Source organism: Heptranchias perlo, chromosome 19 (assembly GCF_035084215.1).
Source record: "Heptranchias perlo isolate sHepPer1 chromosome 19, sHepPer1.hap1, whole genome shotgun sequence".
Classification (NCBI taxonomy): domain Eukaryota; kingdom Metazoa; phylum Chordata; class Chondrichthyes; order Hexanchiformes; family Hexanchidae; genus Heptranchias; species Heptranchias perlo.
Genome location: NC_090343.1, coordinates 37,146,773 through 37,274,771, shown reverse-complemented (window position 1 = coordinate 37,274,771; position 127,999 = coordinate 37,146,773). Strand labels below are relative to the sequence as shown.

Below are 127,999 nucleotides of genomic sequence, written 5' to 3'. Positions count from 1 at the left end.
GCGGAGGAGGTGGGGCAGGGCTGTGGAGTAGGGTGGGGCCAGGAGCCTTCCCTCCATGAGTCATCTAGTGCCAGTGCCAATCACTGTCTCCCAAACTTAACTACATCACCGACCTGTGAGAGGCGGGTCAGGGCTGGTATTGGGGGGGGGGGGGGGGACACACCTTAGGACTTTTTTCGGTACATCTGTTGGGGAGGGGTTCCATTTTACTTATTTTTTGTCTTGTTCATATGAAAGTTATAAGAAGAACAGTGCTGTTTCTGTTGATATTTGTTTCAAAGGTTCACCAGCTGGTGAGGATCAGTGCTGTTGCCCCCAATTCCCACTCCTATGACGTGTGGAGGATGGTTAAATGAAGGCAAATGAGTGAGAGTTCACGTGTTTGGATACAGCATAACCCTGGCACATGCGGTATAGTGGAATTCAAGTAGAATTTGCATTAAACAGAGCATCCAGGATCAAGAGCCCTGGCCTCTTTTCCTTCCTTCACCTAGAGTAGTTTCTGCATTGTACCCTAATTGAGATGGGCCAACTCAGAGCAGTCCAGGGATTGAACCCTGGAATCTTCCTGATCTGCATTACAAAGGTCAATATCTTAAGAATGAATAATAATCAGAGTTTTTTCAGCAGAACTGGCACATGGAGTCAATGACAGCTCTGACTGATTGGATGAAAGTCTCCTTTGTTAGCCGACTGTAAGGGTTCTATATGAAATAATTTTGATTCCTGGCAGGCATAGACCTACAACACAATTTTTCTAATTAGCAATATCAGTGGGAGAGGTTGGTAAGAGAACTGTCACACTGTTCAATAAGGAGTTCTCTTCATTCCTGCACCCGGCTTCTTTGGCCTGCAAAAGCCAATATTTCAAAGACGTTGTTGTGCCTCCAAGCCTTTTAAATAATAAAAAAACAGCAGCCAGAAGCCCTTCGGTAGCTGCAGGTGCCCGCGATCTCCAGGGAGCTTTCTGTGCATCATGCAATTAAGCCACAAAAATATTTAAATGAACCAGCCTTGCTATGTAGAATGAGGTCAGCTCAGTGGATTCCATGTGCACGTAACATCTGAGGAGCAGCAACTTCAGTGGCTCTGCATCAGTGCCATGTTCTCTACCCCTATCTATGCAAAATATACCACTGCTCTTTTCAGAGTTGCTATTTGTTTTTGATCAGTTACTCCTCTCCGGTATACAATTCAAGCACATTAGTGCATATACTTTGCAATTTACATATGTACTTACTATCTTTTTCTAAGAAGTGTTCTCTGTCCAGAGACATTCTTACTGTACCTCCTGCACAAGGTGGTCACTCTATTAAGGATGAATGTGTCATTAGTGCTAAAGCCTGTGGAAATACAGAAAAATAAAAACATTAAACCCTGGCTGTATAGTGTGTAGTTGTTCTCAATTGGTATCATTGCAATCATCTATTTATTGATTGTCAAGCACGAATAACTCAGACTTCATTGAGAAAATATGTTTAGCCCGAGTGTAACATATAACACTTAAAGTATCATTTTGTCTGATCTATTGATTTTTTATCAGTTAAGCAACAACTTGTATTTACATGGTGTCATTTACATAGTAAAACATCCCAAGGCACTTCACAGAGCAAGAAAGGAATGGAAGAAGTCGGAGAGGTGACCAAAAGCTTAGTTGAAGATGCGGATCTTGGGAAGGTTTTTAAAATTAGAGAGGGAGGTAGATGGATTTAGGAAGAGAAGTCTAGAGAGTGGGAATGAGATGGCTGAAGGCTCTCACCAATGGTGAAATCAAGGGAACGGGAAGAACACCAAAGTCAGAGAACTGGAAGCCACAGGAAGGCTTGAGAAAGTAGGTAGGATGGGGTGAGGCCACGAAGGGATCTGTAGATGAGGACATGGATTTTAAATTCAATCCACCGTGGGATGGGATACCAATGGAGGTCAGTGAGGATGTGGATAATGAGTGGAGCCTAATACGGGATAGGATGAGAGCAGTGGCATTTTGGACAAGTTGGGGTTAATGGAAGTTGGAGATCAGAAGGCCGGCAAAGAGAATGTCAGGGAAATTAGGGTAGATTTTCAACTTGCCACCCGGGTGTAACACTGGCATTGCAGATCAGCTGCCTGTTACATTGGTTTCAGTGGAAATTAAAATCAGGCGGTTTCTATAATGGATGCCCAAACTGCAATGCCAGTTTTGGCAGCAAGTTGAAAATCTACCCCATTGAGTTTAAAGGTCACAAAAGTATTTTGGCAGCAATGGGCATGAGGTGGGTGAAGGCTGGCAATGTTGCAACGGTGGAAGTAAGTGCTCTTGGATAATGAATAGGATATGAGGTTTGAACCTCAGCTCGGGGTCAATTCCAGGGTTGCCCACAGCCTGTGCATCTCTGATCAAGAAGCCAGGGAGGGTGATGAAATCAATGAGGAAGGAGCAGAGCTTTTGGTGTGAACTGAAAACAATGGTTTCAGTTTCCAGATGTTAAATTTGAGGAAATTCTGGCTCATCCATGACTTAATGTCAGGCAGGCAATCTGACAGCACAGAGGTGGGTGTGAATATCGAGGGAAGTGGTGGCGTGGTAAAACTGGGTATCGTCTGCACACATATGGAAGCTGGCCCTGTGTCGACAGATATCATTGAGGAGCAGCGTGTAGATTACAAACTCATGAGTGGGGGTTGAGGTCAGTCTCAGGATCGAAAATATTCATCATTGCACACTGCTGGTTGTGAAATATTAATAACATGCAATATCAATTGAACTCAAAACCTTGCAATTTCAATTTCTAAGAAAATCAATTGTGTCTGTAATTTGTAATTGTGACATTAAACCAGTGTAAAATATTTTTTCCCTTATTGGTATTTCTTCAGTGTTGTAAATGCATTCTTTGCGCCTAGACCCTACCAGCTAGTGGATCTTTTTCATACTATATTCACATTCTCCATTTTATAACTTATTGCCTTTTCCCCCCCTAAGTCTTGGTATGGTTTCTGTTTTTTGTTTCCTTTGTTTTAAAGCCTCTCAGGCAACTTTCTCTCTTTCTATTTCTTTCAGAACCATTCTTTTCTCACATTCCCTGTTCAATGCCCTTTCAGTCATATCTTGCCTTGGTTACCATGCTTGTGAGAACTGTGCCCACTAGAGTGAGCTATTTGTTTGCACCAAACAAAGTAGGAATGCAAAAAGTAAAAGAAATACTTGGAAATAAAATGCAATATGCAAATTAATAATGAAATTAAATAATGTAACTAATAAAACAATTAATAAAAAGTGTTGAAAGAATATGCATTTATGTAACGTCTTTCACAACCTCAGGAGCACTTCGCAGTAAAGCACTTTACAGCCAATGAAGTACTTTTTGAAGTATAGTCACCGTTGTAATGTAGGAAACATGGCAGCCAATTTGCACATAGCAAGGTCCCATAAATGTGATAAATGACCAGATAATCTGTTTTAGATGTTGGTTGAAGGGTAAATGTTGGTCATGACACCAGGGAGAATTCCCCTGCTCTTCTTTGAAATAGAGCCATGGGATCTTTTATGTCCATCTGAGAGGGCAGACATCTCATCCGAAAGACGGCACTACTGACAGTGCAGCACTCCATCAGCCCTGCACTGGGAGTGTCAACCTAGATTATGTGCTCAAGTCTCTCGAGCAGGACTTAAACCCACAACCTTCTGACTCATAGAATGGTTACAGCACAGAAGGAGGCCATTCGGCTCGTCGAGTCTGTGCCCGCTCTCTGCAAGAGCAATCCAGCTAGTCCCACTCCCCTGCACTTTCACCGTAGCCCTGCAAATTTTTCCCCTTCAAGTACTTATCCAATTCCCTTTTGAAAGCCATGATTGAATCTGCCTCCATCACCCCCTCAGGCAGTGCATTCCAGACCATAATTTTTGGCTGCTTAAAAAAGTTTTTCCTCATGTCACCTTTGGTTCTTTTGCCAATCACCTTAAATCCTGTTCTCTGGTTCTTGACCCTTCCGCCAATGGGAACAGTTTCTCTGTCTAGACCCTTCATGATTTTGAATACCTCCATCAAATCTCCTCTCAACCTTCTCTGCTCTAAGGAGAACAACCCCAGTTTCTCCAGTCTATCCACGTAACTGAAGTCCTTCATCTCTGGAACAATTCCAGTATATCTTTTCTGCACCCTCTCTAAAGCCTTCACATCCTTCCTAAAGTGCGGTGCTCAGAATTGGACACAATATTCCTGTTGTGGCCGAACCAGTGTTTTATAAAGGCTTATCATGACTTCCTTGCTTTTGTACTCTTATGCCTCTACTTATAAAGCCAAGGATCCCGTATGCTTTTTTAACTGCTTTCTCAACCAGCCCTGCCACCTTCAATGATTTGTGCACATATGCACCCCCTTTAGAATTGTACCCTTTAGTTTATACTGCCTCTCCTCGTTCTTCCTACCAAAATGTATCACTTGGCACTTCTCTGCATTAAATTGCATCTGCCATGTGTCCGCCCATTCCATCAGCCTGTCTATGTCCTCTTGAAGTCTATCACTACGCTCCTCACTGTGTGCTACACTTCCAAGTTTTGTGTCATCTGCAAATTTTGAAATCGTGCCCTGTACATCCAAGTCCAAGTCATTAATATATATCAAGAAAAGCAGCAGTCCCAGAACTGAACGCTGGGGAATGCCACTGTATACCTTCCTCCAGTCCGAAAAACAACCGTTCACCATTACTCTCTGTTTCCTGTCACTAGGCCAATTTTGTATCCATGCTGCCACTGCCCCTTTTATTCCATGAGCTTCAACTTTGCTGACAAGCCTATTATGTGGCATTTTATCAAACACCTTTTGGAAGTCCATATACACATCAACCACATTGCCCTCATCAACCCTCAATTACTTCATCAAAAAACTCAATCAAGTTAGTTAAACACGATTTGCCTTTAACAAATCTGTGCTGGCTTTCCTTAATTAATCCACACTTGTCCAAGTGACCGTTAATTTTGTCCCAGATTATAATTTCTAAATGTTTCCCCACCACCGCGGTTACAGTGACTGGCCTGTAGTTGCTGGGTTTATCCTTACACCCTTTTTTGAACAAGGGGGTGTAACATTTCCAATTCTCCAGTCCTCTGGCACCACCCCCCCTTTCTAAGGATGATTGGAAGATTATGGCCAGTACCTCCACAATTTCCACCCTTACATCCCTCAGCAATCTAGGATACAGCCCATCTGGACCTAGTAACTTATCTACTTTAAGTACAGCCAGCCTTTCTAGTGCCTCCTCTATCAATTTTTAGCCCATCCAGTATATTGACTACCTCCTCTTTTACTGTGACTTTGGCAGCATCTTCTTCCTTGGTATTCATTTAGTACCTCAGCCGTGCGTTGGTCTCCTTTTTGGTCCTTAAATCGACGATTCACAGGCGAGAGCGCTACAACGGCCAGCTGCTGATTTCGGGTGAACAACTGACCGGGGATTGCAGATGAATTTGCCCGCCTCACGCTGCCCAGGTCAGGACAGTTTGCCACCTACCTTGGCCCTTGCCCACTTGATTTCACCCCCCCCCTCCCCAGAGGTAAAACTGGGGTTAGTATTTCCTGAACTACATGTCTTAAAGTTTAACAAGCTTCCAGCAGTATATTAAATTTGTAATGTAGCACATAACAGTTAGGCATGCTCAGTAGATTATTTTCACTGTACATTATTTGATGACGTGCAAGAAAAGGTGGTAACAGCATTGAATTTTGCCTGAGTCAACATCTCAGCCAAACTGGAACTAAATGGAGACCCAGAGAAACAGGAAATAGGAAGTGTGCTATTTGAACACAAATATTATGAAGTTACATTGGTGTCATTTTTCCTTCATTTATACCACGTTATGTATTTGCCTAAAATATATAATAAACAACGCGCATTTAGCATTTTGTTAGTTTACTTAGAGTTTTATTAAAGACATTTTAACTATTGTTTGGTTACATTTTTTCCTATTTATAATTTTTTTTTTAAAAAGAACATATCTATTAAAATGCACTGCATGTGCGTGATAGACAAACTCCATAATTAATGGGTTAATTAATAAAGCACACATTTAGGATTTCTAACAAAAATGTGATAAAACTAAAACTGGCAAAGTTTAATAACTGATTCTATTAAAATCACATAGGTGATTATAAATCATTTACACAACCACAATATATTAGATGCAGAGGTCCAAATCCCCCTTTGTTTCTGGAAACAGGAATAACATTGACAGAAGATAAGTATTTTCATATAGTTTTGCCTTTCAAACATCTCATCTACTCCATTTATCATTACAATTCAGCTGCTCGCCCACGTGGATTACTTAGCCTGACTCAATTGCAGCCACTGCTTTAAAGGGAAATCAGACCCTAGAAACATCCAAACTATGACACTTAAGCCCTGGCAATCCAGCCCATGAAGCCTAAGCAACTCAGTTCCATCTGTGCTCATTTTTCTTACTCACTGTTTGACCTGTTTGCATTTCATGTGCCTGAAGGTTTGGATAGGGCTGTTCTTGGCATAATTGCCTCAGCTGGGAGATAGATCCCAATTCATAACTTCAAGACCCAGTAGTATCTACTGCTTAAGATAGTTTCAATTTAATGGGACCATTTATTTAAACTTTATTGGCCTGAAAAGCCTTGGGCCTTTGCTCTTGGCTCAAATGCCAGGATGCACCCATTGTGAACTCGCCGATAACCTCTTTGGGTCAGGGTGAGATTCCCTGATTTACATGTTACTGGCAGACACCTGTGCCATTACGGGCATCCACTTGAGCGGGCGAGGAAAAAGTGGCACTGGACAACTGCTTAGCAGGTCACTTAATTATAGGCTTTTACAATGGGCCGATTAAGGCCCAGAAATGCCAGCCTTATTTTGGGGGCCCAGGCGAGCCACACATATACACTTGCGCCTAGTTCCTCCCAATGGTACCAGTCGCCTGGTGTAACCCAGTCTGGAACTGAGGAAATGTCTCGCTTGGTAGTTTCCTCCCCATGGTCAAGACATTCTGATGTAAAAGGCCATGTTTGGAGCGGATGGAGGTTCTGCCACACAAAAGACATCCAGGAATTCAGAGCAAAGGCCGGGACCTGATGTATTGGCGTCCCGGGCCTTCTGTCGCCCTCCCAGTGGACGTAGACCTATAGTGTGCCAGAAAGGCCTGTGGAAATTCGGATTCTGTATGTAGCATGCGAGAGTCTAGTGTATGCACCTAAATAGCCCATAAAGCCAGAAAGCTTGGATACTCCCGCTCTACCCCATATCCATTATTTTTTTTTTTAAATGCTAAATTTCGTGGGTTCATTCATAGTGATCTTCTGCCAAGATGCACTTTTTATTGAGAAAAAGTTAGGCCTCGACAATCTGTGGGCCTGCGATTCTAGCCACTGCACCTAAAGCGGTCAGGGACCTCCTCTGTTGACCCTGACCGACTTTCCGGGGTCAGGAGGAAGTTCCCTGATATGCATCCAAGCCACTAGGGATTTATCTGGAACATGGGAGGGGCCAGAACATCTGGATGAAGCTTGCCTGTAAGAAGGCAGCTTTCAAATTTAGGAATAGAAAAATTTGGCCTTTGTCTTCAAGGGCCCAGGCCACGATCACAGCCTCCCCCACGCCCCCTCAGAGGATCCACTTCACCTCCTCGGTGTCGAGGAGGTACATCTAGTCTGACCAGGTGTACCTCTGCCAGTCATAAGTCAGGTCCCAAGGAGAGGTAGGGCACGGTACTCCAGACTTAGGGACCGCCGGGGGCCCATGTTTGGGTGGAAAGTTCCCAAAGGTATCCCGGTCCCAGCAGTTCTGGCTGACTCACCGAAGATATGGTGGGAGGATGCCGCAATGGCTGCAGATTGTCATGGCTCTAATTGATGGTAAAAATGCAACTATCAATGGGAAGCCCCATTAACTGTCAGCTGAAATGAATTCTAGGCAGTATGACATCACTAAATGCAGCTTGTGTTTTCTTTTTAGCTATACAGCATGACTAACTCTATATACAATAAATATATTCTGTAAAAAAGCCATTTAGCACAGCTACAGAGCACAAATCAACCACTGTGACCCAATCATGCCTTGGAAAGGGAGACAGTGACGTTCCTTTGTGATGAGGGGAGGGGAGGAGGAAAATCAATACAAACTGGGCTTCTCAACTCAATAGATGATGTTTCGGAGTGTGTTTTTTTGCAGTAAACTACTCAAGATTACCTTCCAGAGGAAAAAAATGCCCCACTTTATTGACAAGTAAAAGAAGGCTATATAACTGCTGAATAATATGGATGGGCAACTAATAATGGAGGTCCACCTGTTCCCTAATTTGGTTTAGGGTTTGCAAACACAGTAGTGACTGCAACACATGTGAGCCCAAAATCAATGTAGGGTTAAAAACATTTTTAATACATGACTGATCATCCATTATTCTAGAATACAATTGTTTTAAGATGCATTATATATGAATTTAAATCAAAAGATACCACGCTACAATTCAGCCTTACTCATTTCTTCTTGCATTAGCATAGGATAAAACTGAGGACGCAACCTCTCAAAAATTAAGCCTGATGTCCAAACGTTGCAACATAATCGTCAGTGTTCAGCTAAAGCTACTGAAATGTTAATGTAAACAGTACAAGATTTCTTCTCACTAATGATTGAATGCATAGGAATCAATGACCATAGTCAGCCCATTAACCTTATAAAAATCTTTGAAGTTCTTCAAAATTCAACATATTGTTTGCAACATCTGACCAGGCAGAATGTTGCGCTCCATCCATTTCTGAAGCCACTTGGTTTCTACTCTCTAAAGTATGGTTGGTACCCCCAATTGATGCATCACAATCTGGACATTTGCTTTTTTCCATTGCACCTCCACATTCTGTGATAACATAGATATGCCCATTTGGGCACTTAAACCAGTGACCTTGACGGAGGCCCATTGCCTTGATTATCATCACTCTCTCCGACTCCGAAATAGCAAGACCAGTTTCAGGCAGAACAGACTTCAATTTTTCCATTTTCTCTTTAACCAACTTTTCGTCTTCTTCAGTGAACTTCTTCGTGCGCTCAAGGATCCTCTGCACACATGCAACATTGTGTTCCGTTAAAGAGTCTAGCTTTCTACCTGATGCCATGTTGCACCGGACATAAAGGTCAAAAAGAAATGTAAGCCGTTGAATTTCACTTTGCAGATCAGTAAGCTCCTGCACTGTGAATCTCCCTCGAGGTTTATCTATCCATTTCAGACACTCAAGCAGCTTAGTATTAAACTTCGCTTTCATGGTTGAATTTAGCCTTGCTTCTTGACTTTTAAGTGCAGCGAGTCTTGAGAGAAATGTAATTTTATTTTCAATAACAGTCAGACCCTGCAGTGACAGGGCACATGACTGCAGCACAGTGGATAAGGTTTTATTTTGAACTGGAAGCTGTTCAGCTATAACGGAGCACTCCTTCAACACAGACTCTAAATGTTTTGCTAATTGGTTATTTTTCTCTGCATCTCCTTGGACAACCTTCTTCACTTTTTCTATTTCACAGAGGCTATTTTTTATTATCGTCCCATAGCGAAAATTCCTCCTGATGGGCATTCGGCACTTCGGGCAGTCTTTCAGCTTTATGACCGCATCTTTGCCTTCTTGCTCCTGACTCATGTACTTGTCAAAACCAGTTACCTCGAAAATATGGCAGCAGTCTTCTAGTTGAACAAATCTGGCATTGGGCTCGTCCTCAGTTCCGAAGAAGATTTCAGTGATTTCAGCATTGTGGCAAACGCGGCACTTCCTAGGGCAAGGCTCACCGCAGAGCCCGACACAAGGGTGCCCACAATTCAGCCGTTTCCTGCAAGGCTCATTACAAGGAGGCCGGTCACATGGCTCCGAGCAGAGCTTTCGACACCTGTGGTGCCTACAGGCCCACTCACAAGGCTCCACACAAGGAGTGCACAGCTGTCCGCACTTCCTCCCACACTTACTGTGCTTGCATACATTTTCGCAGCGCCGCTGGCATGGAGGGCACTGGTTTGTGCAAGGTTCCAAGCACTCGTGTGAACAGATTAGCAACCGCCTGCAGGGCTGTTTGCAACTCTCATGAAAGCGGCCTTCGTAGCAACGGTGACAAGATCCAGGACAGGGGTGCTCACAGTCCAGGAGAGTTTTGCATTTTTCTTTGCAAGGAACACCCTTCCCAATCTTTGCAGCCTCTTTTATGCGACATTCTACCTCCTGGACATGATCGCATTTTAAGGTTATTGATACTTTTTTGCTGCACAACGCACAATCTTCTCCACAAGCTGCAGCACATTTATGGCCACAGTACAGGATTTTTGAACACGGTTCCTTGCAGACAAAATTTTCTGGGTTCTTAGAACAAGGCACTTTTTGCACGTGTCCACATGGAGGAATCACTTTATCCACCTTTACTTGACAACTGCCACACTTCTCATAGCAGGACTTTGGACACCTATGTCCATCGTCACAAAGTACTTTCTGACATGGTTTCAAACAGTTAAATTCCTTGTGCTCCATATCGTACGGATGACATGCTCTAGTGCAAACGTGGCCGCAGTCCAGCCTGTACTCACATGGCAGGCTGCAGCCGCCCTCGGGCACTTTGCTGAAATCTTCTGCTTTGGACACAAGGGTCATAGTTTTAGGGTGATTCTGACAAGTGAGCAACAGCGAGCGACCAATATTGGCTTTCTCATGCAAAGTATGCATGATCTTGCTCCAAAGAGGAACGTTCGCTAGAATACTCATGTTTCCTATGCAGTAAAGACCTTTCTTGGCCCTTGATAGAGCCACACAGACCCTGTTTGCTATTTGCAAGAATCCAACCTTGCCTGTCTTATTGCTTCTCACCAGTGAAAGCAGAATAATATCATTCTCCTCTCCCTGGTATTTGTCGACCACGTGGACCTTCACACCAGCAAACTTCTTGGAAGGCATCATTTTGCGCAAACAGAAGAGCTGCCCTGTGTAGGTGGTGAGGATGGTGATCTGAGAAGGCGAGTAATCCTGGCAGATGAGATAGTGACACAGTGCTACAACAAAGGCAGCTTCGTGCTGGTTCTGATGACTCTTGCCATCCTGGATTTCCTCTTCGGGGAAATCATGTTCTACAAAGAATAAATTTGAAGAAATTCCCTGTGGAGAAATAGTGGGGAGGAAAAGAGAGAGAGAGTTAAAAATTATTTCAATGCAACAAATTGCACAAATCAACTAAAATTGTGTTGCACAGAACTCATGGTAAATTGGGATAGAGTGAGAGTGAGAGATAGAGATAGAGACATAATATCTATTTTACTGTGAAATTATGGAAACCTTCTTTGAGAAGCAAGCCCACATATTAAATGAAACTAATACAGGAGCTTGACATCCCTTTGCAATAGGCTTTGGACTTCATTTCATGACTGTTCAGTTCACTACATATTCAATGAACATTTTCTCAACTGAAATTAAACTGTTCTGCCTATACCATTGTATACACTACATCACAAATTAGTAACATTAACATTAAATACTGGACTTCTGTACGGTAGTGGTGTTGACTTGTTCCAGCTTGGATACCTTTGAAATGGTATCCAGGTCAATCTCAAGTGCCTACTTCTGGGATTTTTCCTTCTGAGCCACCTACAACCTGTGTTATTCAGGCTGCCTCCTTAGTGTGAGGAATGCAGGATCAAATACAGGAATATTTTACAAGGCTGGAGATTTTGAGCTTTTTTTGATATTTTAGTGACTGGGGCAGGGGGTCCTTCATAGTGAAAGGATCCTGTTGCACTTGCCTCCCTTAATACAAGCTTTCATAATCACAAATTTGTCAGTGACATCACTAAATTTCTGAAATGATTGAGTAAAATCACATTAAATGCGATTTATTTTGCACTCGGTTCATTCCCCCCAAAAAGGTGTAAACACAAATCTAGAAATGCAGTTCAAACCTTGATGTTTTCATAATTCATTACAGATGGGTGATTCTCCAGCTGCTCATAGATGTGAGGAGTCAAAAGCGCAGCTATTTCAGGTCTCATACGATGCTGGAACAAAAAATGAACAGCAGAATTAGCATTTTCTCCCCTACTGCTATCCTCTCCCACACAACCAGGCTCAGATTCCATAGTTATCAAAATCAAAGGGAAGTGTTATGAATTGGAGCCTGTCATAGACATCTTCTTGGGTTTAGTGGAGTCTGTTACTCCCTTAAACATTGAGCAGCTTATGTTTATGGGACATAACGTGTGCCCTATCTCTGCTCGAATACTAGCATCGTCTTGTGACCTGGGCCAGATACTAGAGTCTTAAAATCATAAGCTAGCATGGGGTCCAAGAAGCGAAGCTGGGTAGTCAGGAGTTTGATAGGAAGAGCATCAAAAGGATAAGGGAGTCCTGTGGATGAGATGACCTTGAAGATGACATTGTTGGGGGGGGGGGGGGGGGGGGGAAGGGAAGGAAGGGAGAAACTGCAGAGATTGGGTTCAGGGCAGGAGTGGGTGGTGAAGTGTGGAGGCTGGGAAGGATGCAGCCGCATGGATGATTTTAACCTTGGTGAGAAAGTAATCCATGAGGTCCTCATGCATGGTGTTCGAGGACAGGGGTGGAGCACGTCACATTTGCTACAATGAGTGCATACACTAAATAAAAACATTTCACTTCATTATACACATCAAAGTCATTCCTTTTATTGTGCTAAATTGGAATAGCGACCAACAGCAGGTCTACTAATGCTTCAGTATATGCTGGGCTCACGCGGTTACAAGCACATACTGCACCCTCAGTGGTGGTGGTGTTCCTCGGTTCTGTTCCAGAGCTATGCCAGCTGACTCCGTTGCTGTGGCATTAGACTGAAATGTGTATTATAGATGCGGAAACCATGGGAACTTGACGGCTGAGAATCTTTGAACAAGACAATTTTAACTTGGGAAGCTGCACTTCAGCTATCTTTACACTTTACACCTGTTCAGCGACAGGAAGAATTTGTGGTCGTGGATGGTGAGGGGCTTTGCTCATCACAAATTCCTCCACGTTAACATTCACTTTAGATTAATGTAGTCGCTGGAGGGGTTTATAAGCCCCAGTGAGGAAGTGGTTTATTATTTGTGGAGCTGTACCAGCTACATTATAAGCAAGCAGTTCTTGAGAAATTAACAACAAAGTTTATTTGATTTTGTGCTCCCTGAAAACCTAATGCTGACCTTTCATTTTCAGGTCACAGTTGGAAAATGTCACCCTTCCAATTGTTTTAGCATAAGCAATAAACTGTGTTCCAGAAACATTGAAACCAGGCTGTCAAAACACTTATGGTGCATTTCACCCGTTCTCACCTGATAATCTAGTCGTACGTATGGAACATTCACTTTTACAAGACGTTCAAATAAAGACACTTCCAGATAGAAGTTTCTGGCCAGATCATACACTGTAGCACTGGGCCGGAGCTGTCAGGAGAAGTATTACATGTTAATAATTGGAGGTAAAAGGCACAGAAAACATAAGAAAATTCACATAATCCATTCATTATCAACAGCCAGACATGCCCAAAGCTACTGGAAGTATCCAAAGAACAATTGGTTTTCATTTTCAAAAGGCACACATGGCATGTTGATGCGACATTTCATAGTAGCCATTGGGTGGTCACTGACAAGACCACACAGTCTGCAGCCCAGTGTATTTTACAGCTGGACTTTGGAAAGTGAGTTCAAACCTCAAGCTGCAGTATACAGATTTTGGGGAAAAGTTACTTTATTAAACCCTAATGTATTGAAATAAATTCATTTTTTTTATATTGAGCCTGGTACACCTTAATTTTGGTAAAATAATGCTTTTGCTGAGGTATCGTAGTAATTAAATGAATTTGCATCACCAATATAGGTGGTGCTTACAGTAACAATTATTGGACAGGCTGCCGATTGCAGCAATTTTGTGTTTGTTTAAAACTTACAAATTGCAGTAGAATAGCTTAGATTTAGTAGAGACAATTGAATATTTAGTTCTGTCACATAATTAGAAAATACACATTGCTAATATTTAAGCAACATTTGAGAAACAAAAGATGTCTAAGATTTTGGAGAAAGGATAAATGATCGACATTGAAGATTCTCCTGTTGCCCTCCCCCATTTAACTGCAGGATTCCTGGGCATGATTTGGTTTTCTATTTCGTCTCCACGAGCATCATAACCTGTTTTTATGTTTGTTTTTTTTTTTTGAGGCTGATGACAAAATTTCATGATGGGGACAATTCTAGCAAATATACAGTGATATTTTAATGCAAGGTCAAAAATCGTAAAATTTCTTAGTTGTGCCCATTTGGCTGAATTTGCCATCACTTGAACATATCTGCTCTTTGGATTTTATAACGCACCTCAAGCAATGGATTGTTACGGTCATTTAAAAAGTGCTTTTAAAAATGAGCCGGAAAACACGGGTCATGAGTAATGTGGCTTCATGACGAAGTATTGACCTGAATTTTCCATTACAACAGATGCAGCTAAATACAGGAAGGTATTCCTTTATGGACTCATTATGACCTCAGTATGGCTGTCATATTATTGACAGTCCACATGCACAAATTGCACAGCAGATCTGGAAGTCTATAGTACCAACTTTTGCATTGTGATGGTCATTCCAGCTCACATTCCCTAAAACTGTCTTAAGTCTTGCAACGCACAGCAAATTCAAGTAAATTTTACCCATGTACGGCAAGATATTACAGCTGTTACAGATATACCAAGAAAGGCTCTTAATAGTGAATAGGTTTCACCAAAAATGGAAGGAACTTGGATAGAAATGCAACTCCAACAATAGATAATTGAACTTTCAACCCAAGGTCACGAGTTCAAATTCCAGTCTCAATTGCTATTTGCTCTAATTTATGCTCATTAGATGAGTGAGGCTCGTTTTTGACCAATTCAATAGCAGCAGAGCACTTGATCTGAAGGGATGAATGGGCGGGTGAAGAAAATAAACAGTCCAGTTCTGCCCCATAGAAGTCCAACTCTATCCAACCAATTATCCTGTGGTACAGAGGGCGGCTTTGGAGAGGTGCATGACCCTGACTGCTCCCCACATTGATCACCTTGCTTCCTCCCCCTGCCCAAAGAAAAAAAAAGTGGGGAAACAGCTTAAAAAGATCAAATGAGCAGCCACTTAAAATGACAAAAAGGAAGGAGCAGCATATACCGACCTGCTGATGGTCCCCAATCAGAATAAGGTGTTGGCAAGCACTACTGAGTGTTGTTATTAAATGAGCTTCCAGAACCTCAGCTGCTTCTTCCACCACCACAATGCGGGGCTGCACCTCCTGGAGCACCTTCCTGTATTTAGCTGCACCTGTTGTAATGGAAAATTCAGGTCAATACTTTCAGTCATGAAGCCACATTACTCATGATTTGTGTTTCACAGCTCATTTTTAAAAGCACTTTTTCTTTCAAATGAGCAGTACGATAATGACTTTGTTTCCACAATCCATTGCTTGAGGTGTGCAGTAAATTCCAAAGAGCAGATATGCTCAAGTGATGGCAAATTCAGCCAAATGGGCACATCTCTGAAGCCAAATAAGGAGCTAAGATAACAATAAGGGAAAGTTAAAAGGTGTCCCAAGTACTGAGACTATTTTCCAGCAGAAATTGCGTGGAACAGCTCTGACACGTCAGGCTGGATTTTCCTCTTCCGGGCAGAATTCCAGGAAGGCAGAATTTCCACCCATCTTAACCTCAACCCTGACCAGTTTCTCTCGGTTGGCAGATCATTTGATATTCACTGTGGGCTGCCGCTGCCAGGAGGGAGCCTGCCAATGTCGGGTCACAAAATCCCAGTGATGCTGCACCACCAAAAAGAGACAGATGGGCATTTAAGGAAGCAGAAGAGCCTATAGGGCTGGAATACAAAGGGGTGGAAGTTATGTTACAGCTGTACAGAGCTCTGGATAGACCCCATCTAGAGGACTGCATTCAGTTCTGGGCATCACATCTCAGGAAGGATATATTCGCCTTGAAGGGGGTGCAGCACAGATTAATCAGAATGATACCAGGGCTAAAATTATGATGCCAGGTTACATAAACTAGGCTTGTATTCCCTTGAGATTTGAAGATTAAGAGGTGATCTAATTGAGTTGTTCAAGTTGATTAAAGGAGTTGCTAGAGTAGGTACAGAGAAACTATTTTCTCTGGCAGGGGAGTCCAGAACAAGGGGCATAACCTTAAAATTAGAGCTAGGTCATTCAGGGGTGATGTCAGGAAGCACTTCTTCACAGAAATGGTAATAAAAATCTAGAATTCTCTCCCCAAAAAGCTGTTGAGGCTATCGGTTAATTGAAAATTTCAAAACTGAGATTGATGGATTTTTGTGAGACAAGGTTATTAAGGGTTACGGAACCAAGGCGGGTAGATGGAGTTAAGATACAGATCAGCCGTGATCTAATTGAATGGCGGAACAGGCTTGAGGGGCTGAATGGGCTACTCCTGTTCCTATGTTCCAAAGATCAGGAAATCCGCAGCTTTGTAGGCCACAGCAGATGCTAAGGTCAATACAGAGAGATAGGTGGGGGCCATATTGGAGGGAGAGGAGGCCACTACAAGGCCCTCTCCCTCCATTGGGGGGTCCGGACGACCATTACCGACACTACCAAGGGTCTACCGTCACCTTCTACACGGTGGTCCCGGGAAACGGCAGTAACATGGATGGATATCAGGAAAATCCGGCGGGCCTTCTGCCCCTCCTACCTTTTACAGATGACAGGTGGGGAAGAAACAGCCAGCAGTGGTGCTGGCAGGGGAGGAGTCAGTGAAATCCAAGTTGGGCAATGAGAAAGGAGAAGCTCTCACTGCCGGCTTTGCCTCATTCTCCGCCATTTCAGGCAGAATCATGGAAGAGAACCCAGCCCTTGGTCTCCTTGTTACGTGTACCAGGAAAGTTTTTTTCTGTACAGTATGTGTAACTAATTCATAAACCTGTTTATAAAGAATGACTTTACAATTCTGTTACACATATGGCACATAGGAAATCATTCCCCCCATCCCAGGTTGATAAAGCCAATTCCTAACCATTTGGATGCTAATGTCACTTAACCTGCATTGAATCAGTGCAGAAAGTAGAATTTAAAAAAATCAAACCTGTGGTTGTCATCCCTACAACTTTAGCTTCCTTCAGAACCCAGAGGTCTTCTTGCAGCCTCAACTCTGCCAACCTGTCTGCTGCTGCTTGGTAGAGCTGCTCATGCTGAACTATCCGTCGCCTTATATCCGTCTGATACATGGACAACCACAACCTAGAATTTTTGAAGAATTATTATATAATTACAAGTCCAGAAAAATAGAAAATGTCACATGGAAATTTTCCTAACCCACCCCATGCCCAGCAGTGCCAGTATTTCCTGTCCTGGACCATTAATATGGCCCGGGACACCCTGGAACAAGATCTCTCCCCCCCCATCCAGGTGAGCTGGGAGAGGGTGAAAGGGGGAGGAAATTCAAGCACAGTTCTAGTGTAGCTTCATTACTGGCCACTAGCCCCGAAGATTTGCCTGGATAATTTACAGACTTATCCAATCTGAAGGTGGTTCTCAGCTCAAGCCCAACCCTATTATTTTGGGAAGCCCCTGTGCCTGGAAACTCCATGGCTGTAAGTCCAGGAAAAAAAAAAGAGACCCAGCTGCTTTTTCCTGACTTTTGCTCTGGGGGGGGGGTTCCCTGGGAGCAAAGGTTAGGAAAATGAGCCCCTACATTTCAACTGGTAGGGGTTCTGACACCAGGTACCTCTTTCAGCATCTGATCAATTGCTAAATCTCTTGTAGTACATTTCAATAACTAAAAATAGCGATGCAGGTTAATTAGGCCATAAAAAAAGCAAAGCAAGCACTGGAGTTCATTTCTGGAGGAACAGAATTGAAAAGCAGAGAATTTAAGTTAAACTTATATAGAACCTTAGTTAGACCACACTTGGGAGTATTGTCAACAGTTCTGGTCTCCATTTTATAAAAGGATATAGAGGAAAGGTCACTAGGATGATACCAGAACTGAGAGGTTATACGTATCAGGAAAGATTGAACAGGCTGGGGCTCTTTACTCTAGAAAAGAGAAGGCTGAGGGGTGACCTGATAGTGGTATTTAAGATTATGAAAAGGTTTAGTAGGATAAACGTGGAGAAGATGTTTCCACTTGCAGGGGAGACCAGAACTAGGAGCCAGAAATAGAAGATAGTCACTAATGAATCCAATAGGAAATTCAGGAGAAACTTCTTTACCCAGTGAGTGGTTAGAATGTGGAACTTGCTACTACAAGAAGTAGTTGAGGCGACTAGTATAGGTGCATTTAAGGGGAAGCTAGATGAACACATGAGGGAGAAAGGAATAGAAGGATATGCTATAGGGTTAGATGAAGTAGGGAGGGAGGAGGCTTATGTAGAGCATAAACACCAGCATGGACCTGTTGGGCCGAATGACCTGTTTCTGTGTTGTACGTTCTATGTAATTAAACATGAATATATGTTACACCAAACCACAGACAAGATGTTCTAAACTTAAAAAAGGAAGAAAATAGTTTTCTAAAAACCACATCAAATGAGCTTGTGGCACCAAAATGGTAATAATATTTTCATTGACGAGTAAATGTCAAGAGTTTCTGCTACATATATAATGGATTAGATTCACCTTCAACATTTTGAAGAGAATTTAGCCACATAGATAGAGAATGACTAGGGCACAAAAAGCAACGAACAGGGGTAAAAGGATATTTTTGGAATTGGCAAGATATAAGTAGGATACAAGTAGTGGTGTGCCTCCAGGATCTGAACTGCGATCTGTTTTGTTTCCCATTTATGTAAAAGATTTGAATATAAATACAAGAGGAATGATTTAAAAGTTTACCATGAAACCAAATTTGGGGTCATGGCAAACTGAAGATTGTAGCAGGAAAGGTAGGGTGGGAGGAGGTTTGTGTGGAGCATAAACACCGGCATAGACCAGTTGGGCCGAATGGCCTGTTTCTGTGCTGTAAATTCTATGTAATTTCAAATTGAATCCTAAGACTACTCATTACTCAAATCACATGACCGCATTGAATAAGTCTCATCAGTTCTCTGGCTGGAAAATTACGTGGAAATAAAACAAACGTACAGAACCCAACGGGTTGCACTGGAGGCACCCGTCTGGATGGTAAAGCACAGAGAAGTGCTAGAGATATCATAGAAAAATCATGGTCTCAAGAGCATTGAAGAGAGTTCAGCAACAAAAAATAGGGTGCAAATGGAACAGGAAATATTGATGAAAATCCAAGAGCAGTCTGCAGCCTCTGACCTGTACAGGCGCCATCTCTCCTTGAGGGGAAGCGCCCAGATATTGAAAATCCTTTCCTCCTCTGCCACAGTCATAGCGCCGCTCTTCCGCAGTTCTACCTTTGCTTTCTGTTTCATTTTCTTCTTTTGGTTGCCTTGTATCTGTTTAAAAGCAGGAGCACTGTGCTAAGAGTGTGACTGAATAACCACGTGAAAAAGTTATTTTGAAATATAGGCAGCATTTGCCAATGCAGAGAAGATACCCTTCATCCATCTTATAAATAAATACATGTGTGATCCGACACTTCTACAATGGGCTGTTTTCCAAGATCGTGTTGGCGACAGGGAATCTCATCCAGCATCAGCATGTGAAATCACAGGCACGCTGCCCACAAATTTCCATCCACAATGCGGCTGTTATTTTCTGACATGCGCTGGTGGCGAGTGAGCTTCCCTGCTGCCACGGAGTGCTCAGGAGAATTTACGCTAATGTGTCAACAGCCATTGCTGATGACATCAGGGGTTGAAATTCCATTCTTTGCTAACTTTAGGGAAAAGCGGCCAGTTAACGATGAGTGCAGTTCTTTAAGTTTCAGAACCTGTAGATTTACCTGCCAGCCTGCTTCCTCCTGCGGATGTGATCCCTGAGTTCCTTGGTTGTTAAGGTTCATTGCCAACAACATGTTTGCCAGTTCAGTGAGATCGGCATCTTGTTTCTTCTTGGTCCTCATTTTTGGCTCATCATCATCAATCACTCTCTCTGCCTGGATGAGCTCTGCTTCCTCAGAGATATGAATCAACTCCTCTTCTTCATCCTCATCCTCATCTTCACCTTCACCTTCACCTTCCTCCTGCTTTGCATCTTCACAAAAAGAAAAAAGGTGTGATGACAAGAATAAAATTAAAGCAAAGCTGTCAAAATTGGGCAAAAAGGACCCCCTGTGTCTCTGTGAGGTGCAGCACTACAACTGGGAAAGCACATCACCGCTTTGGAGGAGTGGGCTGAGCAGTCAGCTTGACCATGGCCAGGAAAAATGGCAGTCTTTCCCACTAGAAGCGGTGTTTGCATTTCCCAGCAGGGAAAACCACTTCTTCAGGTGTTAGTTGTGACAGGAAGGCTAAGATCTCAAATTGTGGTGAGATTTTTAGCTACACTATAGAACAATCGCCCGCTTTACCCTAATCATTAACCAATCCAGATATTGAGATTGAGATGGAAATTGAGATTTTCACGACAGAGGTTGGAAGTTCAAGTCTTGGTGCTGGCCATCATTCCAACTTGCTCGTCAGGTGGGTTCTACAAATTTCTTGAAAATCTCATCTGAAAGAGGATCCGATTAAGGAATAGCAGAGAAAATGCACACTGAATAATTCACCCCACTGATTGATGTATTCTGGCAGCCAATTAGAAGTATGGCAGGATCAAAGATCACAGACTTGGAAATATATCACCATTCCTTCATCGTCGCTGGGTCAAAATCCTAGAACTCCCTTCCTAACAGCACTGTGGGAGAACCTTCACCACACTGACTGCAGCGGTGGCTCACCACCACCTTCTCAAGGGCAATTAGGAATGGGCAATAAATGCTGGCCTTGCCAGCGACGCCCACATCCCATGAACGAATATAAAAAAAGCAAGTCCACAGCCCAGATTTTTCTGCCATCTAAGGTTATGGGGATCATGTTAAGTGGTTAATAGTACGGTTAAGGAGAAAACCTGGGCATGGAAGTAATGGCTTGGGGGGGGGGGGGGGGGTAATTGTTCGTGGTTTAGTGACAATCCAAGAGTCGCATTAAAAATTCTGAGCACGATAGTGGCAGCCTTCACCTGCATTTTCCATGTTCTGGGGATCTGCTCCAGGAATTCCAGTCACTGTCATGAAGCCGAGACCCAGCCATTCTAAGATTAATGACTGCCTTCCTCCAGGCAAAACAAAATCATCGAATACCTACAAAAACATTAAAATATTCAGTAAAACAGTCAGACATCTGCAACACCAACTACATGCCCGAGCACTATAACTGACATCAGGCATAAACACTCAAACAAATACTTAAACCAAGTAACGGTGTGGGTGTGGGGTTTTAACTGTGCTAACACAGCCTGATTGGTAACATCAGGTAAAGAGCACTCTATCACATTTCAACTTTTAATTGTTCAGCGAATTTTATTAATTAGCACACATGCGCCCCAGCACATGTCTGAAGTAATTACAAAGACAAGGTATCCATTCCATAGGATGGAGGAGGGAACCCATAAGCCAGAGTACTTGCTCCTGATGCTAACCGTTGCTGGAAGATGCATGTTTACAGATGTCAGATGAGAAGTGTATCTGGATTGACTGATAAACCCCAACACTCCCCCCCACAGTCAAATAACCTGCCAATACTAAATTTCTAGGCTGATATGAAAAATAACCAAGGCATAGAAGAATTGCTGGCATTTATCAATCCATACCTTAGCATAAGTCAATGTCTTCAGGAGAGAACCTTGTATTTATGAAAAAGGGAGAAAATTGGGGGAGGGGGAAGGGAATATCTTGCGTGATCATACCAGTCCATGCTGCAAGCTGTTCCAGTGTATTGCAGAGATACATTTCTCCAAATACTGCTCGTGAAGAACCCCTTGTGTTGTGCACTCCAAGTGCTTTGCTGCTTCACTAATTTTTTGCTCCGATTCCCTCATCTGATTGGTTACCTACAATGATCACAGATTACAACGATTCAGTCTCTCAGAGTTGCTAATACTCATTCAAAATCTTGGAATTTCTGCATCATACCACAAATCTTACTTCAAAGTAGGCTCCTCGCAGGTGTTGGGGGAGTTTTCTTCTGAAATCCCTGCTGTTCCTCAGTTCCTTCAGGGTGAATCTTTTCAGTAGTTCACTGTTACTCCTTCCACCCACCCGAACCAGACCAGTGTGCAAAAATCCATAGATTCCTAAACAAGGAAAAGACACAGACATTAATTTTATAATAAGACTATATGGCCTGGATTCTGCTCTTCTTACCAGAGAAGGAACAGGGCGGGACTTCTGTCCACTGTCCTGTCACACTTTCCTGGGTTGGGGCTCCTTCGTCATGCATGGGCAGGCTTCCAACAGGATCCCTGCCAGCAAGAGGCAAGAGCCTGCCACTGCCTCCCCGGGAAATTCTGACAGTGCTACAGTGGAACCGCCACTGCAGTAGCAGAAGAGCGGGACCTTTTAACAGAGCCAGAAAAGCCCCTAAAATCAAGGAGGTATTGGCAATTTTTAGGTCCTCACCTGGGCCAAGGCCTAAAAAGCTAAAGGTCTGAGGCATATGAATATTGGACCCTCTCCCTCCAAAAAGTAGCACCGGGGGGTACTTCTTCCATTGCCCTGGGGATTACCGCTCACCATCTTCTGGCAGTCGCTAGGGATAACAGAATCAACAAACAGAGAAATGGCATGGCATGCTGTGCCTCGCCTCTCCCCATAATTTACATGTGATGGGTGGGGAAGGGTCAGCCGACGCCCATCCTGGTGGAGACGGAGGGAGGGAAATTAATGACGAAGTGGAAATGTGGCAGTAAACCAAACTGCCAAATTTTCCAGTCTTTGTCTAGAGTATCCCACTGATTTCGGACAGGATAATGGAGAAAAATCCAAGCCTATATTTCTTCATTCTGTGATCTCTTCATTAAAACTTAGTTTGTTGTCTTACTGTCAATGTTGTACTGGGTTTTATTTTCCTGTACCATTTTCAAATTTAGTAAAGACAGATGTTACAAATCTTAGGTTTACTCTAGATAGTCTCGAGTTCAGCAACAGGGGTCACTCCTGCAAATGGACCCCATGTGCTTTACAATCTGGAGTTCACCTAAACTGCCCAATGTTAAATTATATGATAGTCTGACCTAGGGGTATAACAAGGAGACCCCCTTGTTATACAAACTGGATATCATGATCCTCACGGCCCTCACATATACTTCTCCTATCCTCCAAAAGGTGGACTGATTAAAACTTTAGTGAGATGAGGCCAGATACAAATTGTTAAGCTGCTTTATTTTACAGTCAGCAAGCGAACATACAAAGTAACCATTAAAGCAAATCTCACCTTTCGTTAACTTAATTTCAATCCCTCCTTGTAACAAAAATAATAAGATATCACACTGTCCTCGTTAGTGGATTAGGTCATACTTTGTTTGTCAACTGTAACAATAACTCAGGCCAAGGCTTGCTTTGAGCTTGGTGCGTTATCATGGTAGACTGATCTAGGCCCTTACCTGCCTCTCAGCAGACCTTATCAACTGACCTTGAACACATGTCTCCACTGTTCTTTTGTCTCCTCTCTGGACAGAAAGTTAAGGGTTGACTTCCAACTCCTTCCTTATCCAGGGGTTGGCCAGTAGAGCTGCCAATTAAAATCAGCTACTGCCCCCTAGTGGAGGTTCCTGGCAACAATTCTTTCCTGCTTTCAAAATGAATAGTGTCATCTCAACACAAACTGATTGGACTCCCACTGTCTGATCTCAAGGCAGGCAACATTTTGCAGGTCAGCCCGACCGGCTTGGCTTCAATCCACAACTCCTCCCCCAGCTCTGACTACAAAGTGGATTTTAAACTTTTGTGAACTCACTTCAACTCAAAAGTAACATTTCAAAATAAACCATGCCTAGATCTTCCAGGGCAAATGGTGGAACATCTCGAAATAAGAGACAATTGGATAATTACTGGCATCTCCCACTGCAGAAAAGGAGGCACGTGCACAAGTGAAGAGCATTACAATATAATAATGAGCAAATTGAGCATTTTAATAGCATTCTTACTGGAAAAAGATAGCTTATATTTACATAAATATCTCCCTTGATGATTACTGGATTTTTCAAATTCTAGAAACTTATCAGAAACTCAAAAATGTGCTTATAATTTAAAAGGATTTGTAGATCGGGACACCCATTATTAATTCCCTTTAACTATAAACATACCTGACAGAAAGAGTAAGGATTACAAGAGCTAACCAAGAATCTCCACATAAGCATAAATTATAGTATTTTGTGCAGAATACATTTGATGAATAAGTGCTCCTGATGCAGAACTTCATGCAATGGGAGTGCATTCCAGGAATTTTCCCCCTCAAAGGGTAAACAGTACTAACTGTCCAGGCCCAGACATGGAGATTAGCCACTGGAGGATTACTAATGCCCATGGATCCTTACTTGAATACAAGTCACCACCTTTAGAGGGGAGGGAAGAAAAGCAGGCAAGAAGAGTTTCTGTGTGATTTCTGGATGGGCAAGGAAAGATCTTGCATTTATAAAAGCAGTTTACATGTCCTCAGGACATCTCAAAGCACATCACAGACAATGAATTATTTTTGAAGTGTAGTCACTGTTGTTTTGTATGGTAAAACATATACTTACAACGCTGCTGTGCAAATGGTTCATTTAATCAGTACCATGTCATTAACTGAAGTAGTATCACGTGAGCAATAGGGCTGAAATTGCGAGGTTCTGCTCCTACTCCTAGTGCAGAATCTTACAAGATGCGATTTGAAGACAAGGCTAGAACAGTACAACCCCGATTCTCCAACCCACACTCACTTCGTTCTGCACTGGCAGCTGAGTTGCAAAATTTCAGCCTTGTGTCTCAAGCTGTTCTGTATCAAGTCCCAATAATCTGGGATACCAGATTCTCTCACTCATTTTTTTTTCTAATTACAAATTGGGAACAATCATTATTGTGCTCAAGCTTGTAGAGATACAAGGCTGATTGCAATATCTGGTGGATTCAACACTTATCAAGTGATAAGTGGTGAATGAACCACATCTCGCATATGATCCAGGTATACTGATAAGTGGTGAATGAACCACATCTCGCATTTGGTGCAAATGTAAGTGGAAGATTATTACAGCACACTGTCGATTACTATCTAAAATGTATTACAGATTTTTGCCATAAAACACAAACCGCTACAAGGACAGCATTAGCACATTCCACCTACAATACAATCACTCTCGAATATTTAATACCAGGGACATAAATAAGGAGCATTGATAACATTTTGATTAAACATCCAAGCTAATTTCTGTAAACCTATGCAAGAAGGAAAGAGGCTTACAGTCAGCAAATTGCAAAGACAATTTAGTACAACACTCAGGTGCTTAATAATTAATAGGAGAAAGAAATTCAAGCAGGCAGCTCATTACCCTTACCTTCAAGAAACTGGTCCAGTGCATGGTTTGTGTAGCACACCACCAGAATCGGAGACTTTCTTAAACCCAGTTGCCAAACTGGCTCATTGTTTAAGAGTGCTTGCACAATTTTTAACCCCACATAGGTTTTTCCTGTAAATGATAAATTGATATCACTCAGCCGAGTTTGAAGAAAACCTTTAAAAGATTATTACAGGCTACATCAGTGTAAATTTTTCAGAAGCAATATATACATTTAAAAAAACCAATAAACGTTCACCAGAAGACTTAACATAAGTTTAATTTTTTTGAAAAGGAACCTTTGATCACATCAATGTTATCTGGAATACCAGATTCTTTCACTCATTTTTCTTCAAATTACAAAATGGTAACAATGATTATTGTGCTTTATGCTACTGTATTTATACTTTATTGGCCTGGATTTTTATCAACAGTCAGCCAGGGAATTTTGGGCAATCCTAGCACTGCACAAGGGTGCTGACACCAATAAATGGCACTGCACAATTAGTCACATTAATATAACAAGGCACCTCGTTCCAATCTGAACATCCCTAAACAGCGTTCTCTGGAAGGTCAGTGCTTTGATCCTTAAGCGTCACACCATTCAAAATAAATGAGATGCTGTGAATTACTTCCATATTGTATATCAATGTAGATCTGTTTTCACCCAACTAATCAACTGCGGTTTTGAAAGTGAACCAAGGGAGTGGTTTTAACTGGGAGCAGTTTTCCAGCAGGCGATCATCAAATCCACCAGATGTATTCAGTTTGAAGCCTGGGCTATTTTAACTCCCGAGCCTCATTTACATCCAGCCAGCCAGCTGCCCCTTTCCGCCCATTTCAGTTGGTTGATTAAAATCGCGTGGTCCGAGGCTGCCCGCCGGCTGGAAGGTAAGTGGTGTCGAGGGGGTTTTGGTAGGGTCTCATGGTTGGGAAGCCCAGAGTAGCAGAGGCCGAGACTTTGCTCGTGGGGCCTGGATGAGCAGTCCTGCTCCTCCTGGTCCCACAAAGGAAAGTTTAATACTTAGCTTTTGTGGCCTGTTCAGTTTTTGGAGCAGCTTTCACTGAGCAGGGCAGCAGTGGCAGGTACTTTGCTCACTCAGAGGTTAAAAGGCCACTGGGGTACAATTAACCCCAATCTGCATGTGTATGAGGCTCCCATCTGATTCGCTGCCAAAAACAGTGGCATTATGATCCCCGTGGCGTAGGAACGGAATCGGTAATGGACCTGCTCCTTTTTAAACTGTCCCCACACCCGGTTTCCATCAGGCAGGAGTTAAAATTCCCCCTACTCTCTCCCCCACCACCAAGAGTCAGTTATTTTTAAAAGCCATGGCCCTAAATTTGCAGAAGCCTTCGGGCTCAGTCCTTCTGTAACTCCAGCGGGACTGCTGTGGATAGCCCTGGAAATATTGTATCCCGGCCTTTGCTGGAAATTTCAAGACGTCTTTTCTGCAATGGTACCTCCGTCCACCCCAAACATTGTCCCCTACATCAGAGGAGACTTGGAAAGAGGCAGGTTCTCCCTTCGCTTGGAGTTCCCCCTTCCTCGACTTCCGTGGAATCTGGAGTAAGGTTGGAGGCCCAGTGAGAGAAGGCCTGCCAGCCTCCAGAAGGTTGGGGTTGTCTAAGCCAAGGAAATAGCAATTTAAAAAAAAATTATTTGCTCTTTTACAAAGGAAGCTGAAGGGCCCAAAAGGTCGACGCCAGTGTTTATGCTCCACACGAGCCTCCTCCCATTTTACTTCAACTCATCCTTTCTCCCTCATGTACTTATCTAGCTTCCCCTTAAATGCATCTACGTTATTCGCGCCATGTCTTAGCGAGGTCCACATTCTCACCAATCTCAAGTAAAGAAGTTTCTCCTGCGTTCCTAATTGGATTTATTAGTGACTATCTTATATTTATGGTCCCTAGTTTTGGTCTCCTCCACAAGTGGAAACATCTTCTCTACGTCTACCCTATCAAACCTCTTTATAATTTTAAAAGGCCTCAATCACATCATCTCAGTCTTCTCTTTTCTAGAGAAAGGTGCCCCAGCCTGTTCAGTGTTTGTATTTGTATTTGTAAGCAGTCTGATTGGAAGTTTTATTCTTAGATTAGATTCTCAATTTACTTCATAAATTTTCCAGTAAACTTTTTAAAGAGAGGAAGGGAAACTGATGGTGCAACATTTTTCAGACCATTGCTAGATTTATTCCCTATACAAACGTAGGGTATTAAAGCTTCCCCAAAGGTTTAGTTGGTAAGTGCACCGCCTGATGTAGAATTGAGCTATACAGAAAACCAGGAACATCCCATGTCTGATCCCCAGTGTACGCGGAGCTAAGCTGATCTCAACCAAGGAAAGGTGGTGCACCACTGGGCTAGGGTGGGGGGGGGGGTGAGAAAAATCTGCCAATGTTCCCACTCCCAGTCGCTATCCAGTGGCCATTGCAGGAACAGTTGCGTGTGAGTATTGGGCAGGGGAAGGATCCAACTCGGCTGTGATGCCCCACCATTGAGCAGCCCAGTGACATTCACTTAGAGGAGGTACTAGAAGCTGACCGGTGCCCGTGAACCCACATTTCAGCACGATTCTGTATCTTTAGGATAGGGAGGGAGAAAATTGGAGGGGAAAAAATAATTTACAAGAATAGTTTAAATTTTTTTAAGCAATGAACATAGTAGACTGAACTAAAAATACAAGTGCAGTTCTTCAAGTGTACCTGTCCCAGGAGGTCCTTGTATGATGGCCAATTCCTTAGTCAATGCCATCTGCAAAGCTTTCATCTGTGACTCATCCAGGTTCAACTCTTCCTTTGAAGGCCATGATGCAGGATTCAGGACATTGGTTTTGGTTTTCCTTTGCAAATATTCGGTTTTCCTTTGCAAATATTCAAAGATTCCATCAGTATCTTCCTCCGAGTCCGGAGATTTTCCTTTCATTAGAGCTTCAAGGTCATAGCGGTCATTGAAATTCAAGTATCTTGGAACCTGGATATCTGTGTCACATTCTACAATATACTTTTGAAAGGGAACATCTTCTCCTTGAATCTCTTGTAACCCTTCTAGAACATGGCGGTAGGCTTCAAAATATGCTGTTGTTTCTACCATCAGGAAACAATCCGAAGGCTCCACCTCGGCCAGCAGGGGTCGACTTCGCACATTAAAAGACAGATTGACAACGCCCTGTTTCAGCTCTTCAGTATCCCGATCTGACACAGTTGCAAACAGTAAGGTTTCAAAGTTGTCTTTTGACAAACACACAAGAGAACCATACAACAGACGCTTTGAATTTTGCCATCGGACAAACTTCAGTGGCCTTGTGTCAAACTGGACTTTATAGCCTACACCAGTTGAAGTGCAGAGTGGGACTTTAATGCGTGTGTTGAAATATACTCTGATGTCATCGAATTTTCTCCTCCTCAGGCCTTTATCATCATAATTCTGAAGCAAGTCCAAGATTCCTTCTCTCAAAGGTCTCACAAAATCTTCTCTCAGAAGACGGAAATGGGTATCAAGGTACACTTCAGTATTCGCATACTTTTCAGTAATGAGATTTGGTCGCAGAAATGGCTTCTCTTCCAAATGCACCTCATTGTACGTAGGGTATATGGTCATTGTTCTGTAGTTGTCCTCAGGACCAGTTTCTTGATTGTCTATCAACATATGGGTATCTGTTTTGAGCGTTCCATCCCGTTTTCTCTCTTGCAGGTGTTGGATTATATTTTTGACTTTTTCCAAGCTATTTTCAATCTGGTCACCTATTGAAACCCCAGCAGCCCGTAGGGTATTCACCGTAGGGTCTAATACCAAAATCATCATGGACATCTCCTGAACTGAACTGGCTGGAAAAATGCTTACCAACTCCTGAAGCAAGAACAGAATGTTTTCAATATATTCAGGGTACTGCTGCCTACGCAAAGGCACTGGATCTGTACTCATCTGAACCACGTAGCGAGGCAATTGAACCTTCAGAAAGAGAGAGTCCTTTACAATGCCAAGGAGATGCTGAATGCTCTGACGGTCAGTCTTGGACCTACAGGCCTTGCACAAGACTTTACAAATGAGTTGGATAAAAGATGTGTTTATTTGTTGGTTTAATAAGTCCTTTAGGCCAGAGCTACAGGCTAAAGTTATAACAATTTCAGATGGCTCTTTGTCCAAAAGGCCCTCCATTGTTTTGTAGCCTAATTTTCTCACATACTGTTCTTTGTCCTTTGTATGTCCCTCTTTAGTTACTTCTCGATGTCTCCTTCTCTGAAAGTGTGGATTACCTTGCAGTTCAGCTTGCCTGCCTCTACCATCTTCACGAAGGTCATTCCTTCTCCACGGTTCGTTCCTACGTTCATTATGCTGATCCCTTCTGCCCTGCTGGGGGTCTTGCCGATTGCCCTGAACACCAGGAACTCTGCCGGGTGGATTTCGATTAGCTCTTGCAGTGTTTTGCCTCTCTTCCTGATGCCTGAGATTAGGATTAAAGTTCCACTCTTGGTTCCTTCCTCCAAACTCTCTAGCAGCTAGCAGCTCCCCTTGCCTGGGTGTTGAAAGTGCTCGTCTGGGTTGTGGTGCACCTCTCTGGTCTGCCTGTCCTGTGGCATTTCTCTGGTTTCCATTATATCGTCGTCCTTGTGGCTCAGAACGCTCCACAGAGGCTAAAGATATAAAAACGGAGAAAATGACTTATAAAATTTTACAGTGGAATTCTTCAGGCCATGTCTTTCTTAGAAGCACTTACCCCTTGTTTTCACTGCAGATTGACTAACAACATTAAAGAGCTTCTGCCCCAGACTCCCTTGTGTAATTGTTTGTTTCAAAGAACTAATATGAGCTGTTAAGTTTAAGAGCTCCTCCACATAATATACCCCTTTTGAATAATGTTTCTAGTGTGGAACATACAAGTTACTTAAAAAGGACTGTCCATTAGTCAATAGCCATCCGGCTAATATTGGTTTTACTATCAAAGTACTGTTTTGAATTGTTCTGCAGATGTTATCTTTCTCTGATTTGAATTGCAGTCTGGGTAAGCAAGCAAAAACAGTAGTCTCTAAACAATTCAAATTCATAGAATGACTGTAATGCAGAAATACTCTACGTATGACCCGTGTGCTAAAACTTGTTCAAAGTTTTTCTTTTGTAATTACTGAGTTGTACGTCTAACATCTACATGCCAGTTCTGAAATAAAAGAGTTTTAATAGGGCTATACATCATGGATGAGAGAAAGAAAGTAAACAGAAATGATGGAAAAGGAATGAACTTGCATTATATAGCATCTTTCACATCCTCAAAACACCCCAAAGTACTTCACAGCCAATGAACTCCTTTGGAAGTGAACTGACTATCATTTTGTAGGCAAACACAGCAGCCAATCTATGCACAGCATAGACCCACAAACAGCAATGGGAGAACTGACCACTGAATCTGTTTTGGTGGCATTAATTGAGGAATAAATGTTGGCCAGGATACCAGGAGAACGCCTCTGCTCTTCTTCAAATAGTGCTATGGGATCTTTAACAGCCACCTGAGTAGATAGACAGGGCATCTGTTAAACATCACATCTGAAGGACAGGATCCCAATAAAACATCACTCCCTCAGCACCAGCTCAGGACTGAAGTGCCAACCTAGATTATGTGCTCAAGTCCTGGAGTGGGGCTTGAACTCGCAACCTTCTGGCTGAGAAGTGACAGTGCTACCACTGAGCCAAGCTGGTATTTAAAAAGGACATCAATATCAACTTTCAAAGGGGAATTGGTTAAATACTTGAAGAGGAAAAATTTGCAGGCCTGTGGGGAAAGAGCAGGGAAGTGGAACTAATTGGATAGCTGTTTCCAAGATCCGACAGACACAGTGGGCTGAATGGCCTCCTTCTGTGCTGTATCATTCTATGAAGGAGGGAAAGAGAGTCAAGTCAAATGTGAAACAGAATTGCAGTATGGGTATCAGAAATTGTCAGTCTAGGTCAACCACGATGTCAAAGTTCACAAAATTATGTAGGATGTAAACCGACTGCAGCCTCTTACCTCCCAGTAGATCCTTTACATTACCAACCACTGCATTCCTAACCCTTCTGGGACTCCCTAACTAATGCATGCTTTACATAGACCAGTTTTGCTTCACACCGGGTTAGCTATCAGCAGTAAAGCATAATGTGAAGCACATTCAAGTATGACATGTTAATGGTTAGTTTCACAAATTCAAGTTCAATCTCTGTCATTTACTGCAGCAGTTTATTCCAAAACAGGTCCATCAGTCCTAAGATTGCTGCAACAAAGTCTTATGTACAAGTAAAAGAAAGAAGAAAAAGGGCAAAAGGGAAAGAATAGGAAATGAAAGACAAGCACGAGACAGTGAACCAAAGAAACAGAAATTAATAAAAAAAGAGCAGGGCAAGGAAATGGATTAAAACTACCATGGTGGACCATATCACAGGAATAAATAAGTACTTCCTCACAGGAAGGGAGAACAATAAACAACTGACTCACCAGTCTTGCTCACTTCTAGAATGCAATAATTTATTGTTTGACTTTAGATTTACTGAAAATACATTTCTGCTCCAACTCGAAGAAACTACACGTCATTCAGCTGAAACTCATGCCTTTGAGCCACTAGAATGTCAGTATGTAATCTGACATTGCGCTGTGTCATGGAGGAGCTGGCTCTGAGTTTACTCTCAACTTCCCACACAGCGAGTTCCCAATCTCAGTTGTAGTCGGAAGAGGTGTAGGGATGAGAGATTGTGCGTCACCGCAGGGATGGAGGAATCAAAGGGAGAGTTACTGCATGCCATTCACAAGCACCTTCAAGCAGCCAACTGAAAATCACCACAGCCAAAGCCTGGAAGCAGGCCACTTACCTGACTTCCTAGCTTGATGAGTGGTGAATAGCTCAGGAAGACTTAGAGAGGGAGAAGAAAATAACACTGGAAAACACAAAGAAGAGAAATATACATCCTTCATAAACTGCAAGAGAGGTCTGCAACGTTAAATAATCTCTCTCACCATCTCCTCTTCTAGGATTTCGTCTTGATCGTTCTGCTGTAACTGCTCTCCTGTTGGAGTTGTCCGTCTCAGCTTCTTGGCCCCTCCATCTGTGGTCATCCCTCTGCCAGTGGTCAGGATCCATTTGAAACAACTTGCTCTGAGAAGGCATCAAGTCATTACATATCATGTTACTTCTGCAACAAGAGGTGGTATCCGCCATCAAGACCTGATGCAAGGACATGGTTTTAGAAAGACAGTGAAGTAGGATAATTCATAGTCCTCCCATCTAATTCTCTCTTTTCCCTGTTATGAAGGTTGTCCTTATGCTGGTCAAATGGCAATTATTTGTAGAACTAGACCAAGAGTGATAGCAATCTATTTGACTAATAGGGCATCATAGCCAAGCCCAATCTTGTCTTCACCCAATGTCTAAACATGTAGACTTCCAGCAGGTATCAGTAGACAGCAATTAGCAGCAGGAATCCTGGCCAACTTTCTCTTCCCAAACCAAGGGTATTGAAACCGATTATTGCGCCCTTACTCCCATTCCAGCAGAGATCAGCTAACTAGGAATTGAATCCGGGACCTACCTAGTTTGTATGGCTCAGCTACTCAATGTCTTAAGCAGGTGAACAATGTGGGGAGGATGGTGACTGTTTTTTAAAAAATATTAAAAATCAATAATCAGCCAAAAAATACCTGTGATATTTCAATGATAGTTGCACATTATTAGATTTAAATAAAGCAGACAACTGAAAACCTAATATTCAAGAGTGCTTTAGCTGTTGACACACAGTCAGCTTTCCGGGTTCTCAGGAGCATTTGTTACGGTTTTATTTGGAAACAAATTCTATATTATAATGAAACTAAGCACATGTTTGCTTAATCCATTCAATGTAAGTATGACTCAATAAATCATAGGATTAATGTATTCTCATTTTTGATCATCCTACAGTCAGCAAACAGTCTCAAGTCTGCCTCAACGGAGTGCTGCTTTCCCCATACCTACAATTAGATCCACAAGAATAGTTCTCTTATTACATTGCTGATCAATCTACTTTCAAATTAATGGAAGCACTTCCTGGAATATATTGCAGCTGGTCAATAATAAATTCTGCACTAGGAAAGTTTGAATATAATACTGGCTTACTGAATTTCTTTCAATCAAGTCCATATTACAATTTTGTCAGCCCGCAATAACGACGACAGAAATACCTGTCCGTGCACGTCACGCTGTTCAGAATATAATGGACATACACATGTAGTTTATATGTGCCTCACTGATGGAGTGCAAATTGGAAGGGCAGCAAATTCCAATAATAGATTACTTTCAGTTAGCACTTACCCCAGTGTTTAAGTTGAAGAAATGCTGAGATCCAGCATTTTACAACACCTGTATCATTTATGGGGTCAATGGTGCCACAAAAATTAGCATGGAAAGAATATAATGCCCATAGTTATCCTTATACACATGGTTTTAGAAAGACAGTGAAGTAGGATAATTCATAGTCCTCCCATCTAATTCTCTCTTTTCCCTGTTATGAAGGTTGTCCTTATGCTGGTCAAATGGCAATTATTTGTATCCTTATACACAGGATGGCCACTGAAGGATTACGAAGTAACCTACTAGTGTAAATTTAACTTTAATTGCTGATCTTAGCAACTGCCAAATATTTGGGGTAGGCCTTCCCTGGGCTACTTTTTATTTACCAGTTTACTCCCAGCCCCCATCCCCTCCTGACAGGTAGGTTCCACAGGCACTGGTAGCTCCCTGGTATCTCACCCAAATGCCCATTCTTCATAGTGATCCCCGATGGCAAGTGTCAGGAGGTTATTTGATCATGGAAGGCATTATAACCAAGCATGCTGTCTTGATGTCCAGACAAGCACTTTCTACACAGGTCACCAATTAGTAATTAAGAGCAGAAACCCTGACTGACCTTTTGTCCTGAGATCATGGGGTCAACTATTCTGTACCAACTGCCACCCAGATTGAGATCAGCTAATTCAGCACTGGACTATTTCTCCACTGTAGCAACACATCCTGGGAAGAATTGATGTCAAGGAGCAGAAACTGGGTAAGGTTTCTCAAGCACCATAATTGAATGCTTCCTCAGCCCTGGACCCTTGTGATCAAATGCAGTTATAATCAAAGGTGATCACCAGATTCTGTGTGTTACCAGTACAATTCCTTTGGGAGGAAAAAAGACATTTGAAGAAACAAGATTTAAAACAAAAACTGATCACCATTTTGCGATGCAAGGGAAGCTTATGTAAGAGCAAAGCTGGATTTTTCCAGATCATTTTGGATCTTAATCTCCAAATGGAGTGTGAAAAAACAAAACACTTCTTAAAAAACAATGACTTCATTTTCCGGTGTAGTCATGGTTACTCTAAGTTAATAAATACATGCAAGGAGCCGTTGCTTGATTACCATGTTAAACAATACCTACACAAAGTTTCTCTAACAGCTACTACTCTCTCATCCCTACAGTAACACTGAACATAACACTCCAATCCCTTGTGTAATTGTTACCCTGGTCTAAACAATAGCAACAAGCTACTGAAGTTCTTATTCCAGTTATATTTAATACAAGAAACGCTACATATGAAGAAACACCTTCTCTAATACTGCATTCTCACTTTAATTTTCAACATTACATAGGCCGTAAAATGTGATGCAAATATTAGCCTATGAACATTCATTGCAATTCCTTTCGCCAAAATATTTTGATGCGAACATCTCCATTAAAACAGGACAAAGGAATCGCATACAAACACGCCATATTGACTTGTATTCACAGTATGATTTCAATGCCACGGAGAATTACACAGGGGTAGCTACGTGTGGTTTCAAGGCTGTAACATCACCAGGGTATAGCTTGGACAGTTTATTTAACCAGCCAAATGCCAAGGAGTTACGGTACAGTTTTTAAAAGGGGAAGACAGTTAAATTGGCTGTGCATCATTATTGTTACTATGCTTCACGATGATGCTATGCACACACGGTGCAATTACATTTTCTTTCCCCCACCCCTAGTTTTTTCTCCTGAAGATGCTGATTCTTCTTGGAGTGCAGTTCCATAGGTGCCAGCAGCTGACCGGTACCTCAACCATACAGCCATTTTTCACGTGTGAGCTTTTACAAAAGTTGGGAGGCTACTTATCTGCGAAAGATCATCACGACCAAATGAGATCCCATTCTCATCATCCATAAATGCAGGAACACTTGCTGGTTTCTCCATAGCCCAGGACTACTGTGACCAAATGTAACACCTCTAATTACCTAGGTAATTTTAGGTAGCACCTAAATGTTAACTCGGTTTCTCTCCCCACAGCTGCGGCCTGACCTGCTGAGCGTTTCCAGCATTTTCTGTCCTTATTTCAGATTGAGTATCCGTAGTATTTTGCTTTTGTTAACACCTCTAATGCCATCCTAGATGGGAATAGCTAACTGAGCACAAACTATACATCAAACCTGAAACCTTTCTGGTCTGACTGACTATCACAATAAGCGAGCAGAGGACCCTGCAATGAGATTTTGTTTACAGTTTAGGAACTGAACTCCAAAGCTGTCTAAAATTTTAATAGATGACAATCCCCCACAACACACTTCGCAGATTTAAAATGATCTATCCTTTTCAGTTTTAATTCCCTGTTTGCTAGCTTTTCAATTAGAGTTTTGCTAGGAGTTTGAATCTTCCATTACTAATGCAATATAAATTAAAATGTCACAAATTCATTGCGAGAAGCATTTTGAGACATTTTGACATAAGGTGAAAGTATTATTATTTTGCTGGGAAAATTAATCCTCACAAGAAAAGAAGCATCTGTTATGTTTAATCCATTACACTAAACTGGGATCTTAAATGAAAACATTGTGTGCTCTCTCACTTGCGATGAAGCACATTTTACTAAAATATAATATATGACCCCTCCCTCTAACAATACGAGTAGCAGTATATCTTTGTAAAACAGCACATATTCTTATCTCTACGCCAGTCAGCTGAGTATTATAGGTCTGGTCTAACATCATGATATTCTAAAACATCGTGTTTCTGTCGTTTAATACAGAACTGCACAACAGAGCTCACCACCAAAAATGGCAGTGATGAACAACAACTGATAATGACAGAAAAAGTGACAGAAAATATGAATTACAACATTAAAATAAAATGGACAATATTTGAAATGAAATGGTCAAACTTTGTCAGATAATCTACTTTTTCACTTCAAACTTGTCTGTTGTGTTTTTTTTGGTTTAGATGACGAGTGTTGATGACAACTAGCTTGGAGGAGTTGCACTGCTGAGCGCACTGAGTGCTTTTACCACATGTGTGTGAAATCAAGGTTATTTTTATACACAACACTGCAATTTGGATTTAACTGAGAAGTTGGTGCTTACTAATGCTTTAGTCAACAGTTCTAAATAAATGGGGGGGGGGGGGGAAAGAGGTGCAGTGCCAATCTCAACAATCTAGGGTACCCCCTCTTTAACTTGCTTTATTCAAATTCAATTACAAGTTACTGTTGTGAATTTGTCTTCCCTAAAAGTAAGTATTTAACAAGATTTTACATGTCTAAAAATATTGTAAGCATCACCCCTGTAACTGCAGGGTCTTAAGTAAAAATAAATATTAAACCTGATCTTTAATGTAAGCTTTTTAATTCACAATGGTTATCCCATGTATCAGGAACACTGCAGCCAATAGACTTTTCTTGGACTTATCTTTGGAATGTTATTGGAACCACAAGTATTGTTAGCCACTGAACTGGGTGCTGAAATTAAATAATTGCATTTACTTTTTCATTGTAAATCACCCTCTTTCCCCCCACCCACAACCTTGCTCTGCTTTCTAATTTGTAGAGGAGGGGGCCGTCCACTACCTCCAGCAGAGGGCAGTGTGGGTAGCCTGCCTGCAGGTCATGGCCAACCAGGAAGTGCATTAGAACCTCCAGTAAAGCTCTACTTTAGGGAGATAGCTATTCTATTCAGCACCTCCCTTCAGCAGCACAGTCAAGACTGGGAACTCACCAGAATGGGGAGCGGGGGGTCAAACCTGCCACCCACCATCCCCATGTGCTGCCATCCTTTGCACCACTGCACTGTTAAACTGAAATAAAACTTTATTTATGCATTGTATATACAATCCTCCCAGGTCGGCAGGCAGTCCACTTACACTCTTATTTTGAAACAGAGTGACAAAACATGGTTATGCCTACATGCATACACTGTGCCACTGAGGTTTCAGGGAGGCAACAATAAAGGTCAGGTGCTTCCCCACAGGAGGGAACGAAAAATAAAAAAAATGCATAGACAAGTCACAACAGCCTACTCGCATACACCTCCAGGTTACTGGTTATAGGACACCACAGGATGAAGCCAGCATGCATATCGTCTATTTGTGGACTTGACTGCAAAATGGTGTAAACACAGGGAGATATTAAAAATAAGGTAGAGAGGGGAAAAAGAAACGTACAAAATAACGTGTAATGTCAGAAAGACTCGGTGATGCAGTGACATCGTTTTCACTTCCGTCTGTACACAAACATGAAATTTTGCAGACATTTTGCCAGAGTGACAACAGTCTTTAAACACATGGATTAAATGTGCATAGCAACATTCCCCACCCAAAGGGTAAATTGCTTCACCTCCGCCTGAAGAATAGGAAAATATGCAATCATGGAGCATTGCAGCTTTAAGATCAGCCTCCACCCATTTTGCAGCAAGTACAGTAAAGCAACAGCAAAACTTTTAGCTATTCTCCATTCCCAACATTTAATTCAGCATTAAAGCAAATTCACGAAGTGAATGTTCACGATTTTCTGCCGTTTAAATTTCTTTGCGTAATTTGTATGTTCGCAAAAGATAGCTTTAAATGTTAGTCGAGTTTCAATTACAAACACGGATTGATCGATAACATTATTTTCCCGTGCCCCGATAAAGGTTAAGCCGCTTACCATGTCTCGTTAAAAAAGGGGGAAATTTTTCAATTGGTTCTACTTGTGCGATTTACTGTCAAATTACTCAATACATAGACAGCAATGGAATGGAACATTAATATGGAAGAATAAAAGCGTTGCTTCCGTTTCTAAATAACATGACTGTGTGGGGGCGCTTCCTCCTTTTTTTAAAAAGCAGAGAAAAAAAAGTGGGTATGAATACAAAATCGGAAATTCCATTTTGTCCTCACGCCGACTTTGTTTGCTAACATTGATTATCGACAAGGGGAATTTCACCCCTGACTATACAAATACCTACGTCATGTGTGGATGCCGGGTCAAGTTACGGCAATTTTTCTGTTTGCTTAAAACAGTCGGTCAATATTTTGGAAAACTCGCTTGAAAAACCGGGACACGGTGGATAACAGTTCGGCGTTTAGGAATCAGAAATGGGTCAGCAATCTCCACCCCCTTTCTGACATCACCTTCCAAGGAGACGGATTATCCGTCGAAGACACCCAACAAACCGAGAGATCGACTAACACCCACCTCCCCTCTCTCGTACAATGGCCATCATACACTAAAATAACACAACACAGTTGCCTTTTTTAGGGGGTTGGGGGTGGGGTGGGGGGGGATACATCTTCCCAGCCACTTGTCTGCTGTTAAATGGCCTTTCGTTCCAATTACTTCTCAACAAAAACAATTATACTTCCGGATCGTGTTTGAAGACTCCACTTCCTGGACGACTTTGGCCACAGCCGACTGACATGATGAATAATTCACGGCTGGAGAGAGGGAGCTGGTCGCTGCCAATGGAACGCGGAATGTATCCATTCCCTCCCCTTCGCTACACTGTCGCCAACATTCCGTTCACCAAACGTTCGACCCGTGCCCCTTGTAACCCGCTCTACAAAATTAATACCAGTTGGCACCCTCTGTCTGATTGATCATTGAGGAGAAGGGCTTACCTTGTTTATTTTCTCTCTCTCTCTGCTCCCTTCACTTCTGGTTCACACCGTGATGCTGCTAAGCGATGGCGACAACAATGAACCGAACGGGTCCATTTAAAAACAAAATGTCACTTTAAGCAAAAAAAAAACACACAACAATCGCTCCGATTTACAATCGGTCTGTCCAGCGATATCTGAGCACCAGCCACGCAGTCGCCTCCTTTATAAAGCTGCTACCCACCACCGCCCCGTCAGTTTCGGTTTTGATTCCCCGATTCGGTTTCTGACCCGAGAAGACACCACAAGGGTTGTATTAAAACGAATCACGTGACCCGCTGAAGTCATAGGGCAGCCATCTTGGTAAAGGTGTCCCCCGCAGAGGCTCGAGGTTGATCATGTGCCCCTGGCTTGAATCTACAACTCCTCCACCTTGGTAATGGAAAATCTTGAGGGCCCTAAAAAAAAGCAGTTGCCGGGCAAAATACATCAAGTATTGAGAAAACGAATCAGAAATCGAAAGTGTAACACAACGGAATTGAATTTAAAAAAATCTTTTAGCTGTCAATTCAGAAAAGGCAATACAGTAAAAACATGGATCCAGCATTATTCCATATTACCAGATCTGTAAATTTTCATAATACTATAAGATCTCCCTTGACATTGTTTGGCCTTTATTATTCATCTAAGTAGCTGGTTAATTTTAGCTTTTACCTTTTTTTAAAGCTCATGGAATTAGGAAAGATTAGGGAGGAGTCGAGTTGCCAACTCTGGTTGGAGGCATTCCTGGAAGTTTGATCACATGACTCCAAAAAAAGTGTTAGCTAGGGCATTCACCTTGTAAAGGTACATACTAAGCAATACTGGTAACACTCAGATTCCACTCATAACCAACAGCAATAGAATAACTCACTGATAGTCTATATGTAACTGGTAGTAATAAGTGTAATGCCCTCATATCCTACCTGTAACTAGTATTAATCCTATAACCCACTGATATTCATCCTGAAACCATAGCCAAAAATCCCCTGCACTGCACAAGGTGCAGTCAGGATCCCCAATTTATAACCAGTTTTAATAGGCCCCATCTCTCTTCCTAGCTCCTTGGACTCTGGTTCCGTACAAAGGTGATAACTCTGAACTGGAAATCTCAGTCAGAACTGATCTGTACTTGGACTTCACGGGGGTGATTTTAAACCCCAAGAATGGTTGGGTTGGGGGCGGGAGGGAGTTGAAAACAGTTGTTTTTTTGGGTTGTAACCACAAAATTTTTGAACTTGGCATTCCCAGTGGGAAGCCTGTTCTTTCCGCACTGAAGTTAAACCCGGAAGTAAAGCCGGGTTGCGGTCGGACCCCAAAAAACAACTGTTTTCAATTCCCACCCATCCCCAACCCACCCGTTCTTAGGGTTTCAAATCACCCCCCACATGTCAAAACCGTCCGGTACAGACTGGCCTGAACCAAACCGAGAGATTGTACAAAGGGCAGCAGGCTCAGTGTTTGAGGCACTTCTCATAGGGCACATCGTCCTGAACTCAGCTGAATGCTAACATTTCTAAACCACTCCCTGGGCTCAGTCTCAATAAAGGAAAGTTTTCATAGAATTATAGAAATTACAGCACAGAAATAGGTCCTCAGTGCTGGTGCACCATTCCCATTCCCCCCAGAACCTTTTAGTTTCCCTCTTTACAAATATTTATCCCATTGCCTTTTAAATTAAGTTTTAGTTTCTCCCTCAATAGCTACATGTGGTGAAGGATTCCACAGTCTAATAGCCCTCAGTTCAAGAACTTTCCTCCTCCCCACTTTGGTTCTTCCAGTGAGAATCCTTGGTTTCCATTCCCTAGTTCCCCATTCACCCACCAATGGAAACAATCTTTCACTATTTGCACACAGTAAAGTCCCCAGGTTTCACTCGCCTCTTTATTGGCTGCTCCTCTCTCAATGCTATTCCCACTCACCACATTGCTGCTGCTGCTACTGCTCTCTGCTCTACAGGAAATGCTGGTTCTCACACCCACCACCACCCTATTCTTCCCCCCTGCTTGAGCCCCAATCCCCCAACCCAGTGTCTTCTTCTCTCCCCCATTCCCCAAATCTCCCCCAACCTCCCATCTCCCAATCCCCCATCCCCAGTCTCCCTTGCACCCAGAACCCCCATTTCTCAGTCTCCATATCTCCCTAGAACCCCCATTCCCCAGTCTCCATCTCTTCCCCAGAGTCTCCAGTCTCCCTCTCTCCTTCCGAGCCACTTTCCCCCATCTCCATACCAATAGAGAAGAGGTGAGCTACTTCAAAACATCCCTTGAGCTAGTCCTTAGAAATACAATAGAAAACATTAATGATTGGATTTCAAATTCTTCTAAGCTATAGTATGAAAGTGTGGAGAACTCTGAATAAGAATTAGAAGAGGCACTTGATGAATGCAAAACCCGCCTGCCTCTCAGTTACCTCAATTGGCTGGATATTAAATCCTCGGTAGTCATGATGTGGAGATGCCGGTGATGGACTGGGGTTGACAATTGTAAACAATTTTACAACACCAAGTTATAGTCCAGCAATTTTATTTTACATTCACAAGCTTTCGGAGGCTTCCTCCTTCCTCAGGTAAATGTTCAGGAGCTCCTCGAAGCCTACGCATTTATACATATAGAACAATACATGGTGTTTACAGAATGCCCCTGCAACTGCCCGTTGCCAAGGCAATTGCACTGAGGACCTATTTCTGTGCTGTAATTTCTATAATTCTATGAAAACTTTCCTTTATTGAGACTGAGCCCAGGGAGTGGTTTAGAAATGTTAGCATTCAGCTGAGTTCAGGACGATGTGCCCTATGAGAAGTGCCTCAAACACTGAGCCTGCTGCCCTTTGTACAATCTCTCGGTTTGGTTCAGGCCAGTCTGTACCGGACGGTTTTGACATGTGGGGGGTGATTTGAAACCCTAAGAACGGGTGGGTTGGGGATGGGTGGGAGTTGAAAACAGTTGAAAACTGGGTGGGAGTTGAAAACAGTCGATCGACTCATCGATCGACAGTTCCGACGGGCCACAGCAAAAAATCGCATAGACCTCCTCAGGAGACTAACACGGGACGCAACCAACAGAGTACCCTTTGTCGTCCAGTACTTCCCCGGAGCGGAGAAACTACGCCATGTTCTCCGCAGCCTTCAACATGTCATCAATGAGGACAAACACCTCGCTATGGCCATCCCCACACCTCCACTACTCGCCTTTAAACAGCCACCCAACCTCAAACAGACCATCGTTCGCAGCAAATTACCTAGCTTTCAAGAGAACAGTGTCCACGACACCACACAACCCTGCCACGGTAACCTCTGCAAGACATGCCAGATCATCGACACAGATACCACCATCACACGAGAGGACACCACCCACCAGGTGCATGGTTCATACTCCTGTGACTCGGCCAACGTTGTCTACCTCATACGTTGCAGGAAAGGATGCCCCAGAGCATGGTACATTGGCGAGACCATGCAGACGCTGCGACAACGGATGAACGGACACCGCGCAACAATCGCCAAACAGGAGGGTTCCCTCCCAGTCGGGGAACACTTCAGCAGTCATGGACATTCATCCACCGACCTTCGGGTAAGCGTACTCCAAGGCGGCCTTCGAGACACACGACAACGCAAAATCGTCGAGCAGAAATTGATAGCCAAGTTCCGCACCCATGAGGACGGCCTCAACCGGGATCTTGGGTTCATGTCACGCTACACGTTACCCCACCAGCGAACAAATGTTATCTGTTTTTAATATAATGGGTCATTTGCTGGCTTTCTCTGCCTTCCGGATGTTTCTGCCTCTCTCTGTTTTTTTTTCCTGTTTGTTTTTTTGTTGAATGTGTATTCGGGGGTTCTGCAGGTGACACCTCTCTGTCTGAACACGGTGATTGCCTTGGCAACGGGCAGTTGCAGGGGCATTCTGTAAACACCATGTATTGTTCTATATGTATAAATGCGTAGGCTTCGAGGAGCTCCTGAACATTTACCTGAGGAAGGAGGAAGCCTCCGAAAGCTTGTGAATTTAAAATAAAATTGCTGGACTATAACTTGGTGTTGTAAAATTGTTTACAATTATTAAATCCTCAGGTGAGAAGAGTCAATTTCCTAGACTCCCTCCCCGCCCCCGATTGTCGACACCCCATTTCCAAGCCCCCTTGATTTCCCAGTACCTCCTATTCCCGAGTCCCCACCCTCACCCCTCCCTCCCTCTTTATTCCAGACTCTTCACCAGCCCCCGACTGTCTCTGACACACCACTCAGTCACGGCTCTCTGCGGCAGTGGACAGGTGAGGTCACCGAGCCGAAGGCTTCTCTAATCAGCCGCCAGTGATGTCAGGAACGGAGGGGCGCACTGCGGCGGCAAATTTAAAGAGTTGATCCGTCGGGCTGCTGGAAGCAGCGCCTGGGGGGAGGAGCTCCCGATTCCGGGAAACTCCCGCCGAAAGCTGGAGGGTTGGGAACTCTAGGTAGGAGGTAGATTTAGGTATTGCGTGTAACAGATTTGGGGTTTGCCATGTAGTTAGGTAGTATTGGGAGGATGGTGCTGGGTTTTGAGAACATTGGAAAGAAGATGGTGTGGTGACAGGGAAGTAGGAAGCTAGGACCTAGCTCTGGGTTCATGAGTTTCTGCTTCCTTCTTCTCCGTCTTCTCATCATACTATACCCCTCATTAATGATCAGAAAGTGTACTATGATGCCCTGTACCATATCGCTCGTACCATAAGTTGGATGTGAAGTCTGCTCATTAGGACTACAATTGCAACCTGCCTTCCTCTTTTCTTTCTCGAGATTTGGCTGAGTAAGAAAAGCCAGACCCTAATGTATCCGCCTTTGCCACAAGAAGCAGCTCAGCTACATCCATCCAAGGGCTTTAGAGAATGAAGTAGAGGGGAATGCACTGGGTGAGACAAATAGCAGAGTAAGCAGGAGCAGCTGGTGGTGACAGAGAAGGAGGATGAAGAACTTGCTGTTGGGGATGGGGGAACAGCTTGCATTCTACTGTAGAACCCTGCTTTTATAAGAAGGATGCTTATTGAGCAACAAGCCTCGGTGTGAGCACTGGGGTCATGCCAGTGTGCTGGAGGTGGCAACGCAGGTGAAGGAATATAGTAGCTGTGTGTGAAGTACCATGCTAGATGGCTTCACAACACTGCAATCCATCATGGAGCATATGGCAGCTCCAGGGACATTTGCAGTGATTTCCCTCCTCTATTCTGAAGGCTCTAAGGGCAGTCATGGATTCTCAGAGTACTGCCAAAAACACCTGAGATTTCATTTTTCAGTGGCTACCCTGCCGTAAGTGTGTCAATGCAGGAACCCACCCACCCGACAATTGCACAGCTGACCACGGCACATTTCCCAAGGTCGGCTTCATTATATCTTTTGACGGGCCTCTGGTGGAGTTTCTTCCTGCACCAAGGAGTCTGTTAAAGGGATTATGGGAAAGTTCTGCTGCTGCAGCAGTTTAATGCAGCCATCCTCTCCTGGGCCAGAGAGAAGCATCTGGCCTCTACTATTTCTGGCTTGAAGCACCTTTAGAGGAGGGAGAATAAATCCCACCCACATTGCCAGGGTGGCAATGACAGGAATGTGGCAGTTGTACAGATGCTGCAGCCTATAGCAAATCCATTTCAGGGTAGAGTTGCTGTGAGGCAAGGGCCAGCTCAATCCCAGGAAGCTCCCATTAACACACAGCAGTCAGTCACCTCACACAATCATGCCAATGTGGGAGCTGCTAGATGAAGCGCCATATTAAGATCAAGAGGAGATACTTTACACCCTGTCACCAAAGAGAAACACTATGGTAGAAAACAGTAGGCACACAATGCTTGGAGATTAAAAATATGATGGCACTACAGTTGTTTGTGCATAAAATATTCTGAGCAAGGTTTGGAAGCTGGTTTCATCAGGGGAAATAAACAGTAGATTTGTGAGTTGGGTTGAAAAGGCAAGGCACTGTCATATGTAAATGGTGTGGGGATGATGCAAACAGGATTGTTAAAGCAGGGCGCACATTTTCAGGGAAGGTGGCCTCTTGTGTAACAGCTGCACAAATTTTTCTAGCTAGCAGCAGAGAGTTTTCTTCTGCTGGGTTCTTCCACTGCCTTGCTGTACTTGTGGCCCTTCAATCTCTGTGGCCTCCATAATGATGCCTCTTTGCAAGGCAAATTTATGCAGCATGCAATAGACGACAACGAAACCAAGAAATTTTCTGGATGCTATATTGAAGTCACCTACATCATCAAATGGCGTGTTTGATGGTAGTGTGGCATGCACCTCATTTTACCTGCATTCAGCTGGTGTTCACAGATGTGTCCTAAGCTATGGGTGCAGAGGATACCCTTGATCCCTCCCAGGACCCACCGTAAGCCTTGCTTTTCAGAATCAAATTGGTAGCATTGTGGATTGCCTTAAAATAACTACACAGGAGGGGAAGTTTCAAGGGGGGTTCTCCTGCTTGTCCACTGCAACCTTGGCAGAAGAGCCATGGAATGCCCAGAAAAACAGTGTAAGCACTGTTAACACCATTTTTCTGGCGTTTCTGTAGCCCTTTTGCTGAAGTTACAGCGGATGAGTGGGTAAACCAGCCCCACTATTACAGCTGAAAGGAAAGTGCATTATGTGGTGCTGATGGTCACAGACAAGCTGTACATCATCTGCCATTTCTGCATGTCCACTTTCAGCTACAACAATCCCTACAAAACCCCTCGCTCTCTTCAGGTGCCAGGCATTGCTCCGACCCATACCCAGCAAGAGATCTCACGCCGTGTGACCTGAGCTGCCTGGCAAGGATAGACTACAAGTCGGCCAAATTGGAAGCATGCCCAGTACGAAGAATTATATGACTGTAAAGGGCCTTCAGTCTATGTGACTGTATGTTTAGTGCAATGTACAAAGCAACAAATACTTTGTAATTCCATTTTTATTATTACATGAGAAAGCATGTAAACTCTCATATAACTAAAAGATAACAAAATTAATTTATTTAGTAATCTCTGGAGCAGTAGGTTACTATATCTGACACTTCATGCACGTGACTAACAATCAGTTTTCCTTATTTCACATTGGAGACAAGCAGGTATTAGGGGACCAGTAACTGATAACAATTATAAATGGAAATGAATGTTGCATTGACGCTGCTATCCCAAGAGAGGAACAAATAAAATGGTACAGTAAAACTTCTTATACATGAGTGCAGTTTTAATTCAGAATCTAGGAGACTCACGTATTGGTTATGGTACGGGATTACTAACCCAGAGTAAGTAAAAGAGTTAATATCCCACCAGGGCAAGTTGTAAATCTGTATTCAATAAATCTGATAAAGTTGTAGGTTGGCACCAAAAAAAATGATCATGAAAGCTGCTGGATTGTCATAAAAACCCACTTGACACCTTTTCCCAGTTTGGCCAATACAGAACTTCAGCCCCACACCACATGATTGACTCCTAATGTCAAAGTGGCCTAACAAGTCACTCACTTGCCAAATAATTGCTACTTCAAGAAGGCAGCCTACTACCTTCCCAAGGCAACTGGGGATGGACAATAAATGCAGCCTTGTCTAAAAGCTGAGAACAAATATTAAAAAAAACAAACTGGCTCCCAGCATTTACACTGGTAAATCTGACCCCTTATTTTGGTAGCAGAATTGTGGACCTTTGTAGTAATGCGTAGTTAATGGAGACCAGTCTTCTAACATATGGATTAAAATTGTACCAATATAACAAGAGCTGTACCTAAAATCTACCAGTGATTTAAAAAAAAATCCTAACTTCATACTGATGATACAGTGAGAGTTGGGTTTTACTGAAAAAATTATGTCTAACTTTTGTGCATCAGTGTCTCATATTGTTCAACGACAACTTGCAATTATATAGCATCATTAACAAAGTGAAATGTCCCAAGGCGCTTCACAGGAGCGTTATCAAACAAAATTTGACACCGAGCCACATAAGGAGACATTAGGACAGGTGACCAAAAGCTTGGTCAAAGAGGTGGTTTTAAGGGGCGTCTTTAAGGAGGAGGGAGAGGTAGAAAGGCGGAGCAGTTTAGGGAGGGAATTCCAGAGCTTTGGACCTAGGCAGCTGAAGGCACGGCCGCCAATGGTGGAGCGGTTAAAATCCGGAATGCGCAAGAGGCAAAAATTGGAGGAGTACAGAGATTTCAGAGGGTTATAGGGCTGGAGGAGGTTACAGAGATAGGGAGGGGCGAGGCCATGGAGGGATTTGAAAACAATGATGAGAATTTTAAAATCGAGGCGTTCCCAGACCGGGAGCCAATGTAGGTCAGCGAGCACAGGGGTGATGGGAGAACGGGACTTGGTGCAAATTAGGATATGGGCAGCAGAGTTTTGAATGAACTCAAGTTTATGGAGGGTTGAAGGTGAGAGGCTGGCCAGGAGAGCATTGGAATAGTCAAGTCCAGAGGTAACAAAGACACGGACGAGGGTTTCAGCAGCAGGTGAGCTGAGGCGGGGCAGAGACGAGCGATGTTACAGAGATGGAAGTAGGCGGAATTGGTGATGGAGCGGAAGCTCATCTCAGGGTCAAATAGGACGCCAAAGTTGCAAACGGTCTGGTTCAGCCTCAGACAATGGCTCAGAAAGTGTTACACACTTTAAGGGTTTTTGTCCCACAGTGCAAAGTGAAGAGTTTGACAAATTTGCTGAGACTCTAATTTCGTCATTCTCAGGATTTCAAAACTGTGGAACTAATTACCTCCCTGGTTCTTCCTTTCAGGTTTTAAAACCAAAACTTGATGTAAACCTAGCTAAAAATAGGAAAAACTATTTCCACTGGTCGTAACTAGAGGGCATGAATTTAGGATAAATAAAGGGAGAGGTTAGGAGAATTTGTTTTTACCAGAAACAATAGTTGAAGCAGAATCCATAATAACTTTTAAAAGGGATAGAGATTTCAAAGATGGAGGAAAGGGCAGGGAATAGCTCCTTCAAAGAGAAGCACAGGCAGGATGGGTCAAATAGACTCCTTCTGTGATACATGATTTATAGCTTCTTGCCTTCAACTCTCTCCATGCTTCTTTAATTAGCCAATAAGGAGACACTGGGTTGCCCTAGTGTCATCAACCCTAATAAACTAACAAACGTGCCCCTTTTTTAGAGGGGCACAAGCAAAAAACATCCAAATCATAAAAAGGACAAAGGAAACTTATCAAATTAAATAATAATAATATCCCTATCCACAGTGCACTCCAGTCCCTGCGGTGTCCACCGGTCGCGGAAGGACTCAGGTGTGCTGGCAGACACTGCCTGCTCCTTCTCCAGGGCCACCCAGCCACGGAAAAAGCTGCAGAAGAGTGACAGGCAGCCAGAGTGACCATCCCCACGGGCCGTGTCCAACCTGAACCTGTGGATGGCCAATTTGGCCAGGCCCAGGAGCAGACCCACGAGGAGGTCCTCCAACTCGCCCGTCCCCCTCTGCACCAGGTGACCAAAGATCAGGAGCATGAGCCTGATGTGCAGCCAGGAATTGAGGAGCAGCCCCTTCAAATAATGCAGCCTCTCATACTCCATATATACATGGAACACAGACTCATCCAGGCCGAAATAGTCACAGGCAGCCTGGGAGTCTGTGAAGTAGCTTAAAAACCTATTTGACATGACTGCTGCGTGCAACACTTTCCACCCCAGATCCCGAATGGTGAAGGGGAGGAATCCTGCGTAGAGATCCCTGCAGATGGTATGCCAAGGTGTATCCAGACGGGACACGAGGGCAATGAAGTGGAGATTGTGCAGGAGTAGCCTATCCAGGAAACCTCTCTGCGCAGAATGAAACGGCACGGAGGGAATTTTCGAGAGACGGCTCAAGTTGTGAGGCGCAGGTTCCCGAGGGAGGTTTCGGGGCCTGGCGCTGATGAGAAATTACGTCCGAGCAGGGGGTCAGATTGGATGGGATCGCTCCACATGTTTGAGCCTCCTCGACATATCTAGTGGAGTCGGGGCCGAGTGCGGTTCTTAGCACCTAGATGGCTTTGGCCGCATGTTGGAGATTGTGCCAGGACATTTGGCTACACAACTCTCTCCTACTTCCAGGTGCCTTGCACCTTCAGTTGTTCTCTCCATATGTAAATAGTTTATTTATTTTCTTTTTTTTCTTTTTTGTGTAGTTACTTTTTATATAAAGATTCGTGAGGGGCAAGTTGTTGTTGTTTTATTCTTTTTTTGTGTGTCTGTTTAGGCCCCCTTTTATAAGAAGAGGGGGTTAGGGTGTGTTTTATTTTCTAAAAATCAAAATCAAAGCCAAATAATAAACAAAGTCGAATAATAATTTTATTATATTGATCAAGGATGCACTCCAGCCTCTGCGGTGCCCACTGGTCAGGGAAAGCCTCAAGCATACCAGCAGACACCCTGTGCTCCTTCTCCAGGGCCACCCGGGCGCGGAGAATGCCGTGGAAGAGAGGCAAAGAGTCGGAGCAACCGTCCCCATGGGGCGCATCTAGCCTGGACCTGTAGATGACCACTTTGGACAAACCCAGGAGCAGACCAACGAGGACGTCCCCCGACTTGCCTGCTCCTCCACCTCACTGGGTGGCCAAAGATCAGGAGTGTGGGACTGAAGTGCAACCAGAACTTGAGGAGCAGCCCCTTTAAATAGTGGAACAGGGGCTGCAGCCTCCCACACCCTGTGAATAAATGGAACACGGATTCAACCAGGCCGCAGTAATTGCAGGTGGCCTGGGAGTCCGTGAAATTGCTTAAAAGCCTGTTTGTGGCAACTGCTCCGTGCAACACTCTCCATGCCAGATCCCCAATGGCACAGGGGAGGACCCCCAAGTAGAGAGCCCTCCATTGGGGAACCCCGCCTCTGCCAGACGGTAAGATGGTACGCCAGGGCGTGTCCGAACGAGAGACAATGGCGAGAAAGTGGAGGGCGTGCAGGAGCAGCCCGTACAGGAAACTCCTCCGCGCAGAGTGAAATGTAATGGGAGGGATTTCTGAGAGACGGCTCAAGTTGTGAGGCACAGCCCTCCGAGGGAGGTTTCGGGGCCTGGGGCCGACGAGGAATTCCGCCCGAACGAGGGTCAGATCGGACGGGATCGCTCCACATGCTTGAGCCTCCGCGACACACCTAGTGGAGTCGGGGCCGAGCGCGGCTCTTAGCACCTGGATGGCTTTGGCCGCATGCCGGAGGTAGCGCCAGGACATCCATTGTACCAATGCCTCTGGCCACACAACTCTCTCCTACTTCCAGGTGCCTTGCACTTTCAGTTGTTCCCTCCATTCGTAAATAGTTTATTTTTTTTCCCACTGCACTCAGCTCAGGAGTGTGGGATGGAAGAGCAGCCAGGTTTTTTATAAGCGACTCATTCTTTTTTTTTCGACTCTTTTTCCTTTTTTTCCCTTCGTTTTTTTGTGTTTTTGGGCCCCCCTTTTATAAGAAGGGGGGGTTTAGGGTGTGATTATGTGTGAAAAACCCAAAGAAAAAACCAAAACAAGCGTCAAATTAAAATTTTATTATTCTTGACTAGGATGCACTCCAGCCCCTGCAGTGCCCACCGGTCACGGAAAGCTGCAGGTTGTCACGTGATCTGGGTGTTTGACGTAAATGTGTGTTGACGTATCCGGTCCGCGAGCGTCCGATGGAGTGCCGGCGCCGTCCAATCGGAGTGCGGTATTGTTTTTTTTTCTCTTTTTTTTCTTTTCTTTTTTTTCTCCGTGTGAGCCGTGCGAATGCGACTTGATGTTCCAGAGCCCGTGGGTCTCGGACTCTGCCTCAGGCTGATTGGGACACTTTTTTTTTCTTTTTGTGATTTTAGGCCCCCCTTTTATAAGAAGGGGAGGTGTAGGGTGTGCTTTAATACAAAAAATCAAAAGAAACAAATCCAAGTATCAAATTAAAATTTTATTTCCCTCGTCCAGGATACACTCCAGCCCCTGCGGTGCCCACCGGTCGCGGAAAGCCTCAAGCGTACCGGCAGACACCGCGTGCTCCATCTCCGGGGCCACCCGGGCGCGGAGCATTCCGCGGAAGAGAGGCAGACAGGCCGAGCGACCGCCCCCACGGGCCACGAGCAACCTGGACCTGTGGATGGCCACCTTGGACAGGCCCAGGAGCAGGCCCACGAGGACGTCCACCGACCTGCCCACCCCCCCTCCTCACCGGGCGGCCAAAGATCAGGAGCGTGGGACTGAAGTGCAGCCAGAACTTGAGGAGCAGCCCCTCCAAATAATGAAACAGGGGCTGCAGTCTCGCACACCCAGTGTACATGTGAAACACGGACTCCTCCAGGCGGCAGAAATTGCAAGCGGCCTGGGTGTCCGTAAAATGGCGTAAACACCGATTGCACGCGACTGCTCCGTGCAACACTCTCCACCCCAGATCCCCGACGTAACACGGGAGGATCCCCGAGTAGAGAGCCCTCCACTGGGGACCCCTGCCTCCGCCGGACGGCAGGATGGTACGCCAGGGTGAGGAAGTGGAGAGGTCGCAGGAGCAGCCCTACAGGAAATCCCTCCGCGCGGTGTGAAACGGCACGGAGGGAATTTCCGAGAGACGGCTCAAGTTGTGAGGCGCGGCCCCCCGAGGGAGGTTCCGGGGTTTGGCGCCGAGGAGGAACTCCGTCCGGAACGGGGGTCAGTTCGGACGGGATGGCTCCGCACGCTTCAACCTCCTCGTCACACCTAGTGGAGTCGGGGCCGAGCGCGGCTCTTAGCACCTGGATGGCTTTGGCCGCATGCCGGAGGTAGCGCCAGGACATCCATTGTACCAATGCCTCTGACCACACAACTCTCTCCTACTTCCAGGTGCCTTGCACTTTCAGCTGTTAATAGTTTATTTATTGAATCAGAAATAGCTGCCGGTTGTCACGTGATCTGGGTGTTTGACGTAAATGCGTGTTGACGTATACGGTCCGCGAGCGTCCGATGGAGTGCCGGCGCCGTCCAATCGGAGTGCGGTATTGGTTAAATGGTTTAAAGTGTGGGGGATTTGAATTTAAACGGTAGTCGGAGCGGCGGCGGGTGGAGGAGGGTCGGAGAGTCCGAGTCCGAGGGTCGGCAGCCGAGGAGTGAGGTGAGTATGAGGCAGGCCCAGGTTTGGTTCATTGTCCGCCCCATGCCCCCCGCTTGAGGGAGCGCGGCTGCCTGACAGACACGGCCACCGGTGGATCCGACTGGCGTTGTGCGGAAATGGGGCTCGGGTTTGGGTTTGGGTGTTGGGCCTCGGGCCTCGCCAGTGTCTCTTCCCTTCCGGCTCTCGGTTTGAAGTGGCGTTCGCCTCCCGCCTGTCCTGCTGGGGCAGGAAGGCCCGCTAAGCCCACAGAATGGCGGCGGCCCGGGCCCGGGGCTGGGGTCGGTGGTGCTCTTGGCCGTTCGTTGCTCGAGTGCGGAGGGTATTGTGCGAGCTCAAGGTCACCAGTGCGGAATCAGGAGGCCAGAAGTTCCCGTCCGTGGGTTTTAGCTTCTATTTCACGATCTAACTTTAACTTGGGGCTGAAAGACAAAGGCTTCATTATAATCTGTACCGATGTGAAGTAACAATAAGGGTTTTCCTCCTTCACTGGTATGTATCAAAATATCCCCAATACCCTGTGCCTCACCAGATTACTGAAGATTATTGGCAGCAATTCTTGTGGTCCAATAGGTATAATCAGTTAAAATTGCAGGCTAGGTTTAAATCTGAAATTTTATGGAAATCTAGTTAAACTTTTGTAGCCTTTCAAATTGACAAAGGTGACTCATTCTTAAGCCAATCAGACAACAACATGTCGCCTGTCGAAAGTACTGCAGCTCTTTTAGAAATGTCAGTAATGCACCTTTTGAGATGTCATTCAGTGCCATCCATTTGAAGAGGATGAGTGACTGACTAGACAATTTTGCTTCTATTTTGATCTTTGAGCTAGAGTTCATGTTCCAGGTACAATGCAAGATTCAGTCATGTACTTTCATAGTTTATAGCTTCTTCAGGCTGCATGTGGCATTGGGTGAAAGGCTTTATGGAAATTGCATTCATCAATTTTTATAAGTTATAATGCACTGCACATGTTCCTTGCTAGAATGACACTGCCTATTCCTAATGTGATTGACACCCCTTTGCTTTATCATGATTGGTCAATATTTTTGTGTAATTGCAAACCATTGAGTGAGTGCAACTTGCTGATCTCACTTGTCCTCACAATGACAATGTGGCCTTTTAAGGCAGTGCATCACAGAAGCAACTGAGAACTGCTGAAGAGACCAGGGTGGCACTTTAATGACCCTCTGCTTTTGCTTGCCTTTCTTGACAATCCTACTTGGTGAATGAGTGGCTAGTAGGCTCTAACTTCAGTTTGCTTGACTTCTTGCCATAGATGAAAGAATATCATTGACCATGCCATTGAGTCTTATTGGCAGTTGTATAGACCTAATTGTGGCTTTGTGATCTGCTGTGCCCTTGTGGTGGTGAGCCTTGGTACAATTACTTATTCCTCTGATACAATTGGGCACTCATACTTGTGGTTGATCTCTTGTTGCATTGCTTTCATCTTGCTCAGGACACCTAGGAGCTGCCCTCTTGACTAAAAATGTAACTGACCAGTGGTTTAAAATTTCTGACTGCTATTGAATTAAATGGTAAATTCCTGTGCAGCTCTTGATACCATGCTCCCTACTGATGCAACATAATTGGCACAAATTGGAGAAGTGAATAGGCTTTGGGACAGATTTATAGTGCTCCACTGCTTAAAATTTGTTATGCTGCTTGTCTGATATCCAGTATTGGATGAGCAGTAATTTCCTCCAACTGAATATTGGGAAACTGAAACCATTGTCTTTGATCCCTGCCACAAACTCTGTTCCCTAGCCATTGATTGCACCCCCCTCCCTGGCCACTGTCTGAGGCTGCACCAGATTGTTTGCAGCCATAGTGTCCTATTTGACCCAGAGCTTCCTACCCCATATCCTCCATCAAGAATGACTACTTCCACCTCTAATAGTGCCCATCTCTGACCCTGCCTCAGCCCACCTGCTGCTGAAACCCTCATCCATGGTTGTGTCCTAATATCATTTTATGTGGCTTGGTGTCAACTTTTGTCTGGTGCCACTCCTGTGAAATGCCTTGGGATGTTTTACTTGTTAAAGGCATTACATAAATGCAAGTTGTTCTGATCATTGTGAAATCAGTCCACTCATTGTGATTGCTATTCACAATTTTCTTGGCACATCTAACCATTTTCCCAGATCTAAGTGATAACTCGTATGCCTCATCATAGACCCTGCTTAGAGTTTACTCTAAATAGTCCAGTGGAGTCTTTTCCATCATGCTCCTCTTTACCTCTTGAATTCTTTTCCTTAACCCCTCATTTCTCTCCCCACTTTCAGAAGCCTCTTTAAAATCTACCCTTTTGACTGCATCTTCAGGAAGTGTCTTGGAAGGTTTTGCTATGTTGAAGGTGCTATATATTTGCAAGATGTTGGTAGGTGGGTTACTAAAGGCTTTTTATTTTGCTCGTGCAAGTAATTTGAGTTGAGATGGGTCCATGAGCAACAACTGTATTCTTGTGTTGTATCTTTCCATGAGAAATTGATGACAGCGGCCTTGTCCATGGGGACATATTCTCTTTGGAAACTGCACATATTCAGGTGATGCTACTACCCCAAGCCCTGGTGCATTTGTAGTTGGGGAAAACCAAATCAGCACTTTGTGACTTGGACTTTGGTAGTTCTGAACATGTCTGGCCAACTAAGTTTTAAATGTTTTAGTGTTGAGGTGGAGATATGAATCTTCCATTTACCCTTTCTCCAAATGATTTATTTTCTAATACTGCAATATGACTTTTTAAACTTTTTTAAAATAGGATTTCTGATTACAAATGGAGAAAAAGTTTGCGACCCAAGGAGGACATGCTGGAGTTGAAAAGGTACTTTTGCCACCAGTTGAAGTTGATATGCAGTGCTAACAATTCACAATATGCTAAACCATTGAACCTATCTTGTGTTTAGTGCTTCACTGTTTAGGTACTAACTGCTGCAAGATGGCTTGAGCTAACTTTGATTTAAAAAAAAAATATCAAAATAGAGATCTTGCCTAATAAAGATACTACTGGGGTGGCAGTATAGTTCAGTGTCTTAAACACTTTCCAGTTGAGAGAGATTGAACTGTAATGGCTCCAATTAGTTAATGCTTCCTTTATTTTGGGTGGGAAGAAAAACATTCAGATAATCAAGTGCAATTTTTTTTTGCACATTGGAATGCATTTGTAGTCATATGAATTTCAGAATTAGCTTATGTCCCTAGTTCTGGCTGACTTGGTACTTGCTTCATGTGAAATGCAGAATGGCCATTAAAACAGAAGTTTTTCACACCTATTATGAAATATACAGCAAAGTACAGAAGGCTGAAATGTGAAGTGACCCTGTATTTCAACTAGTAGCTTGAAAACAGATCTGTGAATGATCTCTACTTGGAATATTTCTAAACAGCACTTTGGAGCACTGTGCCTGGAAATATTTTTGAGCAGCAAACTTGCTGAGTCACTTGAGCAGAGGTAGGAAAGAGTATCTGATACAGTGAAGGGAAAATTATGTGGCAATTTCTTGGGCATCACAATCTTGGCATTGTCTGAATTTGATTACTTTTGAAGATGGCAGCCCTGGATGGTCCAAAACGTGCCGTGGAATCACAGCAAAGTTCAGAGAATCGACCACCTACAGGGGGCTTGTCAGCACAACGTCTGGTGTCTACTTGTAACATAGGCCAGCAACGCATACCTCTTCAAACACGGGTTTCGTCTACCAATTCAGCTCCAACCAAGAGTCAGATGCCAAATCAAGTGAAACAATTGCAGACAGCACAAGTGACGTCCCAAATGAAGCAGGTTTGTCGAAAGGCAGAAGTTCAACAAACTTGCGAACCTAGAAATCAAACCAGCACGCAGCCTGTCGAGGCACCAAGTGATGGTATGTGTACTTATTCTATTAGTTACACTGAAAATTGCACCGAATACTAACAATGTCAATTGTAGGCTTCAATTGTACTACAATACTTGGTTGCATTTGTTCTGGTTTTCAAGTTTTACATAACTGGTCTTTGCAGTTTAATTAAGTGCTCCCTTTGGAACTGACGATCCACTGTGGTTTACACCTTCCTTAGTCATATGTTCTACAGTATTCTACACAAATTAGAAGTATAACGAGCTAAAATGTAGAACTGTGGTAAATATTCCTTAACCAAAAGCTTGTCTGAGCAGTTTGGCAAATTTGGCTACTTTTAGTTCTCAACCAAGGATACTATAGCAGGACATTTTATTGATAGTTATTGTTTGTTTAGAATAGGGAAGAATAACATTTTTTTTTGGAATTTAATTCTTGGATTGGTATTTTTGGGATTTACAGTACATTGTTTTGCTCCAGCTCTCTATCATGCAAGTAGTGTAGAAAGATGAGAAGAATGGGATTATTTTGGATTGCTCTAGCAAAGAGCTGACAGACATGGGCTGAATGGCTTCTGTGCTGTAAGATTCTACAGTTGCATTAGCCTCTGATGTATACTTCTGCAGCTTCCTCAAAGCTATGTGGAAGTTCTTCCCTATTACAAGATTGAGGTGATTTTTTTGCCAAATATCATGCAAGCACCTTTTTGTAAATGTATCAAATTGCCCTGCTTTTTTGGCTTTTGCAATGACTGGTTGACCTGCCCTTGTCCCTTTGGCATACCATTTGCAGCTCGATGTTCGGAGGCATGGAAGAATACCATAGGATTAACTTCCCCATCTCATGAGTGTAGCCATGAGGTGTGAACTTGTCTTGCCATTCTATTACCAAGGTATCTGCATCCTAATACCTAAGCTGGAAAATAGTACTGCAAATGGTTAGTGAGAAACCACACAATTTAATTAACTTTAAATTCAGCATTGTACTTTTACCAAACAGTAAATCATCAGACTGTTCTTTCTCCCAAACTAATGTAGATATGAAGAGCAAGATGCTATTTTTCACTGCTGAAACAGATTGACCACAGAAACCTCCCTTGAGAGTTTTAGCCTGATGACTGTCTTGTAATTTTGACTTGAAAGTCTGGTGCTCTTACAAGAGAGAACTTGCCTTCATATTTTGCATTTGTTCCAGGACATCCCAAAATGCTTTACAACTAGTGGGTTACTTTTTAAGCTGCAGGGACTGTCATTGGCCAGTATGGGCACAAAAAGGTTCCACAAACAGCAAACGAACAAATGACCAGTTAATCAATTTTTGGTGGTGGTGGTGGGAGAAATATTGGCCAGGGTACAGGAGAACTCTGTTCTCGGCATAGTGCTATGTGATCTTTTATGTTGCCTGAATAGGCAAATGAGCCTGTAATTTAATGTTCAGGAGTTTTGTGCTAGATATTCTCTTGGGCTTAGTATCACTGGTCACTGCCACAAGCAGGACTTCACATTTCCCCCATGATCCCGTGTAGCCTTTACTGTTCAATATCTAGCTAAGCTGTAGTATGACCTAGAGATTGTAACGTAGAACCCTTGTGGTGTACTGGCTACTGTAACCTCGTGCCGCCATGTTTTCCTGCCTTTCTGGAAGGTGGACTGAAAATCAGTCTAGCAAGTTGATCTGTTTAGGAACCAACAAACTAGTTTACTTTACATAAAATACATGAATAAACAGAATAGTGTCTAGTGAAATTATTAATTTCCCATTCCTCCTTATTCCATGAAAACAGCAAAAACATGGTTGTCAGTCTTCTAGGTGCAAAATTGCCTTCAAGCCAGCTGTTCTTAAGCTAACTGATACTGTGTTCCTATGTTAGGCTGTACATGTTTGTATGCCAAGCCAGGGATGTGTATGAGATCTCCATCCTGCCATGTCTGGGTGTACAAAAGCCTTTTCTGATTTAACCCATGATAGATCTTTTGCTGACATTGACTGCAAACAAAAAAACATCCATGGTGGCTGAAGTTGTTTTCTCAATGATTTAACTATTTTAGCTAACTGACCTCTGGGATCTTCCCATTCTTTAAACTACAGTAACATGCAAAGATGAACAGTCTGCCTGTCTTTCCGTCCCTCGTTTTGAGTCATTACTAACATCTCAAATCACCAAAGCTTCCATTTGATTAATGCCTTGCTTTAATAAGTCAATAAAATGCTAGTGGTAGCAGTCTCGCCTCAAGTTACAAGGTCGTGGGTTCAAGCTCCACTCCAGGAATTGAGCAGGTAATCTCGGCTGACACTCCAGTGCAGTGCTGAGGTACTGGTGTACTGACTGAGATGCCATCTTTTGGATGGGGTGTTAAATCAAGGTCCCGTCTTCTCTCGTGGATGTACAAGATCCTATGGCACTATTGAAAGAAGAGCAGGGGAGTTTCCCTGATGTCCTGGCTAACATTTACCTTGCAACCAATATCATTAAAACTGGTTTTATCATTGTTGTTTGTGGGGCCTAGCTTCAATAGTAATTTATTGGGTGTGAAGTGCTTTGGGTGGCCTACTCTGGTTCCTATGTTCCTGAGGTTGTGAAAGGAACTAATAAATGCAAGTTCGTTCTTTCCTCTCCTGGAAGCTGTAAGTTGAATCTAACCTTGTAGTAATATCGCAACACAAATTAAAACAGCCCATACAGGTTCTGTCAGAAATGCTGCCTTTCAGATTGACTGTTACGTTGTCTAAAGTACTGCACTAATGTGGGTCTAGATTATATGCACTTTAACCCATAATTGCTGCCAAGTTAGAAATTTTCTGGTTTTTGTGTGCACGTTTTTGGGTGTGGGGGAGGGAAGAACTGGGGTTTTGAATCTTTGGTAGTTCCAAAGGTCTTAGTTATCTGCTAGAGAAAGCGTCTTTCCGGTAGTAACTGTACTCTGGCATCTGTACTAGAAGTGAATAATCACAAAATTCTTGCAGCAAGGAATAATTAAACATTTATGGTATCCTGGTGCAAGAGTTAGATTATCCTCTGCTGGTCTGTACATGTAATGGCAACAATTGCTTTCCATTCTTTTACTGGCTTTGTCACCTGACTTCAAAATTCTAGAAGTTCAGTCACTCTGGTTGAGTTGCACTTGATATAGTGCACAAATTCCCACCTCCCTCCAGCTTTTGACATCAATTTCATGAGCAGATGCTGGTCACTGAGTCTTGGCCAAAAAGTATCTGATCTATGTGCTATAGTTGATTACCTTTATTAAGTCAGTTGCATGTAAGCCACTAGGTTGCATCAGAGTTGAGTGAGATTTACTCAGCTGATACTGTTTTTCCCATCATTGGCTTGTCACCTTGTCAAGCATTTGGACTGCTGAGACCTAATACTTGCAGAAGGGAATAGGCACAAGTTAGGCCATAAGTCATAATGGAGCAACTGCAGGTGTGAATGTAAATCTAAAATGGGGACTTGGGAGTGGAAAACACTTCAAAAATGAGAGCTCAACTTTTTAAAAAGCAACCGATGTGTTTTCTGTAGCCTTGTGCAAGTATGGTAGAATCATGCAGTCACCAAATGTCTTTTTGAACAGAATTGGGAATGTGCATCTTGCCATGGAAGATGTGATCTGAGCAATGACTCCTAGACAAAGGGTACTTGGGTGCATGTGAAGGGTGGATTATTTGCTGAAGATCATGTTTGGGGAGTGTAGGAGGCAAAGTAGTGATGCAGTTCTGTCAAAGAATTAAGTTGTACATACAAAACAAAAATGTTCTCTTGGACTGTCTTAAGACCAAGCTGGGGAAGGAGACAGAAGAATCTGACTTGGTAGTCAATTTCCCAATGACCTTTTCTGGCTGTGAATTACTGTTGTCGACAGCTTCATGTTGATTCATTTTATTCTTCTATTAAATAGGAAAAACTGCAGAGAATACATCAATGGATTGTCATAATGCAAGTGAGAAGAAAAAGAAGTGAGTTCTAAATCTATTGGTGGTTTCCCACTTAAATCTAGTGCATTCAACCTGGAAAGTTGTAAGCATTCTGCAGTGGCATTAAATTGGTTTATGCAATTTGTTAATACTGTTCAAATATTTATAATGTCTTTGATCCTTCATATATAGCTGGGCACTTAAGGTATTTAGGGTTGCTTGGACTAGTGAACTTGTAGGTAATTTTCCTTTTTAAAATCTTTAGACTAAGCAATGATCTAGGTGCCAAAGACTATAGTAGGTTGTTTTGATAACCTAGCATGGTTAGGGGGGGTAGTCTCTAACCAAAAAAATTAGCAGAATGTTGCAAGGAGAGAATGAATATTGTGTTCCTTTTTAATGGCTCACTGAAAAGGAGATTTGAGAAAACTGTACAAATCACACCAGATATACAACTGTTTGCAGAGGACAGATGTACAGAAACATCATTGTCCTGATAATCTGGAGAAATTTCATGAAGTTTGTAAGTTCAATTGGTAGGGGAATCAGTAAAAATTGATTACTTCAATCTGGACACTTGATGGAGAGTGTAGGACATGAGGTGGATTCTGAGAATGAAGAATGTTGGGCTACATATGGAGTTTTTGATTATTTGGGTATAGTAATACTTTCTGTCCACCTTTGTGGTTTATCACCCAAGTCTATCCTTTAAAGAAAACTTGTCTGGTCTTGATGCACATTTAGCCAGAGTGCTCCTTTTAGTTTGAGAGTACTGTATCTGTTCTATTAAGTATGGGCTGTTGAAATTTAGTATATTTCCAATTGTTTTGTGAATTTTTGATATTCGTTTAAGTGAGAACATTGAGCAAAGATGCATGCTAGAGTTGTAGGTTGAGGAAACAGGTATTCTAACCCTTAGTTTCTATCTAAATTATAGTCTCTTGTGGTATTAGAGACCTTTTTTTACGAAATTAGTGCAGTGATTTATTTCTGAAATAGTACAATTGCTATTCAGCAGTAATGAGATATTGAAACAATGGTACACAATCCAAGGTATGATCAATGAATATTCTTTTATAGAAAGCAATGGTGTTTGGATGACTTTGAAATTGGCCGACCACTTGGAAAAGGTAAATTTGGAAACGTGTACTTGGCCCGTGAACGACAGTCCAGATTTATCCTGGCATTGAAAGTGCTTTTTAAATCTCAACTCGAGAAAGCTGGTGTAGAACATCAGCTCAGAAGAGAAGTTGAAATCCAGTCACATCTCAGGTACATTTCTATTTTTGGGGAGGGGGACAGGAAAGGGAGTAAACAAAATAGTGTGCAATAACTTACTATGCCTATGGTTCCTGTTCACTGCTTTCTGTGCTGTGATGCACAGTTACCACTATTTGCTTATAGAATTTGTTTTCCTGCAAGGAAAATTGCCTGGTATATACAGGGTAGGGCATTCAAATGATCATTCTGTAAGATGTTCTGGGTTGTGCCCTTGATTAGTAGCTAAAGCAACTGACCCTGTCTTCCATAACCAGAAAAAGCAATAATTTGTCAGTCAATTCCCATAGATATTTGCTGGTAGGAAGTTCTTTTTAAACTAGGATGTGAAGTTCCCCTCGATGTCATATCGGTTTTGACAACCCCCAACGGTTTCCTCCCTTCTTACTTCCCTTCTCTTTTTTTTTCCTCCCCTGCCCTGAAACAGTTGCAGGCTGAGGTCAACAAGAAATCAAAATCAGCTTTAAGGAAAAGTGCTTCACTCTGTGGATTCTCTGGCAGTTATAATCTGTGCTGCTAAGATGCTTGCTGTGTTTGTCTTCATTAGTGTACCCAAGTTAATTTAGACCTGAGCAATAGGAAGCTATGCTGGTCCAGAAAGCTAGTCTAATGACTACAGGCTGTGCTGGAAGGGCTACTGGAAAGTACTGTTATAGCTGGCTCAAAGATGAGGATGAACTTTGATCTTGTGTGAGGACTAAATTCCCTGTGACTGGAACTATTTTCTCTCCCGTTGACATGCAAATAGTATTCGGTTCCTATGTAGATAAGAATGTCAAATCGTTCCACTGTCCCTCTCCTTGGGGTGAGAGTATGCAAAATGTGGCTGTTGCTGCTATAGGGTGAGGTAAAAGGTTCTATTGGCACTGTTAATCTAGCTGTTTTTCTCCAACTTTGAGGATTGACCTATTTTAATTAAGAACTAAGTAATTCCTTGCCAAAAATCCAGCCATTGGCAACTTCTAAAGAATGCCCAGAAGAAAAATGCTGGGTTTTGCAAAATAAGACTGCCCCCCCCTTCCCCATTCGTAGACAGTGTACGCAAAGGTCAAAACATGATTTTGTTCTGAACCTACGGACATACTTCCAGATCGGATAGTATGCTTTCTCCCTTTCTTCCCTCTCTTCAGAGAGATCAATGAAGCCACTGCAATTTTTGCTTAAAGCAGACAATGTAATTTTCCAAGCAAAACCAAAAATAGGGTGGTAATAGTAGGGGACTTTAACTTTCCCAACATTGACTGGGACAGCCATAGCATTAGGGACTTGGATGGAGAGAAACTTGTTGAGTGTATTCAGAAGGAATTTCTCAATCAGTATGTGGATGGCCTGACTAGAGAGGGGGCAAAACTTGACCACCTCTTGGGAAATAAGGAAGGGCAGGTGACAGAAGTGTTAGTGAGGGATCACTTTGGGACCAGTGATCATAATTCCATTAGTTTTAAGATAGCTATGGAGAAGGATAGGTCTGGCCCAAAAGTTACAATTCTAAATTGGGGAAAGGCCAATTTTGATGGTATTAGACTGGAACTTTCAGAAGTTGATTGGGAGAGTCTGTTGGCAGGCAAAGGGACGTCTGGTAAGTGGGAGGCCTTCAAAAGTGTGTTAACCAGGGTTCAGGGTAAGCACATTCCTTATAAAGTGAAGGGCAAGGCTGGTAGAAGTAGGGAACCTTGGATGACTTGGGAGATTGAGGCCCTAGTCAAAAAGAAGGAGGCATATGACATGCATAGGCAGCTGGGATCAAGTGGATCCCTTGAAGAGTATAGAGATTGCCGGAGTAGAGTTGAGAGAAATCAGGAGGGCAAAAAGGGGATATGAGATTGCTTTGGCAGATCAGGCAAAGGTGAATCCAAAGAGCTTCTACAAATACATAAAGGGCAAAAGGGTAACTAGGGAGAGAGTAGGGCCTCTTAAGGATCAACAAGGTCATCTATGTGCAGAACCACAAGAAATGGGTGAGATCCTGAATGAATATTTCACATCGGTATTTACGGTTGAGAAAGGCATGGATGTTAGGGAACTTGGGGAAATAAATAGTGATGTCTTGAGGAGTGTACATATTACAGAGAGGGAGGTGCTGGAAGTCTTGACGTGCATCAAGGTAGATAAATCTCCGGGACCTGATGAAATGTATCCCAGGATGTTATGGGAGGTTAGGGAGGAAATTGCGGGTCCCCTAGCAGAGATATTTGAATCATCCACCGCTACAGGTGAGGTGCCTGAAGATTGGAGGGTAGCAAATGTTGTGCCTTTGTTTAAGAAGGGCGGCAGGGAAAAGCCTGGGAACTACAGACCGGTGAGCCTGACATCTGTAGTGGGCCAGTTGTTAGAGGGTATTCTGAGGGACAGGATCTACAGGCATTTGGAGAGGCAGGGACTAATTAGGAACAGTCAGCATGGTTTTGAGAGGAAAATCATGTCTCTCGAATTTGAGTTTTTTGAAGGGGTAACCAAGAAGATAGATGAGGGCTGTGCAGTGGACGTGGTCTACATGGACTTCAGCAAAGCCTTTGACAAGGTACCGCATGGTAGGTTGTTGCATAAGGTTAAATCTCACGGGATCCAAGGTGAGGTAGCCAATTGGATACAAAATTGGCTTGACGACAGAAGACAGAGGGTGGTTGTGGAGGGTTGTTTTTCAAACTGGATGCCTGTGTCCAGCGGTGTGCCTCAGGGATCGGTGCTGGGTCTGCTGTTATTTGTTATTTATATTAATGATTTGGATGAGAATTTAGGAGGCATGGTTAGTAAGTTTGCAGATGACACCAAGATTGGTGACATTGTGGACAGTGAAGAAGGTTATCTAGGATTGCAATGGGATCTTGATAAATTGGGTCAGTGGGCCGATGAATGGCAGATGGAGTTTAATTTAGATAAATGTGAGGTGATGCATTTTGGTAGATCGAATCAGGCCAGGACCTACTCCGTTAATGGTAGGGTGTTGGGGAGAGTTATAGAACAGAGATCTAGGAGTACAGGTTCATAGCTCCTTGAAAGTGGAGTCACAGGTGGATAGGGTGGTGAAGAAGGCATTCGGCATGCTTGGTTTCATTGGTCAGAACATTGAATGCAGGAGTTGGGATGTCTTGTTGAAGTTGTACAGGGCATTGGTGAGGCCACACTTGGAGTACTGTGTACAGTTCTGGTCACCCTATTATAGAAAGGATATTATTAAACTAGAAAGAGTGCAGAAAAGATTTACTCGGATGCTACCGGGACTTGATGGTTTGACTTATATGGAGAGGTTAGACAGACTGGGACTTTTTTCCCTGGAGAGTAGGAGGTTAAGGGGTGATCTTATAGAAGTCTATAAAATAATGAGGGGCATAGATAAGGTAGATAGTCAAAATCTTTTCCCAAAGGTAGGGGAGTCTATAACGAGGGGGCATAGATTTAAGGTGAGAGGGGAGAGATACAAAAGGGTCCAGAGGGGCAATTTTTTCACTCAAGGGGTGGTAAGTGTCTGGAACGAGCTGCCAGAGGCAGTAGCAGAGGCGGGTACAATTTTGTCTTTTAAAAAGCATTTGGACAGTTACATGGGTAAGATGGGTATAGAGGGATATGGGCCAAGTGCAGGCAATTGGGACTAGCTTAGTGGTATAAACTGGGCGACATGGACATGTTGGGCCAAAGGGCCTGTTTCCATGTTGTAACTTCTATGATTCTATAAGCACAGCAGGCTGTATCTGGATGAGTGTTGGTAAAATATGTTGGGACTAACTTTAATTTTTTAAAAAAAAGGCCTCTTCCTCAATCAAAAATCCACATTTAAATGTGTACTAAAAATGGATGCTGTTTAGTTTGGTGCTGTTACTTACCATTGTAGTGAATTTCTTTTTTGTCACCTGTTCATAGTCCATGATATCCATTCTTGTAAGTGTGATTAAGTTCCTAGTACCAGAACAATCCCCTTGAGGGGAGTCCTCAGAGTTCCACAGAAAATTTGAGTTCGCCTGTATTCGCTACTTAACGCTCCACTTTTAAGGGAGTGATAATCTGACTTTTTTTATACTAATGAATAACAGTTAAACTGACATTTCCCTGCAATCTCCAGCCACTGAACAATTCTAAATGGTAAAGTATATTCTTTCCATAATTCCAGCCAATCATGAGTACAATATAAATCAGAACAACAAACCAGTATGAGTAATATTACCTGTTGCTAATTGAGGAAGTAATTACTAGCAGTCAACTATGCTCCAACTTCTGTTCTGCCAGGACAATACTTCAGTTTGAAAACTCCTGGTGCTTTAATTGCAGTACCATCCACTGGATGGCACTGTTCAGAAACATGGGCATAATTTTTGCTCAGCCAGGAATCCAGCGTGGGGAACCTAGAAGCCAAATGATTGCATTGCAATCTGCGATCACAACTCACTGAAGGTAAATATTTGTGCTTCCATGTTTATATAGCTCCATTAAAGTAGTGAAAATGCTTAAAAGCTCAAATTAAATATTCCCATAAAAGGTTAATTCTCAACTGTTGGAAGGTAAATAGTTCTAAAGCTCTGAATTCTTTTCTTCCATGTAGCAAGTATCATGTGCTTGCTGGTCTAAAGCAGCATTCACCAAGAACTACAGGACTGGACTGGACTTTTGATGTTAGTGGTCCAGATAATTCACAAAAAGACTATTGATTGGTCTTCTCTTCCCAGCCCCAATTAACTAGTTCTAGTTGAGGGTACACTCTTGGCTTTCACTCATTTTTAACCAACACAAAAATGCTGTATAAATGGTCAACGCTGCAGCACCCAGTTACAACCATTGGGTGTTGCACTGCAGACCAGAAACAATGGGGGTAATTTTAACCCCCAAGAACAAGTGGGTTGGGGCAGGTGGACAGTGAACGTTGATTTTTGGAGTGGGACTGCATCCCAGCCCCAACGCACCCACTTCCAGGTTTAACCCAGGTGCGTTTGGATGCATGCATAACAGAAACCTGGAAATCCCATCCCCACTTAAAAGCAGGCTGGCTGATACTTAAAGGGGCAATGTAACTCATTGCATTAGTTGAGGCACTTAATTTTTTGTGTATTAGAAATGTCAAACAGATTTAACCTTACCTGTTCAGGTTTCCCTATCGATTCTGACTAGGGTCAGGTGAAAGCAGGTGGGAAGGGCCAGATCCACAAGGTGAGTGCCTTTATGGCATTGCTTGTGGGCCTGGAAGAGCAGGAGTGCTTCATCCAGGACCAACAAGCTCACCTGGTGCGATCAGACCTCCATGACACAACCCCCCCCCCCCCCCCCCCACCCCAATCTTCTCCAAGGCCAACCTGATGTTTTCCATGGCCCACAATCTCTATCCCCTCCACCCCTCTCCTTTCCCTCCCATTCAGGCAGCCAGATTGACAGGCTGGCTGCGTGGGAAACCCGGAAGCACAAATACTTACCTTCAGCAACACACTCATTTGGCTTCTAGATTCCCCATACGACTATCTGCGAACACACTGGGTTCCCGGCTCAGGGTTAAAAATCATACCCAATGTTTATGAACAGTGCCATCCAGTGGATGGTACTGCAATTAAAGCACCAGGAGTTTTCAAACTGAAGCATGGACCTGGCAGAAGTTGTTGTTACACCTGTATAACATGCTAATTAAGGTTTGAGCCAGTTAGAATTTCAATGCAATTTGAGGATGAGATCTTGTAGACTCATTTACTTTTATACTTGTTTGTGACTGGTTTGCTCCTCCAGTACTTACTAGGCTTGTGCCTCTAATTTCAACTAAACTAGAAATTAATTGCTTGGGTATATATAATGACTTTCTTTCCTATTCCTCCAGCCATGCTAAGGCTTGTAGTGCTAGCAGATGGAAATGAGCATGCATGGCATGTAACAAGAATGTTTGATTCTCTGTTGGAACTAAATCTTAACTTTTTTTTTAAAAAAAAGCTACATGCTGATGCTGCTTGACTTCTATATGAGGAAGGAGAGAACTTGCATGTGTGTTATGGTGTCATGTTTTGAATGAATTACTGTAGTTACAATATCTTAAGTGGATACATTGCTATGTTTATGTGGCTAATACTAGTTAGAGATGGCCTCTGTGCAAACTTTGTCAATCATTTGTTGAAATGCTACTTCATATTCTGTGTACATGGTATATCCCCCAGTTCCTCTGAAATTATGACTCCCAATTGATTCAATAATTGTCATAATGCTGGGACAATTCCTTGCTTTTGGTCTTCTGTAGTTGAGATCAAATGACCAGTAGGAGTGTCTGCATAACCTGGAGAAGTCCTTGAAATAGAGAATGAACACATTGAAGGCTTAGTTAACCCTACCATCCTTCATGTCTTTCATTTTGCAATTTTACTAGAAAACTCAAACTTTCAATCTGACCCCTTATTTTCATGCTAGTCATTTAAACAAGTTATTGGATTAATGGACATTTTTTTTAAAAATTGAAATTGGCTCATTTGACAAAACTGAGCCTACATTTCTAAAGTTAAACAATACATGAAATGTGAGGAAGTTTCTGTACATTTTACACTTTTATTCAACTGGAAATGATGGGTGGAAACTATTCTGGTTTAGAAATGGCAATTTGGCATGCACAAACTACATAAAGCATTCTCAGACATGGTGAATGAATGTTCTCTTTCCATAGGCATCCTAATATTTTACGGCTATTTGGCTACTTCCATGATACTTCCAGAGTTTATTTGATCTTGGAGTATGCTCCTCGTGGTGAACTTTACAAAGAGCTGCAGAGATGTGGAAAATTTGATGATGGGAGAAGTGCTACGGTATGGGATGGCTACTTGCTTTTAGGAGACACTTATTATGGGCTCCAATTTTGTGGTGCCTACTACCCAGCAATTAATCTATGTTTGAAGTCTTGCAGTCCAATTCTTTTTCTCCAAAGTATTATGCCTCTGAAATTCCACAAGTGCCTATTGTTTCTGGTATGACCATTCTGCATGTAAGCCTAAACAGCTGTTCACTGGGAGACTATGCTGTTCTGACCTCTTTTCCAGCAAGCATAAAAATTAGGACTGGGAAACCTGGTTAATGTTTCTCCCCCACCTTCCCCATTGCTTCCTTCCCTCACTAGAGCTGAGGTGCTTTGTAGTGTCCCTATTCCTGCCCTCCTATTCTGATCAATTAGCGTGGCACAGACTGGGAATCAAACTTGGGAGCTTTTGGCTGGCTTTACAAACTTTCAGGGAGCTCTAGGAACCAGTTCAAATAATACTAGCTCTTACAGGACACACTGCTACTGACCAAATTATTCTGGAAAATGAAGTGCAGTTAAAGCAGTTTTTAGTTTATTGTATGGCAATAACCATTCCACCACTTCAAGTCAGTAGCAACTATAGTACATGAATTGTAAGATTCGTGTGGTTGTGAAAAGCCAATAGTGTTTATGGTAGGATCTTGCCAATGCAATCTTTGCTGTGCAGGAACTGTGTGCTTTAATATTCAATTAATGCATCTAATATCCATTATGGCCTTATTTGGCCTTTCAGAAAATTTGACACTTCTGCATGGAATGTATTAATCTAAAAGCCAGGGAATAGAGCTGGAAATGGAACTGGGTAAATTTGGTTTTTAAAAAGTGAGGAGTAACTGAGTGGTGTAATGTTAGATGGGAGGGGGAGGCAATGGGATGTGATATTAAATGGAGCAGGAGAGGAGAAAGTGAGGAAGTTCTACAGGGGCTTTAGTGATAAATGTTTGGAATCTGCTAGGCAGGGTAATGTAGACCAATACAATAACATTCAAAGTGCAGTAAAGATTAAAAGCTTGGTCCTAAATGGGACAAATTGTCTTCTCTCATTCTTGCTCATATAACCAATGAGGAGTTATTTGGTTGCTGCTATAGGTACTACTGGCTATTAACTTGATAACTTTATCTATTTTCCAGTATATATCTGAGCTGGCTGATGCACTTATATACTGTCATTCAAAGAAGGTGATTCATAGGGACATTAAGCCAGAGAATCTACTGCTTGGAGCAAACGGAGAGCTGAAGATTGCAGATTTTGGATGGTCTGTGCATGCTCCAGCGTCTAGGTACTAATATTGCATTAAGTATACAGCAATTTAAATTCTAATTGGGTTTAACTTATCATTGTGTGATTCTAGAGTAAATATTTCCCATCAGCCTAATGGTTCCAAAGCAAATTTTGCTGCATAAGTCATTACACTTTAAAAGTGGTTCTTTATAAAGCAATTTGACATTTCAGCAATGTGATAAGGCATCATATCTAACACTTGCCTTATAGCAACCCAATTTATTTTCCAGCTTGTTAGTTGTGTATGCCTAACTTTTTGTGTAATATTTTTCAATTTGCCTACTTACATTCTTTACTCAGTGGTTTCCTTTTTTCCTTCGAAGCTATTAACATTCTGATATGGCTCTCGTGCTCTCTACTACTGCTTTACAAGGCTGGATTCCATCTGCTTTTTCTGTCAGCTGCAGTTTTTGGACAAGATTTTTCTTCATGGCCAATTTATTGCCAAGTGTGCTGGGAATGCATTCAATCCGCCAATGTGACTCCACCACCACCCCCCCACCCCCAAAAATTCTATTTTCCTTGGTCAACTTAATTTTAGTATTGGGCTCCCATGCAATCTGTGACCTACATTTGGGAACTAGCCTCTCAGTTGGTGAGAGAGTGGAGAAAGAGGGAGAGGGAGAATCCAGTGCTTTTGGCAACCAAAGGTATTAAAGGATATGGGCCAAAGGTAGGTATTTGGAGTTAGATCACAGATCAGCCATGATCTTATCAATTGGCGGAGCAGGCACGAGGGGCTGAATGGCCTACTCCTGTTCCTATGTCTAAAAGTTGTAAACAATTTTACAACACCAAGTTATAGTCCAGCAATTTTATTTTAAATTCACAAGCTTTCGGAGGCTACCTCCTTCCTCAGGTCCACATCGTTCACCTGAGGAAGGAGGTAGCCTCCGAAAGCTTGTGAATTTAAAATAAAATTGCTGGACTATAACTTGGTGTTGTAAAATTGTTTACAATTGTCAACCCCAGTCCATCACCGGCATCGCCACATTATGTCTAAAAGGGCATGGCAGCTGTTTTGTCTGAAACTGAGTCATTGTAGTGTTGGGGGCTGGTGACTTTTCCAAATTTATGATCTCTTCAGTTATTTGCTGAAATGTGACAAAGGAGGGTCCAGCTTTTTGGCCTCAAGGGAAAAGTTCCACACACAGCATAATCAGGCCCAGTGAATGAAGGTAGCCTTAGTGAGTGTCATCTCCTGCAAGTGTTCCTTCTGTCACATTCAAACAGTAAGAAAGCAGTGAAAGACATATACTTGCTTGGTTCCTGCCCCTGTTTGCCCTTCAGGAATGCTTCTGGACACCTGGGTTGCATTCCATATGATCAGCAGAGTGCCTTTTTAAAAGAGCAAATAGCTCACAACCAGAGACAATGGAATGTCACCTCAGAACCTCCTGCCAGTGAAGGTGCACTGAGTATGCCCTTTCAATCCTAACCTCCTACTGCTAAGGGGAGGTATGGTGGTAAACAGTAAAAAGGCAGACATTTTTTTTCATTAAAATGTTTTGATCACTGGCTAGCTATAAGTAGATTGATGTTGAGTGCTATGAGTGAGTAGCAGAATTGCTTCAAAACGAGCGCCATGTTAGCAAATAAGTGAGTTGATGTAGTTGGCAAAGGGGGACCATACTGGCAGTTGACCAGATCTTAGATGAAAGAGTCCTGTATTAGCTGTGTCCACATTGTGACAGCTGGTAGTGAGTTCTAATGTGACCTCTGAGGTGGGCTTCAGCTGCTGTTTACCCTGCTGCTCTTTTTCCTCTTCCTCCTTTACAGATTCTCTTAAACCCATTATGTAATGGAAACACATTTTTGTGCTTTATGGCTGCAGGTGCCAAAATTAACTTGATGGTTTCAGCATTGCTGCTGGTATCATGAAGTAACCTGGACTTGAGAATAAAACCCCCAACAAAGCAAGAGAAAAATTGTTCATATAGTTTAATTGGGTACACTATACTAGTAATTAATTATATGGAAATCACAACATGGCAATGGGTTGCTCAGCTCATTATCCTCATGAGCAGTAGTCCTAATCCCATGTGCCCACCCTGTTCCTGTCACCTTTATCCCCTGTTCCTTTAACCACCTACCTAACCCAGTCTTGTGTTGACCTAGTCTCTGCTTCAATAACTAACTCCAGTAGTATATTCCACAATTTGTCCTAAATCTCTTACATTTAATCTTGTTTCTGTGTGCTAATAAGGCAGCCTTTAATAGTAATTCTGCCTGTCCTGGTGCCACCAAGCAACACTTCTTTTGATTTATAGGTTTTTCTTTGAATTTGGCTACACAGTATCCAGCATTGGATATCAACACATTTAAACTGCACACTTGAATATGGTGGGTGCAGTGGGCTGTCCACATCTTGGGCAGAGGAAAATTCTAAGGGGGAGTGGGTGTTGATTGGTGTAGAATTGGTACTAGCCCTCCCCTTCATCTGTCACAAAATGGGTGTTAAACCATAGGAGAATCTAGGCCTTTGTTTACCCCACCATTTGGGGAGGGGGTGGAGCAATTCTGATATTTTATGGAACTCTTGATTCGTGTTTTTTTTATTTTGGGAGCTTTTTCCTGTATTAGCTTTGGCTATGCAAAGAAAGTCTGTTACAAATTTTGGGATTTACCTTCAATAATCTCCTGGGTACTGCAGTGCTTGTCACTCCTTTTTAAGTGGTCTAAGTGTTTACATTCAGGGGTGTGTCTGTACTGCCCAATATCTAATATATAGTGTAACCCAGGAGGTTAAGAAAATATCCTTGTGATTAGAATTAGATATTCATGTAGTTCTTCAATCTGAGAGGGTAGACAGAAGAAACACTTGGTAACACAAGGCCAGATACAAATCATTAAACTGTTTTATTTCAGTGCATGAACATACAGAGCAAGAGTTATGATCAGACTCTTAGTTCAATCAGTACAACTTCTTGTCTTCTGGGTAATACAAAACAACAAACATAACTTGCTTCCTTGCATAAGTGGGTCATCTACTTGAGTTAAACAAAATAATACCTAACTTCCTGCATTAGCCTTCTGGGCCTAGCCAAAGCTTACCCCTGCAGATTCTGTTTTTTAAAAAAAAACCTCAGACTTTGCAGCCTCTCTTAGATTGACAGCCTTTTGTTTTCCTCAACACCTTCTGTTCACAGCCAGAAGGAGCCAGAGTCTTCCTAATGTAATGAATAGGAGGAGCTTATTGATTTCCAAGCCAGGTGCTCAAATTGATTATTTAGTCTACAGGGAAATGACATCAAATCTTAACTCTCTGGCATTTTAACTCTGTTGTATCAATGCCATTTTTAAAAAAAACTTGTGTGAATACACTTGCCTTTTTTTAAAAAAACACAACGCCAACTTTTTTTCTCAATCCTTTCTGGGAATTAAGAAAAATGCAAACTGATGGCTCTTTCCAGTTTTCAACACAATCCTTATAGAACTTAAGATTTCCTCTTAGTGTTACATAAAGTATTATGTTGCCTCAACGCTAAGAAATGGATCCAGTGTTAAAGGTATCTCTAACCTATCTTTAAATTGATAACTGGTCAGTTTTGCCCTAGTGATGTATACTTTCTGTGCGGGTTGTGCTTTGTGTCAAAGGATCTTATGCCAACTGCTATGCCACCACCATTGCTTTGCCTGCATCTTTTGTATCATTGGCTCAAACTTAGACCAGTATGACTTCCACATGGTGCTGTAGCACTTTTGTACCTGATTCTGCCTTAAGCATATGCTACAGAGGCTACTCCAGATAGCTGGAAGCCAGAAAAGTGTGTGCATTTCAGCCTAAGCTTCAGGCCCTTCTAGTGCTGAAGGATTGCCAGGGCCATCATGTTGGAAGGCAAAATTAGTTTTGCTTGAGATATTATCTACTCGGGTCTTCATGGGCTTTGAGTTGAGGGAAGAAACTTATATACACTGCAACTCTGGAGTTGATGCACCTTCCCCAACCAATTTCAGGCTTTGATTTAATGCTGTAACAAACAAAGCTAATCATGGCTAAAAACACTGGGTTAATGCACATGAGATGTACTAAAGTACTTTATTGTTTGTTTTAGGAGAGCAACATTGTGTGGTACCTTGGACTACCTGCCACCAGAGATGATTGAAGGAAAAATGCATGATGAGAAGGTTGACCTTTGGAGTCTTGGTGTTCTTTGTTATGAATTTTTAGTAGGTCGTCCTCCATTTGAAGCAGCTGATCATCAAGAAACCTACAGGAGAATTTCTAAAGTAAGTGATCTGGACAAACCTGTAACCTTCTATTCCACACTGCAGCTCAACTACAGTAGAAATTATGCATCCTTTTAAGCTGGGGCCATATGTCCTGAGTGGTCTATTTTCAGCTTGGATATATCTGTAATCACTGATCCTTACATAAAGGGTGGGACTACATTAAAAAAAAATACTGTTGAATTGTTTTGATTTATTCAGTTTGGGATCTGAATCTAGTCAATGCACTGTTAACCCATGGTGCTTTTGGTTTCACTTCAGATAGTGATCTGCAATACTACAGATATGTCTCTAAGCTTGTATTCACTCCACTGATGACTCTGGGTAATTGGTGACACTTCTGTACCTTAACAACAAGGTGGTTTCTGGTTCAGTCCCTGTTCTTTCAGCTGGGGTGATAGCTAGGAGGAAGATGGTAAATTTATTTCAGTATCTCTGGTCTAGGCAGGAGGGAAGTGGGTGGTATTAGGCTTTGCTGAATTGTCTCTTCCCCTGTCAGTCAGCTGATGCTGATGAAGCTTGCACATGTGTAATATGCTCATTTGTGCTGAGTTACTAATAAACAACTGCCTGTGGAAATGCACCCGATTAAGAATTTTTGTGGGGAGGTTAAAGGAAGCATTCAAAAGCAAAATGTGTTTACTGGAGAAAATATGGGGTGAAACACTAGGCAGTTTAATAGATGCTGCAGGAAAGTGATAATTATTGGCTTTTTAAAAGTGTATGTAATGTGGTAAACCTATCTTGTGCTGTAATTTTTCAGGTTGACCTTAAATTTCCATCCTTCATAATGGAAGGTGCAAAGGATCTAATCGCTAGGTTACTGAAACACAACCCCAACCAACGGCTGCCATTGAAAGATATACTTGAACATTCATGGGTGGCTGCAAACTCTGTTAAATCAGCCACCCAAAAGAAGGAGCCTGTGACACCAAGCAGTGCATCTGATCCCAATCTGTAAGCCAGTAAGGTATAGGAAAGGTGCTGGTTGAAACTTCGCAGTGCAATAACCATTTTCTGACTGTCTGCAGGCACTAACTATTGTGTCTGGTTCTGAGTGCTGGAATATTACTCCTTACTGTATCAGCCGACAACTCAGGCTAATTGAGAATTGGTGAATTTATCTTGATTTACCTCCATTTGTAAATTTTTTTAAAATCTGGGATTGTGTAGATTTCCCATCAGTTCCCACTGTTAATAGTGGAATTTGCTAACCTTTCTAATAAAGATTCTTTGAAAATCAAATTTATTATGGCATTCACTTAGTGTATGTTTACTGTAATGTTTCCACTGGTGAATGAAATGAAACCCAAGTTGTGGCTCTCAACTGTGTACTTTGCCACTGTAAAAACAAGCATGCTGTTAATAAGGAATTTGATATCTGAGAACTACTTCACATTTGTGTTAATGGGCTGGTTGAATTTAAACTGCATAAATTGTTTATTTAAAATATTAATGCTGATGTCATGGGATCTGACTTGGACTGGTTGCTGTTTGAGGCCGGGAGATCTGTGTTGCTGTCAATGAGTTAACTTGGAGTGCTTCAGTGGTTATGCCCTTTTTAAACTGTACTAATTCAGTTCCCTTTACATCTGGTCATAACTCCTACAAATCTGTTCCTTAGACAGCATTTAAATTGTTTAACTTTTTTTTGTTCTAACCGGTTGTACAAATACCATGTTCAATAACTTGTTACTGTCGTATGATGTGATTGTACTTGTGAAGCTAAGGCAAGAGCTCTTTAAACTGCAATGGCTAAATACTCCCCTTTTATCTTGTGTGTCAAAAAAAAAATCCACTATCTGATTCCTGACTGAAAATGGCAATATTTGATATAAATGTGTAGTACTTCTGGTTTGGATGAAGTTTCTTAACCACCTGCTTTTGTGTGTATTGACTTTCCAGTTGGGTTTTTTGATCTTGGTAGAAGCCTCTGTTTAGTAATGTATACTATGAATCTCTACTCAAATGGATATTGTAATCATAGCTGTAAAATAAAGTCTCGCTTTTGAAACTAATCAATACTTTCTCCTCCCCTCCGCCCCCCCCCCCCTCAAATTGCGCATCCTTTCCACTTATCTTAACAATACAGGTTTTGTTGGCTGCCAAATTGGAGCATTGTCATGTCTGAAGCATGATGTGGAGATGCCGGTGATGGACTGGGGTTGACAATTGTAAACAATTTTACAACACCAAGTTATAGTCCAGCAATTTTAAATTCACAAGCTTTCGGAGGCTTCCTCCTTCGTCAGGTGAACGATGTGAAAAACCACATCGTTCACCTGATGAAGGAGGAAGCCTCCGAAAGCTTGTGAACTTAAAATAAAATTGCTGGACTATAACTTGGTGTTGTAAAATTGTTTACAAATGTCTGAAGCAGCATAAGACCACTTTTTCTCAAAAGCTGACCAACGTTGGGGCGAAGTCATACTTGGGCTCTATGAAGAATCTCGAGAGGGGATGGAATGAGGAAATGAAGAATCATTTCTGCTGCTCCAATTTTTAAATATGTAACTGCCTTCAAAACTCAACACTGCTTAAAGGCATTCTGTAGCCTGAAAAACTAGCTTTTATTTTTAACTAACAATCCTTTGAATATACATTATCCATCTCACTATTCTGTTGTGGAATGATTAACTCCCAATAAAAGAACATGTTTAATGGTAAAGTAAGATGTAATGTGGGGTTTGCCCACCTAGCTTTCATCAAGAAGGATTTGGCTAAGTCAGGACATCTACTTTGGGGAGTAGTGCATGTGATAGAATTTTTAATCATCTTTCACTGCACCATAATTTGTGTTGTGTAGCACTGCATTCCTCCATTGTAAGAAACTTGTTCTCTTTTGATATGGGAATGTAATTTTAGTAGAAATGTTTAAATTAAGGTCTTGTATCCTCCACTCTGGTTTTCTAGTTTGATCCAGCCCCTCAAGTCCACCTGAAAGTTATGAACCAGAAGCACTGATATGATCATGTTGGTGAACTCTGAAATATAGTTCTTTGGTTTGCAATTGGTTTTTCTGGTTGTGCTAGTATTTCCAGCTCCACAAAGATATACACAAAGCACCTTCTAGCTTACCCCTAATGGCTTTGGATTAGTTTTCCTTTGTTTTAAAAAAAAAAGTTTGGTACCAAAACTGTAAGTTGCTTAGATTGGAAAAACATGATTGCCTCCTGAAAGTGTAGAAACCTTCTATGCCACTCCTGTGTGTCTTTATGGAAACTAGCACATTTATCTCTGCTTCCTAAATTATCATATCCCTTGAGCTGTATTCTATGGGACTAGTAATTCTGTTTCAAACATCTAGTTGGACAATGAAATCTTTTTATCCTCCCTGAACACTTTGCACACAGAACTGAGCAGTCTGCTATAGAGATGCCTGAAATGTCATTGAATTAGTGAGTTGCCTGGGGGTTGCTGTCAGTGTGGCTTCCTCCACCTCCCTATGCTACCAAGGCTGGGGATTGAATTAGCCATTCTGCAAGTGCTGTCCATTGGCACTTGATACATTGCCCTACTTCATTGTAATCTGGCATTGATATTAGAACTTTCCCTTTTGGGAAAACGTCAAATTGACTGACTGATGGGAAGATACCAAGCACTAGATATTGTTCTAAAGATGTAGTTTGCCAAACTACACAAACTTGTCTTGATGCTACTGTGACAGGTAACCTATGCTATGGCATTCTAATGACTGTGTAACCTCATACTATTTCCAATGGTCTTGTTCTTTATATTCTCACCTGATTCTGGAGTGAAATGTGTTCCAGGTATGTAGTTATAAATTTCATGGAAATGTTAAAAACACCACAAAAATGATCCATGGAATATAGCTTTATAATCCCAGACTTTGGCCATAATCTCATGGATCATCCTGTATAGCTGCATTTAAGAAAAAGATTTTCAATCTATTTGCATTCAAAACAAAGGAAAATGTATTGTGTAGAACAGACTGTGTAGGATGGGATGTCTTCAGCTGCCCATAACTACCAGCTATCAGTTGAGTATAAAGCACATTAACATGGTGTGTGAAGTACAGAACACTAATTGTAAAATCAAATCCTGTTGAATGAGTTGTAAATTGTAACCTATGGCCTATCCCTTATTCTGTTACAAACACAGGATGAATAATAGTTTTGATTGCTTATTATGGGGTAGTTTTTGTACCATCTCTGACCTAAGCTTACCACTGTGCTGTTCATTACTTTTTTTAGTGAAATACAAGCGATTGATTGAAAAGGAATGGGAAATTGGTTCCTGGACTAGAACCCAAAGTAATAGTCAAAGGACAACTTTTGATGTGGGAAGGTTATGTGTGATAATGTTTGGGGATCCACATGGTATATATTCAGCTTCAAGGAAAAGATGAGTATACCATTTTCTTGGATTCACAACCTGTAAGAGTTTATTTTGTCACCTTTGGTCAGTCACATTTTACCCAAATCATTAAGGAACCAACATTTCAGCCAATTGCTTTATTTGAATAAGGGAGAATTTGTTTTACATATACATACATATAAAACCAACTTGTTCACACTTTTAAATTGGAAATTCTTAATATATACTTATTATACAGGTATGATTTGTATATTTCAAACCAGTCATCTTTTGAAAATATAAATCTCTTGTAACAAAACAATTTTTGTCTTTTCAGTTGTAAACACAATCCAAACAAAGCATTAAGTTTGAGGAGGCTAATTTACCAAAGTGACAGTTGAACAAAGTAACAAGTTTACTTTTTAAATGTGAAAACATTTAGATGGGAATAAAACTCCATCTGGTTAACATGGCATTTGGTTTGTGACCATTGCTTTAAGCATTTAGCATACTGAAACTATTTGAACAGGTTAGCCCAATTCTGAAGGGTCTTAGAACAAAACAACAGATTGCTTTTAAAAAATGCATAGTTTTTAAAAAAATGTATCCCTTGAACATTTCCAATGAAAATATTGGTTCTAAAAGCTGATTTAAGTCAGTGACTGAGGTTATATTGTCAGCAGATATGGCTTTAGGCCTATGAATATTAATTAGCCTGCTAGGTTTGTTTTTTAAAAAAAAAACTGCCCCCACCCCCTCCCCTTGTGTTCCAAATGCTTTATTCTGCATCCTTGTTTTGATGCTGGCTAGATTGTTTATGCCTTTAGTTAGTGACAATAGTAAAATGAGAATGCTGAGCATTAGGAGGTTAGCTCTTATCCCCATGGAGAGGAAGTGTATGATAAATTTCCTGTATTTGTGCAATAGACTTTAATAGATTCAATTAGAGCATTAGGTGAAAAAACAGTAGTTAACTAACCAAACTGAAGGTAACCATGCAATCTTGGAACAACTGCCTTATGTGCTGTCGAATGCTAGCTTTGAATCCATAGGTATATTTTTGTAAAAATTGTGCCAACCTTTTTTACTTCAAGGGGTACAGTATCCATTCTATGATATAAGCAGAGACCTTTTTCCACTGTTTGCTCCCATTACAGTGAAGCTGGAAGGCAGAACTCTGCTCATACTTGCATGGAGCATTAATTACTGGCCTTTTGAATACCAATGCAAGCTAATGGAAAATAATTCACAGATTTTAGTGGTAGTATAAGGAACTGCAAATTTTTTAAACTGCTTTTTTGATTATGATGATGGGGGGCGGGGGGTGTTCTCACTAGCTATTTTATTCACTGATGTGACTTGATCTCTTTCTGTTCATAGTAACAGTACATTGATAGTTACAAAGTATGTTGCACTTCTGGTGTCAGGTTGGTACACAAGGATGATGCAATCACCCAAATGCACTATAAAAGCAGCATCTGTAGTTGATTTGGTTTGAAACTATTGATTTTGATGCAACAATGCCATTTCAACTTGTACAATTATATATAATGCTGTTTAGGTATATTTCTAAATTCCAGTTTAGTCTTGGATTGATTTGATCACTGATGAAGTTGTGTTCCACTTTTTTACAGCTGGACCTTAAGTTTCATGCTACCCACTTATCAAAACTAGTGTCATCTTAACCCCCCCCCCCCCTATAGGTTATAACCTAGGTCTAATTAATAAATTGGAAATTGTTTTACTGTACTACTTTTAGCAGATAATGGGCTGCAATAGGAGGGGACTTGGATGCAGCATAGCTGAACCAGGAGCTGTACTGGTATAGCCATGGGCCACATATCCCATCTTCCTGCCTGAGTGCAGTGCCTCACACTTTCTCAGCTAGCTGGAAAAGATTACTCTGGCATTTGGACCTAAGTTCCTCCTTCTGCCACATGGGTTATTCACAGTACTGTGCAATTTACTTAATAGAATATCTTTGACAATGTTTTGCTAAAGTAAGCAGATATTTTAAACAATGGTAGTGGTGCATATTTTGATGCTATTAAGATAACTGCCTATTTAATATAAGCTGCAGAGGTAGTTTTGATGCTTTTGGATTTTTTTTTTTGTTTTACTTGATTTATAAAGCTATTAAGACCATTGATGTTTAATGGGAACTTCTGAAGACTCACTCATACTTTTATAAACCAACTTAAGTGCCTAGCATGAAGTCTCCAATGAATACCTCAGAGCATAGTACATACTCAAAAAAAAAAAAAAAAAAAAAAAATGCCACTACCTATCCATTGAGTTTTGTTAATTACTTTTTTGGCTTCATATTTAGAGAAGTTGATTTGCATTTGCTACAACCAACCTGGAATTCATTGGCATTGTCATACTTGCTGTTAAGATTAATATGTGACTTTTGAAACATAAGGTCTCATCCACAGTTTGCAGTAGGTTCACAATATGTGGCTACTCAGGTTCTGGAGGCCAGGGCTTGAGCATACAGTAATAATGGAAGCAAGGAGGATGGAATGTGAGAATGAGGTAAAAGAAATGCACAGAACAGGAAATCACAACAGTGCTTCTTTAATGGGTCAGGGGGACTAATTTCTGTGTAACTCTGCTCTCAAATCTCCCTTTCTGCACCAATAGTGACTGGGAAATGTTTGCAGTGCTGCTGTGGTTAATTAGTGCATTCTCTTTCTCTTTCCCCCCCCCCCCCCCCCCCCAGTTAATTAACATATCAAGTTCAGTTTGTTTTTAAAAACACACCTAATGAAACTAAACCTACATGCCCTTTACCAGCATGCTGATCTCAAATGTAAATGTCATGGGTAATTTTATTTAAGTTTAATCTAGATTTGTTATAACCTTCATCAGCTTATTTAAAAACAGTCTAACCAGATTGGGGAAATTGGGGTTGCACAGACAAAGTGGATCAGCTGAAACAATTCATTGAGGGTTCCAACATGCTTTAGTCAGTATGCAGCACTTTAAGATTCTCATCATAGATTTAATCTGTTGTACAGTTGCATTAAAATTAGCATTGGTGGTCTAGCTATGGTAAGTGAATGGCTAAGATAGTATCAAATGAGTTTTCTGTTGGAGCTATCACATTGAGTTGGCTAACCTACCTAATCTCAGTGCATTGGTCTATGAAAAAGTGTAGTATAAATGGACAAAAGCATAACTATTGCAACAAAGTGCCAAAGCAGTATAGAGGACAGGAAGTGGTCCCTCTTGACAGTTAAGATCCCCTTACTCAAATTCATACAGATTGTTTGTATGGAAGAACTTTTTTTAAAAAGGGGGATTTTCTAGTAGAACCTTTTTTAAAAAAAAGTCTGAGCTAAACTACCATGAGCAAATGGCTGCAGCCAGTGCTATTAACTCAACTTATTTACAGTGTTGGGCCCAGTAACTCTTCCCTGTCGGTTGTTTTTAAGCAATTTTTAAAATAAATTAAGACAAATGTTACAAGTAGGTACTTTTTGCAACTGCTTTTTAAATTTAATTTTTCCTCCAATTTCCCTGAAGGTGGCTGGATTATGATTCTACAGGTGCCAGTGCCCTTTTTTAAAAAAAAAATAAAAAGCTGGACCATGAGTCTTGGTGGGCTAACTGACTGGGAAATCATAGCCAATCCTGACCCTGTCCTCACTGTCTAGCCAGGAGCTTCCTGTACTGCTAGCTCAGTATCACACTGATTGATTGATTAACTGATCTACTGAACATAAGAAATAGGAGCAGGAGTAGGACATACAGCCCCTTGAAGGAAGTGCAACTGAATTTTAAACAGCATATCTGCATAGGAAGTTTGCTCTTGCAGTGACGAAGGAGAAAGCCTCCGAAAGCTTGTGATTTTCAAATAAAACTGTTGGACTATAACCTGGTGTTGTAAGATTCCTTACACTTGAAGTGAACTGACATAGCCTTATTCAATCTACTGTCACCATGCAGGTTTATCTTACTTCCTGTAGCTCCACCCTCACTGCTTTTATTTGGGAAATTAGCAATAGTGAGCATGAGACAGCAGAGTCTGTTTGAAGTAGGTAGGACAGAATACCACTGTTATAAACAAGGAACCACAGTCTCTAGCATTGAGCAATATGATTTTTAAAAAGAGAAATTATGAAGCCATTTCTTTAAATACCAGTTCTAACCTACAAGTTCAATTAAATCTTCAAGTTATTTTCTTTCTCAAACTACAAATTGTGGCACAAAAGCTAGCAATTCAGCTGCTTTCATTCAAGCATTAGATTGTCTTTTTTTTGCTCTAATATACTAGATTTCAAACTTGCCATTTGCCTGAAATAGTTAGTAGTTTCTTGTGCAACTACTTTTTCTTCAAACTAGCAATTATAGAGCCCTGCTCCTCTGGAATAGACAGCTTCTATTAACACAAGTTACGACCACTGCAAACAGCAGGTTAGCGACAGAAGTAAATGGAACCCGATAATGGGATTAAACTTCTCCAGCAGCTACTAAAAGCTAGGCGGTAGTGTCCTCATGCAAAAGGGTCTTCTACATAGTGCCAAGTTTAGAACATAGTACTTCATGCCAACCAACTTCAAGCAACCAGCAGAGTTGAGGCTCAGAGGTGACTACTGCATACAGGCTTCACTGTACTGCATTAATTTATGGAAAAAACTTCATGTCTAATCTGTTCTGTCTATAATCTTGAAGGTGATTCCTAAATGGTTCTTCATGGTTTGGAAGGCGACGTCTTAAAAAGCCCAATCTTGCGAAAGTACCTCACTATTAATGGCACGGAAACCAAGGTAATGCTTATTCGTACTGGGGCAAAGACTTTGTGAACAGCGTATGCCAGTACAAAGGTACTGGTGCCAGCTGCCATTCTGGACTGCACCACTGCTTCGCTAGATCCTAACTTGTAAAGGACTGCAACCACATCCACACCACTGAAAAAGAAACAAAAATTAATGTTTAGCGAGCAGTCAGAAAATACAATGCAATATACAACACTGAAGGATGTAGACTAATCAAATATGGTTAACATATCCTAAAACAATGACTTCAGAATAATTAAAGCTAATCTACTTTATCTTGATACCTGGATACTTTATGGGCCACTAAGCAACAGATTTAGTCACATAGGTGGGGCTCTATCCTTTATGCAAATTTCTATTATCCTAGGTATGAGGAACTACTTTTAGTCCTAACAATAGTATTTAAATGTCAAACATTTTCAGAGTCAATTATATTGCACATTTTGCATTGGGAGAATTAATGCAGAACTTGTAGGCTCTGAAATTGTAAGAGTTAGGGTTAGACCTCTCCATTCACAGTTAGTGTTCAGGCAACCTAGCCCTTAGTTCAATGTTTTAGTCCTGATGATTGTCACCATTCCCTCTTTAATTTTGTTATTTGATATTCATTTCTCTTTAGTTACAATTACTTTTTTTTCCTTCCTCTCCTTCTCTTAGTTCATGTTCTTGAAGACAGGACACACTAGAAGCAGAGAAGGTGGGGAAGGAGGCAATTGCCAAGTAGAACAAAGAAAGTGACAGCTGGGACAGACCAAGACTGTATAGAGACAACTACTACTTGCATTTATAGCACCTTTAATGTAGTAAAACATCCAAGGGGGGGAAAAAAAGTTCAAGGATGGAAATGTATGGGGACAGCAGGGAAGAAATTGAATTGGGCAGGTAAAGTGAAACAGCCTGAGGGACAGAAGAAGGTAGGGCAATGGCCAGAAGGAAAAGCAGCAGAAAGTGGATTTCCCATAAGCATCTTGCACCCAAGGGAACTGTTCAGTTTTACTGTGCAGATGGTTGCCTGGATGAGATTTTCATGGCAGGAAAAGGACAGTTGAATGTAGAAGTCATGTAATCTCAGATAGTGAGTCCTTGTTATTCTAATGAGGTAGCAAGACCCACATTTATTAGTTTCATTAAGTGGTAATAATGCAATGAGTAACTAATTGTCCTAGTAATCACCACCCCCCTCAAATGTAAAAAGTCTCATCACATCAAGAAATCCTCTTATTCAGTACTGAAGGAGGAAAGGTTTATATTTTGTCAAAAAAATATTTCAATGAACTAAATTAAACTCTACCCCCAGATTCAGACTCTTGGATTAAACTAGATTCATGGAAAATACAAACTAGCCCACTGTACTTTTAAAAAAAAACAAAATTAGACAATCATTGTATTAAGAAGCAGTACTTCTCTAAAAGAAAAGGTTTTGATTCTAATTGTAGTGATTAATGACCTCCAAATGATAGAAGAAAGAAAACTCCCACTGGCTTTGGGCATATCTCTGCTGTTATCTGGATGGGTAAGGCAGAACTAGAGGTAGGACCCTGTCACCACCTTTTGTGGCTTTTACATTTCCACTGGAAGTAAGGGAGCATTTCTTGACCCCACCCCCACCCCTTCCACGTGGACATCATTGAAATTCTGATAGTCAGAATTTTTGCCAGTTCTGCCTCCATTACAACATACTCCTGCATGGAACAGGTATACTTGCTTGCCAGGATCTGCTGAGGAAAGTGGGCCCAGTGAAATTTACAAAGGCTGGTTTCCCTACAGTCGTGGGATGAGCGATTGTCATTGGGAAAGTGGCAAATGTAAAAATGAGAGCCTTTTAAAATATTTTTCAAGTCTTTGGCTGGCCCAGCTATGGTGTGGCAAAGCACTCGGCTGCTATCCCTCTTCCCCCACTGAGGCAGGCAGCTCAGTGGTGCCAAAAATGGCATAAGAAACTGCTTGTTATGCTAATATTCCTGACCCTGGCATTTGGGACAGGTTCTAAGACACATCCATGGGGTGGTAGAATTTCTGGCCTACTCCAGATCCAATCCCAAAATGGCTCCCTGGGAATTTCTGACCTCCCATCTTCAGGATCCACAAGCATCATTGCCTGGGCTGAGGGCACCAGAGGCCTCTGTCACCGTGCAACTAAAAATAAAGAAAAAAGACTTGCATTTATCTAGCACCTTTCATGATCTCAGGATATTTCAAAGCACTTTACAACCAATACAGTACTTTTGAAGTGTGGCCACTGTTGTAATGTAGGAAATGCAGAAGCCAATTTGAGTACAGCAGGCTCCCACAAACAGCAATGAAATAAATGATCAGATAAGTTTTAATGATGTCAGTTGATATTGACCAGAACACCAGGGAGAATTCCTGCTCTTTGATATAGTGCCATGTGATCTTTTACATCCACCTGATAAACCGAGGCCCTGCCTGCCCTAACATCTCACCCGAAAGACGGCACCTCCAACACTGTAGCACTCCCTCAGTATTGCACTGCAGTTAACTTAACAATGTTAAAAACCTTGGACAAGTGGCCCTTTCAATTCCCTCTGCTTCAGATTCAACTAGGGTCTCTTTTCCCTCCTCCCTCTCTTCCTCCTTTCTCCCCCCCCCACCCCACAAACAGAGTGGCTCACTGCAGAAATTCACACTGTGGGAATCAGCAGCGGTTAGCTTGGATCTTTTGAAACTGTGGCACTGAAAACAGGATTAAATAGCTGCTGGTCTAAAAAAGGTACCAATTTTTAACCAACCAACCATTCCAAATAATGGCAGTTTCACAGAGAGGTTTAAAAATACATGACAAACCACCCTATTTTATGGCCACAAAAACATAAGAATCTATTAAGTACAAGAAAACTAAAAGGTTACTTAAAAGATTATTCTTCTTGAACTTGATGTGCATGACTGGATATTAACAGGTGGCAACACATACTCTGAATTCAAGGTGGCAGAAAAAGTTTTTTTTCTAAAAAAAAGTTAAAAGTGTTGATGTTGGCTAGTAATATAAAACATTTGTGGTCAGTGGAGAAACCAGAGAACCCTTAAACTGCTTAGTTATTGAGTATATGGTGAGGTCACTCATTTCAGTTTTGACCTGCGGTTCCCTGCTGCATATCCTCCCACTGCTGATATTAAAGTGCTTCAGTGTTACAGTACGTGCCTTATTTATTTTCATGACTTTTCTTGTGAGGTTTTGTACTGGAGGCGAGAAGGAAACATTTTCTCATTTCAGCCATCCAGTGTCAGCATCGAGCATTTCCAGGTCAGACCCAGCATGGTTAAATGCACAACAAAACTCCTTCTCAACTCTGCCCGTGTTGTTCCACTGCTCGAACTTTAGAGTAAGATCTCTACTATACCAGTGTGATATTTACCATTTCCCTCACAGTCCGTCCTGTGGCCTTCCTGAGTGAGATTCCAAAACTTTGTAAAATAAAAATTCTGGCACTAAGTATATTTCTAACCAAATGGTAGTTTTAATTTGTTTGTCCAGCTGGAGAGAGAATAATCGAATGAAAGTAAATGTATTTTGTAGAAAAGATACAAGAAAAGGAAACAGATGAAAACTGGCATGAGAAAGACACACAAATGACAGAGAAACATACCATGACCCAAACTAAGGGGAACAGTGTTTAGGTTTACTTTGCTACAGTATTGTACAGCACCAGGGATGGGACAGTACAACTTATGCAATACATGGAACCCTTTACAATGATCATAATACAAAAAGTAGGTCATCTGTAATTTGGTTGCCCTTAATTGGATAGCTGTTTCAAAGAGCCACCACAGGCACGATGAGCTGAATGGCCTCCTTCTATGCTGTATGATTCCATGATTTGGTGTACACTGCCATGCAAAAATGCAATATGATATGGGTACGGTCATGATCAATAATAATTAACAGCAGCACCTTCAGAACAAATTACATTCAGTCACTCGGGGGGGGGGGGGGTGATAGTGAATTGGTAGCCTGTTTAACAACCCACCCGATTTTCTTTTCCATTAAAGTCATGCAAAAAAAACTGCACCGAGTGTAAAACATGCTGCCGATTCGTCATCGCCCATTTTTCACCTGGTGGTAAAAGTTAAAACTACCACCAGTGTGCTGGCAAAGTGTGTTGGAATCATCTTTGATACTTGCTTTCAACCGTTGTCGGGGCCTGCACCATCAGCTGTAGCCCTTTACCTAAGCTTCTCAATTTAAAAAGAAAAGCACTTCACTGAAGTGGAGGGAAAGCAGAGGGGAAAGTCATTCCTGGTTTGTGCAATTCTTGGCAGCTGGTTCAGACCAGCATTGCTGGGAGCAGGTTGTATTCCTGCCCTTGGACACAGTTAGTGAATGGATTAGAAAGTCCAGTCAAGCAGAAAATAACTTGAAGGGGGAAAAATGGGGGAAGGGGGAATTCATACCCTCACATAAACCCCTACTTCAAAAAGGTAGCAGTGTGGTTTTCTACAGAGCGATGCCAGGAAATTTGATTCAATAATGGGCTTAACACAGTTAACAGTTGAATATTAAGCTAATAACCAGAACCAATTGTTCCAGGTAGGAATGCATCTGTATATGGAACAAACTAGTAGTGGATTTCTCACTGTATCAAATCTTAATACAGTTTTGATAAATCAGCAGAAAATGTGGCTGAAAATAAAAATGCTAGGAGACTGAACAGAAATCCTGTGTGTGAAGGTTCTTTTGAAGTTGCTTAGGTTGGTTTTAAAAACCCTCCCCCAGACCGTAAAAGGTTGATGGCTCTGATAACAGGAAGAACATCTTGGAGCTCGTTACTGGGCTCAAAAGTTGCAATTTAAGACAAGAATTAACATTTGCTTCCTGTATGAGCTAGAGGGAAGCAAAGTCAACAATCAAGATTAGAGATCGAATAGGTGGGTGAAGGAACTGAAGTTGAAGGGATATGGGAAGAGGGTGGGTAAATGTGATTAGAACTATTTGCTCATGTGGAGCGTGCTCGCATGGAGAGTAAACGCCGCCATAGGCTGGTTGGACCGAACAGCCTGTTTCCATGTTGTAACGTGTGTTTCTACATAAGTAAATAGGTACTGGCTTAGTTTTCTAGTACTCAGGACCCAGATATTCTTTCATAGTCTAACATTTAATGTTATTAAGAGTATTCAGAAATACTGCCATTGTATCTGAAACACTAGAGTTCACCGGGGCCTCTTTTCCTGGGTGACCTGGATCTGCATGCTGGACCAGTGCAGCAAGCTCAAAGTGTGCTGTGTCTGGCTGGCTTTGGGACATCCATATTTAGTGGGCCAAGTTGTTATCATGGTTCAGTTCCACCTCCAGTACAGGCCCAATCCCTGGTGTTCTTTGCATGTGGCAGTGGGGCAGGAGGCCTACAGCAGTGGCAACAGGTGCTATGGTCAGGCCTTCTGGCTGCCTATGAAAAACAGCAGCCAAATGGCCACCCAGCATGAAGGGTGCAAGGAAAAGATGACACTTATCTTTTCAGACCTTCCTTTGCATTGCTGCCCATCGCCCCAGACTCTGATCTCGAGGTGAAGGGTGGTGGGGTCTCGGGCTAAAGCCCAATGCTATCCCTTTGTGGGGCTACTGGATCTAGCACCCCCAACCAGGAAAACATAGGAAAATGAAGCAGGAAAGCCCCCAACTTAGGAGTGTTAGGCCTGCACCTCTTGCAGGTGCAGTCCCTGTTCTGTCCCTCAGGAAAGCCTTGGAAGTATAGGGGCTACATAATGGAGGCAGCAACCTCATAGCACAGGTATCTGCTCCCTTTCCCTGACCTTTGCGCTGGGAAAGAGACATTCCCTAGGCAATCCCAAGAAAATCAACCCCACTGTCTTTTCCTACATAACAATGCCTGTGGAAAAGCAAAGTATTCAATGACTTAAATTACACAGTATATTTGTTTCCTCGTGATGCAATGGTCAACTCAGCTCAGTTGGTAGTACTCTTTCTTTGGAGTCAGAAGGTTGTGGGTATAAGCCCCACTCCATGACTGGAGCCCATGATCTAGGCTGACACTCCACTGCAGTACTGAGAGAGTGCTGCATTGTCAGAGATGCCATCCTTCAGAGATGTTGAGCTATCTGCCTATACCAGTTCAGGTGCAAGTCAAAGATCTCATGGCAGTATTCAAAGAAGGGTAGAGTATTCTCCCAGTGTCCTGCCAACAATCCTCCAAACACATCTCATAGCTGCTTGTGAGATCTTGCTGTGTATTTTCTTATCCAACAGCCACTGCACTGCAACGTAATTCACCATGTGAAGTGCTTTAAGAGAAGATGATGTATATAAATGCAAGTCTTTATTTCAATGGAATATGGCATATCAGTCATTTATATTCATGGTTTCATAAGTAATGTAAACTTAAGTATTCTTTTAATAGACAGGGAATGGATAATAAGCCAACCACTCATTTCTAACAGTACAATTTAAATCATGTACATACAAAATGAAATCCTGTGAGCATATTACACCTTTGATTATACTGAGACAATCTGCACATACAGTTCTGTTTTTTTTTAAAAAGACTATTTTTAAATGTTTCTATTTTAGGCTTTACTGTGGGAATTCAGAGATCTTGGTGCTAGGGTCAGTTTTTTTTTAAACTTCTAATTAACCGTTGCCTTGTCAACTGACTTTCACCATGTGGCTCTGTAACATGTCTTAAAAGGTGATATTTTACAACACTGATGGTTATAATAGGGTGAACTACCAGGAAGAAAAGGTTTCTATCTAAATTAAAACAGCTTGAGAATCTGTAAACAATTTGATTCCCCTGTTGACGAAGGGCTCATTCCTTTTCGTACATAGGCACAAGCCTCTTTTACTCCAGGCAATTCAGTTTGCTATGCTAACTTTCTGAAAATGACATTTTTTGTGGAGCTCATATGTGGCAGCAGTCCAGCACTAGTGTTGATGTGGTCACTAATAAAAGTGGTTCTGAAAAATGTTTTATAGACTTGGGAGTAATGAGACAGAATGTGGGAGCCCCAGGTCACAAGAGGCACTTGGTCATGGGTTTGGACCTATGATTATCTAGGTGTGGAGCACTTAATCTTTCACCCACACCAGTGGTCAGAAGATTCGCCACAAGGAGGAGAAATTAGAGGGAATCATCTCAGTCATTCTTGTGCAAGCGCCTAGCAACTGGTTTCCAAGTAGTACCCTGGCGAAGGCCTGGGAACACAGATTGCCCACGTAGCCTTGGCGATGGTGTGTAGAACAGAGGGGAAAAAGAACTTGCCCCACGCAGACAAAAAAAGTTTTATGTACAAATGAACAACCACAGTACTCCAAAATCAATCATTTTTGTCACTTTAATTCAAAGTCCAATTAAAATCTCAAGTGTTTAGCAGCTATCAACTTCAAATCAACAAACTATCACCAGGCACAATATAAATCCTCCTTTCCTGTGACTAAAATTAGACTTCCTAGAAAATAGCAGAATTTGTGGAATTCCACAATATCTTGTGATGCAGTCCATAGGCGTTACCACAGAGATGGTCACTCAGTTGACTTGGCAGGAGATGTGGGATTTTACTTTAAATCATAAATCGCAGCAAAACAGCTAAGTAATGGTGAAGTAGAAGATATGAACAAATTAATGTTAAAACATTGAATTTTAAAAAATGGTACATAACGTGATAGATTAACTGCTCTGAAAAGAACTGAGCTGTCCGATACAGAACGCACAATAGGTTGAGGAAGGGAATGCCACATTGCTGCAGCTTGAAGGAGGAAAAAAAATGTATCTCAGGCTTGAGTGGGATGGAAAAGTGACATTCATCATCCCACCCCTCTGTAACTCTATGCCACATTCTCAGATATCTGCTCAGGAAAACAGAGCTAATAGGAAGAAAAACCCAAATCTGAATGGAAAAATAACTAACTTGTAATATGGAAAACAGATTTGCATGAAGTATATGCATTCATTGGATTCCTTCTACCAGCAACTGATTGATGTTTGCTCCTATTCAAGTTAACACTCTCAATACTAACCAACTTTTTGCAGCTATTTGTAAATCTGCGCCGCTTTAAAACATCGTGAACATTGAGAAGTTTCTATTACAGGAAGAGAAATCAAAGATGGAGCAATAGTACTTTAAAAGAAAGAACTTGTATTTATATAGAAACTTTTCATGTCCTCAGGATATTCCAAAGATCTTCACAATCAATTAATTACTTTTGAAATCACTTGTGCAGGCAAACACGGCAGCCAAACTTACTCACAAAGTACTGCAAAACTAAGTGTGAGGTGAATAACCTGTTAATCCCTGCTTTTGGTGGTGTTGGTTTAGGGAAGAACATTGATCAGGACACTAGGAGAACTCCCTGTTCTTCTTCAAATAGTCCCATGTGAACTGTTCTGCACACCCAAACAGGCAGACAAGGCCTCAGTTTAAAATCTCATTTGAAGAACACCAATGATAATGCAGTAGTCCCTCAATAATGCATTGAAGCGTCAGCCTAGATCACAAGCTCATCTGAAGTTTGAACAGGTTCCGATACATATAGAATTTCTCTCTGCTCTATCTGACCTTTACTTTATACAGCTTCAATCACCGGGAAATCATAAAACTGTTCCTACAAATGTGCTTTGACTGCTGGACTGAGCGGTAGTAGATGCTGCCGAGATGTCCATTGTAGATTACAACAGTGCCAGACTTCAGGTGACTCAAACTCATAGGTTTGTGCATCCTGAAGATATCAGGTTGAGTTGGGGCTTGCAATTGCCAAAATTTTGTTTATATTTTCTGTCAGTGAAGGTTCAACAAACTTGCCAACAGCTGCTGGCTTTGTGCATGTGTTTTAAACAGAGACGGATGCTGTCAGTAGCTCATGATACAATACCTGGCTAAGCAACACAATCATCCGTGAAGGGGGGGGGGGGGGTGGGGGGAGGGAGAGAGAGGGAGCATGAATGCTGTCCAATGACTCCTGCTAATTAGACATCGAGTGAGGATAGGATCAGACTCAGCTGTGATGCCCTCCATATTCAAATAGCCAGCCTGTCGGGGTTTATACACGAAGAGTGGTTACTTAAGCGAGGGGATCATGTGGTGCCCGATATCCTTACAGCTGCACCACAGCAAATCAGTACCTTCAGGAGAGGGTAGAAAATTGGGAGGGGGAGGGAAAGGAAAACAATTGAGTCACATTGTGCATTTCCAACACTCGTCCCATGTAAAAATGGATCCTTTGCCAGACTCACCTTGAAACAGCCAGATAAAACATTCCAAATGAGGTCAGTGATATTACAGTGTGAAATGTCACCCCCACAGCTCCATACTCTTTGAACACTTGCTTCAGCTGCTGGGACTTGCTAGGTTTTTTATCACCATCACCAGACTTTCTGGCTTCCTTCCCAATCGTTCCATCTCCGCTCGCACTCTAAGGAGACACAGTAATAAGGATGACTGTTATTGTTGGATCAGAAAGTAAAGAAACAACAAACCATATCTTATTCTATTCCCTGGAATTTTCCATGGCATATAGAATTCAAATAGTGGTCACATGGGATGAAGAAAGCCAACTTGCTTCAAGCAAAAAAGAGCAGATGAGAGACTGTGCATAAATTTAACCTTTTGATGAGTGCAGGAGAATCTCAGCATTAAAATTAACATTTTCTTGTTCAATTAATGTCTATCATACAGCAGAGAAAGATCCTGGGTTCAGATTCTTGTTTCTTTACGGTTCACAGACTATTCATATAAAAAAAACACCCTTCAGAAACTGGAAGAAAATCTGTCTTGCAGATAGGAGAGAAAAGAATATGTACTGGATTGAAAACCTTTTTCAGTATAGAAGAGTTCTTTTGGACCTAAACATTATGACTATGCATACAGAGGGAAAGCATAAATTTCAGTCACTAATCCAAAAAGGACTGAGGCTTTCAAAAATAAAAAAAGCTGGAAACCTGAAACAAAAACAGAAAATGCTGGAACACCACAGCAGGTCAAACAACAATAACTTGCATTTAATCGCTTTTAATGTAGTGAAACGTCCCAAGGCGCTTCACAGGACCATTATCAAACAAAATTTGACACAGAGCAACAAAAAAGGAGATATTAGGGCAGGTGACCAAAAGCTTGGTCAAAGAGGTAGGATTTAAAACGGAGTCTTAAAAGGAGGAGAGAGGGGTAGAGAGGGAATTCCACAGCTTAGGGCCTAGATAGTTGAAAGTACGGCCGCCAAAGATGGGAGTGAAGTAAAATCAGGGCTGTGCAAGAGGCCAGAATTGGAGGAGCACAGAGATCAGTCCATATCAACAAAGGGAAAAAGTAGGAACACATGTCAGGCAGGTCCTGAAGAAGGGCCTTGCCTGAAACTTTGTGACCTGTTTTTTCTCTCCGTTGATGCTGACTGACCTGCTGTGTGTTTCCAACATTCAGTGCTTTTGTTACTGATGCTCTTATGTTTAAATTAATTTTAGCCCAAGTGGCAGAATAGACTATTGCAGCATATGGTCATGTATGTTTGGACCTGTTTGAAGACCTGACCAGGCAGGTAGGTAGGTGCGCATTAACTGATCTAAAAATATTTAAGTAGATTAATTGAATGGAATCTTAAAATGGACAACAAAAAGAGTCTGGTCAAGTCTTCAGGCAGGTCCATACACAATCTTAAACTGTAGTATACTACTCTGCCACTTGGGTTAATAGATGTAAACACAAGAGACCATCAGCAACAAAAGCAATGAATGCTGGAAACATCGGTTAGTCAGCATCTATGGAGAGAAAAAAACACTGCACAAAAAGGCCCTTCTTCAAGGCCTGCCTGAAGTGTTGTCCTGCTTTTTCCCTTTGTAGGTACAGACTGACCTGCTGCTGAGTGCCTGAAACCTTCACAGCTTAGTTCCAGATTGTCAGCACTCTCGCTGTTTAGTTTTCAAATGGCAGTAACTGGCCTCCAGCCATAATGACATTTGTGCTCATAATTATACTGGTGGGGATTAACTGGATGATAAAGGGAGTTCAAACTCACCCACTCCACATATGATAATTTATTAAAATATCCTGCGCGAACAGAGTCCTACCTTTAGGAAGGGTAGGACTCATCATTTAAAGTTTTAAAAATGCAGAAGTTTGTATTTTATTGGAGATCCATAGGAGGTTTCAACATTTCAGGCGCAAAACTGCTGGCAGAAAATTGACATATTTTAATCTTTTCCCTGCCATCAGGATCAAAACAACTATTTTGCAAAGGAGGTAACCCTTATCATTCAGCAATCTGAAAAACAACCTCTTATAATACGGCTTCAGACAATAAAGTACTGTGATTATCTTTCAAAAATCCAAGAACTCTTCCACAATTTAGAAAATGTTACGTTTGAGAGTCATTTAAAAATTCTTTTTAATAGCAATTGAGCTTTGCATCAACTTGAATTTAAATAGCAGCTTCAACGTAATAAAATTCCCCAATGCACTTCAGAATTGAAATCGGGCACCGAACAGCAGTAGAAGCATCAGACCAAAGGCAGGTCAAAGGGTTAGGTTTCGCACCAATACATGTTTTTAACAGAGGAAATATACAACTGAAAGCTAAGCAGTTCTAATAAACTAGACAAAGATGCTCATGACTAACAATGCCACCATCAGGACACTTGTAGGTATATCACATATCAATCACCACCTTGGCTCCCAGGGATATAGATATGTTGAAAGCAAACATTATGCCTGCAATCTTACAATACAAAGAAGGCCCTTTGGAGAATGCATGCTATCCTGCACTAACACAAGGCATTATAAGAATACAGATAAAGCAGGCAATTTAACTGCCTGCCAATTAAGAAAATGAACACCATTAATTTAATGCAGAGGAAAGATTTGGGAGAGTGAGAGAGTCAGGTCATTTGCCACACCAGGGAGATAAATGATACCCTGAACAATTTCTATTAAACAGAGTTAACACAATGGAAGGAGAGTACTCATTTATTCAGAAACACGCCAGCCTGGGGCGATGAAAGAACACATGGGTTTTTGTTCCATAAGCAAATGGCACTAGAAAGTAGTCAAGCATGCACTGCAAATATGGAGATGGGCTGTCAGTACAATGTTTAAAAAAATAGAGCAGTGGGTAGCAGCAGCTCCCAGGATGAAAGAGGGAGAAGGAAAAGGACCATCATTGGAGATGCTAAATGTCTCAGTTTTACAAACTGCCCCTGTACTTACAATAGTTCACCATTTCACGGAAGTATGAGATGCTGAGCATCCACTGCACCAGAACACTTATTGAAAGGGTGGGCGAAATCACCCTTTAACTGAACAAGGTTAGCGTAAGGTAATTAATAATGCTAACAGCTGGAGAAGATACACAGTATTACTCTAGTCCCTTGTTAGAAAAAGTTTAAATAATTTACTGTCACCATCAAGACTCCACTAAAAAAAACTTAATAGGATAACCAAGATTCATTGCAACAAAGTCCAGTGGATAGCTCAAATCTTTCCTTCAGACAAGATGTTAACTCAGGGGAATGGGGGTTTATGCTTGCACTGTGCAAGTGATGTTGTTGCTCCTGGCTGTAAAAGTTGCAGCTATAGCTTTTACACCAGCATGATCTATCCATCTTTACAGGAGTGCTAAAAAATGATTGCAGTCTCTCCGGCAAGAGATATTTACAGCAAATTTTCATTAAGATGGTTGTCAAGTTTCTGTGCGAGGCTGCTATAACCCAGCTACAACACTCAGCCAGCAACTATTGCTACTTCAAGCACTTTTTTGGATATTAGATAACTGAATCGGGCTCCTGAATAACACCTAATCACTCAGTGCCATATCAGCACCAGTGACAATATAACACCTCCTCACCTTCGAACATTACTAAAACAATATTTTCAGTGATTCATACTCTCTACCTTCTCTCCAATATAAAATTGTGAGATTGTGCTTTCAAATACTAAAGTTAATTCTCAAACTGTACACGCCCGTCCTACATCCAGTTCAAACTGTTCGGAACATCCCACATGTAAAATTAATTCTGCTCGAATCTGTATAATATTAACAGTCCCAAGCGGCACACTCCAAATTCAAAGATGAATATTTCATATTGACACACATTTGATGGGAACATGTGTGAACAGAACCCTGACAGCTTTTAAATTGCAAAGATAACGAATTATCCATGATCGTAAACAGCAAACTCACCAATCTGTGTATTCCTCCAGCTGACTTCACATATTCTCAAATTGGTTGAAGCCTCCTCTGTAGTTTCCCTTGAAAGGTCATCCCATGGCACACAACAACTAAAAGATGGTTAAGTACTAAATATGCAGTTCTAGAAGAGCAGCACTCAGAGACCCGTGACTTCTGTGTACCCCTCTCTCGTGTTTATATTCATTGGTGCTGCCATACTTGGAGGAAGAATAATCAGCGCGGGAAGACCCAACAATAACTTGTGGACCCCACAAAAGTATGGGACGCCAATGTTAGCGGGTCTGCAGATGTCATATATTTTAAGAGTGCCATCGGCGACTGAAGAATAGTACTTCTGCTACCAGCAGCATTCCTTAAATATACGAGTAATGTAGCCAGTGAGTGGAGGCTCTCAGTTAGAACCAGTAACACAAAGCTAGACTATTCCATTAATGCTAGACTTGGGAGCATGATGTTTGACTGGATTGGCTATTAGGACTCAGTACACACGGAGTCTTCAATCAGCCTGCCAGCACCCTGTAGGTTGACAATCCACCTTAATTAGATGTCAACTGGAACCTGCTGAGGAAGATGTCCAGTTGGCAGTGTAACACCATTGATACAGATCCTGCTTAACCTTTCACTGCTAAATGATCAAACAGCTTGTGTTTGAAAAGATCCTGCAGCTCCATTGAAATTTATAGCTCAGAATAGGACAGCACCAAATGCAAATAACTTAGTGGGTTGCTGGTTTCATAACAGCCTTTGAGGTAATTGCACCACAAACTTGGTTGTTATCTGTTCTGCAGATATTGAGGATTGTTCTGGAGCTATTTTAAAATCATGGAGAACAATGTGTAATATGATAACAGTTTGAAGCATCACAGAAATGGTAGATTATCTATCTGGTAGAGTCTTTATCATTCTTTGAATGAGATCCATCCTCCACATATTATTGGAGTGCAGCCTAGCTCAGGGGTGTCCAAAGTGCAGCCCATGAGCCACAAGTCCTGGCAATCCAGCTCTCAAAGGCCCAGACAACTCAATCTAATTTCTGTTTATATTTCTCATTCGTTGATTTGACCTGTTTGAATTTTATGGGCCTGGAGCTTTGGAAAGGGTGGGTAAATCCTAAATCAGAACACCACGATCTGTTAGAATTAGCATTTTGAGTTTTACACATCCCTAGCCTAGCTAACTTCTCCCACATGAAAAACATATACCCCATGTGGCCTGTGGTGACAGATTGATAGAATTATGGTGTGTGAAGGATGTATAATCATTGAAAGAGTGAAGATGATTCCACCAAGTACAAAATCTATCTGTACACACTATAGAAGTATAGCAAAACAGCATAAATTTAAATGGAGCGGGGTGGGGGGGTGGTGGTGGTTGGAGACACCGAGAGCGACCTCTTCGTAAGAATAACATCAGCTGTCAGGGCCTATCAAAAAGAGTGGCCATGTTCTGTAGCTTAATAAATGCGTAAGGCTTGCTCCATGCGGCAGCCTTGTACGTGCTATGAACTGGATAGAAAGATACCTAAAAAACAGCTGTAAAATTAGGGAAAATTAACGTTAACTTGCCTCCACACTTCTTCCCCACAAGATGGGAGCAGTGCAAGATACTCTCAACCATACACTTCACTGGCCTCTGCTAACTTACCAGTTTTCCATGAGTCTTTAAACATTAGGAAACTATTGACTGTTAGGAATTTCTACAGAGTGGAAATGACATTCCAGCTCTGGCATGCATGGTGGCAGATGGAATAATGAGGCAACAATTTATTTAGTCAAATGAAAAAGTGGACCCACCTGAGTTTTTAATCCAGTCAGAATGTCAAATCAAATCTGGCTGATCCACAACAAGGGCTCACAATTCCCTAACTGAGCCAAAACAAACACGAACAGCAGTTTACCATGCAAGCAATTCAGACTTACTTTTACAAATGAATACATTAACCTGTGAGAACTAAATTAAGGTCCCAGTTGTGATCAAATTAAGGACTTTGCACATTATTTAAAAACTTGCATAAAAAACAGGTTACTAACAGATCTAACAATCAAAATTAAAGTGGTTATGAAAGATTGAGCAACAAGTACTTAGAGAGGGAGGAGGCTCCTATGGAGTATAAACACCAGCATAGACCATATGCCCTGGGCCTGTTTCTATTCTGTAGATTCTGTGTAATTCTAAGTAATCATCGAGAGCAGATACCGTAGGCTCTTGGAAAAACTAAAGAAAATGCAAAAGTCTGGAGACTTTATCCCTGACTTTTTCAAGATAAGGAGTCCGGTGCAAGGAGCAAAATATCCTTAGCTGTGGAAAAACAAATTGGAGATAGCATGTGCCACCATGAAGATATTTTCATGCGTGTGGTCAAAATTTGGTTTTCCCAGCTTGCATCAAGTTTAGTTAGACTGCCATGGGGTGTGAATATCAAAAATGAAGAATAGGTAGAAACCAACACATACATTGCATTAACGACAACTTGCATTTATATAGCACCTTTAACATAGTAAAGCATCCCAAGGCGCTTCACAGATATGCAATCAGACAAAAACTGACACCGAGCCAAAGGAGGAGATATTAGGACAGATGACCAAATGCTTGGTCAAAGAGGTAAGTTTTAAGCAGTGTCTCAAAAGGAGGGAAGGGGAGAAGTGAAGATGATTTTGGGGGGGAAAAAAGAGAGGGTAGGGCCTAGATGACTGAAGGCACGGCTACCAATGCTGGGGCAAAGGAATTAGGGGACGCACAAGAAGCCAGAGTTGGAGGAACGCAGAGTTCTCGGAGGGTTGGAGGGGTTACAGAGAGAGGAGGGGCGAGGCCATGGAGGGATTTGAACGCTAGGATAAAAATTTTAAAATTGAGGCATTGAGGTGGACCGGGAGCCAGTGTAGGTCAGTGAGCAATCAATAGTCTGAATGTTTCTATGAGCTGATCATCCAGTTTTCACAAGAGCTCGGGTGTATATGCCATTGGAGTTGTGGCTGCACTTCATAGGCCTAGTTACATCCTATGCTATCACATACATATTTACAGATTACAGGCTGTGGCTGTCTTAAATTGAATAGTACATGTCCCCATCGTTCCTTCAGCTGTCATTCGTGTTTGGAGCTGTCAACATTGGGGAAAATATTGTTAGGCATGACATTTACAAGCAGCAAGAATTATACAGATTGCCAATCCATTTGAGCCTACAGAACTTTGTTTACTTTTAAAGAGTGTTTACTTTTAAAGAGTGGCGTTTAAGAGTGAGATGAGTAACTATTACTCCTAATGCCTACTAGTGACATATGCTAGATCTGTACAATTTCTGCCGACTGAGTCAAGAGTCAGTGCCAATACCATCGGCAGTGAGCAGCATGTGACCCAATTGTCTGCTTGGACTCCACTTCATATCCGGCAGCTGTGCTTCCACACGTCACCATGACAACAGCCACCAGGTCACCACCACCTGAGTGCCGCTCCTCCTCCCACAAGAATCATTTGCTTACAGCAATCCAGCTAGTTGCGCAGTAATTCCAGTGTGAGAGTAAAGAACAGAGAAAACAAACAGCACCCACTGCCTCAGTCTCCTATATAACCTGAGAACAGGTAGCCTATCTTGATGTAACCTCTGAATAAGCAAACAGTGCTAATTACCTTCAAGCTTGAACATGGTATCTAAACCTACCGTGCAAAAGGTATTCTTAATCAAACAAGCATAGATGGGCTTGGAACAAATATAGCCATTCAAAATTGAATACATTTCTCTGTACCAGGACAGGCGGAAGAGCCTGCAGATCACAACAATGTCGAAAATTGGTTTCATATTCTTTACTAAAACCTCTATGTATTTAAAAGAATTGGTTTGACCCACTTGCTAGTCAGGCAAGTCATTAAAGTTGTACCAATATCTGTGTGAATGGTATCCCAGCTGAAGAAAAGAAAAATCTAATTAAATTTAAAGAAATGTACTTGGGGAAATGGAAGAATAACAGTTGGTTTTTTTAAAACCAAATCATTAATAAAAAAAAATTTTCAGGTTTCGCCAGCGTCGGCCACATCTAGAAAACAAATAATAAAAAATGGATTCAAAGCTTCAGGCTGCTAATAATTCAGACTTTTGACTTCAACATTTAGAACTCAGCTCAAGAGTGTCCAAACTGCATATGAAAGAACCAAAACTAACGAGGGTTACTCCTAATCCTTGGATTTCGCTGGACTCAAATGATTTGTTTTTCTGGTCAGCCAGGTGTCTTGACACACATGGAAACCCGTCATTATGCTTAACAGTCTCCAGCCAAGCGACTGAGAAATTCACCAGCACTTGTCCAGCCAGGACCACCCTACCCATTACGGCATTGACTTGCAGGGTTAACTGGGGGCGTGTAATAAGAATCCCAGGGCCCAGCGGCAGGACTACTCTTCCCAGTTCCATTATTGAGCCAAGCTGGTTGGTCAATCAGCAGTGGCCTAGGGTACTGTGGGCTTGCCTGGCGCAGGTGAGATTACAGAGTACACCAAAGAGGGTTTACACATTCTAAAACTCCACTGGCAGTCGTATCATCTTGAACAGTTTAATTTTCTTTCCCCCCCCCCTCCCCCTCCCCCAAATGCTCTGGAATTCACTCCCTAAAAACACTGCACATCCCTCTCCTCCTTTAAGACCCTCCTTAAACCCACCTTGTTAACCAACCACTCCCAATATCTCCTTCTGCATTTGATTACACCTCAGAAAAAAGTCCCAAGCCATTTCAATGTTAAAAGGCAATATATAAATGCATGTTGTTATTATCTCTCTTGAGAAGTGTGAAGTCAGAATGTCATACCTGGAGGTATCCACTGCCATATCCCACTGGTTAACCACTGTTAAAGATAATAAGTAGATTACACTAGATCTCCAGCTGAGTCTACCAAAAATAAATACAATTTCATCTGTGAAAGGCAACACTTTCAGAAATGCCTGAAACAGACTCAGATCATCCGGTGCAATGCCATCCAACACACCATTGCTGAAGATATTTAATAGGATGGGTAACAGTGAACAATCATGCATCACTCCTCTTTTGAGAAAAGATAGGGTCAATGAGTGTACCCTTACACAGATCTTGGAGCTATAGTACACATCCAGATAAAATCCATGTGCTCCTATAGCTTCCACCTTCTTAATGAGTGCTGCACGATGCACTAGGTTGAAAGCTTTAAGTTTAAAAAAAAGCAAAATAAGTGGATTCCCTCCGAGCCTTACAACGTCCTGCGATCTCAGATAGAGCCATAACTTGTCCTACACTTTCCTCAAGAGCAAAATCGTGCCTATTTCTTTCTTATTACTCCATGGCATCAGACATGCTTTCCTGAGACAACCTGAAAAACCACAAAATAAGCCACCAATATCATTTTTGGGGCTCAGTCAAACCCATCTTGTGGATAGAAACCATAACTTTGCTCTGAAACACCAAGGGAATACTGCCTCAAATGGACTCCTACTCATTCAGTCTCAGAAAGGCAGCTCCCAGGCAAATTTGCACTATTTTCCAAAGCTGCTGTCATTCTCCTCTCCCCTTTCACTTAGTGCATCTTTTAGGAAGTCAACGTGAATGCAGTATACACCTGATTCCCTACCATGGGCTAGGCGACTCATTGTCGAGTCCATTTTCTCACACTCACTAACATTTGCTTTGAGATCTGTTATCTGCGCAGCACTACGGGCCTGTTGGGTCAGGCACTAACTCGCTTTGATACGCTTTCAAGATTGTCGTCAGAACCTTCTCTCACGGGTCTGGTGCTGTCCAACAATCCTATCAGTCAATGGCACTGACTCAGAGGAACCCTTTTGACCGTGATCGATGGCAGACTTTAGCAAACAGAAAAGTTATTTGGAATCATTCTTTGTACAACTCTTGTGTATGAATTACTGATCTCACGTTTATCTCCCCAATGATCCTCCTGGCTTCACTATGCTCTGCAACATGAGCTACTTCTGCAGCAGCTGGACTCTTGACAAAAGTTATGTGGCGAGACTGGAGAAGCTGGGGTTGGTCTCCTTAGAGCAGAGATGGTTAAGGGGAGATTCAACAGGAGGTGTTCAAAATTATGAAGGGGTTTCGATAGAGTAAATGAGAAACTGTTTCCAATGTCTTGAGGGCCGGTAGCAAGAGGATACAGATTTAAGATAATTAGCAAAAGAACCAGAAGGGAGATGAGGAGAATGTTTTTGCGCAGCGAGTTGTTGTGATCTGGAATGCACTGCCTGCAAAGGGTAGTGGAAGGATATTCAATAGTAACATTCAAAAAGAGAATTGGATATATACTTGAAAAGTAAAACTCTGCAGGGCTATGGGGAAAGAGCAGGGGCGTGGGACTAATTGGATAGCTCTTTCAATGAGCTGGCACAAGCACAATGGGCTGAATAGCCTCCTTTTATGCTGTATGACTATGGAAAGTAATTGTAGAAATACACCACATTAAATAGAAAAAATCGGGAGCTTCTCATTAACGCAGTGTATCTGGTCATTTTATCAAAGGAAGGTCAACTGTATTGAAAGTATAAGCTTATGTGGGGCTTTCTTGTGAGTCCCACAGGTTTTAACATACATTCCAGCTTTTACTACCAAGAGCTCAGGTTTACATAAGCATACCTTCCCCATCATCAAACTACAGTCTCTACACCACCCTGGTAGTTTGGGGTGAAGCAACTGACAGTCAAGGTTTTGCATTAAAGTTAACATTATCAGTAGCTTGCTATCTTATCCTGTCGCACCATTCCACTGGGAAACAGCAAGCATTCTTATCTGTTCTCTCAGCCTTTAAATATACCGCCTGCAGCTGGAACAACCAACACTGTGAATCACCAAGAAGTTTTTTTTTTAAAAAAGAGCTACTGTGCATCGGTAAAGAATTGTTAAAATATGCAGCCAGACTGGAATTCAAAATGTGTAAAAGATAAATGCCACACAGCAAACACGGTGCACTGCAAAAACCAGGGGACAAATCTCAGCTTATAATTGTGATTTATTTGCGACAGCAAGAACGGACTTTAAACTTGGAATCTATAAGCCTCCTCCACCAATTAAGTAAAGTTACATTAGGTTTACAAAGTTTGTGTGTACACTGTTTACACAATCCTTGTGATGTCATCCATGAAGAATGTGTATGTTTTTTTTGGGGGGGGCAGCAGGGAGCCTCTAGGGCAACAGGCATGATGGGCCAAATGGCCTCCTACTGTGCTGTATGATTCTACAAACTATACCCCAGCATCTTCAAGAGAGCAGAGAACTGGGCAAGAAACAAACTCTATTGCTTTGGTTATGAAAAACAACTGGGAGTAGGCTACAAACAACAATAACTTGCATTTATATATCACCTTTAATGTAGTAAAATGTCCCAAAGCACTTCACAGGAGCGTTCAGACAAAGTTTGACACTCAGCCACATAAGGAGATATTAGGACAGGTGACCAAAAGCTTGGTCAAAGAGGTAGGTTTTAAGGAGCGTCTTGAAGGAAGAGAGGTAAAGAGGCAGAGAGGTTTAGGAAGGGAATTCCAGAGCTTAGGGCCTAGACAGCTGAAGACACGGCTGCCAATGGTGGGGCGAAGGAAATAGGGGAGACATAAGAGGCTAGAATTGGAGATAAGCAGAAATACAGCAAAAAGATCGGTAATTAAAAAGCAGAATTGGAAATCAATTGGAATAGTATCTGCGTGGATTAAGTAAATTTACTCTAGCATAGAGTAAGATTTTATTGTTAATTATTGGATAATTTTGAAGTTTAGGGATATAGAATACAATACTCATAGGAAAATAGGAACAGGAGTAGGCCATTCAACCCCTCGAGCCTGCTCTGCCATTTGATAAGATCATGGCTCATCTGTGATCTAACTGCATATACCTGCCTTTGGCCCATATCCCTTTGATTGCCAAAAAGCTATCTATCTCAGATTTAAATTTAAGCAGTTGAGCTAGCATCAATTGCCGTTTGCGGAAGAGAGTTCCAAACTTCTACCACCATTTGTGTCTAGAAATGTTTTCTAATCTCGCTCCTGAAAGGTCTGGCTCTAATTTTTAGACTGTGCCCCCTACTCCTAGAATCCCCAACCAGCAGAAATAGTTTCTCTCTATCCACCCTATCTGTTCCCCTTAATATCTTATAAACTTCGATCAGATCACCCCTTAACCTTCTAAACTCGAGAGAATACAACCCCAATTTGTGTAATCTCTCCTCGTAACTTAACCCTTGAAGTCCGGGTATCATTCTAGTAAACCTGCGCTGCACTCCCTCCAAGGCCATTATGTCCTTCCGAAGGTGCGGTGCCCAGAACTGCTCACAGTACTCCAGGTGCGGTCTAACCAGGGTTTTGTATAGCTGCAGCATAACTTCTGCCCCCTTGTACTCTAGTCCTCTAGATATAAAGGCCAGCATTCCATTAGCCTTATTGATTATTTTCTGCACCTGTTCATGACACTTCAATGATCTGTGTACCTGGACCCCTAAATCCCTTTGGACATCTACTATCAACTTTTTACCATTTAGAAAGTACCCTGTTCTATCCTTTTTTGATCCAAAGTGGATGACCTCACATTTGTCTACACTGAATTCCATTTGCCACAATTTTGCCCATTCACCTAATCTATCAATATCGCTTTGTAATTTTATGTTTTCATCTACACTGCTTACAATGCCACCAATCTTTGTGTCATCGGCAAACTTAGATATGAGATTTTCTATGCCTTCATCCAAGTCATTAATAAATAAATATTGTGAATGACAGGCCCCAAGACAGATCCCTCCGGGACTCCACTAGTCACATCCTGCCAATGTGAGTACCTTCCCATTATCCCTACTCTCTGTCACCTTTCGCTCAGCCAACTTCCTAACCAAGTCCGTACTTTTCCCTCGATTCCATGGGCTTCGATCTTAGCTAACAGTCTCCTATGTGGGACCTTATCAAATGCCTTCTGGAAGTCCATATAAATAACATCCATTGACACTCCCCTGTCCACTACTTTAGTCACCTCTTCAAAAAATTCAATCAGGTTTGTCAGGCACGACCTACCTTTCACAAATCCATGCTGGCTCTCTCTGATTAACTGAAAATTCTCAAGGTGTTCAGTCACCCTATCCTTAATTATAAACTCCAGCATTTTCCCCACAACAGATATTAGGCTAACTGGTCTATAATTCCCTGGTTTCCCCTCTCTCTCTCTCATTTCTTAAAAAGCAGAGTGACATGTGCAATTTTTCAATCTAGAGGGACAGTTTCTGAATCTAGAGAACTTTGAAAGATTATAATTAGGGCATCCGCAATCTGCTCACCTACTTCCTTTAAAACCCTGGGATGGAAACCATCTGGTCCTGGGGATTTGTCACTCTTTAGTGCTATTATTTTCTTCATTACTGTTGCTTTACTTATGTTAATTTTATTGAGTCCCTGTCCCCGATTCAATATTAGTTTTCTTGGGATTTCCGGCATGCTATCCTCTTTTTCTACTGTAAATACTGACGCAAAGTAATTATTCAACATGTCCACCATTTCCCCATTGCCAATGACAATATCCCTACTTTCAGTTTTTAAAGGGCCAACACTGCTCCTGACCACCCTCTTTTTCCTAATATAACTATAAAAGTTCTTCGTATTGGTTTTGATATCCCTTGCAAGTTTCTTTTCATACTCTCTTTTTGTAGTTCTTAATATCTGTTTTGTGACCCTTTGTTGATCTTTGTATCTTTCCCATTCGCCAGGATCTATGCCATTTTTTGCCTTTTTGTATGCCCTTTCCTTATGTCTTATACTGTCCCTTACCTCTTTAGTTGTCCATGGCTGTTTTTTTTTGGCAAGTAGAGTTCTTGCCCCTCAGGGGTATAAACCAATTCTGTATCATGTTAAATGTTTCTTTAAACATTTCCCACTGATCATCAGTCGTTTTACCCATTAACAGATTTGCCCAGTTTACTGGAGACAGTCCCGGTCTCATCCCATTGAAGTCGGCCTTACCGAAGTCTAGAATCTTAGCAGCTGATTCACTTTTTTCCCTTTCAAACACTACCTTGAACTCGATCATGTTATGATCACTATTGGATAGATGTTCACGCACAGTTAAGCTGGTAACTAAATCTGGTTCATTACTCTTTACTAAATCTAGTATGGCTTGCCCCCTTGTTGCCTCTTGGACATACTGCTGTAGAAAACTATCCCGGACACAAGAAATTCACTACCTTTCTGACAGTTGCTAGTCTGCTTTTCCCAATCTATGTGAAGATTAAAGTCCCCCATTAAGACCACTATGCCTTTCTTACACGCTTGTCTAATCTCTGCATCTGTACAATCTAGCACTTCAGAGCTGCTGCTAGGGGTCCTATACACAACTCCCACTATAGTCTAAGATCCTTTCCTATTGCTCAATTCAACCCATAAGGTCTCTGTTGGCTGCTTACCTCTCGTTATATCCTCCTTTATTATTGAAGTGATTTCATCTCAAATCACTATGGCTACTCCTCCCCCTCTTCCATTTTCCCTATCTCCCCTGTAGACCTTATAACCTGGTATATTTAGTTCCCATTCCTGACCATCCTGCAGCCATGTCTCAGTAATAGCTATCATGTCATACCCTCCAATTTGAATTTGTACCTGTAGTTCATTTAATTTATTCCTTATACTCCATGCATTTGTATATAGAACTCTTATCTAAATTCTTTTTTATTTAAGAGTTTAACTACTTGTTTCAGGTACAAAAACTATCAAAATAATCCTGTCCTTTAATGTTTTAAATATACTTTAGTAATTGTGTTGGAACATAAAATATTGTTGTGGTGAAGTCAAGGGCAGTTCACTGGAAGGGTGTCACTCCCACAGCAAACATTGAACAGATCAGATGCTGCTCTCAGGATATCACAGGCCACACAAGAACAATGCCAGCACATTCCTCACCACCAACCTCCTCCAGCAACTACTCGCCACCCCCAATCCTTTGGCTTCTAGGCTGCACAAGTGCGTTCTCAATTAGCTCCAGATTGGATGGGGCACTGCCCCTCCCCGTACTGTTTCCAGGCACCAACTGGCCGCCAGTCTGCATCAATCCAGAGTCCTCACTCAGTCCAAAGGTGATTAGTAAAGTATTTTAAAACACCGAACCAACCCTTTGTTGCTTAAAACTTTGATCTCTGAATATTTGATATATTTCGAGTTTTGATCCACACAGTTCACTGTTGAGTGTCTCCAGGCATTTTATAATTTCAAAATTAGAAGGTAGGTAGGTAGTTGGCTGCATCTTGAGAATTAGAAGTTCCTTTGAACATTTAGAGTGGTTTGTTTTTACTATTTCAGCTTTTCTGGTGCCTGTTCAGGTCCCCCCCATCAGATTTAAAGTACATTAAAAAAATTACAAGCGATATGAATTTAAGATTAAATTAAATATATTCATCATCAAAATGCCAGCAATTAGCAAAGATCCAGTGTGCAAAGCAAATTGTTAAAATACACTGTTGCTGTGGAGGTTTTCCTTGCTTTAGGTTTATGGCCTTGTTCAGCCAGCTGAAAAAAAAATGGTGCCAAGTATAGAACATCAACATTTCAAATTTCAGAGGTGAGCGGATCCACGTACAATGGCACTGAAGTGAAGTTTTGTCAGTGTCATTATCATACTCTCAGTCTCAAAGCCAGCCAAACAGTTTTAGCAAGTGACGTAATAACCACAACAATGGCCCAGGTAAAATGCAGCCTTGCTACCTTATTACCACAGAAGCAGCTGTAGCAGTACAGCTTTCAACTTGTGTCTATAAAACGTTAACATGGTCTCTTAACACTATCTTTACCAACAGTTTCTGACAGATTTAACAATGGCACAAACAGTAAGCTTACTCTGATCACATGCGTTTCATCTATTCCATATGGTTAATTACCCTATGTAACAGATGAAGCATGTTCAATTGGAGGCAGATCAACAGGTGTTTTAAAATGATATATGTTGACAGTTGTTACAATTGGATAGCCATGTGGTGAAGGATAGAATACTAGCACCTGGTCTTTAGTCGTTGCCAAGCCTTTATTTGCAGAGAGATCGCACACAGTCCCCAATCGACACCTACCACCCGAACACAACCAACACTCACCAATACAAACCATACAATTAACAGTCAATATATTTTTCTAACAGAAAGAGCTGTCTAAAATTCTGAAGAGATCTTCTTGCCAGAGGCAGAATTAATTCAGGCAGATTGAGTTACTGAAACAGCATGTTCCAAAACTCTGCTCATTGTGTCATATTGGTTTAAAATCAGATACAGCATGAAATACTGAATTTTTCCCCCCGTTATTTTGGACTTAAAGATGGCAACTTAATTTGCAACAACATAATGTTACAATATTACCGATTAATCAGTGTGTATACCTCTATTTGCATTTGGAGACGAGTGAAGCTTCCTGCAATAATATATGTGCCCTCCATTATACACTGATGGTAATGACAGTTGTGAGGTAAGCAGCAATAGTCATTACATTCAGGCTCATTTAGGCATCAAAAGCATCTATTCTATGCACAGTACAGATAAGTCAGTCGCTGGGTAAATCATACCTATCACTGTACATAGACACAACAAATCTCTGGGCGTCACAATGCACTACATTCAAGCTTATTCAATTATCAGCCTCTAATAGTCTCTAGGGTGTCTCACACATTGACCACTGCATTCAAGCATGCTAATCCCATGATTATACTGGTCTCAGAAATAAATAATCTGGGACGATTTTGTTTCCATGCAGAAACTCAGAGCAGTTTCACTGACAACAAATTGGTTTAAAATTTAAAAGGAAAACATACACATGTTCAGTCAGCACTAAATGTTTATTTTCCCCTATCTAGCAAAGCAATTCCAGTAAGCTCCCAGCTGACCTAGAGTTTATCATATTAATTACATTAGTCTGCAAAGCAGTATGGAATAGCAAGTTTACTTTTTTGAATATATTATGAGGTGGCAAAAGAGGGTGCCAACAGTTCTTTACCATTGTTAAATCTGTCAGAAACTGTTGGTACAAACAGTAAGCTTACTCTGATCAAATACGTTTCATCTATTCCATATGGTCAATTACCTCATGGAATAGATGAAGCATGTTCAATTGGAGGCAGACCAACAGACTTAAAAAATATATATATATATATATATATATACACATTGACAGTTGTTAAAACTGGATAGCCATGTGGTGAAGGATGGAATACTAGAGCTAGGGAAGAAGTATCTGCTGGTATATTATAATGGTATGTCAGCACAGAATTATTGGATTGATACAGAATGTTGAGGTCTATGTACAGCAGCTCCTGCGTTCTGGAGATCTGACTTAAGTGCCGAGAGATCTTTTTGTGCTCAACCAGTTAAAGTGTTATGAAGGACATACAGCCGGAGCCACACATGGTGAAGATCATTGTCATAGGGGCAGAGGTCCGAACTTTGAGTGCAGTAATTGTTGGGAAACACTTAAGAAGTTACAATTGGATAAACAAGTGGCAGCGATGGCGAGATGAGTTGGTAAAAGAATGGGAGTGTCCAGAAGGTTTTACTGTCGCTGCCACCAACATTAATGCTCTCCAGTGGTGGGATGGTGTAGCCCTGTTTGTCAAGGTTGCTTTTGAATTCAGTACACTCCAAAGACATGCAGATAGTGGATTTGATGGAGATTGCCCAGTCCTTGCCAGATTCTAACCTAACTACACCAAAATGTGTGGCTCCGGCTGTCTGTCCTCCATAACATTTTAACTGGTTGAGCACAAAAAGATCTCTCAGCACTTAAATTTATCCACCATATCTTATTGTTAAACACATTCAGACATATTCCTGCATGCAAGAAATACTATAATGAAAATCAAGATCTTGTTGCTAATTTTATTCTGATCATCTCTTGTGGATAGACACGATGCTTGCTGTTTTTCACCAAGATATAACAATGTGGTTTGACCATAACAATGGACACAGCAGAGTTATTGCCTCAAATGAGAACATAAGGCCAGTGGAGCCAGAAAGTTTTTTGGGGATCAGGTTTTTGAAGAACATGTTATTTTTGATGGCTTTTTAGAAAAAGGCGTCAGCCATGGCTCAATGGTAGCACTCTTGCCGTTGAGACAGAAGGCCGTGGGTTCCAGAGACTGGAGCACACAATCCAGGCTGACACACCAGTGCAGTACCAAGGGAATGCTGCACTGTCAGAGGTGACGACTTTTGGTTGCGACATCACCTGCTCTCTTAGGTGGACGTAAAAGATCCCAAGGCACTGTTCGAAGAAGAGCAAGAGACTCGGCCAATATTTATCTCTCAATCAATATCACTAAAAACAGATTATCTGGTCATTATCACAGTGCTGTTTTACCCCCTCCCCCTCTTAGTTTTGTCATACAAGCTTGATAGTTCTTTCAAAATACCAGTGAAAGGCATTCTGGAAACAGACTAAGCAGACTTGCCAATGAATGTTTTACTGAATTCTATCAAATGATCAGGACAATTGGGCTACATCAATCATTCCACTATTTGCTAGTCCACCATCTTAAAATCTAGTTTATAAATTATGCCGTCATAATTTGTTTTTCCTGTATGAATGAAAATGTAGTCTACACTCCCACTTCGAGCCCTCATCACTCCCTTCCAGGAAAACAAAACCACACTACAAAACTAAAATGTACAATTTTAAAAACACAACATACTAGAAGTACAAATGAACATATGCTCTCCAGTTTTTTGAAAAAAACAGTACATGTACCTAGAGAACCAGGGCAACTCAGATAATTATGGGATTAAAAAATAAATTGGGGGTTTTAATAACAAGAACATCAACATTAAAAGGTACTAGGAAGTGCCTCCTTACTGTAAATTGAAAACAAGTTGTACAGTTCTGGCCTTATTCATCATCTGAGCTTTATTCTGAGGTACTGAGTAGACCATCAAATGGGCAATCCTTGCATTGTTTGAGATGCAGCTTTAACAAAAAAAAGGAAACAAAAAGCACTGTATAATGGTGTCTGTATTGATCTGCTGCCATAATCTGTGGTCCAGGTTTCCACAGACAGCCTGTTAGTGTCAGTTTACCATTGTCCTTATAAAGCCAATTTTGGTGCTTGCATTGCCAAGCTTCCTTGAAAGGCTTTTTTTTTAAGAACCACATCCATAACTTTGCACTTGTGTGATTATTCTTCCTGGTCAATTCAGGGTTACGTTGACAAATTAGCCTAGACAGGTAATGCTAAATGACCATGGAAAGCATTCATTGTTAGTACAGCACATTAATATAGCAAAGCATCTATTTGGCCTTCGATTCCACACAGTTCTTGCCTGTCCTACATTAAATTCTGCATCAGCCATCACTTTTCTGGGACCGGAACAGGTGCACTTTCATCTTCAGGTAAGCGGTAAGTTTCAGTACCGCAACAGGGCTGGTTTCCTCCAGTGGCTGCCGACATTACGAATGCACTGTTTTACACTGATGGCCATTAATAATAACGACTCCGCTTTCATTCACCATGGTGTTGCTAGGCATATCACCATGCAGGGTACGGTAGCATAGTGGTTATGTTACTGGGCTAGTAATCCAGAGGCCTGGACTAAATCCAGAGTCATGAGTTCAAATCCCGCCACGGCAGCTGGTGAATTTAAATTCAATTAATTAAATTCAATTAATTAAATAAAAATCTGGAATTAAAATACTAGTATCAGTAATGATGGTCATGAAACTACCGGATTGTCGTAAAAACCCATCTGGTTCACTAATGTCCTTTAGGGAAGGAAGCCTGCCGCCCTTACCTGGTCTGGCCTATATGTGACTCCAGACCCACAGCAATGTGGTTGATTCTTAATTGCCCTCTGAAATGGCCTAGCAAGCCACTCAGTTGTAAAATCTCGCTACGAAAAGTCATAAGAATAAAACCGGATGGACCACTAGGCACCGGACACGACAACGGCAAAACACCAAGCCCAGTCGACCCTGCAAGGGTCGACCCTGCAAGGTCCTCCTTACCAACATCTGGGGACTTGTGCCAAAATTGGGAGAGCTGACCCACAGACTAGTCAAGCAACAGCCTGACATAGCCATACTCACAGAATCATATCTTTCAGCCAACATCCCAGACTCTTCCATCACCATCCCTGGGTATGTCCTGTCCCACCGGCAGGACAGACCCACCAGAGGTGGCGGTACAGTGATATACAGTCAGGAGGGAGTGGCCCTGGGAGTCCTCAACATTGACTCTGGACCCCATGAAATCTCATGGCATCAGGTCAAACATGGGCAAGGAAACCTCCTGCTGATTACCACCTACCGTCCTCCCTCAGCTGATGAATCAGTCCTCCTCCATGTTGAACACCACTTGGAGGAAGCACTGAGGGTAGCAAGGGCACAGAATGTACTCTGGGTGGGGGACTTCAATGTCCATCACCAAGAGTGGCTCGGGAGCACCACCACTGACTGAGCTGGCCGAGTCCTGAAGGACATAGCTGCTAGACTGGGCCTGCGGCAGGTGGTGAGCGAACCAACACGAGGGAAAAACTTACTTTACCTCGTCCTCACCAATCTACCTGTCGCAAATGCATCTGTCCATGACAGTATTGGTAGGAGTGACCACCGCACAGTCCTCGTGGAGATGAAATCCCGTCTTCGCACTGAGGACACCATCCAACGTGTTGTGTGGCACTACCACCGTGCTAAATGGGATAGATTCAGAACAGATCTAGCAGCTCAAAACTGGGCATCCATGAGGCGCTGTGGACCATCATCAGCAGCAGAATTGTATTCCAGCACAATCTGTAACCTCATGGCCCGGCATATTCCTCACTCTACCATTACCAACAAACCAGGGGATCAACCCTGGTTCAATAAGGAGTGTAGAAGAGCATGCCAGGAGCAGCACCAGGCGTACCTAAAAATGAGGTGCCAACCTGGTGAAGCTACAACTCGGGACTACATGCATGCTAAACAGCGGAAGCAACATGCTATAGACAGAGCTAAGCGATTCCACAACCAACGGATCAGATCAAAGCTCTGCAGTCCTGCCACATCCAGTCGTGAATGGTGGTGGACAATTAAACAACTAACGAGAGGAGGAGGCTCTGCAAACATCCCCACTCTCAATGATGGCGGAGTCCAGCACGTGAGTGCAAAAGACAAGGCTGAAGCGTTTGCAACCATCTTCAGCCAGAAGTGCCGAGTGGATAATCCATCTCAGCCTCCTCCCGATATCCCCACCATCACGGAAGCCAGTCTTCGGCCAATTCGATTCACTCCACGTGATATCAAGAAACGGCTGAGTGCACTGAATACAGCAAAGGCTATGGGCCCTGACAACATCCCAGCTGCAGTGCTGAAGACTTGTGCTCCAGAACTAGCTGCGCCTCTAGCCAAGCTGTTCCAGTACAGCTACAACACTGGCATCCACCCGACAATGTGGAAAATTGCCCAGGTATGTCCTGTCCACAAAAAGCAGGACAAATCCAATCCGGCCAATTACCGCCCCATCAGTCTACTCTCAATCATCAGCAAAGTGATGGAAGGTGTCGTCGACAGTGCTATCAAGCGGCACTTACTCACCAATAACCTGCTCACCGATGCTCAGTTTGGGTTCCGCCAGGACCACTCGGCTCCAGACCTCATTACAGCCTTGGTCCAAACATGGACAAAAGAGATGAATTCCAGAGGTGAGGTGAGAGTGACTACCCTTGACATCAAGGCAGCATTTGACCGAGTGTGGCACCAAGGAGCCCTAGTAAAATTGAAGTCCATGGAAATCAGGGGGAAAACTCTCCAGTGGCTGGAGTCATACCTAGCACAAAGGAAGATGGTAGTGGTTGTTGGAGGCCAATCATCTCAGCCCCAGGGCATTGCTGCAGGAGTTCCTCAGGGCAGTGTCCTAGGCCCAACCATCTTCAGCTGCTTCATCAATGACCTTCCCTCCATCATAAGGTCAGAAATGGGGATGTTCGCTGATGACTGCACAGTGTTCAGTTCCATTCGCAACCCCTCAGATAATGAAGCAGTCCGAGCCTGCATGCAGCAAGACCTGGACAACATCCAGGCTTGGGCTCATAAGTGGCAAGTAACATTCGCGCCAGATAAGTGCGAGGCAATGACCATCTCCAACAAGAGAGAGTCTAACCACCTCCCCTTGACATTCAACGGCATTACCATCGCCGAATCCCCCACCATCAACATCCTGGGGGTCACCATTGACCAGAAACTTAACTGGACCAGCCATATAAATACCGTGGCTACGAGAGCAGGTCAGAGGCTGGGGATTCTGCGGCGAGTGACTCACCTCCTGACTCCCCAAAGCCTTTCCACCATCTACAAGGCACAAGTCGGAGTGTGATGGAATACTCTCCACTTGCCTGGATGAGTGCAGCTCCAACAACACTCAAGAAGCTCGACACCATCCAAGATAAAGCAGCCCGCTTGATTGGCACCCCATCCACCACCCTAAACATTCACTCCCTTCACCACCGGCGCACTGTGGCTGCAGTGTGCACCATCCACAGGATGCACTGCAGCAACTCGCCAAGGCTTCTTCAACAGCACCTCCCAAACCCACGACCTCTACCACCTAGAAGGACAAGGGCAGCAGGCGCATGGGAACACCACCTGCACGTTCCCCTCCAAGTCACACACCATCCCAACTTGGAAATATATCGCCGTTCCTTCATTGTCACTGGGTCAAAATCCTGGAACTCCCTTCCTAACAGCACTGTGGGAGAACCTTCACCACACGGACTGCAGCGGTTCAAGAAGGCGGCTCACCACCACCTTCTCAAGGGCAATTAGGGATGGGCAATAAATGCCGGCCTTGCCAGCGACGCCCACATCCCGTGAACGAATAAAAAAAAAGTGAAGTTCATCCACATTGTTTATTTAACCTAATGGATAATCAGACTATTCACGCAGACTCAAGTGAAGGACCTGCCATCAGCTTGCCAGATGTATAAGTCTGAGATATCACAGTATCATTGTCATAGTAGGTACAGCACAGGAGGAGGTCATTCAGCCCATTGTGCCTGTGCCGGCTCTTTGAAAGAGCTATCCAATTAGTCCCATTCCCCAGCTCTTTCCCCATAACCCTGTAATTTTTTCCCCCCTTAAGTATTTATCCAATTCCCTTTTGAAAATTACTATTGAATCTGTTTCCACCGCACTTTCAGGCAGTTTATTCCAGATCATTACAATTCACTGCGTAAAAAAGTGTTTCCTCATGTCGCCTCTGGCTCTCTTGCCGATCACCTTAAATCTGTGTCCTCTGGTTACCGACCCTTCTGCCACTGGAAACAGTTTCTTCTTATTTACTCTGTCAAAACCATTCATGATTTTGAACACTTCTATCAAATCTCCTCTTAAACTTCTCTGTTCTAAGGAGAACAATCCCAGCTTCTCCAGTCTCCCAACATAACTGAAGTCCCTCATCACTGGCATCATTTTAGTAAATCTTTTCTGCATCCTCTCTAAGGCCTTGACATCCTTCCAAAAGTGTGGTGCCCAGAACTTAACACAATACTCCAGCTAAGGTCTAACCACTGTTTTATAAGATTCCTTACTATTACAACACCAGGTTATAATCCAACTGTTTTATTTGAAAATCACAAGCTTTCGGAGGCTTTCTCCTTAGTCAGGTGAGTGACGAAGGAGAAAGCCTCCGAAAGCTTGTGATTTTCAAATAAAACAGTTGGACTATAACCTGGTGTTGTAAGATTCCTTACATTTGTCAACCCCAGTCCATCACCGGCATCTCCACATCATGTTTTATAATAGGTTTAGCATAAATTCCTTGCTTTTGTACTCTATGCCTCTATTTATAAAGCCCAGGATCCCATATGCTTTTTAAATAGCCTTCTTAACTTGTCCTGCCACCTTCAAAGATTTGTGTATCTGCACCCCCTTTAAAATTGTACCATTTAGTTTATATTGCCTCTCCTCATTCTTCCTACCAAAATGTATCATTTCACACTTCTCTGCGTTCAATTTCATCTGCCATGTGTCTGCCCATTTCACCAGTCTATGTCCTCCTGAAGTCTGTAACTATCCTTCACATTTCCGACTTTCGTGTCATGTGCAAACTTTGAAATACCCTCTATACTCAAGTCCAGGTCATTAATATATCATAAAGAGCAGTGGTCCATCTTTGAACTGTATGTCTTGTAGTCATGCAGCAGGACTGGTTAATGGTTGAACAGCAATGTAATAAAAAAAATTACGCTTCATAGAACAGGACGCTCATCCTTAGCCCATAATGAACTTGTGATCAGGCCACACAGTGTACTACAGACGCTTCTCCTTTGTGCTACTGGTAGCATGCCTAACTGCTTTACTGCTTCAATGACCACTCATATACATCAAGTGTTGCTGTCATTATGTGGGCATTACACTGGTAAATTGGACAGACCTGTGAAGGCACTAAAAAAAAATCAGAAGCCTCAGCTCAAACTAAACAAGTGCAACCTATATAAATAGAGAAGTCATTTATAATCTAGACTTTATACTAAACCTCGTGTCACAACCAACTGAGAAATGAGTCAGGACAAACATTTAGGGAGAAACTTTCCGTGGCAGTCAGGTTGACGTGTGTTGTGCAAGAAGTGCAGAGAAAAAAAGTGAAGATTTCCTGATGCCATTTTGGAACGTTGCCTGTAGTGGGCTTTTAGACATGCAGCATATTTTAGACAGACTTCACAGAACGTTTTATCTGACACGTTAGAATGTAAAGTAAAATATCGGTCCATCCTGGCAGATGATGATCACAGTCCGTGTCAGAGATATCTATATTGATTTTACATTTTGATCCAGTACGGCAACTTTTTGCTACATCACAGGTATGGGGAACTGGTATGGATGGCAGGAGAATTCACAAGAACGCCATTTGAATTAATATGCTTAATTTCCTCTTTACACTTCAAAATCCTAATGGACGATACAGTGTGGGAATGTGGTAACTACATATGGAAAGCTCCTAACGTTGGCCAGGTCATCAGAGATGCTACCAGACCAAAAAAAAAGGGAAAAAAATATTATTTTCCAAAAAAAAAATCGAAGTGAGTACAACCTAGTGGTCATCTGAAGAATAGCAAAGGCAGAGGCAATTTGCCTGATCTGCTTCTCAATTCAATAAAACGATGCAGACGCATAAAAATACATTCATGAAAAGAAGAAAGCCTTTGAAACCACCATCATCAATGACCACAATTGACCTTAGATCTTTCACTATGAAAGCAACTAGTTGCTTGTCATTCGCTTTTGTGCTCTCCCCTATACTGGCCTGTTTCACATTCAGATATTTTAGCTGGGACAGAAACCAATCTCAAAACCAGAAGAATTACCTCCTTTAATGATAATTTTGTGGTATTGCAGATCTACACAAATCACTGTTGGTGATATTATCCACAATTTTAATGCAGTCATCAGCCTGTTTATTTTAAATGGGTTAACACTTCTGTTAAACAGTAGTCAAGGGAATGTCACACTTATGCTTTGAGCATTCATCTGACAATGTCACCAAATGTAAGCCATAGGCACATATTGCAAACTGTACAATGAATCTGATTTTCTCCAAACACCCTTAATCCCATCATCAGATCAACACTGTCCAAATGCTGCGAATCAACAAGCACACTGCTGGAATCCAAAACAGGCGCTTTTTCCAACTTATTTCCGTGACCTTTTCAGATGATCCCAGTGGCGCTGAATCAGATAACATACATTAGTAAAAAGGTTCACTTGCTGAATTGGTACATCTCTTTGCTAATGCAGCATGTAACTCATCTTGTCTACTTTTATCTTCACCACACAGGCACAGTCTTGCTCCTCAAGAGCTTAAGCTGCTTATTTTGTTTCCGATATCACATTACTAACCTTTTCTTTGCTTTCCCGCTGACCTATCTCGATTCTATTACTTTACCAACAAATTTGGTAATCAAAGATTTCATGCAGAAACCATTAGTTGGGCCCACCTGCAAGGAACGAACTTTAGCTGATGTAGCAGCTGATTTCCCTGACTAACTCCAGGTGTTTCACATCAGAAGCACAAAGATCTTTTAACTGTTATTATATCCTCACATGCAGCCATATAGATGTAAAGAATTCGCATTTATATAATGCCTTTCACAAAAGACCTCAGGATAGTTTACTTACAGCAGCTTCACAGTCAGTGAGTAAGCAGGTAAAAGATCAGATTTCTGCTTAGATCCAGTTAGACTTTATGTCCTTAAAAGGAACAGGCCAGTAGGACACAGATCCACCTTATAAGAACACAGCTTTTCACAAGGTAGCCCAGTGACCACACATTTTTAACACAGGTCATTTTGAGAAGGCTACGTAGATGTCAACACTCCCAAACTTATTTTGTTTACTGTTATAAAATAGTGTATACTTTGACTTACTGTGAGCAATACTACGGGGATCTGCTAGTTTTAATATAAAGCTGCTTCTACTTTCTGCAACCACAGAAAAGAGGCCCTTGGTTCTCAAACAAGACTGCTCCTCAATGTCCCTTTTACTTCAGGTTGGGGAGGAGGATAATGTAAATACATGGGACTGCTTCCATGCCAAAGACAGGATTTAAAAAAAAATTCATTCATGGGATGTGGGCGTCGCTGGCAAGGCCAGCATTTATTGCCCATCCCTAATTGCCCTTGAGAAGGTGGCGGTGAGCCGCCTTCTTGAACCGCTGCAGTCAGTGTGGTGAAGGTTCTCCCACAGTGCTGTTAGGAAGGGAGTTCCAGAATTTTGACCCAGCGATGATGAAGGAACGGCGATATATTTCCAAGTCGGGATGGTGTGTGACTTGGAGGGGAACGTGCAGGTGGTGTTGTTCCCATGTGCCTGCTGCCCTTGTCCTTCTAGGTGGTAGAGGTCGCGGGTTTGGGAGGTGCTGTCGAAGAAGCCTTGGCGAGTTGCTGCAGTGCATCCTGTGGATGGTACACACTGCAACCAGTGCGCCTGTGGTGAAGGGAGTGAATGTTTAGGGTGGTGGATGGGGTGCCAATCAAGCAGGCTGCTTTGTCCTGGATGGTGTCGAGCTTCTTGAGTGTTGTTGGAGCTGCACTCATCCAGGCAAGTGGAGAGTATTCCATCATACTCCTGACTTGTGCCTTGTAGATGGTGGAAAGGCTTTGGGGAGTCAGGAGGTGAGTCACTCGCCACAGAATACCCAGCCTCTGACCTGCTCTTGTAGCCACAGTATTTATATGGCTGGTCCAGTTAAGTTTCTGGTCAATGGTGACTCCCAGAATGTTGATGGTGGGAGATTCGGCGATGGTAATGTCATTGAATGTCAAGGGGAGGTGGTTAGACTCTCTCTTGTTGGAGATAGTCATTGCCTGGCACTTGTCTGGCGCGAATGTTATTTGCCACTTATCAGCCCAAACTTGGATGTTGTCCAGGTCTTAATGAAGCAGTCTGTGCCTGCATGCAGCATCTGAGAGGTATGCAACTGAACACTGTGCAATCATCAGCGAACATCCCCATTTCTGACCTTATGATGGAGGGAAGGTCACTGATGAAGCAGCTGAAGATGGTTGGGCCTAGGACACTGCCCTGAGGAACTCCTGCAGCAATGTCCTGGGGCTCAGATGATTGGCCTCCAATGACCACTACCATCTTCCTTTGTGCTAGGTATGACTCCAGCCAATGGAGAGTTTTCCCCGATTCCCATCGACTTCAATTTTACTCGGGCTCTTTGGTGCCACACTCGGTCAAATGCTGCCTTGATGTCAAGGGCAGTCACTCTCATCTCATCTCTGGAATTCATCTCTTTTGTCCATGTTTGGACCAAGGCTGTAATGAGGTCTGGAGCAGAGTGGTCCTGGCGGAACCCAAACGGAGCATTGGTGAGCAGGTTATTGGTGAGTAAGTGCCGCTTGATATCACTGTCGACGACATCGTCCATCACTTTGCTGATGATTGAGAGTAGACTGATGGGGCGGTAATTGGCCGGATTGGATTTGTCCTGCTTTTTGCAGACAGGACATACCTGGGCAATTTTCCACATAGTCAGGTAGATGCCAGTGTTGTAGCTGTACTGGAACAGTTTGGCTAGAGGCGTGGCTAGTTCTGGAGCACAAGTTTTCAGCACTACAGCCGGGATGTTGTCGAGGCCCACAGCCTTTGCTGTACCCAGTGCACTCAGCCATTTCTTGATATCATGTGGAGTGAATCGAATTGGCTGAAGACTGGCTTCTGTGATTGTGGGGATATTGGGAGGAGGCCGAGATGGATCATCCAGGATGTGGAAATAATGCCTGCATATGGTTTATCTTGAAATAATCAGTTAGCTGATTAGATAAGTCAGTCAATCAGACAAATGTTACAGCTTGAGCCTGCGACAGTCCATTATAAGTTTTCATTATTATCCAATGGTTGCAAATGTACAGACATGATTTTGTTTCCCAATTTTCATCTCCTGGAAACAATGACTCACAAAGGGGTAGTTTCATTGGCACCAGCAGCATTCTGCTACCTTGCTCAAAGTCGCCATTCTTCTGAGAAATTTGCCAGGCCATTTTGGCATGCGGCTATCACAACTGTACCCAATCTTGTCCTGATCTGATGTCCACACATTGGCAATCAGGAGCCAGGACCCTGGGCGTTATTTTCTCCTCCCTAGCCCAGGGACAGTGAATGCAATTGCAGCATTCCCACCATGACACTGATTGACTTCCACTAACTTAGTACAATGCAGTGAGGGCTGCAGTGGATGATGGAAGCTTCCACTTTGCTAGTGTGCACATGGTGCATTTAGCCTCAAGAGCCGTGCAGGCATCATTTCACTGAACCTATTTCATCCGAAACAACAGGAAGATTTGACCCAGAACACTTTGCCCTGCTTTATCCTCCAATCATGGGCCACCGAGATAAAGTAAATCACAGCTGACTAATCATTTCTGTTTAAAAATCCATCCAGGGCCATAATTCTCATGTGACAAGGGAGATAGATTTCATGGGTCATGAGTTTCACATAGTAACTACAGATCCTCAGCTAAATTATTTCATTCATAATTCCCAACACAAAGACGACACTGAAAAGCTGCGAGTGAAATGAACGAGCATATAGTATAATCAAAGAAAACCATCACAGTAGAGAAAAAAAAACTCATTAAATTACTGGGGTATAGTTTTGCCTTTTAGTAACAGCATGACATATATTATGGAATTTCTTCTGCATTATGCCATGCATGAACTTCTTCGAAATCCGGCATTCAAAATGTTGTGGTCAGTACTTGTCACCACTTCGTGAAAAGTAACATTAATTAAATTATTGCATTAACTGCATCTCAAGATATTTTCAAGTCAACAACATATGTAGATTTGTGAATATGTTTACTTAGCTTATTAGATACATGAAAAAAATCCATTCATTCCAATACAATAAAAATCTCTGATCCACTGTGCAGTAAGTCATTACTGACCTATTCTTCACATACAACTTTACCATTTCTAATTAAATTACTTATTCCACTGATGTAGGTTTTTACTATTACAATTTTAACCTAGATACTTTTCAGTTTGTTCTTGATTCAAAGAAATGTTCTGTTTTGTACAAAGTTCACAGTTTCAACATACACTGCACTTGATGTTTCATAGCTCATCACGCTCAAATGGACTGGCTATTGGGAAAAGTTTCTCCACATCTGCTATCTCATCATGATATGTGACATTACCAGAGTGTTCACAATGCCACAATATCTGGCTGTGATTTTCCATATTCAAACACAAGTGAGTGTTTGAACGCCAACCCTCCCCTCAAAAATTAAGATAAGCAAAATATTCTGACTCATGAAAAATTATTTTTATTTCCATCATCTTCTATGAGTCACAGTCTTATTTGCAGTAATATATATTTATTGAATACCCTTTTGATTACCAATAGCAAAGCTATTTTCTACTGTATTAAAATTAGTAATTTATGCAATACTCCACTCTGAACTGCAGTGGACCCACCACAATACAGTCAATTGTCTAGCACAGAAAGGTCATGGTTATACATTAACTGGAAACCGTCTGTGTTGGGATTCATTAGTTAAAATGATTAAATCAGCCTTCAAAAAGCAGCCAGTAACAAACATTATAAAGTTTCTTGTACATTATGCCATGCATGAACTTCACTGGAAATCCTGCATTCAATTTTTTTTGTGATTATTGCTTGGCATCACTTCACAGAAAAGTAATATTAGCAACTAAATCAAATTATTGGATTAATCTCTCAAGATATTGATCAACTCAACATACGTGGGTTTAGGAATATGTTCACTTAGCCATCATATCACCAAATGAATCAAAACACTAATCCTTTCCGTCAGATGTGAGGCAGACTGTTTCCATAAAACTAAATTTATATGGGCCCCTTAAACAATCTGTAACAAAGACCAAACAGCATTTTCATGGTCTTCTTGGTCCATTTACATAGGAATACATAACAATCTTAATTGGCCTGTCGTCACTTACTCTGCTTACATATCCCATCTGTCATCCTTCAGTGATTGAGCCCATTACCATTTTGTTCAGTCCATGTTTCTTTCATATTGTGTGTCATTTATAAACCTCTGGGGGCCTTGAATGTGTTTCGGATAAGCTATCGCTGTCCCAAGACGCCGTGTTTCACTACCATAAAGTAAAATAAGTACTGTACTGCAGTAGCAAAGTTTCACATAATCAGCGTGTGATTTACAAAGAAATACCCCTGCTGCAAGGAATTAGTGCAAAGTATGAGATTTTCATGAACTGAAGTACTAGCCGTCTAAATGCTGATTTGGGAAAATCTTGTATAAGACTTTTTTTTTCAAAACTGTGGTAAATTAGTATTTCTTTTCTGGAATAAAACACGTGTTTTGGCACTTTTTTCCAATAAGTTTTTCAAAAACATAGTTTGGGGCGTCGTTGCCCATTTAACATTTTATTTTCTGTAAGCAGTTTGGGTTCTACTTTCAAACAAAGAAGTACAGTGAACTTAACCACACCTTAATTTGCCCCAGTCTCGTAGCATTCCCCCTCCCAGGGCTCTATCATCATGCAGGCTGTAGCGGAGCGAGATATCCTTGACTTAAATCTCTCAGCCTCTTCCAAACCGCTAAGAAGACAAAACTCTGACCAAGGGCTCTCTCTCTCTCTCTCTCTCACTGTCGACCATGAATATCTGACAACTAATAAATACCATTGCAAGAACTCGGCTTTGCCATTTTCATTTTTTGTTTTTGGCTGCTGTTGGTTTAACACGTAATTGTTTTAAAACAACTGTAGCTGGGGAGCTGCAGACAGGCTGGAAAACTGTTGGAAGCAGAGGCTGCTGCCAAATGATCGAATCAGCCACATATTTTTTTTTTAAAAAAAAACTTTCTACCCCAGCTCAACAAGAGCGGTGGGATCTGTAGGTTCACATGTTAAGCAAACAACAAGAGTTTGAGACCTTTGTTTTGTCAGCAGACTCCCGCCTCCAACAACACTACAAGCCGGCGGAGTTACTGCAGCCAGAGCTCTGCAATCGTTACCATCTTAACGTTACAAAAACAACAAAAAAAACAAGCCGGCGCCACTTGCTCACCGTGCGCAGTCCTCCCAATGCACCGACGCGGGCGTCTGGCCATCTCTCCCCAGCTGCACACCCCGGTCCCTTGCAGCGGGCTCGCAGGCTGCTGTGATTCCCTCTGGCGGTGTAGGAGCCCTTCCTGACAGCTGCGCCGATCCCACAGGCGCGGGCTCCTTTCCCAAAGCATTTGTGCAACAACAACAACGCATGGCTCTGCCTGGACTGGAGGAGAAAGGGTGAGAGCATTGTCGGCTGTTCCTTTATATATATATATATATATATTAAAAATCGCCTCTCCTCCTTCCTCCTCCCCTTATGCAAAGAGAATAATAACAAAAGTCGCACAGATAGAGGAGTCTCGGAGTGCCTGCCACTGCCCGGGCTCCTCACTATTGCCACTAGCTTTGCTCCTATTTCTCTCTCCTCTCTCCTCTCTCTCTGATGCCACCTCTCCGCGTGATTCAGCTGTTGTCAGTTTTACACCAGACCCGCCTCCTCCTTCCACTCCCCCCCCCAAAAAAAAACATTGCAACGAACTGCCTCATTGGCCGGGACGTCCGATGATTGACGTGGGGCGATCCCGCGAACGCTTAAAGGCAAAGTTCAGTCAAGGAATGGAAATGCAGAATGTAGATAATAAACCGGGCGCAACGACACAACAAAAGGGAGCCGGTGTGTTTAAACTCTTTTTTTCTGCACCCAGTCTGCTCCCTTTTTCCTAGAAATAGTTTGGCTTATAAAACGGGGGAGGGTCGGCGCAATAACCCCTAACAGTATGAAACTGGGGATTGCAAAAGCACAAATATCACAATGTTTACTCAACATTTACCTTGGAAATAAAGGCTCCTTTGATGCTGTCACGGCCCAGACTAAAATGCAAATAAATGCTTTCATATCAGAACAGCCTGGTCTATAGGTAAGGAACGCCTCGTACGAAACACACCAGCCACTAGTAGTTAAATCTGCTGCTTTTCTCACTTTAGATCTTGCTAGATACTGCATGTTAATAGGAAGGGCAGTTACTTTCTGCAGTTGCTGGAACTAGGGCATTTATACGTGTTAGATATAATATTTATATTTAATCCACTTCATTGAAAATAAATTGTACATGACATATTAAGCATAACTTTCAAAGTCTATAAAAAGAGTATTTTAATGCAATTTTTGTCTTCACTTTCCTGGGTAATATTTTAAATGTATTTTTTTATTGAGATGACCCATTGTGTGGAATATACAACAGGATTTCAAAAAGTAAAAGAGGAGGAAGATCAGGATGTGGTGATCTGTGACAGCAATTGTAAGATTTTAAAAAGATCTCGATTGTAGGAAGAGTGTCTCTGGGTTAGAAGAGAAATTGGCTAACTGGCGAGGTGCCATGTTTGGTTTCAGACCCTGTAAAGACCTGCTCTCACCGCATTCCTGCCCCCAGCTCTCATTAATTCAAAAGGAGAAGGTATCATTCCTGGTGCCTGGGTGCTGACCCCCTCAATTCAGGAAAACTAAATTTAGTGCCAACTGGGGCTCTACATGCGGCTTTTGTAGACTGAAAAACTTAATTATGGGGTTTCCTGATGGCTTAGTAGGTAAATGCAGTGTGTGGTTTTGTACTGAGCCACATAGACCAAAAAAAGCCCCAGTTTCGATCCCTGGTCTGCACTGAATTCATTGATCATTGCTGTGTTGACATCGAGGACACTAACATTGAAGTCAGCATCCCCAAGCTAAAGAGGAGAAGCCCCTGCTGCAAAATGCATGTGTGTGAGGTCGCCTTGGATATAATGCCCACCTCCATTTTAGTGCAGCTTGCTAATAGAATGCCACTATCTCAGCTTGTACATGAAAAATGGTCACCTGGGTCAGATGCCAATACTTGTGGAATTGTACCCCAGAAAGGGTGAATGTTTGAGAGCAGTGAAGTGATATGAGATTAGGATTGTGCTTTCTCATTATATAAGTTCATTGTTAATATGTGTTTAACCATTTTATTGTTCTACCTGTACTGTGGCAACTTTTGCATCCTTTATATAATCATTTAAAATTTTAAATATTAAATGGATTGTTAGCAATCCTATAGCTCTTGGTACTCCACATTTATCTAGTTCAAAGCCACCTCAGTACTGCTTGTACCAGCACATTCAAAAATACTATGTATCTAGCTTCGATATAAAAGTTGTACCACATATTTAGTTCTTCTAATTTAAAAAGTAGAAATCTTCAATAAACCAGAACAATAGCTGCAGTTAGTGCGATAACTGGCATTCATTGGCACTAAGTAGTTTTCAGGAGTCAGGATCTATGTATAACTTCAACTCAAAGGCATTCCATTGTGTGAGGTGACTTCACTTCTTAGCCTTCAACTATAAACAGCAGAAAATGGTGCTTCATATCTGTCAATTGATGGAAGTATAAATCATGGGAAAGAAATGTTCTGTTAGTTACAAAACCTTGCTGAACTTTACATTTCCTGGGAACATGACAGCTCCTGCATGTGTGCAGTCTTTTATCATCTCTGTATCTGCACTTGGCTTCATTTTTTTATTGCAAGTTCATGAGAAACTTTGAAGGAAGCTGACATAACCACTTGCTGACATAATAACCTGGAAGAATATGTTCTCTTAAATCTTTTGTTTCGTTCTGAGACTGAGAAGCTTCTGCTGTTGAATTTCATATGAAATTTTGGGATGGAGGCTGGTGGGCATTGTGGCATGCTGTATCTCCAGGTTTAATCATTTGTGTTGTGTTAGTTCAGCATTCCAGGCAAGGCCAGCTCAATTATTATCTTTTCCCTCCACAAAGAGAAAAAAATCTTCCTATTCATCTAAAAAGCATTAGGTTCATTTTGAATTTACAGTTTTTGTGTTTGCCTCTGTCTTTGCATCTGCCTTTTACTTACTGACTTTATCTTCTGTTTACTTACAGATGAAGCCATTTTACAAATGAGAATTAAATTTATGCAAATTAATCACAACTTCTGTTAGTGTAATTAGCAGAATGTGGAATTGAGATTTCAATGTTTAATCATTTATTTTTTAAAAGTTTGTTTTGCATCAATAATTAACGTAATCATTTGTGTCTGTGATCATTAACAGAGCTGTGAAAAGAGTCATACATGGCTCGTGAGCTGCAGGAAGTGTACCATTGATCCAGATTTATTATCGCAAAACACATATCTGTAGCACAGATCTACGGGTTGAGTTTAAATGCATACATTCTAGAGGAAGAAAAATGAAATGAAAAACTTATCACAGATACTGGATTCACAGAAATGTGAACCAGTAAATATGCTAGATAAGGGCACACTTGGAACTTGGCATTCAATTAATTATGAAAATTAAACATAGACATTGAGTGGGCAGGTGAAGTAAGCGTTCAGGCATCTAAAACTTGTCGACTATTTAGCCTGAAAGGCTTCGAATGCTGAATTATTATGCAGCACACCAGTGTTGTTATTCAACAATGGCATCATTTTTGCAGCAATGTTCTTTGTAGTAACTGGTTTCATAGCAGTGCAAAACAGCTAACATTGAATCTCTGCTTGTATCTATTGTACAGAATAGATATTGTGGAGGCAGGAACCCTCACAACATTCAAGAAGCATTTGGATGAGCACTTGAAATGCCATAGCATACAAGGCTACGGACCAAATGCTGGAATATGGGATTAGAGTAGACAGGGCTGATGGCCGGCGCGGACACGATGGGCCGAAGGGCCTCTATCCGTGCTGTATGACTCTATGACTCTAAGAACAACAGATGGTCAGGAGATGAATTACAGATATGTATATGGGTGTTGTGCAGCTCATCCAAGCCCTGGGCCAAAACTAGCTTTGCTTTTGGGTTTGATTTACAATTTTTTTGTTCTAAATTCAAATTTGAACTTCTTAACTGTGCAGTGGGTTTATTGGCCAACTCTCCTTACCTTTTGAAACACCTGATGCTTTGCTTCCTGGAAACAGACAGAGGACATGATCTAAAGGGATAAATCTGATCAGTCTGAATAGATTTGGAAATTAATTTCAAGGCAGCCGTCCTTGCTATGATACAGGAGAGCCAGATTATGACTGGGAGATCAATTTGAACCCGAGTTTGATTTGACTTTAGAGGGCGTGGTTTAGCATTTTAGACAGGCTGCCTGTGGCAGGAAGGAATGGAGAAAAAAATTGGAGCAGAGGTCGCTTTCTATATTGCTTACGTGTGATTCCTGGAAGATTGATCAAAAAATGCATTGATAATGGCTGTGAAAGTGTTTTCATGTTGCACCATTGAACCCTTCTCTTGAAGATATGTATATGGAGGAGCAAACTTTGAGAGGAGAGGGAGGCAGTTCGAAATTAAGAGGAATCAAAACATACCATTACAAACATTGCAAAACTGGTCCATGAAAACATTCTGTATTAAGAAATCACTGCTTTGAGGTGTGACTAATGAATTCACCCCTTTGCCTCCATTACATTGAGTGATTGTAAAAAAATAAAATTGCATTTGAATTTGTTTCTAAGAATTGTCTATGCATTTTAGATTGTAGAGAGTATATACTTTAAAGATTGAGCATAATGGGCAAGAAGCAGGTACCATTAAAATTTGTGCACTCTGCTTTTTGGGATGCCAATGCATTTAAGGGGAAGGTAGATAAACACATGAGGGAGAAAGGAATAAAAGGATATGCTGA

The 127,999-nt window shown here is 42.1% G+C and overlaps 3 protein-coding genes across 5 annotated transcripts; 1 reads left to right on the top strand and 2 right to left on the bottom strand.

Moving 5' to 3' along the window:
• Nucleotides 1-8,352: 8,352 nt before the first annotated feature.
• LOC137335305 (NFX1-type zinc finger-containing protein 1-like) lies at nucleotides 8,353-39,551 on the bottom strand. Of its 3 annotated transcripts, none has more exons than XM_068000615.1 (14): nucleotides 39,287-39,551; nucleotides 32,391-32,529; nucleotides 28,117-30,045; nucleotides 25,409-25,540; nucleotides 22,023-22,171; nucleotides 21,785-21,928; nucleotides 21,059-21,179; nucleotides 19,842-20,092; nucleotides 19,253-19,392; nucleotides 17,073-17,227; nucleotides 15,146-15,291; nucleotides 13,289-13,399; nucleotides 11,909-12,004; nucleotides 8,353-11,111 (listed from the first exon to the last, which is right to left on the bottom strand). In XM_068000615.1, the coding sequence occupies exons 2-14, from the start codon at nucleotides 32,512-32,514 to the stop codon at nucleotides 8,667-8,669; spliced, it is 5,943 nt and encodes a 1,980-aa protein (XP_067856716.1). In that variant the 5' UTR covers nucleotides 32,515-32,529; nucleotides 39,287-39,551; the 3' UTR covers nucleotides 8,353-8,666. The 3 variants fall into 3 exon arrangements, with proteins under 3 accessions (XP_067856716.1, XP_067856717.1, XP_067856715.1); XM_068000616.1 differs by lacking the exon at nucleotides 39,287-39,551 and adding an exon at nucleotides 38,635-38,941; XM_068000614.1 differs by lacking the exon at nucleotides 39,287-39,551 and having other exon boundaries at nucleotides 32,391-32,541.
• Nucleotides 39,552-52,238: 12,687 nt separating this feature from the next.
• LOC137335304 (aurora kinase C-like) lies at nucleotides 52,239-75,625 on the top strand. The gene is made up of 9 exons (XM_068000613.1): nucleotides 52,239-52,318; nucleotides 55,080-55,142; nucleotides 55,866-56,181; nucleotides 60,051-60,108; nucleotides 61,147-61,338; nucleotides 67,961-68,099; nucleotides 69,221-69,369; nucleotides 73,427-73,601; nucleotides 74,365-75,625. The coding sequence occupies exons 2-9, from the start codon at nucleotides 55,095-55,097 to the stop codon at nucleotides 74,560-74,562; spliced, it is 1,275 nt and encodes a 424-aa protein (XP_067856714.1). The 5' UTR covers nucleotides 52,239-52,318; nucleotides 55,080-55,094; the 3' UTR covers nucleotides 74,563-75,625.
• A 5,001-nt stretch (nucleotides 75,626-80,626) lies between these two features.
• On the bottom strand, nucleotides 80,627-123,782 carry fam210b (family with sequence similarity 210 member B). Its single transcript, XM_068000612.1, has 3 exons — nucleotides 123,347-123,782; nucleotides 91,900-92,078; nucleotides 80,627-82,831 (listed from the first exon to the last, which is right to left on the bottom strand). The coding sequence occupies exons 1-3, from the start codon at nucleotides 123,575-123,577 to the stop codon at nucleotides 82,615-82,617; spliced, it is 627 nt and encodes a 208-aa protein (XP_067856713.1). The 5' UTR covers nucleotides 123,578-123,782; the 3' UTR covers nucleotides 80,627-82,614.
• Nucleotides 123,783-127,999: the final 4,217 nt, after the last annotated feature.

Bases quoted from the DNA above. Each gene is read 5' to 3' on its own strand.
- LOC137335305 (XM_068000614.1), bottom strand. From the start codon at position 32,541: ATGCCTTCTCAGAGCAAGTTGTTTCAAATGGATCCTGACCACTGGCAG. The intron at 17,228-19,252 runs GTCAGAGGCTGC...CAAAAATTCTAG, and splicing joins GAGAGATGGCGCCTGTACAG to GTTGTGGTTGTCCATGTATC. The intron at 11,112-11,908 runs GTTTGAACTGCA...ATTTCTCCACAG, and splicing joins TGAATTATGAAAACATCAAG to GGAATTTCTTCAAATTTATT.
- LOC137335304 (XM_068000613.1), top strand. From the start codon at position 55,095: ATGGAGAAAAAGTTTGCGACCCAAGGAGGACATGCTGGAGTTGAAAAG. The intron at 55,143-55,865 runs GTACTTTTGCCA...TTACTTTTGAAG, and splicing joins GACATGCTGGAGTTGAAAAG to ATGGCAGCCCTGGATGGTCC. The intron at 56,182-60,050 runs GTATGTGTACTT...TCTATTAAATAG, and splicing joins TGTCGAGGCACCAAGTGATG to GAAAAACTGCAGAGAATACA.
- fam210b (XM_068000612.1), bottom strand. From the start codon at position 123,577: ATGCTCTCACCCTTTCTCCTCCAGTCCAGGCAGAGCCATGCGTTGTTG. The intron at 92,079-123,346 runs GTGAGCAAGTGG...GTGTCTCCTTAG, and splicing joins CATTGGGAGGACTGCGCACG to AGTGCGAGCGGAGATGGAAC. The intron at 82,832-91,899 runs GTGAGTCTGGCA...TTTCTTTTTCAG, and splicing joins TTTTATCTGGCTGTTTCAAG to TGGTGTGGATGTGGTTGCAG.